Here is a 128,288-nt window from a genome sequence, read left to right on the forward strand (position 1 = left end):
TTTGTTTAGTTGGTCAGGACGTGAGCTGGGTGGGTGTAGTCTATGTTTTGTGTTTCTATGTTGGGTTTGTTGTTTGGCCTAATATGGTTCTCAATCAGAGGCAGGTGTTTTGCATTGTCTCTGATTGGGAACCATATTAAGGTAGCCTGTTTGCACTGTTGGTTTGTGGGTGATTGTTTCCTGTCTTTGTGTTCTGCACCAGATAGGACTGTTTTCGGTTTTCACATTTATTGTTTTGTTGCTTGTAGTGTTCACGTTATATTCTTTATTAAATCATGTTGAACACTAGCCGCGCTGCGTTTTGGTCCTCTCCTTCATCCCAGGAAGAAAGCCGTTACAGTAGTTGCCTGTTTAGCACTGCATTGTCATCACGGTTCGTTTGTTCTTTATTTTGTTTTTGTATTTGCTTAAGTTTCACTTTCATTAAGATTATGTGGAACTCAACGTAAGCTGCGCCTTGGTCCGATCATTACTATGAACATCGTGAAAGAGCTCATATGTGCTTTTGAGAAATTTAGACAATTTAAGTGATAATGATTCCCCTATGTGAGTCCAAACCAAATGGGTTTAAAGGGTATTATTGAAGAATATGACGATTAATATGGCTACAGAAAGCTATTCGACCATACCATCATACCCATTTATAAATCAGTAATGCGTAAAACATAATACACGGAAGATGATAGCTATTTACGATCATAGATGACTGACCTAATTTATGGTATGGTAATAAATGATCCGCTTGTTGATACTTATTGAGATTTGTGTAAGTTGAAGTTTACAATTATGACATTTTCACAAATGTCCTCTTTTTTTAGGCACACCGTTATTTTCTTTCGCCAGTGGTTTGCATGATGACTTGCATGTTTTCTTTGATTTTGCACTTGCAAAGACCTTCTAGCCTGGTCTCAGATCTGGTTGTGCTCTTTGCTCACTCAATTGCTCATTGACAAACCAAACATGCCCAGGACAAGGAGTTGGCATGATAGCACAAACAGACTGGCACTCAGGCTAAAGACTTTCTCCAATACAAAAGCAAATATCTGTTCTTTACAGATATTGCATAATAACTCAGTTATTACCTGGTCTTAGCATATTGTGAAGGACAGATTGACAATTTATGCACTTATATTTTTTTTTATATATATATATATATTGGGCTATAGAAGGTGTTTGAAATATTTGTGCTGACGCATTGAGGTGTAATTCATATCTGTGAATGTAGTCATACACTGTACAACTGTAATATGTGTTTTACGCCTTTTATTATTTAGCTGTATTCTTATTTATAATTCACCATCATAACAATATGGAAATTGATTTATAAAAATTGGTTTTGAAATTGGGTTATAAAAAATGTCAAAGTGTATATTTTTGCAGTAGTTTCATGGAAAGTTGACATACAACACCTGATATGTCATATCTAATATTTGGAGAAAAGTTACTAAAAGAAATGTCATGTTGGATACTTTCTACATTGTGTATATTGTACAAACTGTAACAACTGCTATAAATATAAATGAAATAAATGTTTGACCAAAACAAAATGTGAATATTTTCTTTGAAATTGTCTGCAGAGCTCACCTGTTATGAGATTTATTTAACTATTTGAATCAACTAGACTTCTTTAACAAATACTGCATCAAAAGAAACACAACAAATGATCTACATGAGGACAGGCCAGGTCCTTGTAGACTTGTTCTTATTTAGTAATTGTACCTTAAAAAGTATTGGCCATTCAGAATTAATACATAGATTAAAAGTTCTGATTAAAATATTTAAATTATGACAAAACATTATGTATTCCGTGCCTCTATGCACCATGCATTATAATTTGATTACCATGGAGATGGCTGTTTAAACCACGTATAAATAAATAAATAAAAATTGTAGCTGTGGCTAATACCATAGATATAGAACACTAATGGTATATTGTCTATGGTTATAGCAATATTGTTGAAATATCATTACAATTGTAAAGTTTGCATCATCTTACCAGCATCAATGATGTCATGATGATGTCAATGATGTCATAATCAAACATTATCACCAAAATAAACAATTTAACACAATGAATTCAGAACAGACATCTTGCTCATGCAGTTGTGTGACTATGGATGCAAATGATCACCCATCCTTTTCAACACCAGCCTTGCATCCCAATAGAACCCCTGGAGATCTTGTTAATAAGTTCATAGATGACTCCATTCCCTCCAACCCTGGTGTTGATGAGGATGACAATGATGTGATCCATTCAACCAACTTTGTGAACCACTTCTCGGGTAAGAGCTAATAAAAATCTAAGAAACTAAACAAATAACTCTACCATAGATAGAGATCTTTGCTAATCTGTTAATATTGGTAAATTATTTTTTCCAGTAGGTTCCTCCATTTTATTTTGATTCATGACATTATGATTGTTTATGAAATGACATTTTACAGGTCAATCATCCTTTTAATTTGTAGGCTTAAGTCATCAGAGTACCCCTGAAGATTTGGTTCAGTTTGTTGCATAATCAATTGTTGATGAGGATGTCAATTATGTCGTCATCTGCTTGGGAGAGTTATGGGCCAACCTCCTTCCTGGACATGTCTCAGGACAGCTTATCCAATAGAGACCAGTCCTCTCAGTCAGAAGACCTTGACTACCTAACAGGTGTCTAGTATGGTAGTTGATCTAATTTGCTGAATTTGGCATTGAATTGCTTTGTTTCGGTGTGTTGTTCCACTCTCTTTACCATTTTACACTTTGTCCCTGTTGATCCACAGACCCACCCTGCTTCTGGAGACCCAGGGGGGGCCAAAGGAGCTCCAAAGTAGCTCAAACCAGCTCTCGGGTAAGATCTTACTCTACCATGCTGCTTAATCTGCTAAACTTTGATTATTGGTCAATTCATTTTTCTGGTAAGTTACCCGATCCACTCTTTACGAGCAACATTTTTTTCCTCTTGATCTACAGATTGGGGCTTGCCTCATTCGAATGCCTGGAGCCAATCGTTTTAGTCTGATTATGATTACTATGACAAGCCTGGCTACCTGTCAGTTACGAGTTCTACCTCTGTCTCGTGTGCTAGTTTGCCTAATTTGTCTAATTTGCTTGATTTTGCATTGGATTGTTTTGTTTGAGTATTGTTCAACTCTCTTTACCATCTGCCACATTGTCTGTGTTGATCCACAAAGCCACCCTGTGTCTGGACTCCTGACTCCAGCGGAGCAAGGAACCCTGAAGCAGCCGAACAGCCCCTGGGAGTCTCTTATCGCTTAACCAGAGGGTTTGGACTCCCCAGACAGTCTTTTATACTCCTGAGGATGATGTGGTGTACATGTGAACAATCACCAGGTTCTTTTCGAAGTCCCGGGACATTCCCTGCCGCTCTGCAACTCATGTTGACGATGAAGAGGTTATGTACATTACAACAACCACCAGATCCGTCCTAGACGCCCAGGATATTTCCCCATACTCTAGCTCCACCCACAGTAAGCACTCTGAGAAAGCCACCTCAAATGCATGCTCTACTATTACTAAGGAGGAACTATGGAGTATGTGGATCTCAGATACACACACGTAAGGGGTCTTAGGGTGTAGTGTAGAATGATTTAGTTTATTATTATAGTGTCTTGCATCTTCAGGATGCCCAGCCCACATATGCTTATAAGACTCTGCAGTAGAAAATAATATCATATATGCACACAATAGGCCACATGCTGTCCATTCACATATAGTACTTTGTTTACAGATCATTACATTTGTATACTGCTTCGTTTTCTTTGTTTTCATCATCTATCACTTTGTCCCTCTTGATCCTCAGCCCAGGACTTCAGACGGGCTTTGCCTCTCCAGTTGAGATCTCTGCATTCTTACAAGAGACCTCTGAGGGTTGAGTCTCAGTCCAACAATAGGAAGAGGTGCCACTGCCTGGGGTGTGACGCAGAGGACTGCCCTGTCAGCAAGAGAGCCAGGAATTAATCTCCAATTGGCTCTCATGGGGCCATGAGGCACATTAATAGAACACAAAATAGGCACCAGAATAGAGCTGTGCCACAGTACAACACGACATTCATAATAAGATATTGTGACATTTTGTTCCTTAGATTTCTTCCTGAGAAATGCCATCCAATACAATAACTACAACACTTCAATCCAATGCAGTATTATCTTAATAAAAAGGTCCAGGGCCTATGTTTTTTCCTATTAAACTACAAAAATGATTGATGGCTAGACATGGCTACACAATACTGTCCAAATAATATAATAATGTAACTTTCTTTTGCCTGATGAATAAGGGTTTGATATGTGTGTGTATCAGGATTGGGGAGTAACTCATTTCATGTAATCCAGTTACATTTAATCTGATGACATTTTATTTATTTTTTTACCTGTAATCAATTACGTTATCAGCAAATAATATTGTAATCATATTAGAGACACTTTTGAAAAACTAGATGATTAGTACTTTTAAATTCAGAAAGGATGTTTGCGAAACAAATACATTATAACACCTTTATGTTTTCTCAATGACATTCAATTTAGGCTTGAAGAAAGGCGCAAGTTTGAGTTTGTTCCACCTTAGCCAATCTGACATCAAGTCAGAGACCACTACTACGATGACACAGCAAATGCGTTCGATCATCCTTCTTGTCTTCTTCCAATGCCTCTGAAATGAAAGTAATCCAACAGCAACTGAAAGTAATGACATGACATTAGTGAATTTGGGTAATCCAAAAATGACATTACTAATTGCAATTTTGGACAGGTAACTAGTAGGTCATTTAACAGAACATGTAGAAAGTAACATATCCAATCCTGGTGTGTATGAAGTAGATAGCACATCTACAATTTAATATGACACCTGCATCTGTCCGATTTAACAGTATTTATTCATGCTGCAATAGTTTATGTGTTGGGGGCTAGGGTCAGTCTGTTATATTTGGAGTATTTCTCCTGTATTATCCGGTGTCCTGTGTGAATTTAAGTATGCTCCCTCTAATTCTCTCTCTCTCTCCCTCTCCTCCCGGAGGACCTGAGCCCTGGGACCAGGCCTCAGGACTTTTTCTCTCTACCGCACCTGAAGTCTCTAACTCTGAATGCTCAGCTATGAAAAGCCAATTGACATTTACTCCTGAGGTGCTGACCTGTTGCACCCTCTACAACCACTGTGATTATTATTATTTGACCCTGCTGGTCATCTATGAAAGTTTGAACATCTTGGCCATGTCCTGCTATAATCTCCACCGGCAAAGCCAGAAGAGGACTGGCCAATCCCCAGAGCCTGGTTCCTCTCTAGTTTTCTTCCTAGATTCCTGCCTTTCTAGGGAGTTTTTCCTAGCCATCGTGCTTCTACATCTGTATTGCTTGCTGTTTGGGGTTTTAGGCTGGGTTTCTGTATAGCACTTTGTGACATCGGCTGATGTACAAAAGGCTTTATAAATATATTTGATTGATTGAAACAGTGAGTAATCCGATTAATATTTCCTCGAACGACAGCCAAAACATGACGTCACTCTTATTCGCTGAAATCTCTGCGTGGCAGGTCCACAAGTATCTAAGGGAAAGGGAATAAGGACATCTAGAAGAATACGGAATCATGTCGGGAACAGTGGAATACAGTTTTACGCACTGTGAAAGCAAAAATGTAGTCGGTTTTGTTGTTTTGTGTTCTCGATAAGTAGGTGGTCTAGCCCAACTTCGTAAGAGAGAAACGATTGGCCTGTGTCTATTCTCGCTTCAATCTGTATTTTGAGAGCGTGAGAGAGTTCGCACGAAAGTAACGGTTTTAAGTAATGGATCAATCCTTCGTAATTCAAGAGATTTTGGCAGAAGACGAACATTGCGTCATAGTATCCTTTATAGCATGTACTAAATGTTTTTTGTATCACTCGGATGTTACGAGTGCGTTATCTAAAGGCTGATGTTTGTCTTCCTTTGGAAGAAGAACACAATGTTTCATTCCGGCGTAGCCTACGGGCAGTTCACCAAAGGCGAGGCCGTGGAGTTTGTTTGTCAAGGCCTAATAGGCTATACGTGTGTGTACCTGAATGTAGTGATATTTTATATATATTTCATTCAATAGTACAATTATTAGGATTTAATAGGCTTTGAGTGTGAAGAAGCAGAATGCAAATTGCTCAATGAGGACATTGGTGCTGCGTTTCCACCGTAACACCAGTGTTACACTAGTATACGCCCTTATGTTATACTATGGACATTGTGTTTAAATAGCTAGGGCTAACAGTGAAGATGTGTGAAGAGCAGAATCAACAACCTCTGCATAAGTAGATGGAAACAGAAAAGTTTGAGCCTTTTGGGTGAAGCACTGGTGTAAATCCTGTATGGATATAGGTGTGACATGTAGAGGCTACTGTCCAATTTTTGCAATATGATAGGTCCTCCACTGGGTGGCAATCTTATACAAGCTACTCAAATCAAATTGTATTTGTCACATGCGCCTTATACAACAGGTGTAGATAGACCTTACCGTGAATACAAGCCCCTAACTGTAGGCTACTGTAGGTCTACATATTTCCCAGACATTTGATTTTTTTTATAGCAATGACTAGGCCTCTGCTCTTTGAGGATACTTGATGCATAATGTTTTTCCCAATATATAAAAAAAAGCATTTCATTTTTATATCAACAATTGTGTAGACCTTTTTTCAAATGTAACATTGTGCAAAAATCTTTGCAATTCCCTTAACTAGATTGTTGTAAACATGCTGTTCAATGTCTTGTCTTGGTGGACAATGTCACTGAAAGCAGACTATTGGGTTTGGTGGAGCGCACCAAGGAACATGCGTGAGTTGAAATTGGTGCTATTCCACCAGACTTATGAAATATAAATGCTCTGAAAAAATGCGTTACACCTGCCCATAGTAATGTCCTACCTTTGTTTCCTATAGGCTGTTTGTTTTTACCCATAGAAGAATGGCGATAACTGGTGAAGATGTCACATTGGATGACATTTTTCCCATCTCTAATGACTTTGCAGTTGTGGAAGGTATGCAATAGTTAATGGATTGGTTTTAACTTGCTTATTATAATATGCACAATGGAGGTGGAGGCTTATAATGCATTGTAATAACATGTTATTCTTTCCTCAGTGTCCTCGGCAGATGAACTTTCTTTTGTGGGTGAGTTTTCTTTTTTCCCTGGGTCGATTTCCCCCTGGTATGTTCATACGGCCAAGTTATTAAATGTCTATTACATGATATTTCTATAGGTGCAGACACTAGAGTGAGGCTGAACTTCCAGGATGGGGATCTGGAGGTGAGGCTCCCCTTTGGCTCGCACTCTCGCCTTTTCCTCAGTGAGGTCAACAAAGCCTGGAGCGGTAAGACATGGCCTACTTTTCCTTCAAATTATCACAAGTGTTGCATCCAAATTATTTCTCCTGAAGTGTACACCTGGTCGCTACTTACCACAAATCTATAAGCATTGGATCGGTGGAGGCATGGGCAAGAGGAGGTGTCCACCATATTTCTTAAACCAGTCATTTCCTTTCATTGACATTCAAACCAGCATTGACAAGAAAAGTTTGTTCCACCAGAGCAAGTCTGACCACAAGTCAGAGACCACTATGATGACACACCAAATGTGTTTGATGGAGTGCGGGAAAAGAGCAGGAATAGGCTTTTATAGGCTACAGACTTAAAGGGGCAATCTGTAGTTGCTACATCCATTCTTGGATTTATAAATGATATATATACATGTATATTCATTGATTCTTGAAGAATATAACTTATAAATGCCTCAAGAGCTTAGTTCAACTATCATACTCTTTGAGAACCCAAAATATATGTATGCCTGTTATTCTCAAATGTTTGTAAACATCGCAAATGTTAACAAACACTGTATACCCTCATAACATGGTTAAAACAATCATTTGGATTTCATGATTGGTCAGTCCTTGCATCCTTAGCACTGTCTATTAATCTGAGAGTGGTTACATATCTCCAGGCCCAACCCTCAGCTTTTTTACCAAAAGATCTGTGGATTTGCCCTTAAACAGCTACATATTATCAAGATATCAAAGTGTCACCAACAAAAAGGTAAACAATAGGCCTATAGCAAATGCAGCATATGGCATTCATTTTTCACATGTACTGTAAATAGCACTTTTCAGTAGTGCTCAAAGCATGCCATTCCATGAGTGTAGCATTTATTTTTCAACTCGAATCAATGAGCCCAATCAGTCCTCCATGACAACAAAATCATAAACAACAGAGTAGGGCTGGCTAATAAGTCCTTAGTTTTGGGGTTATGCTCAGGTAAAATAATTTGACTAATCTATACTTTCATATTTCCAAGTCCTATTCTTGAAGATCGAGGGGTATAACATTTATTGGAATGACTGATATTCTGATTGTCAGGTTTTGGCCAAGACTGTTCGGGTTTTGGTCACTAGATGTCCCCATTGCACCTTTTTTGTACCTTTTGTTTTTCTTGCTCTAATTATTGTTTGCACCTGTAGGTCATTCCCTTGTTAGTATTTAAACCCTGTGTGTTCCTCAGTTCCTTGCTCAGTGTTTGTAAGTTAGCACCCAGCCCCAGCCCAAGCCTTGTTTTATACAGATATTTCTCTTGTTGGATTTTCCAGAGGTTCTCTGGTTTAGTTCTTGTGTATTATTTGAGTAGTCTTTTGAGGTTTGTTTTTCCCTGCTGTTTTTTACCACTTTGTGGAGTTTCTTTTCTATTTTGGAGGATTTCCATTTTGTGCCTCTTGGCTTTATTTTTGGACATTGTGGATTTAGTTTCTTTGCCTGAAGATTTTGTTCTTTAATTAAACCACCATCTCTAGTACTGCTGTGTCTGCCTCATCTTCTGGGTTCTGACGATTATTAGTGACTGTTTCTCGCACCGGGTCCTGACACTGATAGACTTTGGTTTTTAATGTAAATATATAATTTAATCGTATTATATGTAGTAGAAAGTGATGGATTAGAAGAAGCCTACATAACCAACCCATAGAGTAAAATTTAACATCCATATATTTTTTATTTTTTTATTTCACCTTTATTTAACCAGGTCGGCCTGTTGAGAACAAGTTCTCATTTACAACTGCGACCTGGCCATGATAAAGCTAAGCAGTGCGACACAAACAACAACACAGGGTTACAGATGGAATAAACAAACATACAGTCAATAACATATGGCCAGCAATGTAAACTTTAACATTGATCTATCCTGCAATAGATGTCGTTCAATTGGTAACATACATTTTTGTCTTCTTCTAATGCCTCTTAAGGAGAAACTAATCTAAAAGTAACGGAATGTAATCAGATTACATAACTGAGTTTGGGTAATCCAAAAGTTACATTACTGATTACAATTTTGGACAGGTAACTAGTAACTGCAACGGATTAAATTTAGAAAGTAACCTACCCAACCCTGACAATCACATATTTTTGAACCATAAGTCTATTGTGTTCTGTATGTACTTGTTGCTACTCAGAAAAATGGCAGATGGTTCAGAAAATGTTCAGTTGACAACAATAGGATTAATTCAAGTTGGTAAAAGTACAAATGATGTAATAGATGAGCAAAGAAACAGTAGCTACTCACCACAAGTTACACAAAACTCTAAAAAGAGGGGAACCAGTTGTCACTTATAAGACAACAGCCAAATATGATGCATACTTGATAGAGAGAGAGAGAGAGAAATGGCATCAGAGAAAGAGAGAGAGTGAAAGAAGGAAAAGAGACTGGGGAGGCGCATAGTTTTAGTGCTGTGTGCTCATCCTGAGTAGTTTATGTCTGTTGCTTAACTAAGCATTTGTAACTATGTAAGTGTAGGATAAATATAATATTTCCTTCCATCTGAATTATATATTTGAATTCGACTTTTACGTGTTTTTTTCCTGTTTATCTCAATCGGATGAGCCACTGGATTCGTTGAGACACAGAGTCTACTTTGCTATGTATGTGTCATTTTTGGCATTAGCTCACTACTTTACACAATGGAGCTCTTAAATTTAAGATGGATGACTAAAGTTCTTTTTTAAAAAGGTCCACACTCACTTTTACTCTGTGAGAGGAAACAGTGTGTGTTTGTGTGTGTGTGTGAACCATGTGAAAGAGGGAACATTACATTTACATTTAAGTCATTTAGCAGGGAACATGACTGAATACCCTTTTCAGCCACACAGTAACAAAAGATTTTGATTCAACATACGAGGCAACTAGCTTGTGAGAATGTGAAGTAACCTGCCTCTGAATCACTTTCTACTTTGAGTACCTATTTGAATGAAGCAAATGCTGTGTCATTTTCAGTTCACTGTATTACTGATGATTATCCTCATTGTGTGTTCTGTGAATCACTGCTGAGGATCTCTTGGAATTGTTTCCTTGTCATTGATGCTCCTCAAGCTTTTCCACTTCCGTGGGATATTGGAGCAACAAATATAAACTATTTGAATAACAAATAGGCTACAATTGTGTTTATAGCCTACAATTGTGTGTTTATAGCCTACAATTGAAATGGCATGTTTTGGGATTTGTGTAAGTGCCTTTTTCATGTTTTCCTTTTTCCTCCTTCAGATGTTTGCAAGTCTCCCAAGGAAGCACCGAAGTTTGAGTGGCTCCACAAGTACCGCAAAGCCTCCAAAGGCCAAGGTGGCGTTAAACAGACCCTTGCACCTTTGGGAACGACACACACCAAGATCAGCCAGCATAAGAAAACAGGTAAGCCAACAGCCCTCTTCGTGTCCCTCTCAGTCAGTACCCTTCCTGAACTTCTACCCTTATCACACAGAGCCCATTGTGTGGTAATATCTAGCAAGTATGTGTAGCTGAATTAAATTACAGGTCTACACTAAGAAAGCACATGATTGATAATTAACCATGATTCTTAGATCATGATAACTGTATCTGATCCAAAGCCTAGGAGGTGCCCTCCAAAGTGACGTCACAAAGCAATGTCATTCCTTATGGTTTTGTGACATGTCTCTTGTTGATGTTAGTTGGTCTTGTTAAACTTTGGGGAGATTGACAACATTATCTTCCATATTGGCTTTAACTCTAGAAAAACTGTTTCACAATGGATCTATCTTCACACTGTGAGCAAACTATCGCACATGTGTGCCTGTCATTGTCAGCCACTGTCAAAGGAAGCTATTTGCTCTGGCACTCCGATTGATAAGCAAAGTGCCCAAACCTGTACATCTAGATGCTATTTGCAATGTTGATTTGTTGTTGTTGTTGTTGTATCTTCTCAAATTTTCTCCTGCCACTGAAATATACTTTTCATTATTTCAAGCAATTTCTTTATGCATGTACAATGCATATCAATTCACATTAGTTAAAAAATTGGTTGACATGGAAATAATTGTAAGAATGCAATTATAATTGTAAAACGCTTCATAGTTGTGTAAACATTTGTACTGAAGCTTTTTTTTTTATTTGCCACCTGCCAGAGACCGCCCAGTGTTTTCTTTTCTTTACATTTTTTAAAATATATATATATTTTTTGTTACCCCCTTTTTCTCCCCAATTTCGTGGTATCCAATTGTTAGTAGTTACTATCTTGTCTCGTCGCTACAACTCCGGTACGGGCTCGGGAGAGACGAAGTGTTTTCTTGGTTGATTGGTTTGGTTTGTGACACCGCGGTCGTCACTTGCGCAAGTGCGGGTGAAAAAAAATGTATCAACATTCCTTGCACGAACAGGTCCTTGGACATTGCACTGCACATCATGCGTGGAAGCACTGCTTGGATATGTCTAGAATGAATAAAGACACTGGTAGGGGGAAATGTTTATGATTTTCTGTTGTATTTAGATTGTCTATTTGCTAGCGCAGTCTGAAACGTAAGTAACTTTTTTTTCTGTGCATTAGTGCTTGTTCAAATTAGCTAGGTTTGCTAAGAATATAACTTCTAGCTAGCTAAGTGGCTTTCTTTATTGGATGTTTTGAGCAGAGTTATGGTTTGGAACGAGCGCGCTAGTTAGGTAATTAGCTAACTATCCATATACAGCATGTCAATATTATGGTTTGTTAAGGTTCGCCATCTATATTTCTAAGATAGACCATATTCTGTAGGTTTGCGACATTTCATCAGTCATTGTGTCCTGATTTGGGTTTGGTAATGCACCATGCATACCTGACGTTCAGCAGCTTTGGGATTTTCACTGTTTTAGTTATCTCAGTATCTGTCAACTGAAGGTGTAAAGCTAGACAGGCAATTAGTAGCCACTCATTTCAATTGAAAATGGATGGACGCTGTAGTTTGATTGTCTTGGGTTCTCTTTATTTTTGTATCTTGGAAAATGTCCATATTAGTAGATTGCAGATAAGAACATATGTCTCTGCCCATTTTATTACTCCTAGATACAAATGGTTATTTTATGCAATGATGAACTTTGTGATGAGCACGGACTTTTGTGCACCCACACTGTAGTATGCTACAGCTAAGTGGTTGACTCACACTTTTCTTTATTGAACCAAGACAGGGCAGCCTTTCATGTTTCTATTTTTAGACTAATTAGTGATGATCGCAATACTAACTTTGCCTTTACAGTGGACTGTTTGTTGGTGTAGCGTTTAACAGGTTTAACGAGCCTTACCATGACCACAGATTAATGTAAAACATGTAAAAGTCCTGCTAACAAGACACTTTATAGGCTAGCTCATCTTCTGTTCTCTGTGGACAGAAGGAGGGTAAAATGCAGTAGATCATTCTTCTGAAGTAGGCCTACTGAAAGCCAATGTAGGCCTAGATGTTTACTTTCAATATTAGGTTAGGTCAGGGACTGGGAAGCTCCGTTGGGGTCTTGTGGTGTATTATTTAGGACTTAGGTGAAATGCAGTAAGTCATCCTTCGAAAATAGCTGAGATCCAATGTAGTCCAAGGTCTAGATGTTGACTTTCAACATGAGCCTGGCTTGGGGACTGGGAAGCTCTCTAGGGAGTTGGGAACAAGGGATCTTGTGTGTTGGAGCTTACTCCTCCCCCATATTCGCCTCTCACAGCTCTCTGGGAGTTTCCATCTGATCTCACAGGGCGCAGTTTGTTTCCATTTCCTGTGTTCCAATAGCACGTGCGCACATATACACACAGTAAAAATGGACATTAGCGCTACAGCCCCACTACACTGTAATTGATACTGTAATTTTGTTTACTCAAAATAGCACTCTGGTTCTCCAATGCCCCTGTTTTGTACACCAGTATGCCTAAAGACAGCATTCAATAGCCTAGACTTCACCCTCTCCCTCTTGGTTAGCCTTTGAAACAATATATTCCATTCTTAATGCAGTCTTTATCAGGAATTGTATCTGTGGTGAACTATTAGACTTTTTCTTTTGGGTAGCTGTAGCCTCTGATTATAAGAGATTCCATTGCACTACAGAAATTTGAGTTCTTCCTCTGTTATTGTTTTGCAATCGCTTTCCATAAACAATAGATGAAGCTAACATTTACCTTGACTGTCTTGTGAGAGTGTATAGTATGCAAGGAATATCCCCCGAGATGGTAAGAACTTGTGTGTGATGTGATTAGAAGTACATGCTGACCCGACCGGACAGATTGCGTGCGTGAGCGTTGCAAAATAAATGTAGAAATCCATGTTATTCAATTATTGCACACCAACGAGTGTCTGCGTTGCCAAGGGCTAAAACAGAAGTCATTCCTATTTCTGACGCATATCGCGCTGAAAGTCCTGCCTCTCCCATCTCCTCATTAGTTTATAGAAGCAGGTACCCACGTGCCATCTCCTCATTGGTTATACCCACGTGGGTGATTGAAAGACGAACTGTTTTGCCGTTCGTCGTGGTAATACTATGACAGTTTAGATGCCAATCACCATATAAGTTCAAAGATGAAAAAGCCTGGAAGGAGGAGAGATGACTAGAAACGATTCAGTTGACCGTTTTGTGTGTGGAATAATTGTCGGAGTAGAGGACCTTGTGTATTTCAGGTAAAATAACAACTCAATGTTTATATCCCAGGACAAATTAGCTAGCAACAGCAAGCTAGCTAAATAGGACAAATTAGCTAGCATGTGCAAGCTAACTAGCTAAATTGCATAAATGTTTAATGCTTTTTGACCTGTCCCCAAATTAATGTAATTGGTTCAGAGTTTGTTTTGATATTTTAACCTGCGTGTCGTGATCGCGTTTCGTGTGGGGGGACAAAATACATTTATGCATGATGGCGCACGATGGCACACGCGCGCAGCCGGTTTGGGTTCCGTGGTAGGCTTTGCTAAAGGATGAGCCTATGTTTACGTTGTATTAGCCTATGTTAACTTCTAACTGTTTTTCTCCCAAGTCCTGTCCAATTGCAGTAAGCTATTGGTTCCTGAAGTTATCCCTGCCTAGTTCACGAAGCAACTCAATACATCTTGTGCTTAGCCTGGGGTGTAATCATTAGTCCAAACAGTTGCAAATGGAAAACATTTATCAACAAACAAGAGTTTCTATTGGATAAATGCAGGTATGTCTCCCCGTTTTCATTCCGTTTGCTTCAGTTTCGTTCCTAGTGAATACACCCCTGGTCCCAGATTGGTTTTTGCTATCTTGTCCTCATACTGGACAACAAATCTCAAAAGCTTGTAGGCCTAGGCCTATTGCATGAAAACCTGTTGGCTAATTTCTTGCACAGCTGCTTGTATTGAGTTGATTCTCTAAAACAGAATGCAATAAACGATGAACTCGCAATCAGATACTGCTACAGTATATGCTGGTTAAACAACAACAAAAACGATGCACCCTCAAAAGCAATTTCCTCTATTACACTTGCCATGTTCGTAGAGTTTGTTCTGCCAAGCAGTAGGAGACAGTGGCCATATTGTCTTAGACTCAGGCTTTGACTCTTCCATTGATTTGAACACCTTAAAATGCAATGTATTGTCTCGGGTATCTTGCAATAGAGAGTTGATGTCAATGAGATTAACCTGGATAAATAAAGGTTATGCCTGAACAACAATATACATGCAACAATTTCAAAGATTTTACTGAGTTACAGTTCATATAAGGAAATCAGTCAATTGAAATAAATTCATTAGGCCCTAATCTATGGATTTCACATGACTAGTAATACAGATATGCATCTGTTAGACACATACCTAAAAAAAAATAAAAACAGTCAGTATCTGGTGTGACAACCATTTGCCTCATGCAGTGCTACATCTCCTTCGCATAGAGTTGATCAGGCTGTTGATTGTGGCCTGTGGAATGTTGTCCCACTCCTCTTGATTGGCTGTGCAAAGTTGGTGGATATCGGCGGGAACTGGAACAAACTGTCGTACAGCGTGTTCCACATGCTCAATAGGTGACATGTCTGAGTATGCCGGCCATGGAAGAACTGGGACATTTTCAGCTTCCAGGAATTGTGTACAGATCCTTGCGACATGGGGCCAAGCATTATCATGCTGAAACATGAGGTGATGGCGGCGGATGAATGGCTCGACAATGGGCCTCAGAGCCTCGTCGTGGTAGCTCTGTGCATTTAAATTGCCATTGACAAAATGCAGTTGTGTTTGTTTTCCGTAGCTTATGCCTGCCCATACCATAACCCCACCCCCACCATGGGGTACTCTGTTCACAACGTTGACATCAGCAAACCGCTCGCCCACACAACACCATACACGCTGTCTGCCAAACCGCCATTTATCTGTAAAGCGCGCACTTCTCCAGTGTACCAGTGGCCATCAAAGGTGAGCATTCGCCCGCTGAAGGCGGTTACTACCCCGAACTGCAGTCCGGTCAAGACCCTGGTGAGGATGACAAGCACGGAGATGAGCTTCCCTGAGACGGTTTCTGACAGTTTGTGCAGAAATTATTTGATTGTGCAAACCTGCTGTTTCATCATCTGTCCGGGTGGCTAGTCTCAGAAGATCCCGCAGGTGAAGAAGCCAGATGTGGAGGTCCTGGGCTGGCGTGGTTACACGTGGTCTGCGGTTGTAAGGCCGGTTGGACGTACTGCCAAATTCTCTAAAACAATGTTTGGAGGTGGCTTATGGTAGAGAAATGAACATTCAATGCTCTGGTGGACATTCCTGCAGTCAGCATGTCATTTGCGCGTTCCCTCAACTTGAGACATCTGTGGCATGGTGTTGTGACACCTGCACATTTTAGTGGCCTTATATTGTCCCCAGCATGAGGTGCACCTGTGTAATGATCATGCTGTTTAATCAGCTTCTTGATGTGTCAAACTTTCAAGGGGTTGGATTATCCTGGCAAAGAAGAAGCCCTCACTAACAGGAATGTAAACAAGTTTGTACACATTTGTGAGAAAATAAGCTTTTTGTGTGTTTGGAACATTTCAGGGATCTTTTATTTCAGCTCATGAAACATGGGAGAAACACTTTACATGTTGTGTTTTCCTTTTGTTCACTATAGAATATAATAAAATGCTATATCTAATGCAATGCTTTTGAAAACAGCCTCAGTCCATTTTCCGTACTTCCGAGTAAGCAAGGACCAAATCGACTTCACTATTGACTAGTGTGGTCTATTTCAGGCATGAGCTGATTTGATTCTTCACAGGTGAAGCATTTGCATTGCTAGCTCCAGGGGCCTTATAGGATTAGTGTTGGCACATGGCAATGTATTTACCTGATTAACTTGGTTTACAACTCCTTTTGGCTCGCTCTTTCTCGCACTCTCTTTTGTTGTCTTTCTCTCTTTCAACTCCCTCCTGCTCTCTCATTCTTGCTTTGTCACTCACTCACTCACTCACTCAACAGGGAACTCATTGAACGCAGCAAGCAGATCCCCAGTAGAAGGGAACAAGAGGGGGAACAGTGGAGTGGAGCACCCCAGAGTGGAGTCCAGCCCAGAGAGGTAAGTACTGAACACCACTCTCCTCTCTCTGACAGTGGTATGCAAATGGCTTGGTGCTTGAAGAAGGATAAAAAGACCAGTGTGCCATATTGGATTTCTCATCTCGCCCTCTAACCCCTGTCCTGTATTGATGACGACATTGAAATGTTTGTGTTGTGGGTATATTAGGCCCTTGACCCTATTACAGAATCACTATATAATGTCTCTCACGACATTAGCTTCCAGCCAGGCTAATGAACATCATGACTTAAGAAAAAAAACACCCACAACACACATCATCCTGGACATTAAATAATGATAGCCTAACTGTAGCTCTGCATAAGAAAGAACTTGGTGCCAAGTGCAAACACACTCTTGTGATACCTTTAGTTGGTTTAGTCTGAAACGAGATATGTAGTGGGAGATGTTATACAGTAGTAAAGGGGTGTAACTACATTTCTGACACTCCTGTGCCCCCACCCCGACCATCTTATATACACACATTTGGTCCTTTAGAAGATGTTCTTATCTAGAGCAACCTACCGTCAGTGCATTCAACCAAGGTAGCTGAAACCTCCACATAGCACAATCATTGCAACTAAAAACTTGGATCTTGTGGGCCCTGCAGCCAAGGGAAAGTGAAGCGTGAGGGCTGGGATGAGCTGAAGCGCGAGGGCAGGCATGACCTGGTACGCCAGTCCAGCCACACAGCGTCCAACAAAGCCACAATGCTAGCCATGCCGCAGTTTGGCCTGCGCGACAACCTCATCCGCTGTGAGCTGCTCAAGAACGAGGACATCTACACCTACCTGGAGAATTTCAGGTAACCCCCCTGCCTCTGTCCCTATCAACATCACTGAACATGTATTCTTATATCCTTTTTATGTTGCTGAGCTATACTGTGCTGGGCTGGTTAGGCATCCACCATTGCTGGACCAGTGACTAGCCCGCTACTATATTGCTTGATTCATAAGCCAAGCCGACTTGTACTGCGCTGTTCTGTTTATACATCTGGAAAGGACCATGTTAAAATAATTATCCCAGCTACCACAATTTGCTCTGGGTTGGCACAATAGTGTGAAAAGGGTATATTTCAGCAATAAGGCCAGAGGGGGTGTGGTATATGTCCAATATACCACGGCTAATGGCTGTTCTTAGGCACTACGCAACGCTGTGGTATATTGGCCATATATCACAAACCCCTGAGATGCCTTATTGCTATTAAAAACTGATTACCAATGTAATTAGAGCAGTAATTTCTTTTTTAATTGTCGTACCTGTGGTATACGGTCTGATATCAAGACTGTTAGCCAATCAGCTTTCAGGGCTCGAACCACCCAGTTTTTGTATTTGTAGCTATCCAACTTGTACTATGCAAACTAACATCGATGACTCATCACAAATATCAAGAACAACAGTCAGTACCGCAAGCTACAGGGTTGACACATTTTGCATTAAACAGGATGTCAGTGTTGAGTTGTGAAAAAGCAAGTCATAGCTATAACTGACGAATTGTCCATTTCCATGTAATATTGAAGGAAATTGTTGCTTTTGAATTACTACTATCCAACCTCATAGTAATTCATTTCTAATGCAGTTTTTAAGCAAAAGGGTTTTACAAATGTCTTGGTGATAACAAGCTTTGGTTCTGTCCCAATCTCTCCACCCACTTGTACAATTCCCTTCACGAACATGAAAGTAAATGATTGGTATATGGTAGTGAAAAAGTACACATTTCAGGAGGAAGAAAATATGATTAGGACGCAGAAGGTTTGTACAGAACATGGACAGTGTCATGGCGACAAGTGATTTATACTACAATGCCCTCTGGTGGTGGACACACACACAGCTCTGTGAAGTGTTTAGGTTCTTGTTGCCCATTGCACCATATGAAGGGGCTTGCTAAGGTCATGTCTGCAATACACCCGCACAGTTCACCAGTTACGCCTATATTAGGCAGTGTTAGGCTTTGCTCCCACTCTCTGACTTTGTACTTACCACTCCCCCCTCTCACTCTCTACCCCCCCATCTCTCAGTTTCTTCATAGGCACATACAATGTGAACGGCCAAACCCCCAAAGAAAGCCTCCGTCCCTGGCTGGGCTCCACATCCACTCCCCCTGACATGTACTGCGTGGGGTAAGTCCCATCCACCCAGGCATTACAAATCATTTCCCCTCTAAATCCATAGCCCACATAGACGGTACAGTCAGTGTCTGAGACCCCACAACAAGAGGATGAATTAAGTCATAGATTGTGTTGAGTGGGAAGACTGTCGTAGTTGCTACAGCAGCAACTGAGCCAATTCAGCCAAACCTCTATGAATCGCGTCTCCTTTCCAGTGTGCACGACTAGTCTTGTGGTGTTTCAGATGAAATAACATTTATCTAATCTGCGAATTAGGATCTTTAACACAAGGTTTTCAATTGTAGAAGAGTGCATTTGAATTTAAAATATTGATGGGAGACTGTTACAGAGGAGTGTAAATGTTTTTTTTTAGGCTGGATTATGTTGTTGTATTGTTGTATGTTTTAATTCTGTAATGTATTGATTGTTGCTGCTGCCTTGGCCAGGTCTCCCTTGAAAAAGAGACTCTGGGTCTCAATGGGCTTTTCCTGGTTAAATAAATAAAGAGTCAGTTGAGAAGAGAGGACTTATGCTCTCCTTGATCGTGTTAATCAGGGTACACTGTCGCAAAACGTTTACCAACAGAAAACCAAAATGATTATCAATTGGTTACCTTCGGATAGTACCTCCCCGTTTTCTTCCGTTCCGTGCCTACTGAACATAACCCTGTGTTGCAGGTTCCAGGAGCTGGACCTGAGCAAGGAGGCCTTCTTCTTCAACGACACGCCCAAGGAGACCGAGTGGATGAGGGCTGTGTCTGAGGGGCTGCATCCAGACGCCAAGTACGCCTTAGTAAGAACCTCCCTCTCCTTCAGTTAACCACTGGCCACTTGTCATGCCCAGTCTTGCTACTGCCACAAGGTTGTGTGTCCTAATACTAATGTAAAAAACGTCTTGCTGTAGATGCCCTCATCTGATAGTGGCTTAATGCTGACTCTACTTTAGTCTGACCCACTACAGGCGATCCAGCAAGAACCAGGCAGATGTGGCCATATTCAGAGTTGTATTCTTTAGTTCACTACCACACACAAATGATCTTGTGGTTCTATGAAAGAAAGGAAATTAACAACGGGTAATATTGTCAGGTCTGTACATAGCGTAGCATTACACACACATTAGGCATGCTAACACAGTAGGCCTACTACAGGATACATATCAGAGAGGAGCTAATCACTGATGAGGCTAGCTGACAGTCAGGATTTATGGCCATGTCTCTCCAACCAGATAGAGATCTTCTCTGATTTTAAGGGGCCCTTTGCTTAATTACTAGGCCACGGCTGTAAATCAAGTGAACATGCTTGGGTGCACCAGGCTTTCTAGACTCTTCCACAACTTTAGTTTGAATATAACATACTCTCTCACAGTAGTTGAAACATGCACGTAATACTTAATAGCCTCAAACATGCAATAGTTACAGTGGCTGGCAGTTCTGTAATTAGACAACATGCAGGAGGTAATGCTGCCAGCTGGCGACAGAACAAATGGACATATATAACAAGATAACCAACACTAGCAAGGTTTCAGTAACATGCATTAAACATCGGCAAAAATATAAGGCCCCAACTTTCATTGTTGATGCATGCACAAACACTTCTAGAAAACACACTGTAAACTTGTTCCCCAGCCAAACTTGGCGTCCTCTTCGGCTGAAGATGATAACCACTCTGAGCTAGAGTGGGAGGGGCCAGAGTCCAAATGTCAAATCAAATTTGAATAGTCACATGCGCCGAATACAACAGGTGTAGACCTGCTTACTTACGAGCCCCTAACCAACAATGCCGTTTTACAAAATACGGATAAGAATAAGAAATAAAAGTAATTAAAGAGCAGCAGTAAAATAACAATAGCGAGACTATATACAGGGGGGTACCGGTATAGAGTCAATGTGTGGGGGAACCGGTTAGTTGAGGTAATATGAACATATAGGTAGAGTAATTAAAGTGACTATGCATAGATGATAAGAGGGTAGCAGCGGTGTAAAGGGGTGGGCAATGCAAATAGTCTGGGGAGCCATTTGATTAGGTGTTCAGGAGTCTTATGGCTTGGGGGTAGAAGCTGTTTAGAAGCCTCTTGGACCTAGACTCGGTGCTCCGGTACCGCTTGCCGTGCGGTAGCAGAGAGAACAGTTTATGACTAGGGTGGCTGGAGTCTGACAATTTTTTGGGCCTTCCTCTGACACCGCCTGGTATAGAGATCCTGGATGGCAGGAAGCTTGGCCCCAGTGATGTACTGGGCCGTTCGCAATACCCTCTGTAGTGCCTTGCGGTCGGAGGCCGAGCAGTTGCCTTACCAAGCAGTGATGCAACCAATCAGGATGCTCTCGATGGTGCAGCTGTTGAACCTTTTTTGAGGATCTAAGGACCCATGCCAGATCTTTTCAGTCTCCTGAGGGGGAATAGGTTTTGACGTGCCCTCTGCACGACTGTCTTGCTGTGCTTGGACCATGTTAGTGTGTTGGTGATGTGGACAACAAGGAACTTGAAGCTCTCAACCTGCTCCACTACTGCCCTGTCGATGAGAATGGGGGCGTGCTCGGGCCCTCTTTTTCCTGTCGTCCACAATCTTCTCCTTTGTCTTGATCACGTTGAGAGAGAGGTTGTTGTCCTGGCACCACACGGCCAGGTCTCTGACCTCCTCCCTATAGGCTGTCTCGTCGTTGTTGGTGAACAGGCCTACCACTGTTGTGTCATTGGTGAACTTAATGATGGTGTTTGGAGTCGTGCCTGGCTGTGCAGTCATCAGTGAACAGGGAGTACAGGAGGGGACTGACCACGCACCCATGAGGGGCCCCTGTGTTGAGGATCAGCGTGGCGGATGTGTTGTTACCTACCTTTACCACCTGGGGGCGGCCCGTCAGGACATCCAGGATCCAGAGGGAGGTGTTTAGTCCCAGGGTCCTTAGCTTATTGATGAGCTTTGAGGGCACTATGGTGTTGAACGCTGAGCTGTAATCAATGAATATCATTCTCACATCGGTGTTCCTTTTGTCCAGGTGAGAAAGGGCAGTGTGGAGTGCAATAGAGATTGCGGATGTGGATCTGTAGGGGCGGTATGCATATTGGAGTGGGTCTAGGGTTTCTGGTATAATGGTGTTGATGTGATCCATAACCAGCCTTTCGAAGCACTTCATGGCTACAGATGTGAGTGGGTTGTCATTTAGGCAGGTTTCCATAGTGTTCTTGGGCACAGGCACTATGGTGGTCTGCTTAAAAAATGTTGGTATTATGGACTTGGACAGGGAGAGTTGGTCTGCGCATGCTCGCATTACACATCCTGGTAATCCGTCTGGCTCTGCGGCCTTGTGAATGTTGACCTGTTTAAAGGTCTTACTCACATCGGCTGCGGAGAGCGTGATCACACAGTCTTCCAGAACAGCTGGTGCTCTCATGCATGTTTCAGTGTTATTTTCCTCGAAGCGAGCATAGAAGTAGTTAAGCTCGTCTGGTAGGCTTGTGTCACTGGGAAGCTCTCGGCTGTGCTTCCCTTTTACATTTACATTTTTACATTTAAGTCATTTAGCAGACGCTCTTCTCCAGAGCGACTTACAAGTTGGTGCATTCACCTTATGATATCCAGTGGAACAACCACTTTACAATAGTGCATCTAACTCTTTTAAGGGGCGGGGGGGGGGGGGGGTTAGAAGGATTACTTTATCCTATCCTAGGTATTCCTTAAAGAGGTGGTGTTTCAGGTGTTTCCGGAAGGTGGTGATTGACTCCGCTGACCTGGCGTCGTGGGGGAGTTTGTTCCACCATTGGGGTGCCAGAGCAGCGAACAGTTTTGACTGGGCTGAGCGGGAGCTGTACTTCCTCAGAGGTAGGGAGGCGAGCAGGCCAGAGGTGGATGAACGCAGTGCCCTTGTTTGGGTGTAGGGCCTGATCAGAGCCTGAAGGTACGGAGGTGCCGTTCCCCTCACAGCTCCGTAGGCAAGCACCATGGTCTTGTAGCGGATGCGAGCTTCAACTGGAAGCCAGTGGAGAGAGCGGAGGAGCGGGGTGACGTGAGAGAACTTGGGAAGGTTGAACACCAGACGGGCTGCGGCGTTCTGGATGAGTTGTAGGGGTTTAATGGCACAGGCAGGGAGCCCAGCCAACAGCGAGTTGCAGTAGTCCAGACGGGAGATGACAAGTGCCTGGATTAGGACCTGCGCCGCTTCCTGTGTGAGGCAGGGTCGTACTCTGCGAATGTTGTAGAGCATGAACCTACAGGAACGGGTCATCGCCTTGATGTTAGTTGAGAACGACAGCGTGTTGTCCAGGATCACGCCAAGGTTCTTAGCACTCTGGGAGGAGGACACAATGGAGTTGTCAAGCGTGATGGCAAGATCATGGAACGGGCAGTCCTTCCCCGGGAGGAAGAGCAGCTCCGTCTTGCCGAGGTTCAGCTTGAGGTGGTGATCCGTCATCCACACTGATATGTCTGCCAGACATGCAGAGATGCGATTCGCCACCTGGTTATCAGAAGGGGGAAAGGAGAAGATTAATTGTGTGTCGTCTGCATAGCAATGATAGGAGAGACCATGTGAGGATATGACAGAGCCAAGTGACTTGGTGTATAGCGAGAATAGGAGAGGGCCTAGAACAGAGCCCTGGGGGACACCAGTGGTGAGAGCACGTGGTGCGGAGACAGATTCTCGCCACGCCACCTGGTAGGAGCGACCTGTCAGGTAGGACGCAATCCAAGCGTGGGCCGCGCCGGAGATGCCCAACTCGGAGAGGGTGGAGAGGAGGATCTGATGGTTCACTGTGTCAAAGGCAGCCGATAGGTCTAGAAGGATGAGAGCAGAGGAGAGAGAGTTAGCTTTAGCAGTGCGGAGCGCCTCCGTGACACAGAGAAGAGCAGTCTCAGTTGAATGACTAGTCTTGAAACCTGACTGATTTGGATCAAGAAGGTCATTCTGAGAGAGATAGCAGGAGAGCTGGCCAAGGACGGCACGTTCAAGAGTTTGAGAGAAAAGAAAGAAGGGATACTGGTCTGTAGTTGTTGACATCGGAGGGATCGAGTGTAGGTTTTTTCAGCAGGGGTGCAACTCTCGCTCTCTTGAAGGCGGAAGGGACGTAGCCAGCGGTCAAGGATGAGTTGATGAGCGAGGTGAGGTAAGGGAGAAGGTCTCCGGAAATGGCCTGGAGAAGAGAGGAGGGGATAGGGTCAAGCGGGCAGGTTGTTGGGCGGCCGGCCGGCCGTCACAAGACGCGAGATTTCATCTGGAGAGAGAGGGGAGAAAGAGGTCAAAGCACAGGGTAGGGCAGTGTGAGCAGAACCAGCGGTGTCGTTTGACTTAGCAAACGAGGATCGGATGTCGTCGACCTTCTTTTCAAAATGGTTGACGAAGTCATCCGCAGAGAGGGAGGAGGAGGGGGGAGGGGGAGGAGGATTCAGGAGGGAGGAGAAGGTGGCAAAGAGCTTCCTAGTGTTAGAGGCAGATGCTTGGAATTTAGAGTGGTAGAAATTGGCTTTAGCAGCAGAGACAGAAGAGGAGAATGTAGAGAGGAGGGAGTGAAAGGATGCCAGGTCCGCAGGGAGGCGAGTTTTCCTCCATTTCCGCTCGGCTGCCCGGAGCCCTGTTCTGTGAGCTCGCAATGAGTCGTCGAGCCACGGAGCAGGAGGGGAGGACCGAGCCGGCCTGGAGGATAGGGGACATAGAGAGTTAAAGGATGCAGAAAGGGAGGAGAGGAGGGTTGAGGAGGCAGAATCAGGAGATAGGTTGGAGAAGGTTTGAGCAGAGGGAAGAGATGATAGGATGGAAGAGGAGAGAGTAGCGGGGGAGAGAGAGCGAAGGTTGGGACGGCGCGATACCATCCGAGTAGGGGCAGTGTGGGAAGTGTTGGATGAGAGCGAGAGGGAAAAGGATACAAGGTAGTGGTCGGAGACTTGGAGGGGAGTTGCAATGAGATTAGTGGAAGAACAGCATCTAGTAAAGATGAGGTCAAGCGTATTGCCTGCCTTGTGAGTAGGGGGGGAAGGTGAGAGGGTGAGGTCAGGAGAGGAGTGGAAAGAAGGAGGCAGAGAGGAATGAGTCAAAGGTAGACGTGGGGAGGTTCAAGTCACCCAGAACTGTGAGAGGTGAGCCATCCTCAGGAAAGGAACTTATCAAGGCGTCAAGCTCATTGATGAACTCTCCAAGTGAACCTGGGGGGCGATAAATGATAAGGATGTTAAGCTTGAAAGGGCTGGTAACTGTGACAGCATGGAATTCAAAGGAGGCGATAGACAGATGGGTCAGGGGAGAGAGAGAGAATGTCCACTTGGGAGAGATGAGGATCCCAGTGCCACCACCCCGCTGACCAGAAGCTCTCGGGGTGTGCGAGAACACGTGGGCAGACGAGGAGAGAGCAGTAGGAGTAGCAGTGTTATCTGTGGTAATCCATGTTTCCGTCAGTGCCAAGAAGTCGAGGGACTGGAGGGAAGCATAGGCTGAGATGAACTCTGCCTTGTTGGCCGCAGATCGGCCGTTCCAGAGGCTGCCGGAGACCTGGAACTCCACGTGGGTCGTGCGCGCTGGGACCACCAGGTTAGAGTGGCGGCGGCCACGCGGTGTGAAGCGTTTGTATGGTCTGTGCAGAGAGGAGAGAAGAGGGATAGACAGACACATAGTTGACAGGCTACAGAAGAGGCTACGCTAATGCAAAGGAGATTGGAATGACAAGTGGACTACACGTCTCGAATGTTCAGAAAGTTAAGCTTACGTTGCAAAAAATCTTATTGACTAAAATGATACAGTGCTGCTGGCTGGTGGAGTAGGCTAGCTAGCAGTGGCTGCGTTGTTGACTTAGTTTGAAAGTGTAGCTGGCTAGGTAGCCTCGGTAACTGGCTAGGTAATCTTGACAATTACTCTAAACTACACAATTATCTTGGATACAAAGACAGCAAAGACAACTATGTAGCTAGCTAACACTACACTAATCAAGTCGTTCCGTTGTAATGTAGAAACTAATGTAATAGTTTCTACAGTGCTGCTATTCGGTAGACGGTAGACGTTGGCTAGCTGCTAGCTGCTGGCTAGCTAGCAGTGTTGACTAGGACGAAAATAGCTGACTAGCTAACCTCGGTAATTACGATAATTACTCTAAACTACACAATTTTGTAGTCTGTAATGGTTTGCAAGCCCTGCCACATCCGACGAACGTCGGAGCCTGTGTAGTACGATTCGATCTTAGTCCTGTATTGACACTTTGCCTGTTTGATGGCTCGTCGGAGGCCGTAGTGCGATTTCTTATCAGCATCCGGGTTAGAGTCCCGCTCCTTGAAAGCGGCAGCTCTACCCTTTAGCTCAGTGCGGATGTTGCCTGTAATCCATGGCTTCTGGTTGGGGTATGTACGTATGGTCACTGTGGGGACGACGTCATCAATGCACTTATTGATGAAGCCAATGACTGATGTGGTGTACTCCTCAATGCCATCGGAGGAATCCCGGAAGATATTCCAGTCTGTGCTAGCAAAACAGTCCTGTAGCTTAGCATCTGACTCATCTGACCACTTTTTTTTATTGATCTATTCACTGGTGATTCCTGCTTTAATTTGAGCTTGTAAGCAGGAATCAGGAGGATAGAATTATGGTCAGACTTGCCAAATGAGGGCAGGGGCGAGGTCGACCGATTAATCGGCATGGCCGATTTCGAGTTTTCATAACAATCGGTAATCGGCCTTTTTGGATGCCGATTATGGCCGATTACAATCCAATCCACGAGGAAACTGCGTGGCAGGCTGACCACCTGTTATGCGAGTGCAGCGTCATAAGGACCATGTGGCTGCTAGGAGCCACGGTAAGTTGCTAGCTAGCGTTAAACTTTGTTTTTTTATAAGATATCTTCACGTAATCACTAGTTAACCTAGTAATATCATCAGCCATGTGTAGTTAAGTAGTTTGTCCTGTGTTGCATATAATCAATGTTAATGTTAATGCCTGTTAATTTATCATCGATTCACAGCCTACTTCAACTTCGCCAAACGGGTGATGATTTCACAAAAGCACAATCATTTCACAAATGTACCTAACCATAAACATCAATGCCTTTCTTAAAATCAATACAGAGAAGTATATTTTTTTAAACCTGCATATTTAGTTAAAAGAAATTCATGTTAGCAGGCAATATTAACTAGGGAAATTGTGTCACTTCTCTTGCGTTCAGTTTGGGCCACCTGGCTCGTTGCGAACTGTTAACTAATTTGCCAGAATTTTACATAATTATGACATAACATTAAATATTGCTGTTACATTGCACAACCTTCAGACTTAGGGTTGCCACCCGTTCGATAAAATACAGAACAGTTCCGTATTTCACTGAAAGAATAAACGTTTTGTTTTCAAAATGATAGTTTCCGGATTTGACCATATTAATTACCAAAGGCTCGTATTTCTGTTTATTATAATTAAGTCTATGATTTTATAGAGCAGTCTGACTGAGCGGTGGTAGGCAGCAGCAGCCTCGTAAGCATTCATTCAAACAGCGCTTTACTGCGTATGCCATCAGCTCTTAGCAATGGTTGAGGCACAGCGCTGTTTATGACTTCAAGCCTATCAACTCCCGAGATTAGGCTGGCAATCCTAAAGTGCCTATAAGAACATCCAATAGTCAAAGGTATATGAAATACAAATGGTATAGAGAGAAGTAGTCGGCGCATCATAATTCCTATATTAACTACAACCTGAAACTTATTAACTGGGAATATTGAACCACCAGCTTTCATATGTTCTCATGTTCTGAGCAAGGAACTTAAACGTTAGCTTTTTTACATGGCACATATTGCACTTTTACTTTCTTCTCCAACACTGTGTTTTTGCATTATTTAAACCAAATTGAACATGTTTCATTATTTATTTGAGACTAAATAGATTTTATTTATGTATTATATTAAGTTAAAATACAAGTTTTCATTCAGTATTGTTGTAATTGTCATTATTACAAATGTATATAAATAAATAAATCGTCCGATTTAATCGGTATTGGCTTTTTTTGGTACACCAATAATCGGTATCGGCTTTGAAAAATCGGTTGACCTCTACTTTGTATGCGTCTCTGTGTGGAGTAAAGATAGTCCAGATTTTTTTTTTTTTTTTTCTGGTTGCACAAATAACATGCTGGTAGAAATTTGGTAAAACAGATTTAAGTTTCCCTGCATTAAAGTCCCCGGCACTAGGAGCGCCACTTCTGGGTGAGCGTTTTCTTGCTTATGGCGGAATACAGCTTATTCAATGCTGTCTTAGTGCCAGCCTCTGACTGTGGTGGTATGTAAACAGCTACGAAAAATACAGATGAAAACACTCTAGGTAGGTAGTGTGGTCTACAGTTTATCATGAGATACTCTACCTCAGGCGAGACAATAGCTTGAGACTTAGATATCGTGCACCAGCTGTTATTTACAAAAATACATAGTCCACCGCCCCTTGTCTTACCAGACGCCGCTGTTCTATCCTGCTGGTGCAGCGTATAACCAGCCAGCTGTATGTTGATGGTGTCGTCGTTCAGCCACTTCTCCGTGAAGCATAAGATATTACAGTTTTGAATAAGTCATTACAACATCATACCACTTTGCTTTGTCCATTCGGGCACACTGATTGGCTGAAACCCAGGAGGCTGTGATAGACAGCAGAGAAAGGGAGAAATCACCCTAAAGTGACTGTGGGGAAGGTTACATGCATGTTTCTTTTTTATAACTAAGGCCATGTTTGAATACGCCAAAAACGCATCCTTCCTTCCTTAAAATAGAATAATCACCGATATGGGAGGGTTGGATTGGTAAAAGAAGTGGGGTGCTAATATTCCTTTCGCTTATCCGAGCACATGCATGTCAGTGATTACCTCAAGTCAGTGAGGAAGGAAGGATGCATGTAGTCACAGTTGGTACAATTGAGTGTCGCTGTACTACAGATGTTTCCAAAGCAAAGTGGTACAATGTTGTAATGACTTATTTGCTTCCCTTTATACTGTAAAGTGTGGATTTGTTAACCTGGTGAAAGCTTGTACATGAGCTTCTCTTTTTCAATCTTCTTTTTATCTAGACCTATTTCCCCTTTTTATAAATTGCAGACTCAAGCTAAACTGCTTCTTCCTCTTTTAAAAGGCTTGTAAAGATTTTCTCCCTCAACCACCCAGTATGATGGCGTGTCATTTGTCAGTCCTCTGTCACTGGTGTGAATTTAGCTCACTTGGTTGCTTCGTAATTGACATGGCATAGGGAATCTGTGAAATGGCTGGTTTCACATTAATATTAATATGGTAATGTTGGGTTATATCCTACTTCGGTTTATATCCTTGACAGGATTGAATGTGGAACAATCTGACTGTTAGCAATTTAGCATTTTTGCTCCTGCAGTATTGGCATGAACAATATTGCATTGTCCTGTATGCCACTTCACTGCGGTCCTCCTGACCAGATCTCTATTGTTTACCCCTTCCGCTAACACTACCTGAACAACCTTAGGTGTTTCGTAAACAGCACAAACACATCCAGGATCAGGCTAATAGCAAATGCTTGACCAGTGTATTGTTCTGTCTGTGACCTATGACCCCTGTGTATCCCTTCAGGTGAAACTGGTTCGTCTGGTGGGCATCATGCTGCTGTTTTATGTGAGGAATGAGCACGCCAAGCACATCTCTGAGATGGAGGCAGAGACCGTGGGCACCGGCATCATGGGTAGAATGGTAGGTGGTGTGTGTGTGTGTCCAGTGAGGGTATAGTAGGAGTACATATCCTTGGCCGCTAAGCGGTCTGTAATCAATTGCTTAGCAGTCTTGGCAGTTTAGAGCAGGAGGTTGGCTGGCGTCCACTAGTTTCATTTAGCTTCCATTTTACAGTTGGATAAGGAGTTATATTGCACCGTTCTACCTCCAAACTCGGCTTTAACCAGAGTTTAGAAAACCAGTGTTTCTCACATTTGTAGCCTCAAATACACCAGACTTGGAACCCAGGTATGTTTGGAAAACACATTGGAATTCCTATTGTTCATAGAGCTATTTTTTGTATACAAACAGATGTCAAGTTCGGGTGATGCGAGCGCATCCCGGTACCTACAAGCTCTGTAGCAGGATAGCTAACGCTAAAGTCGGACCTTGACAAACTTAACAGTGAGTGAGTGATGACCGTGAAAACACACAAGACTGATGGCTATAGCTATGTTCAACAAGTTGATTATTCTTCTATCTTTATCTAGCTCCGTTTGTGATATTTTACCTTGCCTCACAGGCTTGCTAGCTAACCAATCATCTGACATCTGTAATGTTGTTGACAATAACCATCTGATTCCGTGTTTGTTAATAACTTGCACTAGTTGTATTTGAAGTTGCATGTGATCGTATCCACTGCTAGATAACAAAGCTTGTTCTGAAACCGTACTGCTTGTACTACTTTTCATGACGCAGCAGGGAAATGGTTTGTTCTGTAAGGGCACATAATATAAAATGTTTTACAAACCTCTCTCCTCAGGGAAACAAAGGTGCTGTGGCTATCCGCTTCCGCTTCCACAACTCTGACATCTGTGTGGTCAACTCCCACCTGGCCGCCCACATCGAGGAGTACGAAAGGCGCAACCAGGACTACAAGGACATCTGCAGTAGGCTGCTTTTCCGCCAGCAGGACCCCGCGCTGGCCCCACTCACCATCATGAAGCACAAGTATGAACAAGTCTTTAGTACAAAGCAGTATTTCCACTTTTCAGGGTTGTGTTCATTAAGGCCAAAACATTTAAATGAGCGTTTCTTATTGGATATGTTTTGGGTCGTATTCATTAGGGCACACATTGATAATATTTTGCAAAGGAAAACAAAAATGAGGTTCTTATTGGACGAGTCCAGATAATCCCTGCCTTTTCAGTCTGTTGTTTTTGTTTGTTATTTTGTGCCTAATGAACAGGACCCTGGATTTGGTAGTTGTGGTGGTACACCATGCTTTGTATTTATTCCGGCATGGTGACATTTTCTCAAGGGAACAAAATAGCGAATGTATTATGTAAACCTTTGATCACAAGACCAGTGCACCTTGCCAATTTCACATAACTTTATAATGGCTTAGGTGAACATTTGAAATGAATGCAGTGTTTTGATGCAGTTGTAGAGTGGGATGAGTTCTAGAACCACATGCAAAGCCACCGTTTTCCGTATTGAAATATAATTATAGAAGAGTAGTTATATTTCTATGATTTTCCATATTCTCAATGCATCATCTTTTCCTTGCTTACAGTGTGGTCCTATGGCTGGGAGATCTCAACTACAGGCTAAGTGACCTTGACATCGACAATGTGAAGGACTTAATCGCCAAGAAGGATTTTGAAACGCTGCACAGTTATGACCAGGTAGGTAATCTCAAGCCGCTTAACTTCAAGCCATTTAAATGTCTACTTCTAGGGTGCGTTCAGTAGGCAAATGTTGTAGAACATTGCAGATAGAAATGTCATGAATATAGCTGACATGATTCCTTACTCTACTTGTCAGACAGGCAGGTTTGTTCTTTGTAATATCTGAATGTTCCACAACATTGTTCCCATGGTCTTATTTATTAGGCTCCTAACTGAAGACAACTGATCTGAAACAGGGAGGTACTACCTGAAATTGTCCAATCAGAAACACAAATTTTCCGTTGCAAAACGTTTTGCTACAATATGCCCTAATGAATAAGACTGCTAATCTCTGTGTTCAGTGCCAGTCACATTACAACATGATGAGTGTGGTAATTGTCATGATGTCTTGTGGTGGCTCTGTGGTCCTCAGCTGAAGAGGCAGATCGATGAGAAGGCTGTTTTCGTGGGCTTTGTGGAGGGAGAAATCGGCTTCCTGCCCACTTACAAATACGACACTGGCTCTGACCAATGGGACACAAGGTAACTTCTCCTCTCTAAATGTCTAGTATTATCTATAAAGGCAATGGAGAAAACAATAACACTTTACTAAAAGCCTGCAGACATATTGCATTATAATGCCATTTATAATGCATCGTAAGAACATGTATGAACCCCTTATAATGGTGGTCTTATGGTTGTCGCATAATGAGCCTAAGACGTTTTGAGTTGGAATATTGATAGATAGGGAGACAGAATATATTATAAGCCTGATTATAATGCATTACAAAGGCTCATACATTCTTATAATATGTTTTAAAGCGTTATAGCTGTAGAATAAAGTGTTACAAAACTCTTAAATATCTTATTGCGTGGAATCTGTCTCCGAAATGTCTTAAAGTTTCATGTTTCACGGCCCTCAGTGAAAAGTGTCGCGTGCCGGCGTGGTGCGATCGGATCCTGTGGCGAGGCAAGAATGTGCGGCAGCTGCACTACCAGAGTCACATGGACCTTAAGACCAGCGACCACAAGCCAGTCAGCTCCCTGCTGGTGATGGGGGTGAGAATTAGTTTCCACCATCTGTCCTTTGACCTCTTAGAGACCATGCGGTTTTGGTTGGTTTAGCCTGGTGGTCATAACCAAAGATTCTTATAGATAACCCAAGATTGTAAAAGGCCCATCTGAACAATCTTAGTCACACTATGGGGCAGAGCAAGCAAGGTGATGGGAAGAGTTTCATCTTGACCAAATATGGGAATTCCCTTGTGGAAGTGTTTTTTTATTTAATTTTTAAAAATGTATCCTTGTGACCAGTCTGAGTTTCCCCCAGAGCCATATAATTAGAGTTCAGACAACTTTTAGAATTGTGCTTTTGAGCATTTAATTTATCCATTCATGACAAGTATTTGGATTCTAATTCTAGATGTTCTGTTGCATGGCATTTTTTAAAATGTTTAACTAATGATATGCATCTAGTTTCCCCTATTCATCTGTGTTTTAACCTCCCTTCTCTGCTGTTTCTTCAGATCAAGCTGGTGAACGAAGAGTCTTACAAAAAGACATTTGAGGAAATTGTGCGCTCGCTGGACAAGATGGAGAACGAGTGCATTCCGTCCGTAACGCTGTCCAGGCGAGAGGTGAGTGGTCAAGAGTTAAGTGATTCTACTGTGAATTGTTATTGATGAAGAATATGTTAACATTTCTCTGGTCTTTCACAATGCACAATACAACATTATCAGTGAACATTGACAGTAGCAGAACCTTGTGAACAACGCTTATCATATGAGCTCTGCTCTTTACGAACAGGAGTAAAATTTAGGGAAAACGTCTGTGCTACATGTACAAATTTACATTTTTTCCCTTAACATTTAAACTTCAAATGACGTGATTTCACAATTCAGATGTGGTTCTGTGTATAACCGCTAGGGGTCAATGCAGTTCAATCTACTGCAGGCCTGCAATTCCTACATACTGGTCGTCACTAGTTACCACAGCCACAAAGTAATAAAGCCAGCCTATTTCTACAATTGATCTTCTTAAAATGTGATTTTAAACCTAACCCTAACCACATTGCTAACCTTAGTCTAATCCTAACCTTACGTTAGGTTTTCATGAATTTTTACGCTATAGCCAATTTTGACTGTGTTAACTAGAGGAAACCCTACCAGACGGTGATGTATGACAGCGTGTTCATACATGTCCAACAATCTGTTGTTAATGCCACGTATGGTGTTTGAGAGCATGCGCTTTGTACTTGCACTTGCAGAGCAATTATTGTGCAATTTCTCCATCAGGGCCGTCACGGTTTTTCGACATGACATCTTGTAGTCTGATTCTAGATATGCCATTTAGGATATTGAAGCCGACATCCCCTACCATTGACAATGGCTGGATATCAACTGTAATCATTTCTGTAATCAACGCTGTGATTTTCACACCCCTACTCCCTACCTGTGAAACCTAATCCAAATCACTCTCCCTCCCCAGTTTCACTTCAAAGATGTGAAGTTCATGCAGCACCAGGCAGAGACTCTGACCCTCCACAACGACGGGCAGGTCCCGTGCCAGTTTGAGTTCATCCAGAAGCTGGATGAGCCCACCTACTGCAAGCCCTGGCTCACCGCCAACCCGGCCAAGGGCTTCATCGCCCAGGGTGAGTATAGCAGGACTTATGGCCCTATTCTTTCTTCCGCGTTTTCTTGAGGTCAGCACTTGTTTAAGGTGTGTATCAAATATGTCAGAGTAGAAGTGCTCATCTAGGATCCGGTACCCCCCCTGTCCTTGTAATCCAATTTATTGTGATCTCAAATGTAAAACTGATCCTACATTATCACTCCTACTCTAAAACATCTGATACATACAGCCCCAGATCTAGAGTTTGGCTGGGTGAAAGCAAGGTTGCCACCCCATTACGTTCTTCAACCTAACTAATTCAGATCAGTGAGTACTTCAAGGAAGGTCGGAAGGCATTTCTGAAGTATTGGAACAGGGCCTAAGACTTATATTTCAGGAATGGATATTAATTTATATAAACACCTGGCCTCCCCGCTATGTTAGACATAATGTCATGAGCTCTATGACATATGAAGCGAGAGATCATAGCTCTGTTCTGAGTGAATGATAGATTTGAGTTTTCCCTGTGACTGCAATTGATAGAGGCATTTTCTCAACTCAGTGTTTGATGGAAGGGAAGCTATTTCAGATCTGTCTAGCACGAGAGACTTGTAAATAATGGCGATATCTCAAGGCTTAGGATGGAAGGAGTGGTGGATGTGCCTCAGTGCTCTTTGCCTCTCTGGGTCTTGCTGATAGTTTGTTTTTTACCGTTTGTCTCATTTAGTTCTGAAATTGTCAATGTAGTGATGCAGCTATAAATGAATAGGGTTCCCTTCACACATTCATGTGCAGTTAGTAATGCTTAGTGTACAGTACATCCTTTGCTTGTGGTTCGTCAACAAGTTTCCAACACAGCACATTTACATAGAGCATGATCATGTTCATTAGGTCACGCAACAGAAAACATTTTCAAACTGAATAATTTGTGTTTCTTATTGGACATGTCCAAGTAGTCCCTCCTTCAGTTTGTCAGTGGAGTTTTCTTTCATTTGATCCCAAATGAACACAACCCTGTTCTTCTGTGTCTCAGGGAATTGATAATCAGGAATTGGTGCTTTTCTGAAATGTTCCTCCATTGATAAATCATTGAATTATACCTGATCCCGTCCATGTACTGTTCACCAAGGCGGCAACGTGGACATCGACCTGGAGGTGTTTGTGAACCGCTCCACCGCCACGGAGCTCAACGCAGGCCGCCAGCAAATCGAGGACATCCTGGTGCTCCACCTGGAGCGGGGAAAGGACTACTTTCTCTCTGTGTCGGGCAACTACCTGCCCAGCTGCTTCGGCTCGTCCATCCAGACCCTGTGCCAACTGAGGGACCCCATCCAGGAAATGCCCCTGGAGACCATCCGGGAGCTGGTGAGTTCAGTATAGCCAGCAAGGAGTGTGTTCATTATTGTATATATATTTTGCACTGGAAAATAAAAATGTGCGTTTCTTATTGAACAAATTCATGGTCTGAGTGAATACGATCCAGGTGCAGTCTGACTCTGAAGGCTGCTTTCCCATTCTTCACACTTCTCCAAAAGTGTGCAGTGGTCTGGTACATTCTCCATCGTGGATTTAAAAGTATTATATTGGTGTAACCTAAGCATTGGCTGAAGGGAGTTTCCACCATTGTGAAATATGGAGTATGCAAGTGCACACGTTGGGAGAAGGGTGAAGAATCAGCTGACCGTGGCCTGGAAATGTCCCCCTCTTCAAGGCTGTTTCATATGAAAAGCCTTGCCCAGAATAAAAATAATTAAAAGTGAAAGTGCTCTGGGGGGATTCTGTCCTGCTCATAATTTTTGTATGATTTTGTTTTCAGTTATCTAAAAATGACCAGGAAGTGCAAATCTTGAACTAGCTGCAGTCAAAATTCCCCCAATTCATTGAGACAAGAGACTAGACACATTTGCACTAAACATAGAAGCTAAAGTGAAATTCTGTTCGTAAACATTTCTCTATAGCCCCCACCATTTCCTTTTTGTCTTACGAAGCCTACATCTTTTGTAAAAACAGAAACTGTTTTTTGCGCTGTGTGAACCAAATAGGAGATTTTGTGTCTGAAGTGGGTTTCCAAACAGGGAATCAAATCACCCATTGGCCCAGAACACACTGTTGCCAGGGGGGAATATCCACTGGGTCATTAGTGTTGCAAAACAGCATGCTGTTGTGTACGCTAGAGCAACCCTCTCCAGAAACCTCTGCTTTTTTGTTTGATCTTCAATCAGTGTTATTCTAAAATTGACCAGATGAAAAGATGAATGATTCTGAGAATAAAGAAGACCAAAGATGTCTCACCCTTTTTTTAAATATTTGTATTTTTTAAATCTATGGCTCGCTAGTTATTAATACAGGCAGCATAAATAGCTACAACACATTGTTCTCTAATGACATGTTGTTCAAGAAAGGTTAGGTCCAGGATTTAAACCCATTTCACTAAAATGTCTTTTTTTGTTTTTGTCTTCTTTCTAAAGATGTCGTCAGGTGATGAGACCAGAACCTTAATCATCGATAAGCCCCTGGATATCCCTAAAGAGATATGGCAGATGGTGGACCACCTATATCGTAATGCTCCTAAACAGGTCAGGACTCACCGAAATCTTTTACCATTTTCGCACTACTGAGCCAAACCTAGAACCGCTAGGTGCGTCATTGGATGCTTTTTTTGCCCCTCACTTTATACACAGATCTCCGCTACACATTGAATCAAGCTGTTTATCTGTCTCTCTGTGACCGCCGATAATTTCAGAACGAAGTTGACTACAAATACAAAGTTGCCAATGTCTTTACAATTGAACAAGAAAAAGATAAAAAGATGCATCAAATGAAAACTGAGATGATTGCATTAAATAATAAATAGGCCTACAGTAGACCTATAGGCTATATAGCCCTTAATATTTCAAACATATTGAAATCAATTGAATGTTCAGTCAATTGAGTTCTATTGATAGACTGCACTGCCTCAATATATTTCATGATTTGTAACGTGCGCAATGATGTGCCAAATGAATCTGTGATTATAGGGTAAGGATTAGAATATGCTGCCTCAATATTTGCAGCCATAAGGTGATATCTCTCTAGGAGCTGGTCTGTTGTCAGTATTGTGGAATAATTCTAATGTTAAGGTAAGATTGAAGATTTACATGTAGGCCGTCATTGTAAATAAGAATTTGTTCTTAACTGACTTGCATAGTTAAATAAATAAATATATAATATTGGGAAAATGGGCCCTGAGCTGTACTGGCCCTGAGCTGTACTATGCCTCCACAATAGTTGTTGCTGCCTGGGAGGGAGAATGTGAGAAGAAAAAAATCTGAACCAGTACAGCTCGGGTCGGAATCAGGGATTAGTTTCTTGACAATACACTAGTTTTCAAGGATGTTGGCTAGTACCTTTTGTCTACTTACCTCCCCTTTCGCAGTTAGTTGCACAGCCTCAAAGAATTCAAAGTGAGTTGGGCAGCTTTTGGCATCCTCCCAGCTGTGTGCAGACATATGTCTCTTTCACCACAGCAACCCAGCGGATTGAAAATAGGAACGTTTGGAAACATTCTATTTGTCTCTAGCAACCACCAACAGGCTGGAATGACTCAACAGAACGGTTTTGTCTTTGATGCCCGGTTCACTTTTTTGTAAAACCTGGCTCTGTCTGAATGTTAAGGGCCAAATAAATATATGTATTAGTTGATTAATTAAAAAAGTGAAATGCATAATACTCTACAATATTGACATGAATACAGTTCTACCAATCCCTGATCAGTTGAAATGCTGCTCCTTTTGCCAGCTACCTTTCTGTGTGCTTAGAAGTTGTGTTTACAGTACAACTCTATAACCTTTTGCCTCTATTTCTAGGGGGAACTATTTCAACAACCTGGGCTCCACAGTGAATTTGTGGCGATAAGGGATTGTCTTGACACTGGCATGCCAGACTTGCTCCGTATCCTTAACAACTGATATACACCTGGATTGTGTTCATTAGGCATTAAACGGAAGAAAAATTGCTTGAAACAGGGAAGGACTACCTGGACATGTCCAACAAGAAACGCTTATTTCATTTTCTTTTGTAAAAGTTTTCCATTTTGAGCCTTAATGGACACAACCCTGGATAAATTGAGACTTAGTGTCTACTCTGTATTTTTTTTAATGGTTGATGCCCCTTGACCCATGTTGACCCCTAGCTGGCAGTAACCACTCTGTGGCAGAAGCACTGCTCCTCTTCCTCGATGCCCTCCCTGAGCCTGTGGTCCCCTTCTCCCTGTACCAGCAGTGCCTGGAGTGCTGCTCCAACACCAGTCAGTGTAAAAAGGTCAGTACCAATTCAACTCACTCTTTAAAGTAGACATTACTTTTCTCAGTGCCCTATAGTAGGATATTCTGTATGTAATGATTGTCTACTGTACTAGGTCTTGTTCATTAGGCTTCAAATGTTCTGAAATAGGGAGGGACTAACAATTTTACTTAAAATAAAAATAATAAAAAACATTTTTTCTGTTGTGTGCTGTAATGAACCCAACCCAGTTGTGGGAAATTGGCTGTGACTTTCTATCATGTTGGGGTGTTTTAACTTGTCTATGGTATTGAGTGATGTTTTTCTTCATCCTCAGGTTGTATCCTTGTTACCTCAGTGCCATAAAAACGTGTTTAACTATATAGCGGCTTTTCTCCGCGAGTTGTTGAAGCATTCTACACACAATAGCCTGGATGTCAATATTTTAGGTAAGGTGAAATGGAAAAATGTGTAACACATTTTGCATTCTTATCAAACACACAAACAATTGACTGAATGTGTTTTGAAAGGGTTAAAATTAAACGTCATGGTCTTCTTGACCAGTACCCAAGAGGTTCAATGTTTGCAAAGTCGAGCAGTGCAAGTTTAAGATCAGAAGCCGTAACAAGCTTTCCTATTTGGTGGTTTCCATATGTGTCACAATATGCAATGAAGCAATAAAACAATAGGACCAGGGATTGTTGCGATAAAATGCCTGAAATAAAATGCCTATTCCAAAGGCCATAATAGTCTTTCTGTGCTGTGATACTGTGCATATGTATTTTTTTTACTTTTTCACCTTAGGGCAATCAGTTATCATTTATTTACTTAGTTGAAAATATAGCCTAGTAATACAATACTAGCTATAGCTACGATATTGGCTGTAATAATGCTGGGTCAGATTCTGGATTTGGTTCCTTTTTCAGTGTTCTATTTTTTTATAAAAAATGTATGATGCATAATAAAAAAGCAAACCTATTTAATCTTACATCAAGTGCCAGTTAGTAATTATTATGTTATTGACATTGTGCCCTGTGTCATCCCTCACAGCCACCATTTTTGCTGCCTTGCTACTGAGGTCACCCACGAAGCAGGACCTTGCAGAGAAGAGGAAGACCCAAGAGTTCTTTCAGCATTTCCTAGTCCAGGACCTCTCCTGAATAGAAGAGGGTGCTCCTGCTGTGTCATTTAGACACTATTTTAGTTTAATGTACAGCTCAGTATTTGTAAACAGTTCCTATTCATATAGATGGCTCTTTGTATATATCCAGTCAGTCAAATTGTTTAGGCCTACTCTCCTTTGATTTGAAATCAACTATGTTTTGACAAGCAATGTTTAACCTGTAAGCTGTTGATGCACAGCTAATATTCTGTCAGTAGCTGTAGTAAACTGACCATTTTTAATGTATGTATATTTACCAGTTTATTTAAAGAAAAGAAAATTGTGCTGTTTTGTGAAGGCAAAACCGTGGATCATTTTATATATGAAAGTATCTCAAACAGTTGTGGTTTGGCGATTTCATGTTTCTTTCCCATTTAGCAAGCAAATGGAAAAAGTTTGTTTGGAATTTAATTACAAATCAAATGATTGCTTTTGTAGCTTTACATTATTCTAAATTGTATATTTAATTCAGTAGTTTCGATTTCATTATAGGGGTACTAGTGTACCTGGGAGGGGTATATTTCCCAGAATACAACACGAGGGGGAGGCTGAAATATGACGTTTCTATTTAATCATGGTATCACTAGGGAGGGGATGGGAAGAAAGTGCTAAGCTACCCGAAACATAAACCAAGTCGGCATTTGCGCTGCACGGGTAAATGTTTTCTGTCTTGTATATATGTTTCTAGTGGAGCCCTGTAACTTTTATTTCGTCAATTTATCTGTTTCGACGGGAGATTTATCGACAGACAGCCAGTCAAGCTAACGTTAGCTGGCTAGCTAGCACTACGTTAGTTCACAGATTTGTAGCTAGCGTTAACTACTAACGTTGCCTAACTAGTTAGCTAGTAACGTTAGATATCTAAGCATAAAATACCCTGCTTGTTTTACGCTGCATGCTTGGTAGCTGCTTATCATGGACGTGTTCATTAGTATTATAGCTAACGTTAGTCTGAAACGTTGATTAACGTTAGTTAGCTTGACATTTTCAACCCACACATTATCGTTAAAGCTAACGTTTGCGAAATACCGTTGCATTGTCAAAAAAAACTAGCTGTCATGTTTTCCTTTTAGTTAACATGCTATGTAAAAGTGTTCAACTAGCGAGACATTTACGTTTGCATATTAACGTTAGCTAACTAGCTAGTTAATTGAACTGTCATGTCGCTCGAAGTTAACGTTAACTATTGACAGCTGGCTGTTTTTTATTTAACTAACGTTACCTAGTTATTACGTTATCAGGATGGAACTTGGTTGTCCTTGCAACTCTAAAGTTAGCTGCCCACCCAACGTTGGCTACCTAGCCAAATAATTACAACTATTCACAAATGCACGAGCTAGCTATTAGTTATGTGGTCGCGCTGTATGGAGCCTTTAGTCAAAAGGCGAAATCACAGATGAGTGTGACATTACATCTTTAACTTGTCTCCTGAAAGTGTTTGTAAATAGCTTTGGGGTAATCCTAGCTAAGGTTAAAGAAATATGTATTTAACCAGGAAGGGCTCATTTAGATTTGGAATCTATTTTTCAAGAGCGTCCTGGCCAAGATGGGCAGCACCAAGTCATTACACAATTACAGACAGAGAAAATGAAAACGACAGGTAATCTTGTAAAAAATAAAAACATAGAATTCATAAAACAGCACATTTTAAAACATTGACAGGTCAGGGAATCAGCCTCAAAATACTTCAATGATTTAAAAACACCAATCAGGACAAGTTCTACCAGTTAAAGTATTTTGTACTGCGTTCCAAGCAGATGGCACAGAGTTCATAAAAGCCATTTTTACCAAATTCAGTTCGGACATTTGGAACAGTTAAGTCCTGCGAATAAAATGGTAGTAAACCCAAAATGGCTTTGTAAATAAAAGTATACAAGTGACTGAGCCTACGATTGACTAGAGAAGGCCAGCCAACCCTGGTATATAAAAGTGCAGTGGTGCGTTTTGCAGTTTAAAATAAATCTCAATGCTTCATGGTAAAGGGTGTCAATTGATCTCAAACGTGCTTATTTTCCACGATAAATCACTGTGCTGTCAAACGAAATCAGAAAGTTCTGGAACTCCATGGGTGTCAAGATGGTTAGTGCCTAGGAACACAGACCATTCTACACCATTCAAATGAAACCAAATCAAATGTTATTTGTCACATGCTTCGTAAACAACAGGTAGACTAATGGTAAAATGCTTACTTACGAACCTTCCCAACAATGCAGAGCAGAAATAATAACACAAGGAATAAATAAACAATAAGTAACGATAACTTGGCTATATACACAGGGTACCAGTCCCAAGTCCATGTGTGAGGTAATAGAAGGTAGATATGTACAAATAGGTAGGGATAAAGTGACTAAGCAACAGGATAGATCATAAACTGTATCAGCAGCGTATGTGATGCGTCTAGAAAGTTAGTGCAAAAAGGGTCAATGCAGATACTCTTGGTAGCTATTTGGTTAACTATTTAACTAACTACAGTATTTAGCTGTCTTATGGATTGGGAGTAGAAGCTGTTCAGGATCTTGTTGCTTACATATGTTGTGCATCGGTCCAGCTTCTCATGCGGTAGCAGAGAGAACAGTCTGACTTGGGTGTCTGGAGTCTGACAATTTTTAGTGCCTTCCTTACACTGCCTGGTATTGAGTTCCTGGTATAGAGGTCCATTCGGGTGTTATTGGATTTATTTGCTATTTGTTAGCCACTCTGACACATTTTTCTCAATAAAATGGGAGTAGCCTTTGCAGTTGAGCTGGCCGCTTAAAGGAAAGGACTCAAATCTTCCCATGTAACTGTCATACTCATGGAATTTGTTGCATGAATTAGCCTAAATCCATTTATAGCTACATCTAGACCTTACTCCAATGCATCGTAGAGAATAGATGAGTTTTATAATTTCACTCCAGCGTTAGGGAATAGGTATAATGGTTATGGTGCTATGCATGGCATGTTTGAAGATGACGAGTAGCCTACACTACCACTTTTGTAACCAAACTTTAGGCTATAGATTTGGTGGCTTTTAACTGGCACTGCCAGAAAACTGTTCAGTTATCTTCTCTAGTTGCATTCTCAATATAGCCAGGTGTTGTCTTCAATAGCAAGTGTTCCACGCTTGTCTTTGGATTAAAAATAACTGCTCTGCATTGTCCCACTTACCTACCTTTGCAATACTCCACCAAATATATTTCCAAGTATTTGTATTCTGCTCTTGGAAGGTGGAAATATTAGCCTCAAGTGTCAAAGCATTTTTGTTTTTCCCTTAAATCTTCTGTTTACAGTATTTGCTTGGGAGTCACGTAGGCCTTCCCCATTTAGCCAAATAGCTACAGGGTTAGCCCAGGTCACTGACTGAAAGTAGGCTCTAGGTACTTTAATTGCAAGGAATCATAATTTGTTATATTCTTTACTTCAATGGGTCAAGATGTAGCAAGCAGAGAGATTGTTTCTGTAAACAGAATTGTTTTGAAATTCAGAGAAGGGTAGGTCAGCGCTCACTTCCCTGCATTTAAAATGAACACATTGACTTTGAAGTGGCACAGCACGACTCATCAAAGCCACCACCCTCACACTTTCCTGTCTATCCTCCTCTGTGCAGGAACAAGTGAGCACGCCGTCCTCTGCGCACACTCACCCACCAGAGGCGGCCAGCCCAGCCGGGACCATGAGCGAGCGTGGCCCTCGCACGGAGGCCTCCATGTTTTTGGAGGTGGACCGCCTCGAGCGCGATGACAACGATGAAGACAAGATGGCGCACTACGACGACAAAGACGATGCCGACCTAATGTCGGCACCCTCGGGCTCCCGCGTCTACGACCGCACTACGGTGCTCATCGAGCAGGACCCCATCCGGCTGGACGAGGAGGGAGAGGAGGACCATGGACACTGCGTGGGGGACGACGACGGGGGCACTTTCCTAGTCGACGGGGACCTGGACGAGGAGGACGAGGAGGAGGGCTCTATGACCTTCATGGGCGACCAGGACGGCATGTCGCAGGGATACGTGCATCACACCATCTCGCCCGACCAGATCCAGTTCATCATCAACCCGGGGTCCATGGCCATGCCGCGCAACATCGAGGGGGCCACCCTCACTCTGCACTCCGAGTGTCCAGAAACCAAGCAAAGGGAGGTATGTTGGCTTACCACCACTGAAATGCATTATGTGACGCTGTGTGGAGGTCATACAGCATATTTGAGGGGATCAGTTTGGGCAAGGCGCAGAATCACTAATTTTGATCACATAATGAGTAGTCATTTGGAATGCAAGGTGGTTTGTAGATCAGGGATTTTGCGCTCCCTGATTTTAAATGTACTTGATCTCAACCCACAATTATCCTAGTGTGTTGTGTTAAGTAAAAATAATAGAGACCCCAGGTTGAAAGGGAGCAACGTGAGGCATGAGCAGGGAGAGTAAATTCACTGGATGAATGAAATGCTTTGATTTGCCTAGCGAGCTAGGTTCTCCTCAAGACCTTTCTGCTTCCACATGGTTTCAGAGTTGTAAAGTCCTTAAGTAAAAATACTTCAAAGTACTATTTAAGTAGTATTCGGGGGGGTATCTGTACATTACTTTACTATTTATATTTTTGAACAATTTTACTTTTACATCATTACATTTCTGAAGAAAATAATGTAATTTTTATTCTATACAATTTCCTTGACACCCAAAAGTACAAAGTTACATTTTGAATCCTTAGCAGGACAGGAAAACGGTCTAATTCACGCACTTAAAGAGAACATCCCTGGTCATCCCTATTGCATCTGATCTGGTGGACTCACTAAACACAAATGCTTTGTTTGTAAATTATATCTGAGTGTTGGAGTGTGCCTCTGGCTATCCATAAAAATAAAAAATAAATTAAATCATGCCATCTGTTTTGCTTAATATAAGGAATGTGATTTATTTTAAGAAAAAATTAATAAAATGATACTTAATTAAGTAAATATAGCAATTACATTTACTTTTGATACTGAAGTATATTTAAAACCAAACACTTTTTTACTGTTTTACTGGGTGACTTACTTGAGTATGACAATTGGTACTTTTTCCACCACTGCATTGTTTTATATGATAAATGTTTAACCCCTCCTCCCCTGTGTACAGAACAGCACACATAGTAAATGACTCATCTGAAGTTTGTGCAGTGTCATAATTTGTGTTGTACTTTATGATGCCAGGTCTAGTGGCTGCAGACTTTACGTCTAGCTCTTAATCATTGTGTAAGGCACGCTGGTCTGCAAAAGAGCACTGTACAATGGAGCTTGTTGGAGGGTTGCACCTCCAGGTTATTTCTTCCTAGAATGCAAAGCAGCACCGTAACAACAGGCTACCTCAGGGTCACACCAGTGGTCAGTTCAACACTACTCCTGACCAATCATGATGAGTCCCGGCCAAATATTGCACCCTCAATGCAACAAGTTCCTGTTTGTTACCAGGGTCTCCCTCTGTCACCGTGTTGGCGACTTGGCCAGTGCCACTAGGGTACTTGTGCTGTCTTTGTGTTGAAGTGCTCTGCTGGAGCCCATCCAGTCCACTCTGCCCCCTCCTAGCCTAGCTACTTGCATGATGTCATTGAGGGAGAGAAAATGCATTTTGCTTACTTACAATTGGATTTATGAAATCTCATCTACAGACTCTGAGCCAAAGATGCAATCACCCCAAATGACTGTTCCTCTCAATTCATTTGGCATCTGTTCATGTTGCTTCTCCTTATTTCCTTTTGACGTTTTGTCATAATTGCACATGTGGATTCCTAACATTGCATATGTTAATTTCAATGTTTCTCTAGCCTAGGTGTTCTAAATGTGTCAATGCAACACAAAGCAGTCCTTAGCATAGCAGTTCAGTAGGATTTGCAGCATTATTGCATACCTTTTCAGTAGGCCTTACAGCATTCTTACATACCTTTTCAGTAGGCCTTGCAGCATTCTTACATACCTTTTCAGTAGGCTTTGCAGCATTCTTACATTTTCAGTAGGCCTTGCAGCATTCTTACATACATTTTCAGTACACTTAGCAGCATCTAGTTGCATTAGACACTCTCTGTGTAGCCTACTACTGGAGTGCTCTTTCCCCACTGTGCATGTGGGAGGCGATGGCATGCCAATCTAGTGAACCTGTTTGATTTGAAGTGATGCTGCAGAAGTGGGAGAGTCAGTCGTGAAGTTGTGGGGGTTGAATAACAATACAGTACAGCTGATACGCTGTAGCAGCACCGCAGCCAGGCTCCTCACTGTGTGGGGTTCATACTTCTTACTTCCCTTCCTCCTCTCTTGTGTTAGAAATGATTTGTATTTTTTGCACTGTCTTTATGCACATTCACAGAACCCTACTCACGCACACTGACACTCCAACACACCCCTCTTACTCACTTCATTTGCTCACACACACATAACATGCACACACATTTATACTGACTCTACACGCACGCACACATTCATCATATATGCTGCTACCACTTTGTTTGTCGTATGTCCTGATGCCTAGTCACCTTACCCCTATACATATCTACCTCTATCACTTCAGTACACTCCCTGCACATTGTAAATATGGTATTGGACTGATCCTGTTTATAGCTTCTTACATTCTCATGTTCTTATTTTTATTTCTTGTGTTTTTGCTCTACATTTTGTTATTTTTACTACATTGATATTGATTACTGCATTGTTGGGTTTAGAGCTTGCAAGAAAGGCATGTCACGGTACTTGTGCAGATGACATTGAAACTTGAATGAATAGCACAACCAGTCAGTCATTAGGCCTAGTATCACCAAGGGACGGGTTATGCTGGGTCGTATTCATTAGTGCACAATTTAGCAAAATGTTTTGTAACAGACAAGTTCAGGTAGTCCCTCTGTATTTCGGTCAGTTTTCTTCCGTTTGGTCCCTGATGAATAAGATCTCCGGGGGGGGTTTCTCCTATCTCCTCCTTTAACATAGGCCAACAGTTGTCTAAGCCATCTCCCGCTGCGTCTCTGTTAGGTTCCAGTAATTTGTAGTGTCATGCGGAGACTGCTAGTGGACCAGTTGTCATGGCTGGAATCCATGCTTTTGGAGAAATAATAAAGGACCGCTAGCTCTATTAATTTTTTTTTTTTTGATTGGACAGGCTGCCTCACTATTGTGTCTAGTAGAGCCTCTCTGTGTGAAATGTGGCTATCCAGGAGTTACATAAGGGGATGTGAGCTGTTGTTCACTATTTATTAAGGGACAAAGTGTCATTTTAACGCGTTCAGGGCTGGCTGACTTTCTCTTGAAATTTGTCTAACAAAGCGTTAATTTCCCCCCCCCCAGTCTACAAGAGGATCAAGGCATTAAGTTATGGGGTATAACGCAAGCTCTGTAAATAGGGGGGTGGGAGATAAAGCTTGGATGGGAAGGCTTTGTGTTATGACAATGTAGGCTAGTGTGTTCTATGGGAATACAGAGGGGAAAAGAGCCGGCTTTATTCTCTCCCCGGGGCCTTTTGTGTGAGAACAGAACAGTGCCATAAGAGTGACTGACTGCTACGGCCGCTGAATGCGGAGACTGCTGAGTTGAAACACGGTGCACAGCAGAATCAGTCAGATGGAAATGGATGGGGGGGGTCGAGTCACTGATGTCATGTGCACTTACACGCTCATGCGCCGTGTCATTGTTACCTGTGCAAACATACCAAAAAAAATTTCACTCTGGCTCTCATCCTATCGCCTTGCCTCCTTCTCAACCACATTGTAGAAGGTCCAAGGTCCCTCCCCTCTGACCTTATTATCCAAAGTCTTTCGATAGGCGAGGAGAGATGTCGCAAAGAATTAAGAAAAAGTAATTATCTTCTTGTCTGTCACTCAGGTGAAGAGGTACCAGTGCATGTTTGAGGGCTGCACACGGACCTACAGCACGGCGGGCAACCTGCGCACACACCAGAAGACCCACCGGGGCGAGTACACGTTTGTGTGCAACCAGTTGGGCTGCGGCAAGGCCTTCCTCACCTCCTACAGCCTGAAGATCCACGTGCGCGTTCACACCAAGGAGAAGCCCTTTGAGTGCGACGTGCAGGGCTGCGAGAAGGCCTTCAACACCCTGTACAGGTGAGGCTCGACTAGCACAAAACTTACTAGCTGCATGTCGAAATATTCCCAGACATGCTGACTAATCAGATGACTGTATATCTACAGGTAACTGCCAAAATAAAGTGAACACCAAACATAAATTGTCTTAATAGGGTGTTGGGCCATCACGAGCCAGAACAGCTTCAATGTACCTTGGCATAGTTTCTACAAGTGTTTGGAACTCTATTGGAGGGATGCAACACCATTCTTCCACAAGAAATTCCACCATGTGGTGTTTTGTTGACGGTGGTGGAAAACGCTGACTTAGGCTCCGCTCCAGAATCTCCCATAAGTGTGACTGAGACAGACACACACACACACACACACACTCTTTAAGCTCTTTTGAGACCCCTCTTTCAAAGTTACTGAGATCTCTTATTGTAGTCATGATAGCCAAAATAATGGGCAACTGGGCATTTTCATGCATGATGGGGATGTTAATTGCTTAATTAACTCAGGAACCACACCTGTGTGGAAGCACTTGCTTTCAATATACATTGTATCCCTCATTTACTCAAGTGTTCCCTTTTATTTTGGCAGTTATCTGTATATGTAGGCCTATACTGAAGATGGATCGATAATAGATGAAAGATGACAGGTAATAAATTACATATAAAATAGATACAATATAAAAAATGTCAAGTGACATCTAGCCTTCACGTAGGGCCTAAAATGTACTTTTTGGTCCACCATCCACAGCCACTCAGATTTTACCATAAGAAGAAAAGAAAAACACAAAACAGCAGATGACCATGCTTGTTTCTTAAACAAGAAATGTATTAGAAGTAATGTGGTATATTGCTCAATTTCATTCCTTTATCCAAAATATCAGAGACAAAATGTTCAGCTGCCCTTTTAAGGCCGGGAGGTTACCGTGGTAATGGGGCTACTTGAGTAGTGTCAAGTGTGTCTGTGATTTGGGATCAGTATCAGTTGAGGCAGCAGACTCAACTAACGTTGAAAAACAACCGAGCTTGTGAACAAAACAAAACAATGTAAATAGCCAATAAACACGAGGACAAAGTCTCACTTTGTAGACTTTAGACTAAATTAGACACATTTTTACCCTCCAGTCCCAGTAAGCAAAATGACGTATTTTCCAGACGTTGAAGTTACGTTCAAATTAGGTTCTGAATGAAATTTGAAAAGGTATTTTCCGTATGTTGAAAATACATATTTTAGATGTTGAAAATGTATTTCCCGGATGTTGAAGTCAGGCAAATTTTTGGTTCTGATTGAAAGTTGAAAATAAGTAATTTCTCGACGTCTGTTTGGGCCAAATCAAGGCTGGTCTAGACCGTACAAAATCTGAACCAAACATAGACGGCGCTTATTTTTTGGGGCGCTCTGCCTCCAAAAAGTGGGCAGTGCTTATCAAAGGGCGGCATCAGCGCTCACCTAAAAAGCCAATATGCCACTGTTTGAGAGAAATTGTCATTCTTTTTGGGCAGAATTAAGTTAGGTTTTATGTGTTGTTGTTGGAGGTGCATCTTGGCTAGTTTGGCTCAGAAAATGCCGCCCTCGTCAATCTGCCGTCATAAGCGGACGCCTAATCCTGCCTAATGAGCGGGCTGGCCATGTGTGCGCAGCGCTTCCAAAAATGAATCTATCAGCACTTCACTCAGTGCACACAGCTCCCCTGCCAGGCAGTGTTGCTATGCGAGGTGGGATATAGGATTTGTAATTCTTTGTGCGATTAGTAGTTATGAAACAAAACGGCACAAATAATTTGAAAACGCTACTGCAGCATCTTTCTAACCAGCACGTGCCCTACACCAAACGCGATCACGACACGCAGGTTAAAATATCAAAACAAACTCTGAACCAATGACATTAATTTGGAGACAGTTCGAAAAGCATTAAATATGTATGGCAATTTAGCTAGTTAGCTTGCACTAGCTATCTAATTTGTCCTCTTTAGCTAGCTTGCTGTTGCTAGCTAATTTGTCCAGGGATATAAACATTGAGTTGTTATTTTACCTGAAATGCACAAGGTCCACTACTCCGACAATTTATCCACACATAAAACGACCAACCGAATCGTTTCTAGTCATCTCTCCTCCTTCCAGGTTTTTTCATCTTTGAACTGATATGGTGATTGGCATCTAAACTTTCATAGTATTACTACACCGACCGGCAACACAGTTCGTCTTTCAATCACCCACGTGGGTACCTGCTTCTATAAACCAATGAGGAGATGGGAGAGGCAGGACTTGCAGCGCGATCTGCGTCAGAAATTGAAAGGACTTAGCCCGTGGCAACGCAGACGCTCGTGAGCAGTGTGGGTGCAATAATTGAATAACATAGATTCCTACATTTATTTTGCAACGCTACGCGAGCGGTGTGGTCAGCCTGTTATTGGTCAGCTAATTTATTGAGGTCACGTTTATAACAGTTCTAAAAGCAAAACTTTGTCCATCTGCAGTCAGCTGTTCGTTCCACAAACCCCCCCAGATATGAGTTAATTTATTTTTGACTGTCTTCATCCATTACCGTCAGTTATGCAGTTATATGGTAATTGTGCCAGCCCTAGGCCTAGTTTTTTTCATTCAGTCTGACATTGCATAAAAAAAGGATGTATCAAAAAAGAGGATGTGCTTGCTTTTCTTATCTACAGCACAGTCTGTCTGTAGGTCCAATCGTTTTGTCAGTTCATTGTGATCTAATATTGTTAGTATTTAGTTGTTTTTTCTCCCAAGTACTGAACAGTGCGTTTATGCATCGTTGGGTGTTCTAGCCTAATTGGTAAGGACTTTGTTTTATCTCCCAATGTTAGTTTTCTAATTTGTTTTCTAATTTGTTCTTGGTTTTATAGTATCTGCTGCATTTAGCTTCTTTGGTTTAGCACTCAATGAAGGCATTATGAAAGGAGACCCTCAGCCAGGCCAGTAGTAAGCTAGTCAGCCAGTGGCTCCAGTGTTGTGACATTGAACCGAAGACTACAGAGACAGGCGGTGGTGGAAGCGTGCCACCATCGACTCCCCTGTCAAGGTCCATTTATCACCACGGCCAAGCCAATGTGTTGTTTCCCCCTAATCACATTACTTTGCTCTCAGAACCATGCTGCCCTGTCCCCTCCTATAAGGGAAACGGTGGCACTATGTCTACTAGGCCAAGGGTCCTGTTCATTAGGCACCAAACAGAAGAAAACAGACAAACAGGGAAGGATTATCTAGACTTGTCCAATAAGAATAGCGAGAGTTGGTTTTCCATTGCTTGCCCTAATCAACATGACCCTGGATTGTGTCCTTAAAGTTTAAAGCAAGATTAGGTTATTTCCCAATTTGGTGTCTTTCTCTTGGAGTGCCACCACATCTTCTAGGCCCAAGTGTTTGCACATTAACAGTCTGCTGTGTTCTAATGTGTACTCATGTTTATTTAATTCAAGATGGTGAGAACATTTTCAGACGCTAAATATTTTTGCTCTTGTTAAAAGAGCTACATTTCCACTTGGAATTAGGCCTACCATTTAAATGTCAATGATGTATTTATATATATTTGTAGTAAAGGAATAAAATTCCCCGAAAGGAGTGCATCATTTTTCAAACACTGCTTAACCCTTCAAATCAAAAACTTATACTGTAACTATCCACTCTGGCCCACTGCTTCCTACTACACGACTGGCTCTCGTTTGCTGAGTTTGAAAACAAAAGATAGTACACAACTTCACACCCATACAACTTTTGGGGGGATTATGACATGGTTAGAAAGGAGTAATACGCTATCTCTAAGCCATATTCTTCAAAAACAAGGATTTAATTTATCCCCCAAACGTTACACATAGCTCCTTTAAATCTTCCCCGTGGTTGATTACTTGTAATTATCTCCTCTCGGCAGACTGAAAGCACACCAGAGACTGCACACGGGGAAGACGTTCAACTGTGAATCAGAGGGATGCACAAAGTACTTTACCACACTCAGTGACCTGAGGAAGCACATTCGCACTCATACTGGGGAGAAACCATTCCGGTGAGTTCTCCGACTCCACGCACCACTATGGTTTATGTTTCACAAGGGGAGGAAGACCGCTGCCTTGGATATAGGACATTATCTGCTAATGTTTGGATGCCCTTTTCCTGGTTTGAGATTTTCCATGCATGTAAACAAATGTAGCCTAAAGGAGTGGGAAAAATGCACATTGAGGGGATTATATCTTTCATCTGTACTGATTAGTTAGATATATGGTTTTGTATTGGAAGAACAGTAAGGGGCATGACACTGCTTTGTGGTGCACAAATTTTTCCTAATTTCTATGCACCAGTTTTTCTAATCTTCATTTTTTAAATGTATTCTTCATCAGCTTAATCTCCACATGTTTTTCTCTATTGCTGTTTGGCTTACATTGACAGATCATTTGTGTGATCTTCCCTCTAGGTGTGACCATGATGGTTGTGGCAAGGCGTTTGCTGCCAGCCATCACCTAAAGACGCATGTACGGACACACACAGGTACGCTTTACTTAGGCTACTTCTGTTTGGAAAATAAGTTCTCAGTCAAATTTCAGAATGACAGTCAACCAATCATTCATCCATATTCCACACCTCAGAGACACCGAGTAGCGCTTAATATCTCAATTTTATTGTTATAATGGTGCCACAGAGAGGGTTGCCTCGCTTCTGTGTCATGGTCTACAGACAATCACGGACTACAAACGGAAAACTAGCCACGTCGTGGACACCGATGTCTTGCTTCCGGACAAGCTAAATGTCTTCTTCGCCCGCTTTGAGGATGACACAGTGCCACCGCCGTGGCCCGCTACCAAGGACTGTGGGCTTTCTTTCTCCGTGGCTGACGTAAGACATTTAAGCGTGTTAACCCTCGCAAGGCTGCCGGCCCAGACGGCATCCCTAGCCGCGTCCTCAGAGCATGCGCAGACCAGCTGGCTGGTGTGTGTACGGACATATTCAATCTCTCCCTGTCTGCTGTCCCCACATGCTTCAAGATGGCCACCAATGTTCCTGTACCCAAGAAAGCAAAAGGTAACTGAACTAAATGACTATCGCCCCGTAGCACTCACTTCTGTCAACATGAAGTACTTTGAGAGACTAGTCAAGGATCATATCACCTCTACCTTACCTGTCACCCTAGAGACCCACTTCAATTTACTTATCACCCCAATAGATCCACAGACGATGCAATCGCCATCACACTGCCCTATCCCATCTGGAGAAGAGGAATACCTATGTAAGAATGCTGTTCATTGACTATAGCTCAGCATTCAACACCATAGTACCCTCCAAGCTCATCATTAAGCTCGAAGCGCTGGGTCTGAGCCCTGCCCTGTGCAACTGCGTCCTGGACTTCCTGATGGGCCGCCCCCAGGTGGTGAAGGTAGGAAACAACACCTCCACTTTGCTGACCCTCAACACTGGGGCCCCACAAGGGTGTGTGCTCAGCCCGCTCCTGTACTCCCTGTTCAACCATGACTGTGTGGCCAAGTACGCCTCCAATTCAATCATCAAGTTTGCAGACGACACAACAGTAGTAGGCTTGATTACCAACAATGACGAGACAGCCTACATGGAGGAGGTGGGCTCTGAGAGTGTGGTGCCAGGAAAATAACCTCTCACTCAACGTCAACAAAACAAAGGAGATGATCGTGGGCTTCAGGAAACAGCAGAGGGAGCACCCCCCCTATCCACATTGATGGGACCGCTGTGGAAAGCTTCAAGTTCCTCAGCGTACACATCACTGACAAACTGAAATGGTCCACCCACACAGACAGTGTGGTGAAGAAGGCGCAACAGCGCCTCTTCAACCTCAGGAGGCTGAAGAAATTTGGCTTGGCACCTAAAACCCTCACAAACTTTTACAGATGTGCAATTGAGAGCATCCTGTCAGGCTGTATCAGGGCTCTCCAGAGGGTGGTGCGGTCTGTAAATACCACGACTGTATATACTGTATTATATTCTACTGTATCTTAGTCTATGCCACTCTGACATTGCTTGTCCATATATTTATATATTCTTACTTTCTTTACTTAGATTTGTGTATATTGGGTATATGTTGTGAAATTGTTAGATATTACTGCACTGTCGGAACTAGAAACACAAGCATTTCACTACACCCGCAATAACATCTGATAAACACGTGTATGTGACCAATACAATTTTATTTGAACTTTTTCCGATATTTTATATTAAGAAATGATCGTGTTTGATTTGACACAACTTTTCAATTGGAAAATGTTTGTCATGCAGACCAAATAGTAATTTCCCTTGGCATACAGTGAAGGTGACCCTCTCCCTTCCTCCCATTCTCCCTTGTCTCGCCCCCCCTTCCCCCTCCATCCATCCTTCCCTCAGGGGAGAAGCCTTTCAACTGTCCCAGTGACGGCTGTGAGAAAGCATTCAGCAGCCAGTACAGTTTGAAGAGTCACGTGAGGGGCCATGGGGCTAAGGGCCAGCCCTTCAGTGTCACCCTCACCCACCCCTTGTCCGAGGTGAGCCATACATAAATCAAAGTAACTATTACGCTAAGAGCGTTGCGCTAGCAACGCCATAGCCGTAGGTTCGATTCCCTTGTGACCACCAATTTTTAAAAAGTATGCACTCACTGTTGAATAAAAGTTGCTGAATAGAGTATTGTTAATATTATATTATTAACATGGAAGTCATTTTAAGGGTAAACTCATTTATTTGTACCTACAACATTGTGCCTGCTATCAGTATAGTCTGTTTTGATTGTTTTTATGATCTAACGTATTACATTCTATCCTTATGCATCTTTATGACTTCAGATGGCTTTTGCTCTAGAAAGGAAGGCTTCTTGGCTTCTCCCATGTCTTGTTCTGTTAATGTTCCTAGGCAGTGGAAAATGTAATTTGGGACTATGCATCTCTAATTACAGGATGCAAATCATTCACTGTGCCTCAGTGACTTGAGCCTCATCTCGACTGACTCGGAGCTCAGAGAAAACATCCACAATGTGAGTGTGTGCGTTTTATTTCATCAGCCCTTATTTGACTATATAGGTCCATTCTGCTTTTGTCCATGTATGAACAATTTATTTTGTGGTGGGTTACTATGACAGCAAAAACAACCATATTTATTTTGTTTCTGTATAAGGGATCAATAAAGAATCAAGATGTATTGTAAGACAGACATGTACTATCGTGTTAATGCTTGGTTACATCTGTGTTAGTCTCAGAACTTGGACTTGAGCAGTGTTACCCCCGTGAGGATCTTCGAGCTCATGTTCCAGAGTCCGGAGAACAGTGTTAGTCAAGACGATGCACATCCTCACGGCAAGTACCCATCACATTCTATAAACTGTAACTTGGGTTGAATTCAGTGCATTTTCATACTAACTTTTGCTCTTTGTATATATATTTTTTCATATTTTTCAGAGCGCCTTGTTGAAGCCTTTGGCCAGGAGACTGGCCAGTCCACCATGGGCGATGGATCCACCCCCATCTCCTTCTCGTTCTCCCTCGTTCCTTCCTCCTCATCCTCCTGTTCCCACTCCCACCCTCACCCTCACTCCCACACCACCACCACCACTGTCCTTGAGGCTTCCTCCCAGATCCCTCTAAGCCAAACCCCCTCTTCCCAGACTCCAGCACCTCCTGCCCCCATTAGTAATATTACCACAGTCAGCTCTACCCAGCACCCTGCCACCTTCGTACCCTTACCCACTGCCCTGCAGACGCCAGATGTGCCTGCCCCCTACGTGGCACTGCCCGCCCAGACTGCTCCAATAGTGCCCTCTACTGTGCCAGTAGTGGTGCCAGGCCCAGCCCTGGCCAACGCGGCTCTGGGCGCTGTAGTCGCCACCACAGAGACTGTGCCGCTGCCGGCCGTGGCTCACACTCACACCGTGCCTTTGGCCAGCAACACCAACCCTGCCCTGGTGCCCCCAGCCTCTGCCCCCACTTTCACCCCAAGCCACAGCCACACCCAGAGCCTGCTGCAGCCCAGCATCATCATGTCCGACCAGAACCTGCAGTGGATCCTTAACACCGCAGCCAACAACCAGCAGAACCCAGAGCAAGCGGTAAAAGTGCCGGTTTGACATTGAATTAATAGTTTGGTTGAGTGGTGATGAATTTGTGTGGACATCAATGCTGTCAATGTTGTTTGTTTCCAGGCACACGGAGGTCCAAAAGTAGAGAAGGTCTTCTTTACCACAGCCATACCAGTGGGAGGAAATTCAGGTGAGATTTGTCCCCTACTTTTACCAGTGTGATTATTAACAGCAATAATGCTGCACTGACCCACATGAAAAAATAATATAGTATACTGAAGCAATAAGCCCCAAGGGGTTGTGGTATATGGCCAATATACCACGGCTAAGGGCTGTTCTTAAGCAGGACGCAACGCTTAGTCGTGGTATATTGGCCATATATCAGAACCCCACGAGGTGCCTTATTGCTATTATAAACTGGTTACCAACATAATTAGAGCAGTAAAAATAAATGTTGTGTCATACCCATGGTATACGGTCTGATATACCACGGCTTTCAGACAATCAGCATTCAGGGCTCTAACCACCCAGTTTATAATATGGTATACATACTATAGTATTTACTGTAATGTTTTGCTGAATTTATTGTAGTATTCACTGTAGTGTGTTTTTTTTTTTTTTTTTGGACTTGTATATTGTAGTATTTACATAAAGTGAGAGCTTTCTCCTTGAGGAAACCTACTGAACAAATACTAAAACAGCACATTTTCCATAACCTGTAGGTAGGTAGGACTGGGGTCTGAACAGATAGTTCAGAGCTTCTGCTCTTTTCTAAAATCTGAAGGAAACACAATATTTGTAGGTCTCATGGGTGGCACAAATTTGGATATGGGGAAGGGGAACGGACAGAGTATATGGAAATTAAATACAGTAGTATTGCTATAGTTAAAGACGTGTTTTTGCAAACTGTAGTGTTTTTGCGGACATTACTTAAGTGTTTACTATAGTGTTTTATCATATACTACAAAATGATATAGTAAGTACTGTACATGATCAAGGGATACTACAGTGTGTAGTATATTATTCTACATTATAAACTGGGTGGTCCGAGCTGAATTCTGATTGGCTGATGGGTATGACAAAACATGTATTTTTATTGCTCTAATTAAGTTGGTTACTAGTTTATAATAGCAATAAGGCACCTCGGCGGTTTGTGGTATATGGCCAATATACCACGACTAAGGGCTGTGTCCAGGCACTCTGTGTTGCAGAGTGTGTAGGATATTATTCTACTGTATACTACAGCATTCTATAGTAAGTACTGTAGTATTCTATAGTAAACTGTAGTATTTTTTCATGTGGGGTAGCCTACCAATGTTGAAATTAATCAGGATATTTAAAAAGCACAAACTCAAGTCAGTAACGTAGAAAACTCATCCATGTTGAATGTATTTACTTGGCACAAATTAATTTGATGTTCCCTAGTAGCATTTGAATGGAATTTGAGTTACAAAAGATCGGATGTAATTTTTGGACAGCTGGCTTGGTCTGTAGTCATGCTGTAGCTCCGGTTTGTCTTCATTAGGGTACATTGTGTTTCAAAGTGTTGTGCAAAAGAGAGTTCGCTCTGTTTTGGATTTTCTTCCCTTTCGTGCCTAATGAAATACAACCCTTGTTTTGGAATGTGTTACAGGCAACTCTGTCCAGCAGATCGGCCTCAGCCTTCCCGTCATCATCATCAAACAGGAGGAGTCATGCCAGTGTCAGTGTGCCTGCAGGGACTCTGCTAAAGACAAGACCTCCAACAAGAGCAGCAACGCCTCGGCAGCACCACAACAACAGCCCGCAGTGCCCCCCACTCCTCCACCTCCCCCCGCTCCCGTGGCACTGCCCTTTCCCCCCGTACTCCCCCCGGCGCCCTCTTTCCCCTTGTGCTGCCTCCCACCGCTCACCTCAGAAGTGAACGAGTCCCTGCCTCTTCCCCAAACAGGTGCAGTACTAGGACCGGGTAGCCCCTCAACCTCTGTACATACGTTCTCCACAGGGGTGGCCACGGCGACCACCAACCCCCCTCCTATCACGGATGGTTTGGCCACCATGGACGTGTCGGACTTCCTGTCCCTGCAGAGCCCCGAGAGCACGGCCAACATCGAGGCTCTGCTACTGGTGACCAGCAGTGACGACTTCACTATGGCTGGCGCTAGCACCACCATCAACCCCTAGTGGACACTAAGGCTTTGTCCCTATTCTCCACCCTTCTCTTGCATACTCCCAGTCATGGATTTAAAAGCATTGAGTTGGTGTAAGCGTTGGACAGAGGGAGTTTCTACCATTGTTAAATTAAAGGGAGTGTGCAAATGCACACTTTAGGAGAAGGATGTAGAATCAGGACGCAGCCGCTCTTTCCGATTTACCCACTACACGTCCGCTTTTCAAGTATTGTAAGTGAAACTTAATGAGTGGGCTTGTTTTGGAAAAGCAGCAAAATGCATGCCAGTCTAGAAAAGTGTTCTTAATTGGCTGGCTCTCCATCAAACAAGACACTGTCTTGAAAGGCCCTAAGAACTATTGTCGGCTTCTAATTTGGCGTGAAGCTGATTCCTGAGAGAAGCAAAACAAAACATTGTTGTCTATATCCATGTACTGTACATTAGTTCCTAACTGTAACTAATACGATTAGTTGGTAAGTGATTGACCAGAATGCACTGCATGTGAAGTGAATTGGAATTTCATCAACTATATTTCCTACAAGGAATTTGTGGCAGTTTTGCCATTCCCTTAAAAGCAATGTATTGCTAATGCCATAATGTGAAGAGTAATTTCCAGTGTTTTATATAAATTAGCTAGTGTAGTCCAGATTTTTGTTTTGTCTTTCGTCTCGCTTTGTTAGTTTTTGTCTTTCTTTACAGGTATATTTACCCATTGAAAAAGAAATTGCCTGTGACACAATTTGCTTGACTTTTAAATATAATTTAGAAGTCAATACATTAGTAATAATACTTTTTTTAATTATTGGAGAGAAAAAATCCAAATCTCTGACCTTAGACTGTCATCAAGTCTCAGCTTATTGATCATCATTGTTAATTTATTCCACTTTTCGCCTAAGGTTTCTTTTTTAGTCCCCCTTCTGTTGTTACTGATTTTTGTTTTATGGAGCCCCGCTCAATCTAAGTTTTCAGAAAGCCGTTTTAACACTGCACCTTATTGCAATTAATTGTACATCGAGGTTGTCAAAAAAAGGTCCTCGATGGTATTTTTGGTCTGCAAAACCTCTTCACAATGAAATCATGGATCAAGGATGAAAAAAATTGCTCTCAACCGTGTTTCTCTATGAATTACAACCCACTCAGGGATGCATCATGGCATATCTAATTTATACAACTTGAGATTTTCCTTTATTTAATAAGAGATTGTCCATTTAGACATTTTAGCAGTCAACTGCCCGGATGCCCATCGATTGTAGTAGCCCCCTTTTTCGGCTGCACTCTCCCCTCTTTGTGCACTGTCTAATATGACCAGTTATCTGCGTTATTACTATGACACTATTTGAATACCACTGCGGTCAGATGTGGTTTGTTTCTGAAGGGTGTTGATGGTGTAAATACGGTACATTTAAATATGAACACTTATTCCTTTAGATTGTTTTAGAATGTATTTGTTTTGTATATCATTTTGAATATGTAGACTTGAACCTTGGAGACTAAAGACGATACCCCATGCGCTGCCCTTTGTCTTTGCATTCTGCGCCCATGCAGATGCTCACACATCTTATGCAGAAGAGTTTAAAATGAGCCTTATAATGGTTAGTTTTAGGGCCATTGGCTTCTGTGCAGTCAACATAGTATTTATTTTCAAATGCAAGCATAAGTAACTTTCTTGGAATATATGACGATATTGTTTCACATGGGACATAATGCAATGATTACAAAATTGGAGAGAAGGCATTATGCCCTAATATGTGTAGAGCAACCTAGCCTTACTACAGGATATCTCACTTGCTGTGGCTTACTGAGCTGGCTCCTTGCCTTGTCAATCTTTGCCAATGGCTTGATTTGGACACGCTGCCTGACTACTTCCTCTTGTTAATCTAGTCTTGTTCAATGCCTTTTTAGCAGCTGTCTACAAGTGGACAACAGTACATTAAAAAGAAATACGTAATTTTTTGTTTGAAGATTTAACAGATATTGTGCCAACAAATCAAATGATCCCCCGATTATTATTTTTCTATTGTAATTTTTTATGTGAAGATGTTACTGCAGAAATGTACTGTAGACGGAAATTGTTTCTCTTGATTTTTTTTTGTTTTTGTAGTACTGTATTGTAGACTTAATACTTTATTTTACAGATCACTACATCAATGTTGTAGTCGGAAATTGTAATTACATCAACAGTTTGAATTGGTACTTCACAGGCATTGATTGACAGCAGCTATCATGTTCTATTATTTAGCATGGAAAGAGGGACTGAGATCCAACCTAAGTGTCGTCACCTAAGTCGGATAACAGAGTATGCAGGAAATCTTTGTCTGGCAGACCTGAATAGGGGAAATGTTTAAACTAACATGGGCTTTGCCCTTTTCCTGTTTTGAGATGTAACCAATACCAAAACCTGGTGATATCCTGCAATATTAGTTAATGTAGTTGGCACTTAAAATGTAATATAAAATGTGAATTAATTTTTTATTATTGCTATTTATACTAAAGAAAAATATTAGTGACAATTTGAAAGATTTTACTGAGTTACAGTTCAGAAAAGGAAATCAGAAAGGCCCTAATCTATGGATTTCACATGACTGGACAGCGGTACAGCCATGGGTGTGCCTGGGAGGGCATAGGCCCATCCACTGGGGAGCCAGGCTCGGACAATCAGAATTCGTTTTTCCCCCAACAAAAGGGCTTTATTACAGACAGAAATAATCATCAGTTTCATCAGCTGTCTGGGTGGCTGGTCTCCGACAATCCCGCAGGTGAAGAAGTTGGATGTGGAGGTCCTGGGCTGGCGTGGTAACACGTGGTTTGGACGTACTGCCAAATTCTCTAAAACGACATTGATGTACACCATAACAACAGCTCTGGTGGACATTTCTGCAGTCAGCATGCCAATGGCACGCTCCCTCAACTTGACATCATGTGCCCAGCATAAGGTGCACCTGTGTAATGCTGTTTAGTCAACTTTTTGATATGCCACACCTGTCCAGTGTATGGATTATATTGGCAAAGGAGAAATGCTCACTAACAAGGATGTTAACAAATTTGAGAGAAGCATTTTGTACGTATAGAACATTTCTAGGATCTTTTTTATTTATTTTCATGAAACATGGGAACAACACTTTATGTTGCATTCATATTTTTGTTCAGTATAGGTATTCCCCCTCACAATGCTGGTCAATAACTTGATGTATTACAAATATGAACCCTGACCACCCTCAACATGTTCACCTCCCAATTCGATGCATACTTTTTAAGAAAATATCTATGCAATGATTTGAGTGCAGTATTCCGTAAAGTACAAAATGCAAAAAAAAATCATGACCAACCTTTTACATCAATGTCTTGGTCCAAGTAATTCAGTTAAATCAATATTCAGGTTTGGTAATGTCAACTTTGAAGGCTCAACTTTCTCATTTGCGGAACTCCATATACGTAACCATTTTTGCTCAAAATTCTTTCAGTATTCAACAGTATAACCAACTTGACATCCTATTTTGATCACCATAATCATCCATTTTATGTGAAGGTTCATGTTATTACGTGTGATGTATCATGTTTGAGGTGGGGCTGTAAGCCTGGGCATTGAAATGTTTGTCTTTTTTCCCATTGCTTTCCAGTGAATATTGAATCATTAGTTTTTTACATTTACCTATTTAAAAGCTAACTGGATTTGCTTGGGGGGGAAAATTACGATATGATTCTGTTGTAAGAATTATTTGGGTCAAATGTTGTATGCTGCATCTTTTAAGTTTTGGGTGAATAACAATCATCGTGTTCTCATACTGTATGTGCTATTTTTACTCAAGTCATCTCAATTAACTTTACGTTAATCTGTAAGGGTGATACAAGTCGGGTCCAAATTTGTTAGACCAATTGTTAGAATTGAAAGTGCTGGTTCTAACTTTGCTAGAAGATACTGACCCTACTGTTATGCTTGTTTACACTGAGCTCAAAACGCCTTCATGGTTACATTAAGGCACTAGAGCCGGCGCGAGATATGGGTGGGAAAAGTTACCTCAATGCAGGGACGGGATATGCCACTGTACTCCAAAAAACTGCCTTTCTGTCCTCATGTTAGCTAGCAGTAGCCACAGCAGCCATTATGGAATGGCACAGTTATCCACTAGTTACCACAACCACAAAGTCAAAATTGGCAATATTGTAAAATGTCATGAAACAAGCTTTCTTAATTTAAGGGTTAGGCATAAGATTAGCAGTGCTGTTAAGGCTAGGTTTAAAATCACATTTGGAGAGAAATGAATTCATGAAAACAAAAATGAGCTTTTCTAAATTTAAGGTAGGCAGTGTGATTAGGTTTAAAATCACATTTTGAGAAGAGAAATGGCAGGGTCTATCTGTGGCAGCTAGTGATCAAGGGCACGTCACAAAGAAGCTGATTGGCTGACACTCAAATGGCTGCGGTGAATACGGCTAGCTAGCAGGAGCACAAAAATGACAGTTTTCAGGGATGGATGTGTTAAGGTAAAATATAGTACAGTAGAATAGCCCAGAGGTACGTTTTCTGACCCATATCTCACGCCGGCTCCACGGTGTCCAGGGCAGCAGGTAGCCTAGTGGTTAATGGTGTTGGGCCAGTAACCGAAAGGTCGCTGAATCGAATCCCCATGCCTGCCAGGTGAAAAATCTGTCTGTGCCCTTGAGCAAGGCATAATTGCTATTGTAAGTCGCTCTGGATATGAGCGTCTGCTAAATGACACCATGGTTCTGACCCCAGTAGATCTGTGAACAAGGGTTGAGTCTTCTGGCAAGTTCAGCCTTTATTATATACACTTAACCGCTTACCTTTAGGTTAAATTGTCAGTCGAATAACGGCTCAAATGGGGATTTTTGTCCTTTTTTATAGCCAATGGTCAGATGCTTGGAATGGTGAGTGCATAGGTGCAAAACACTGGCGGCAGTTGAGGTTTTGAAAAAGTGCCACTTTGAAGAAAGCAGTTAGGATTTTGGAATTCTGTTCATTTGAACACTCAATGGGTAAAACGAGGGGGAAACGTAATGCTTCCAAAGGAATGTCTTCAACACCCAAAGAATGAAGTTGTAAAAGAATTCTATTTTTAAAAGAATGTATCATGTGAAATTGGTTTGCTTATGCTTGTTTTGTATAAAGTAGTATTGCATAATAAAGTAATTATTTTGAATTGAGAGCAATATAATACTAATGAAACCTTATGACAGGTCTCCCATTTTTGCCTAAGCGAAGAAGTTACGTGATTCATGATAGTTTATTTATTGACATACAAAATTATTCACATTTCCACCATGAGTAAAATCAGTCACTTCGGCGCAGGGAATGATCCATCGCTAAGGTTCTTCTCCTGTGGAGTTCAGAGAAGATACTTCAGTTTGGTGGTTGACACATTTTTCAGAGCTTGAAGCATGGAGAAACATACCCTTAAAATACCCCGCAGGTCCACCAAGTCCTTCAGAACAGTGTTGCATAGATCCATCTGTTCCTTCAGGGAGACCAACTGGTCTTGGAGGTCTTCAAGTAGCTGTGCTGACCAAAACAAGGATGAGTTGACTTTTTGGTAAAAGTTAAGTCACCCTACTAACCAGAGACCGATAGAAGTTAAAACCTCTTAATTCAGTAAAGCACATGACCATAAATAAGGTTAACTACATTTGTCTGGATACCTTCATTTTACTACCTCTAATTATAAGTACTTTTTGAAGATTAAAGTCCCATTGCTGACCTGTGTGTTTGAAGAGTCTGTCCCATCATTTTGGGTAGCTGGAGCCTTCATATCTACAATAAAAACACATTTTATTTGTCACATGTGCCGAATACAACAGGTGTAGACCTTACAGTGAAATGCTTACTTAAAAGGCCCTTAACCTACAATGCAGTTAAGAAAATACCTAAAACAATAAAATAATGAAAGAGCAGCAGTAAAATAATAGCGAGGCTATATACAGGGGGTACCGGTGTCGAGGGAATATGTACACGTAGGTAGAGTTATTAAAAAGTGACTATGCATAGATGAGTAGCAGCAGTGTAAAAGAGGGGGGGGGGGGTGCAAATAGTCTAGGCAGCCATTTGATTAGGTGTTCAGGAGTCTTATGGCTTGGGGGTAGAAGCTGTTTAGAAGCCTCTTGGACCTATACTTGGCACTCCGGTACTGCTTGCCGTGCAGTAGCAGAGAGAACAGTCTATGACTAGGGTGACTGGAGTCTGACAATTTTTAGGGCCTTCCTCTGACACCACCTGATATAGAGGTCCTGGATGGCAGGAAGCTTGGCCCCAGTGATGTACTGGGTCATACACACTACCCTCTGTAGTGCCTTGTGGTTCGAGGCCGAGTAGTTGCCATACCAGGCAGTGATGCAACCAGTCAGGATGCTCTCGATGGTGTAGCTGTAGAACCTTTTGAGGATCTGAGGACCCATGCCAAATCTTTTCAGTCTCCTGAGGGGGAATAGGTTTTGTCATACCCTTTTCACGACTGTCTTGGTGTGCTTGGACCATGTTAGTTTGTTGGTGATGTGGACACCAAGGAACTTGAAGCTCTCAACCTGCTCCACTACAGCCCTGTCGATGAAAATGGGGGCGTGCTCGGTCCTCCTTTTCCTGTAGTCCACAATCATCTCCTTTGTCTTGGTCACATTGAGGGAGAGGTTGTTGTCCTTGCGCCACACAGTCAGATCTCGGACCTCCTCCCTATAAGCGGTCTCATCGTTGTCGTGATCAGGCCTACCGCTGTTGTGTCATCGACAAACTTGGTGTTGGAGTCCTGCCTGGCCATGCAGTCATGAGTGAACAGGGAGAACAGGGGGGACTGAGTGCGCACCCCTGAGGGGCCCCAGTGTTGAGGATCAGCGTGGCGGATGGGTTGTTACCTACCCTTACCAGCTGGGTGTAGCCCGTCAGGAAGTCCAGGATCCAGTTGCAGAGGGAGGTGTTTATTTCCAGTGTCCTTAGCTTAGGGATGAGCTTTGAGGGCACTATGGTGTTGAACGCTGAGCTGTAGTCAATGAATAGCATTCTCACATAGGTGTTCCTTTTGTCCAGGTGTGAAAGGACATTGTTGAGTGCAATAGAGATTGCATCATCTGTGGATCTGTTGTAGCGGTACGCAAATTGGAGTGGGTCTAGGGTTTCTGGGATAATGGTGATGATGTGAGCCATGACCAGCCTTTCAAAGCACGTCATGGCTACAGACGTGAGTGCTGCGGGTCAGTAGTCATTTAGGCAGGTTACCTTAGTCCCTGTGCCCAAAAACACTATGGTGGTCTGCTTGAAATATGTTGGTATTACATACTCAGACAGGGAGAGATTGAAAAATGTCAGTAAAGACACTTGCCAGTTGGTCAGCGCATCCTCGGAGTACATGTCCTGGTAAATGTTGACCTGTTTAAAGGTCTTACTCACGTCACCTGCAGAGAGCGTGATCCCACAGTCGTCCGGAAACAGCTGATGTGCTCATGCATGTTTGTGTTACTTGCCTCGAAGCGAGCATAGAAGTTATTTAGCTTGTCTGGTAGGCTCGTGTCACTGGGCAGCTCTCGGCTGTGCTTCCTTTTGTAGTCTGTAATAGTTAGCAAGCCTTGCCACATCCAACGAATGTCGGAGCCGGTGTAGTACGATTCGATCTTAGTCCTGTATTGACGCTTTGCCTGTTTGATGGTTCGGAGGGCATAGCGGGATTTCTTATAAGCTTCCGTGTTAGAGTCCCGCTCCTTGAAAGCGGCAGCTCTACCCTTTAGCTCAGTGCGGATGTTGCCTGTAATCCATGGCTTCTGGTTGGTGTATGCACGTACAGTCACTGTGGGGACGACGTCGTCGATGCACTTATTGTTGAAGCCAGGGACTGATGTGGTGTACTCCTCAATGCCATCGGAAGAACCCCAGAACATATTCAAGTCTGTGCTAGTAAAACAGTCCTGTAGTTTAGCATCTGCTTCATCTGATCACTGGTGCTTCCTGCTTTAATTTTAGCTTGTAAGCAGGAATCAGGAGGATAGAATTATGGTCAGATTTCCAAATGGAGGGCGAGAGAGAGCTTTGTACACGTCTCTGTGTGTGGAGTAAAGGTGGTCTAGAGATTTTTCCCTCTGGTTGCACATTTAACATGCTGATAGAAATTAGGTAAAACTGATTTAAGTTTCCCTACATTAAAGTCCCCGGCCAATAGGAACACCGCCTCTGGATGAGCATTTTTCTGTTTTCTTATGGCGGTATACAGCTCATTGAGTGTGGTCTTAGTGCCAGCGTCAGTCTGTGATGGTATGTAGACAGCTATGAAAAATACAGATGAAAACTCTAGGTAGATCGAGTATGTCATGATAAGCTGTAGACCACACAATCTCAGGTGAGCAAAACCTTGAGACTTCCCTAGATATCGTGCACAATAGAAATGGCATTACAATTAAACAACCACTAATGAACAGATATATAGGCATTTGTGTAGTATGTTACCTGGAACCGACGCCATTTTTGTTTCCCTAGAAAATCACCTGCTCTGTACTCTTGTGGGTTACACATGTGATATAGTTTTACTAATTGGTAATTGATTGAAGGCATGGTACAAGTTGAATAACTGAAGGTATCCTTGTTCATTTGATGTAATGGGCATGTACTATTTTGTTATTAGTTTGGATCAATATCACTTGTTATGCAAATTACAAAGCACATTTTGACCTTGTTTATACTAATTTAACTGGAATTTTATAAACGTTTTGCGAAGCTGTGTGCTTTCACTTTAAGGAAATGTGTGTCATTGTTTTGAGGGCGTTACCCGGGAAGACAGTCAATGTTATTTCATCAGCCGACACAGCATGTAGCACCAACACTTTCTATGAATACCCTTTTAAAGTTTATTTCTTACTTCATGATATTAAGACGCGTTTATAAATCTAGCGACCCGAGACCGAAGAACTAGGTGCAAAGAACTGAAGACAAAAATGATGCGCTTGTCACCGCAGTCTGTCATAAATGGACCATCTGCCCGGTGTGATGCAAGACTGCAAGGTAGGTCCATGATGTCACCATTCAAACTCAAACGGCAAGGTTCTACAATTAAAATAAATTCTAAGTTGAATAGAGGTCCTGATTGTCCATATGAGAAGCTAATAGTTGTTAGCTAGATATATAATTCTCATGGTTTCAAGTGCACGTGTTAGGGCTCCCGAGAGGCGCAGCAGTCTAAGGCACTACATATCAGTGCAAGAGGCGTCACTACAGTCCCTGGTTCGAATCCAGCCTGAATCACACCCGGCCGTGATTGGGAGTCCCATAGGGCGGCGCACAATTGGACCAGCGTCGTCCGGGTTTGGCCGAGGTAGGCAGTCATTAAAAATAAGAATTTGTTCTTAACTTACTTGTCTAGTTAAATAAAGGTTACATATTTAAAAAAAATGTATTCTGCAATAACATGTCTCAAACTAAATAAATCTTAGGCTTTTTGTCAAATGCTTTGCATTAGTCACGTTCTGTTGTGGGGGAGATTGTTGAATGTCTACTCGTGATGACATGCGATCATACATCAATCAATGTAAGCTGTTTGCATAAGACCATTCATTGCTAATGGTTTGCTTTTGAAGTGTAGATGGTGCAGAAGTCCTGAATTCAACAGTGAATGCTCTAAAGGATGGGCAAGTTGTGGCTGTGCCAACGGACACAATATATGGGCTGGCTTGCTTGGCTCAAAATTCCAATGCCATCAAAAAGGTGTATGACATCAAAGGACGTAATGGTCAGAAACCGCTGGCTATTTGTGTTGGAGAAATCAAAGACATTTACAAGTAAGCGTGCATTGATGGTGTTCGTATCATTGTTCTTGTGGCTCAATGTCTTGCAACATGCCTAACTCACACTATAGGGCTGAGCTGGACTGCCTGGCCTTGTTACGCATCTAACGTAGTTGCAAAAATCTACCTTGCTGGAAAGGACAAAATGAAAATATCGGTGCCAGCACAGTACGGTTTGCATCAGCCCTATAATGTGAATCAGGCAATATTGAAGCCTAGCCTCAATGTTGTTTTTTACCCTTGTGGTGGCAGGTACTGTAAGGTGTCAGTCAAGAAAGAGCTGATAGGGGACCTGTTGCCTGGCCCTGTCACTCTGGTTCTGGAACGAGCTGAAGTACTCAACACTGACCTCAATCCCTTCACTCCGGTTAGACTTCCATAGACACGGACCATTACACAGACACGGACCATTCACTGCCCCTAAAAGATGACAAATTATACTATAATTCATAAACCACTCAATTTGAAAATGTGTGTTGCTTTTCTGCATGCTAGATTTTGGACTGGGATTTAGTAAGTTATTTATTACATGTATTGGGCTGTTGGTGATGATGTGTTTACCTTTTACTTCCAGTTAGTAGGAGTGCGCATCCCGGACCAGGCCTTCATGAGACGCCTCTGCCAGATGTGTCGGGAACCTCTTGCCCTCACCAGTGCCAACATCAGCTCACACTCCAGCACTGTGGCTGTACATGTATGTTGAGACAACCCACCATGTGTGAGAACTGTTTTTATTCCATGAACTGGAGTGGAGGTGGGACTACATCATCTACAACTAACCAAGGTTTATCAGTGCATAATTTTTCACTGATACTTAAAAGGACTTTGGCAAAATAGTACTTATACAGGGATTTTCTCTACAGGAGTTCCAGGATCTGTGGCCTCAGCTAGCAGCAGTTGTGGTGGATTGCAGGCCAATAGAAGACAAGAGTCGGTTGGGGTCAACAGTGGTCGACCTGTCGGTGTTCGGCAAATACCGCATCATCAGACCTGGCTGGTGAGTATTGATACTGGCCTGCTCAGCAGATTACAGGCCACCGACTGTAATACATTTCAATCAAGCTAGTTATGTTCAGGTAATTCCATTTAGTTAATTTATCCAAGTTAAAAGTACATGAGCACATTTTGTGAGTAGTAGTTTAAACATACAGTATAGTGAAAATGACCTGTGGAAGTGATAACCCCCCCTGCTCTTTTCTGTTCTTTCAGTGCCTTCTCTTCCACCGTTCATGTGCTAGAGCACAAATATGGACTGTCAGAAGACACGGGATGAGTGAGGTTTGCCCCCTTCAAATTCATACCACATGCTGAAATGTACAACCAGCAAGAACCTGTACTTACCGTGGCCCAAATACAACTCTGAATGATGGCAATGCCTGCAACGCTGAGGCGAGTGATGATATCAAAATCACTCATCTTTCTAAAGGAAGGACTGTCCTTTTGCACATTGCATGCTATTGTGGAACGCTCTGGGTTTCCTGTGAAACTTAAGGGATTTGTTTTTGTCTTTCTGGGTTATTAGCTGTCCAAGCGTTGTTGTTTCTATGGGAAAACCCTGGGCACTTAACTCAGTCTTTGCTTTACAAATGTACTTTATTGTGTGGTAACTAGGTTGTTTTACTTAAGCATGCTTACACCCAACAGAAGACCCCACTCTTGCCTCCTTTCTAGTGGGTCAAAATGGCAGACTTGGCACAGAGTAACGGCTGGCGTTCTACCCTGTTACTGTCATTTATTTTAGTTATGACTAGGTTAAGCAAAGATACTATTTAATTGTAATAACTCGTGTCCATTTCATGCATTTCAAAATCAAGTCCTGTGGTTTTTATGAACTGATCTTTGGGTTTCAGGGATGTGAACATTGTGTAAATGCATTTTATTTTCATGGAGAATTTATTTAACCAATTTCAGACTGTAAAGCTGCATTTACACAGGCACCCCAATTCTGATATTTTTTTCACTAATTGGTCTTTTGACCAATCAGATCAGCTCTGAAAAATATCTGATGAGAAAAGATCTGATGTGATTGGTCAGACCAATTGGTGGGGGGGGGAAATATCAGGATTGGGCTGCGTGTGTAAACGCAGCCTATGAGCTGTGATCTAGTGTATTATTGCTCAACGGTTGTGAGTACCTGATTACTGGTTTGTATAATAGACCAATGAGCGTATGTTGTTGACAATAAATGGCATGCATTATGCAGATCATGATGGCTGTGTTGGTTTTCTCTCCTCGCCTGTAGTACTGGGTGAATATCAGTGTGGTGGATGAACTACTGCAGAAGCTCCTGTCCACAGAACACTCTCAATGACTTTTTTATGGTAAGTGTCTTCTCACATGTTGGGAATGTAGATGGTCAGTATTCAGCAATGCATATACATTAAGGAGTTAGCCTAGCGGTTAAGAGCGTTGGGTCAGTAACCTGCCCTTGAGCAAGGCAGTTAACCCCCAAATAAACTGCCCCCCCCGGGCGCCAAGGACGTGGATGTCGATTAAGGCAGCCCCCCGGTACACCTCTAATTCAGAGGGGTTGGATTAAATGTGGAAGATGCAATTTGGTTGAATGCTTTTAGTTGTGCAACTGAGTTGGTATTCCCTTCACTAATAGTTTCTGCTAGTTTGTTAGAGAATGACTAACAGTGACTGAGTGGACTGCCAAGCTGGATCAGGTGACTCAGTTAACACGCAATGGCTCACACAACATTGCAGCTCTAAGTATTTTTTTTTCTTCTCACAGAATGGATAGTCTTTGTTTTAAAGATAAGTCAGAGGGCTTTTTATTCCTAAAATATCTCTTTCATTTTTAGTAATGGACAGCAAGATTTTAGTAAGGTACAAATAGGTCATACACACTGCATTTATCGTTCATATTCCAGTACCCAGCCTGACCTGACTATACATTTACATTGCCTGCACACGAGAGTGACTGTTTATTTCTATAAAAAGTTATTATTAGAATTATTTTAACGGACAATGTCCCAACTGTAATGTTGAATGAATCTGAAAAACTTGTTTTCAACAGATTGCATTTATTAAAACTGGTAGTTGTGCTCGACTTGGTTGTTTTCTGTCTTTAGATAAAAGGAAACTGCTGTGGACATGGCATTTCCCCTTGGCTGAATTGGTCTGGCTGCAATCACATGCTCCGATACCCCCAACATCTCTGTGGAGCCCTCAGACTCTCCCTGGTGCACTGACATTAAACCATTTGGTCAACCATGCCGTTTTCCCTTACACATTGGTTTGACTCCGGGCTGAAGTTTCCCTAGGTACCGATCTAGGATCAGCTCCCCCACATCTTAACCATTAGTGGGGGAAATGTAAAACTGACCCTCGATCAGTGCCTAGGGGCAACTTCACCCTACATCTTTGAGCTCCACATCCTTGTTAAGCCACACAGGAAATACCCCTTTACTTGGCAATGACCACACTTGCTTTGAGTGAAGAGAAAAGGCTAGACTTAATGAAGAGAAAATATAATCGTACAGTTCCACTAGCCCTCTCTCTCTCTCTCCTGTCCTTTATTCTCTCATACTTTCGAAGAAAGAGATGGCTTGTGGATGAAAGTCAAATCCTAGATATGTCACCTGGTCTATTTTATTGGTATTATCATTTTCAAACTTAAAAGGATTGTGCAGAAAGAAAAGTCATGCCAGGGTGCATTGTATCAAACAGATGGTTACATTGGGCAGTGGTTTGTCAAAGTAGGACAGAGTGTACTGTGTACAGTATATTAGACTATTGATGTGTCCATCCATGCTTGTAGCGAGGATGGGGGTTGTCTGGAGGTTATCAGGAGGCAAGATCCAGGGCAGAGATATGGCAAGCAGGACGGGGAGCTTTCTGTTGCACATAAGAGTCAACTGTAGAATATACCACATAATGAAATTTTGCCCCCCAAAAAAGTTAAAACAAGGATTTCTCTGTTCTCCTTTTTTTTCTCCAGTCCAATTCCCACGCACTTGTCTCACACATTCATAAACCTCTACAGTCACTCATGCTTTTTCTCTCTCTTTCACACACACAGTGCCAGTTCACATGAGCCATGTCTCTTTCTCCTTGTTGAACTGCTCTGCCCACCTCCTGGTGAGCTCCAGGTAGTGCTCAGGTTGGTGTGGCTGGTAATCCAAATACAGCCTGGTCACCGTCTTTTTTGGCACAGCCATCTCAATCTGCGTGCCCTCGTGCCACTCGTTGAACGACGTTATCGTGACGATCTCGGGCCGCACGTTCAGCGCCGCCTGCAAGGCCGTCTCGTAGTAGCGGCCGTTGACGCGGTTGCGCGTGTTGTGGTTGTTCCACGGTCTGACCGCGGTGTCGATGTAGCCCGGCCCGGCGCTAGGTATAAATAACAGGTTGTTACCGTCACAGAACGCCTTGACCGCCTTCCAGTTCTGGTGGGATGAACCAAAAGAGAACCCGTTGGAGGCGAAGTACGTGTACATGCCATCGAAACCACCGGCAAGAATGTCATGCTTGTGGCGCTCCTCCACGATGAGGGCGATGAAGACACTGTCATACGGCGTGCCGCGCAGGCTGTGGGAGCCCGTGGGGTGGAGCAGGTCGGACCAGTTCTCGGGCGGCGTCAGATACGAGTCATAAATGTAGAACAGAGGCAGGATATTCCCCATGCTAGAGGTGAACTTGTAGAAGGCTCCGTGGTCCCCGTACCTTCAAACACAAATAAATGTACAAGATATTATTGATACAGATTTTGATATTTGCATGGAAGGAGAAATAACTTAGAAGTATCCTAATAAGATATGAAGCACATTGTAGAGTTCTTTACATGTAATCTAGCATTCAGGAGACAGCAGAGGGAGCACGGCCCCAGCCAAATCAACGGGGCCACAGTGGAGAAGGTTAAAAGCTTCAAGTTCCTCGGCATACACATCACTGTGTGGTGAAGAAGGTGCAACAGTGTCTCTTTTAAACCTCAGGAGGCTGAATAAATTCGACTTCGTCCCTAAGACCCTCACAAACTTTTACAGATGGACCATTGAGAGCATCCTGTCAGGCTGTATCACCGCCTGGTACGACAACTGCACCATCCGCAACCGCAGGACTCTCCAGAGGGTGGTGCGGTCAGCCCAACGCATCACCGTAGCCACACTGCCTGCCCTTCAGGACATCTACAGCACCCGATGTCACAGGAAGACCAAGAAGATCAAAGCTGGGACCGAGAGACTGCAACTGTTGGACTAATGATTACACCCTATATCAGCTAGATGCAGGCAAGGTGGTCACTTTGATTACAAATGTGTGTCTCGACCTGTGTGCACCTACGTTGTAAACTTTTATTCATAGGCTAGGTTGTAGCAACCTCATGATGCGTTTAGGGAAAATTTGAGTATCATGTAGTAGCTAAACCTGTCGCTGTTACATTGAACTGGGTGAATGGAATATGAATGACAGTCATCCAATATGCTGTAATAGAAATAAGGCCATGCTCTTTAAAAAATTTGATGTATAGACGCCACTGGTCTGTACATCCCATCGTGTGTGTGTGTGTATACACACACATACACAGTGCCTTCGGAAAGTATTCAGACACCTTTTTTTCACATTTTGTTAGGTTACAACCTTATTCTAAAATTGATTAAATTGTTTTTTCCCCATCAATCTACACACAATACCCCATAATCAGAAAGTAAAAACTGTTTTTTAAACATTTTTGCAAATTCATTAAGCATGAAACTATCACATTTACATAAGTATTCAGCCCCTTACCTCAGTACTTTGTTAAAGCACCTTTGGCAGCGTTCGAGTCTTCTTGGGTTTGACGCTACAAGCTTGGCACACCTGTATTTGGGTAGTTTCTCCCATTCTTCTCTGCAGATCCTCTCGAGCTCTGTCAGGTTGGATGGGGAGTGTTGCTGCACAGCTATTTTCAGGTCTCTCCAGAGAAGTTTGATCGGGTTCATGGCTGGGCCACTCAAGGATATACACTTGTCCCGAAGCCACTCCTGCGTTGTCCAGATGGAAGGTGAACCTTTGCCCCAGTCTGAGATCCTGAACTCTCTGGAGCAGGTTTTCATCAAGGATCTCTCTGTATTTTGCTCTGTTCGTCTTTCCCTCGATTCTGACTAGTCTCCCAGTCCCTGCCGCTGAAAAACATCCCCACAGCATGATGCTGCCACCACCATGCTTCACCGTAGGGATGGTGCCAGGTTTCCTCGGGACGTGACGCTTGGCATTCAGGCCAAAGAGTTCAATCTTGGTTTCATCAGACCACAGAATCTTGTTCTCCTGGTCTGAGAGTCTTTAGGTGGCTTTTGGCAAATTACAAGCGGTCTGTCATGTGCCTTTTACTGAGGAGTGGCTTCCGTCTGGCCACTCTACCATAAAGGTCTGATTGGTGGAGTGCTGCAGAGATGGTTGTCCTTCTGTAAGGTTCTCCCATCTCCACAGAGGAACTCTAGAGCTCTGTCAGAGTGACCATTGGGTTCTTGGTCACCTCCCTGACCAAGGCCCTTCTCACCCGATTGCTCAGTTTGGCTGGGATGGCCAGCTCTAGGAAGAGTCTTAGTGGTTACAAACTTCTTCCATTTAAGAATGATGGAGGCCACTGTGTTTTAGGGGACATTCAATGCTGCAGAAATGTTTTGGTACCCTTCCCCAGATCTGTGCCTCGACACAATCCTGTCTCGGAGCTCTACGGACAGTTCCTTTGACCTCATGGCTTGTTTTTTGCTCTGACATGCACTGTCAACTGTGGGACCTTTTATATAGAAGGATGTGTGCCTTTCCAAATCATATCCAATCTATTGAATTTACCACAGGTGGACTCCTTTTAAGTTGTACAAACATCTCAAGGATGATCAATGGAAAAAGGATGCACCTGACCTCAATTTCTTTTATCATAACAAAGGGTCTGAATACTTATGTAAATAAGGTATTTCTGTTTTTAATATTTAATACATTTGCAAAAATGTCAACCTGTTTTCGCTTTGTCATTATGGGGTATTGTGTTGAGATTGCTGAGGATTTGTTTGAAATTTCATCCATTTTAGAATAAGTCTAATGTAACAGTGGAAAAAGTCAAGGAGTGTGAATACTTTCCTAAGGCACTGGTGTGTGTGTGTGTGTGTGTGTGTGTGTGTGTGTGTGTGTGTGTGTGTGTGTGTGTGTGTGTGTGTGTGTGTGTGTGTGTGTGTGTGTGTGTGTGTGTGTGTGTGTGTGTGTGTGTGTGTGTGTGTGTGTGTGTGTGTGTGTGTGTACAGTTGATGTCGGAAGTTTACATACACTTAGGTTGTCATTACACTCGTTTTTCAACCACTCCACATATTTCTTGTTAACAAACTATAGTTTTGGCAAGTTGGTTAGGACATCTACTTTGTGCATGACATGAGTAATTTTTTCAACAATTGTTTACAGACAGATTATTTCACTTATAATTTGCTGTATCACAATTCTAGTGGGTCAGAAGTTTACATACACTAAGTTGACTGTGCCTTTAAACAGCTTGGAAAATTGCAGAAAATGATTTCATGGCTTTAGAAGCTTCTGATAGGCTAATTGACATCAATCGAGTCAATTGGAGGTGTATCTGTGGATGTATTTCAAGGCCTACCTTCGAACTCAGTACTTGACATCATGGGAAAATCTAAAGAAATCAGCCAAGACATCAGAAAAAAAGTTGTAGACCTCCACAAGTCTGGTTCATCCTTTGGAGCAATTTCCAAACGCCTGAAGGTACCACGTTCATCTGTACAAACAATAGTACGCAAGTATAAACACCATGGGACCACGCAGCCGTCTTACCGCTCAGGAAGGAGACGCGTTCTGTTTCCTAAAGATGAACTTTGGTGTGAAAAGTGCAAATCAATCCCAGAACAGCAGCAAAGGACCTTGTGAAGATGCTGGAGGAAACAGGTACAAAAGTATCTATATCCACAGTAAAACTAGTCCTATATCAACAAAACCTGAAAGTTTGCTCAGCAAGGAAGAAGCCACTGCTCCAAAACCACCATAAAAAAGCAAAGAATACGGTTTGCAACTGCACATGGGGACAAAGATGGGACTTTTTGGAGAAATGTCCTCTGGTCTGATGAAACAAAAATAGATCTGTTTGGCCATAATGACCATCGTTATGTTTAGAGGAAAAAGGGGGAGGCTTGCAAGCCGAAGAACATCATCCCAACCGTGAAGCACTTCACAACAATCATGTTGTGTGGGTGCTTTGCTGCAGGATGGACTGGTGCACTTCACAAAATAGAAGGCATCATGAGGGAGGAAAATTGTGGATATATTGAAGCAACGACTGACACCTGCCTCTGATTGGGAACCATACTAGGCCAAACACATAGAAATATAACCATAGAACAAAACATAGAAAAACATAGAATGCCCACCCCAACTCACGCTCTGACCAAACTAAAATAAAGACATAAAAAAGGAACTAAGGTCCGAACGTGACAGTAAACCCCCCCCCCCCCCCCCAAAGGAAAGGTGCGGACTCCGGCCGGAAAACCTGAACCTATAGGGGAGGGTCTGGGTAGGCATTTACCGCGGTGGTGGCTCTGGAGCGGGACGAGGACCCCACTCCACCATAGTCTCGGCCCCCTTCTGTGATACCTTAGGAGCGGAGACCCTCGTCACCGACCCTGGATTCGAGACCCTAGTAAAGGGCACCACTGGACATTTACATTTACATTTAAGTCATTTAGCAGACGCTCTTATCCAGAGCGACTTACAAATTGGTGCATTCACCTTATGATATCCAGTGGAACAACCACTTTACAATAGTGCATCTAACTCTTTTAAGGGGGGGGGGGGGGGTTAGAAGGATTACTTTATCCTATCCTAGGTATTCCTTAAAGAGGTGGGGTTTCAGGTGTCTCCGGAAGGTGGTGATTGACTCCGCTGACCTGGCGTCGTGAGGGAGTTTGTTCCACCATTGGGGTGCCAGAGCAGCGAACAGTTTTGACTGGGCTGAGCGGGAACTGTACTTCCTCAGAGGTAGGGAGGCGAGCAGGCCAGAGGTGGATGAACGCAGTGCCCTTGTTTGGGTGTAGGGCCTGATCAGAGCCTGAAGGTACGGAGGTGCCGTTCCCCTCACAGCTCCGTAGGCAAGCACCATGGTCTTGTAACGGATGCGAGCTTCAACTGGAAGCCAGTGGAGAGAGCGGAGGAGCGGGGTGACGTGAGAGAACTTGGGAAAGTTGAACACCAGACGGGCTGCGGCGTTCTGGATGAGTTGTAGGGGTTTAATGGCACAGGCAGGGAGCCCAGCCAACAGCGAGTTGCAGTAATCCAGACGGGAGATGACAAGTGCCTGGATTAGGACCTGCGCCGCTTCCTGCGTGAGGCAGGGTCGTACTCTACGAATGTTGTAGAGCATGAACCTACAGGAACGGGTCACCGCCTTGATGTTAGTTGAGAACGACAGGGTGTTGTCCAGGATCACGCCAAGGTTCTTAGCACTCTGGGAGGAGGACACAATGGAGTTGTCAACCGTGATGGCGAGATCATGGAACGGGCAGTCCTTCCCCGGGAGGAAGAGCAGCTCCGTCTTGCCGAGGTTCAGCTTGAGGTGGTGATCCGTCATCCACACTGATATGTCTGCCAGACATGCAGAGATGCGATTCACCACCTGGTTATCAGAGGGGGGAAAGGAGAAGATTAATTGTGTGTCGTCTGCATAGCAATGATAGGAGAGACCATGTGAGGATATGACAGAGCCAAGTGACTTGGTGTATAGCGAGAATAGGAGAGGGCCTAGAACAGAGCCCTGGGGGACACCAGTGGTGAGAGCACGTGGTGCGGAGACAGATTCTCGCCACGCCACCTGGTAGGAGCGACCTGTCAGGTAGGACGCAATCCAAGCGTGGGCCGCGCCGGAGATGCCCAGCTCGGAGAGGGTGGAGAGGAGGATCTGATGGTTCACAGTATCAAAGGCAGCCGATAGGTCTAGAAGGATGAGAGCAGAGGAGAGAGAGTTAGCTTTAGCAGTGCGGAGCGCCTCCGTGACACAGAGAAGAGCAGTCTCAGTTGAATGACTAGTCTTGAAACCTGACTGATTTGGATCAAGAAGGTCATTCTGAGAGAGATAGCAGGAGAGCTGGCCAAGGACGGCACGTTCAAGAGTTTTGGAGAGAAAAGAAAGAAGGGATACTGGTCTGTAGTTGTTGACATCGGAGGGATCGAGTGTAGGTTTTTTCAGAAGGGGTGCAACTCTCGCTCTCTTGAAGACGGAAGGGACGTAGCCAGCGGTCAAGGATGAGTTGATGAGCGAGGTGAGGTAAGGGAGAAGGTCTCCGGAAATGGTCTGGAGAAGAGAGGAGGGGATAGGGTCAAGCGGGCAGGTTGTTGGGTGGCCGGCCGTCACAAGACGCAAGATTTCATCTGGAGAGAGAGGGGAGAAAGAGGTCAAAGCACAGGGTAGGGCAGTGTGAGCAGAACCAGCGGTGTCGTTTGACTTAGCAAACGAGGATCGGATGTCGTCGACCTTCTTTTCAAAATGGTTGACGAAGTCATCAGCAGAGAGGGAGGAGGGGGGAGGAGGGGGAGGAGGATTCAGGAGGGAGGAGAAGGTGGCAAAGAGCTTCCTAGGGTTAGAGGCAGATGCTTGGAATTTAGAGTGGTAGAAATTGGCTTTAGCAGCAGAGACAGAAGAGGAGAATGTAGAGAGGAGGGAGTGAAAGGATGCCAGGTCCGCAGGGAGGCGAGTTTTCCTCCATTTCCGCTCGGCTGCCCGGAGCCCTGTTCTGTGAGCTCGCAATGAGTCGTCGAGCCACGGAGCAGGAGGGGAGGACCGAGCCGGCCTGGAGGATAGGGGACATAGAGAGTCAAAGGATGCAGAAAGGGAGGAGAGGAGGGTTGAGGAGGCAGAATCAGGAGATAGGTTGGAGAAGGTTTGAGCAGAGGGAAGAGATGATAGGATGGAAGAGGAGAGAGTAGCGGGGGAGAGAGAGCGAAGGTTGGGACGGCGCGATACCATCCGAGTAGGGGCAGTGTGGGAAGTGTTGGATGAGAGCGAGAGGGAAAAGGATACAAGGTAGTGGTCGGAGACTTGGAGGGGAGTTGCAATGAGATTAGTGGAAGAACAGCATCTAGTAAAGATGAGGTCAAGCGTATTGCCTGCCTTGTGAGTAGGGGGGGAAGGTGAGAGGGTGAGGTCAAAAGAGGAGAGGAGTGGAAAGAAGGAGGCAGAGAGGAATGAGTCAAAGGTAGACGTGGGGAGGTTAAAGTCACCCAGAACTGTGAGAGGTGAGCCATCCTCAGGAAAGGAACTTATCAGGGCGTCAAGCTCATTGATGAACTCTCCAAGGGAACCTGGAGGGCGATAAATGATAAGGATGTTAAGCTTGAAAGGGCTGGTAACTGTGACAGCATGGAATTCAAAGGAGGCGATAGACAGATGGGTCAGGGGAGAAAGAGAGAATGTCCACTTGGGAGAGATGAGGATCCCAGTGCCACCACCCCGCTGACCAGAAGCTCTCGGGGTGTGCGAGAACACGTGGGCAGACGAGGAGAGAGCAGTAGGAGTAGCAGTGTTATCAGTGGTAATCCATGTTTCCGTCAGTGCCAAGAAGTCGAGGGACTGGAGGGACGCATAGGCTGAGATGAACTCTGCCTTGTTGGCCGCAGATCGGCAGTTCCAGAGGCTGCCTGAAACCTGGAACTCCACGTGGGTCGTGCGCGCTGGGACCACCAGGTTAGAGTAGCGACTGAGGGGAGACTCTGGCAGATCCGGACCGGAGGGAGACTCAGGACAGACGGGCGGCTCAGGACAGACGGGCGGCTCTGGAGGATCCGGACTGGAGGGAGGAACACACAGGAGACTTGGTTCTTAGAACAGGAACAGTACTCACCAGGCCGGAGAGATTTACTGGAGGCCTGGTCCTTGGAGGAGGCACAGGATAGACCGGTCCGTGGAGGCGCACTGGAGGTCATCTAACTAAGGGCCTGAACAACCCGTCCTGGCTGGATGTTGATTTTAGCCCGGCACTTGCGGGGCACAGGACGCACTGGGCTGTGCAGACCCACGGGAGACACCGTGCGTAGGGCTGGTGCCATATAACACGGACAGAGGAGACGCACTGGAGACCAGATGCGCTGAGTAGGCTTCATCGCACCTGGCTCGATGCCCACTCTAGCCCGGCCGATACAAGGAGCGGCAATGTAGCGCACCGGGCTATGCGTGCGCACTGGGGACATCGTGCGCTTCTCCGCATAACACGGTGCCTGCCCGGACCAACTCTCTCCACGGTAAGCACGGGAAGTTGGCTCAGGTCTCCTACCTGACTTAGCCACACTCCCCGTGTGTACCCCCCAATACATTTTTGGGACTGCCTCTCGGGCTTCCAGCCGCGCTGCCGTGCTTCCTCCTCATACCACCGCCTCTCGGCTTTGGCTGCCTCCAGCTCTTCCCGGGGGCGGCGATATTCCCCAGCCTGTGTCCAGGGTCCTCCTCCATCTAGAATCTCCTCCCATGTCCATGAGTCCGGAGATCGCTGCTGCCCGATACCGCGCTGCTTGGTCCTTGGTTGGTGGGTGATTCTGTAACGCTTGTCGTTGGAATGAGGTGAGGACCAAAGCGCAGTGTGGTAAGTGTCCATATTCAATTTAATAACTGAACACTAAGAATACAAAAATAACAACGTGAATGATAGAAAACGAAACAGTCCCGTATGGTGAAAACACAGACACAGGAAACACCACCCACAAAACACAAAGGAAAACAGGCTACCTAAAGACCGTCATCTTGAACTTCTTCCATTTTCTAATAATTGCGCCAACAGTTGTTGCCTTCTCACCAAGCTGCTTGCCTATTGTCCTGTAGCCCATCCCAGCCTTGTGCAGGTCTACAATTTTATCCCTGATGTCCTTACACAGCTCTCTGGTCTTGGCCATTGTGGAGAGGTTGGAGTCTGTTTGATTGAGTGTGTGGACAGGTGTCTTTTATACAGGTAACGAGTTCAAACAGGTGCAGTTAATACAGGTAATGAGTGGAGAACAGGAGGGCGTCTTAAAGAAAAACTAACAGGTCTGTGAGAGCCGGAATTCTTACTGGTTGGTAGGTGATCAAATACTTATGTCATGCAATAAAATGCAAATGAATTACTTAAAAATTATGCAATTAGATTTTCTGGATTTTTGTATCAGATTCTGTCTCACAGTTGAAGTGAACCTATGATAAAAATTACAGACCTCTACATGCTTTGTAAGTAGGAAAACCTGCAAAATCGGCAGTGTATCAAATACTTCTTCTCCCCACTGTATATATATACACACACACACACACTCCGGACTCCGACATTGCTCGTCTTAATATTTCTATATTTTTTAAGTCCATTCTTTTACTTTTAGATTTGTGTGTATTGTTAGATATTACTGCACTGTTGGAGCTAGGAACACAAGCATTTCGCTACACCCGCAATAACATCTGCTAAACATGTGTAAACGACCAATAGAATTTGATTTGAAGTGAACTGTGTCTCAGTCCTTAAAAAGGGTCTATGTTGACTGAAAACTGTTTCAACAGGAAAGTTCAACAATGTTTTACTTTGTGTCCACTTCAATTTGAAGTTATTCTAAACAAAGACAACACCTACCTGTCGATGATATACTTGATGTTGTCATGGACACTGTGGTCGCTCCGCCCTCTGTAAGGCTGGAGGTGAAATGCAACCTGGGAAGAAAATAAAAAACATCTTAGTCCACGGCTTTCCATTCATTGCATTGTTGTCACATATTTGTAAGTGCGTCTATGCAGCCAACCCAACCATCTAAGGTGATGAGTTAGTATTGACTCAAACTCTAGAGAATATTCACATTTGGAAAGGTGACAGGAGCTGGGCTGTGTTCAGCTGCCCCTTGGGTCTAATTGAGAGCTATTCAAAGCCTAAGGACGGAGCAGGCGCAATACATCCATTATTATGCAGCCATTATAATAAGCAGTTGTTACAACAACGACAAAATGGCTTCAAGTGTTGTGTCCAAATACTGGTGGAGTCAACTCATAAAATAATCTGACCAGAGAGGTCCAGGACCTGAAGAACAGTTTGCAGTTCTCCCAGGGTCTGCTCGATGAGTTTAATCGGGAAACGGCGAGATGACGACAATCTGTAAGCCTTTGAGAGAGGACATTAGTTCTGTATGTGAATCCATGACAGAGAAATCGGATTATCTCGAAGGACAGTCAAGGCGGAACAACATTGTTGTAGACGGAATTGCAGAATCTCCACATGACCTGGATGGAGTCTGAGGACAAAGTGAGTGAAATGATCTCGGAGAAACTGAAGTTGGAACCACAGGAAGATTGCGTTGGAGCACGCCAACGGGACATGAAAACCCACCTCCAGCCCAGGCCGATAGTCGTCAAGTTCCTGAGGTTCAAGGACAAGGTAACGGTTCTGGAAAGATTCATGAACTTGAGAGGAACGTACATCTTCCGTAACGAAGACTATCCTGAAGCTGTGCGCCAGAAGAGAAAATAACTTATCCCGGGCCATGAAAGCTGCCAGAGTGCGTGGGGACATTGCTTACATCCAATATGACAGGCACATTGTCCAGCCTCCCTCCCAAAAGCCTGGAAAGGATGAGAGAGCCAAGCCTATGGATTCGTAGCTTCTGGATTCGTAGCTTTTTCTCTTGCTTTGTTTGTTCTGTTGTAGCCTTAGAAATATGGTTCATGAAATCAGTAACTTGCTAACATCAGATAACGTCCATATATTAGTCAATTCTGAGACTCACTTAGATAATTCCTTTGATGATACAGCAGTAGCAGCAATACAAGGATATAACATCTATAGAAAAGACAGGAATGCTTATGGAGGAGGTGTTGCTATATACAGTACCAGTCAAAAGTTTGGACACACTTACTCAATCAAGGGTTTTTCTTTATTTTTACTGATCTCTATATTGTAGAATAATAGTGAAGACATCAAAACTATGAAATAACACATGGTATCATGTAGTAACCAAAAAAGTGTCAAATATATTTGAGATTTGAGATTCTTCAAAGTAGCCACCCTTTGCCTTGATGACAGCTTTGCATACTTTTGGCATTCTCACAACCAGCTCTTTTTCCCTCATCCTTCACTGTAGAAGCATCAAACAACGTTCTAAAGACTGTTGACATCTAGTGGAAGCCTTTGGGGTTATATTGCACTTCCTTAGACACTGTATATTGGATAGGCAAACCTACAAACCTCAGATTTCCCACTTCCTGGTTGGATTTTTCTCAGGTTTTCGCTGCCATATGAGTTCTGTTATACTCACAGACATCATTCAAACAGTTTTAGAAACTTCAGAGTGTTTTCTATCCAAATCTACTAATAATATGCATATATTAGCTTCTGGGCCTGAGTAGCAGGAAGTTTGCTCTGGGCACGCTTTTCATCCGAATGTGAAAATACTGCCCCCTATCTCAAACAGGCTTTAGGATCACCACTTTATTTTAAGAATGTGAAATGTCAGAATAATAGCAGAGAGAATGATTTATTTCAGCTTTTATTTCTTTCATCACATTCCCAGTGGGTCAGAAGTTTGCATACACTCAATTAGTATTTCGTAGCATTGCCTTTAAATTGGGTCAAACGTTTTGGGAAGCCTTCCACAAGCTTCCCACCATAAGTTGGGTGAATTTTGGCCCATTCCTCCTGACAGAGCTGGTGTAACTGAGTCAGGTTTGTAGGCCTTGCTCGCACACGCTTTTTCAATTCTTCCTACAAATTATTTATGGGATTGAGGTCAGGGCTTTGTGATGGCCACTCCAATACCTTGACTTTGTTGTCCTTAAGCCTTTTCCACAACTTTGGAAGTATGCTTGGGGTCATTATCCATTTGGAAGACCCATTTGCGACCAAGCTTGAACTTCCTGACTGATGTCTTGAGATGTTGCTTCAATATATCCACATAATTTTCTTCCCTCATGATGCCATCTATTTTGTGAAGTACACCAGTCCCTCCTGCAGCAAAGCACCCCCACAACATGATGCTGCTACCCCCATGCTTCACAGTTTGGATGGTGTTCTTCGGCTTGCAAGCCTCCCCCTTTTTCCTCCAAACATAACAATGGTCATTATGGCCAAACAGTTCTATTTTTGTTTCATCAGACCAGAGGACATTTCTCCAAAAAGTACGATCTTTGTCCCCATGTGCAGTTGCAAACCGTAGTCTGGCTTTTTTAATGCCGGTTTTGGAGCAGTGGATTCTTCCTTGCTGAGCGGCCTTTCAGGTTATGTTGATATAGGACTCGTTTTACTGTGGATATAGATAAGTTTGTACCTGTTTTCTCCAGCATCTTCACAAGGTCCTTTGCTGTTGTTCTGGGATTGATTAGCACTTTTCACACCAAAGTACGTTCATCTCTAGGAGACAGAACGCGTCTCCTTCCTGAGTGGTATGACGGCTGCGTGGGTCCATGGTGTTTATACTTGCGTACTATTGTTTGTACAGATGAACTATTCAGGCGTTTGAAAATTGCTCCCAAGGATAAACCAGACTTGTGGAGTTCTACAATTTTTTTTCTGAGGTCTTGGCTGATTTCTTTTGATTTCCCCATAATGTCAAGCAAAGAGGCACTGAGTTTGAAGGTAGGCCTTGAAATACATCCACAGGTACACCTCCAACTGACTCAAATGATGTTAATTAGCCTATCAGAAGCTTCTAAAGCCATGACATCCTTTTCGGGAATTTTCCAAGCTGTTTAAAGGCACAATCAACTTAGTGTATGTAAACTTCTGACCCACTGGACTTGTGATACAGTGAATTATAAGTGAACTAATCTGTCTGTAAACAATTGTTAGAAAAATTACTTGTGTCATGCACAAAGTAGATGTCCTAACCAACTTGCCAAAACTATAGTTTGTGAACAAGAAATTTGTGGAGTGGTTGAAAAACGAGTTTTTATTACTCCAACCTAAGTGTATGTAAACTTCCGACTTCGACTCTACATGTCAACATCCACAGCTAATGAGGTCACTGAAACCCTTAACAAGGAGTTGCAGTCAGTTTTGGAATGGGTGGCCAGTAATAAACTGGTCCTGAACATCTCTAAAACTCAGAGCATTGTATTTGGTACAAATCATTCCCTAAGCTCTAGACCTCAGCTAAATCTGGTAATGAATGCTGTGGCTGTTGGACAAGTTGAGGATACTAAATTACTTGGTGTTACCTAAGATTACAAACTGTCATGGTCAAAACATATAGGTTCAATGGTTGTAAAGATGGGGAGAGGTCTGTCTGTGATAAAGAGATGTTCAGATTTTTTGACACCACACTCCACAAAGCAAGTCCTACAGGCTCTAGTTTTGTCTTATCTTGATTATTGTCCAGTCATGTGGTCAAGTGCTGCTAAGAATTACCTAGTTAAGCTGCAGCTGGTCCAGAACAGAGCGGCACATCTTGCTCTTCATTGTAATCAGAGGGCAAATATAAATACTATGCATGCCAGTCTCTCTTGGCTAAGAGTTGAGGAGAGACTGACTGCATCACTTCTTGTTTTTATAAGAAACATTAATGTGTTAAATTCCAAATTGTTTGCATAGTCAACTCACGCACAGCTCTGACACACATACACTTACCCCACCAGACATGCCACCAGGGGTCTTTTCACAGTCCCCAAATCCAGAACAAACTCAAGAAAGTGTACAGTATTATATAGATCCATTATTTCATGGCACTCCCTTCATCTCATATTGCTCAAATGAACAGCAAACCTTATTTCAAAAAACAGATAAAGCAACACCTCCCGGCACAACGCCTCTCCCCTATTGGACCGAGATATTTTGTGTGTCTGTATTGATACCCTATGTAGGCTATGTGCCATTTTTAAATGTAGGTAGTTCTATCCTTGAACTGTTCTTGTCTATTCATGTTCTGTATTATGCCATGTTTCATGTTCTGTGTTGACCCCAGAAAGAGTAGCTGCGGATCCTAATAAAATACCCCCCCCGACCCCCAAAATACAGTCACAGCTAATTACATCTAAATGAAAGTAACACTACCCCTTCTCCCCCGCTCTACTTATCATCGAAAGTTGAACCACAAATTGTGGCTGATATTTGAACCCCAGCTCTCAAGCATGTATAACTGCAACAGTCATATTTCTCGGCCAACAGAAGTGGACGATGTGGGTGCCCAGAAATGTCCTCATACGATATTAACACTCATAAGTGTTAATACGTTGATCAATCTTTACAGACTGTGTTATAGGATTGTCTCAGACGATGACTGTTTCAGCACTGGTGTTATGCCATGACAAATAACCTGACACATCTATCCCAAGGTCATTCGTCATCCACTAAAGCCCAGTGAATCATAGTTCTATTCCAGCTGACTATTCCTCAATGAGGAGCAGAGTGGCTGAGCACACGATGGATCAGCTATGAAACAAATTGAATTATATATGATCAAAGTGGACCACTTTTCTTCTCTCGCAACGGGTTCCGCAGGGGCCCAGCATGAAAGAAGCTGGATGGATAGAGCCATACGCAGAATGGAAGCAGCAACACCTCGCCAGTTTGCTAACATAAGTCTGCTGCTTTTGATGTAGATCCATCATTCTCACCTGACGCTTGATTCAATTCCTGTCTGAGCTCCGCCTCGCCACTCCCTGGTTCTGCTAGTATACCATTCACTATGGAGAATAAAGTTCTAAACATTTTCCACGTTGTTAGGCTATGCATGTTTTGTATTTTTCATGAGTGGGAATAGTCTTTGTCTTATTATGGCGAGGAACTGTAGCCAAGTATAGTGCATTCGATTAAGATAGGTTGGAGTAGGGGGTATGGCAGGATTGAAATTAAAGTGAGTGGCTACTCGGCCTTCCTAACCAGTTGCCATGGTAATTTAACTCTTGGTGACACCAAGTGCTCAAAGTGTCACCATGACATTGGGACAGAAGTGCGCTAATGGATTGGAGTGATGCAGGCTAGGGATGGGAGGCAAGGCGGTTTTAAACTGTTGTCCTGTATAGTTAAATGTAGACATGGGGAGAAAATCGTTGTTGTCGGTAATGGTGGCAGCTAAGTGCTTCAGTGTCAGATGAAAATATATTTGAATTTGGAGCCCTCGTGGCAGGGTAGCTCACTATGGCTGTGTAGGCCACTCGTCTGAAATCAGTGTCGAAGGCGAGGAACAACTCTCCGTAATCTGATTGACGTCTCGAGGCAAGGTATCATTAGAGGGAAAGTTACAACTATTTCTGTGCTAATAACTTCGATTAAAAGCTGAGTGACTCGGCTGAAAAAAAACATCATTCGAGTTTTTAAAGCCTGCCGTTTCACTGACTGTCAAATTATTTCTCCCTAAGCGAAAGAGCTGTCACCATCTCAACTCCCGCTCGCCGCAGATGACTGCCACCGTTGGAATAGCCCGCTCATGTTCCACCCGAGACACATCAGGCCATTACACAGCAGCAATTTAGACTTACATGAGAGACCCAAGCAAACCAAGAGCTTTTCTCACAGACTGACCCAGCCCTATCACCATCACCAGAGCAAAGAATTGTCTGAATCGAGTAGAATACAACCTAATGCACTGTAACAGGCCCTTAGGAGGGCATTTCAACCATCCGTTAAACTACCCAGACAGCATTTTAAAACAGTCAACACCATACAGTATTGAACGTATCATGAGATGTTGCCGCTTCGTACTTCCAATAATGTTTAGGTTATATTAGTTCAATTCAGTAGGGTTCCACACGCTAAGTTGTCAACTTCTCATTAACATGCAGGCACACCAACTATGCACCCCAAATGGCACCCTAGTCCCTATGTAGTGCACTACTTTTGACCAGGGCCCGCAATTAGTGCACTATGAATGGAATAGGGTGCCATTTGGGACGCAACCAAGTCTTGTGAGATGGAAGATGGTAGCTGCATGCTGTGCTGGGCATCTGGAGATGGGGAAGTGTGCCTGACAGCATGGCCTGCCCACACATGGGCCTCTCTGCACTGCTGCTGCTGTGCAACATGCCCTACTTTCCTGCCCCTTGGGGCCCGGATTGTTCAGGGAGGAAAACTGAGTCATGGGACCGTCACCCCCGCCTATCTCGAGCCCACACACAGCCCCTCAAGGGCCAAAGGGGAGTTTCAGCCTGAGCTACTCTCCAAGCAAGCAGAGTGTGACCACGATTGTTCAACTCAGTGGAGCTCTAGAGCCTTCAACCGCAAGAGGATCTGCTCTTAAACTCCAACCGTACATACATAATACAAAAGCTGTGTGGGTGCCCATACTTGATTTAGGGGCTTTTTCCAATGCTATTCTTATATAAACAAAACAGTCTGTTTTCTGCAGTGTCATCTAGTGTAAGGTCCTAGATTTGGGAGTCTAAGTCAGTGCCATAGTAGTATTGCCTGGCTACCCAGACTCCTCGCTCCGACCAAACGCTACGCCACACCCACCATAGAGGTTACTTTATTTTCCGTAATGAGTCTGGATCTGAGTACCTCCTCAATCCTTCACCGAATGTGAACACTCGGGCCGTCTGATTGGTCCAGAAACTGATGGGTTGGGCCAGAGCCAGAACACATGTGGGTTTGATACTCTGATTGGTTTGAGACGATCCAATCGCTGATGACTTTGTTTTGTACAACACCCCTCGTGCCCTCCGTCACCACAAACGACCCCAACCCTGGTAGACTAGTCTAGACCTGTTCTGGCCTGTGTTTCTAAGGCTTTTTCAGACTGTGAAGATTCAGCATGTCTGTCTCGGGACTGTCTGCTGTTATTCCGATCACATCACACACAGAGCTCCCTTAGATTGCTCTGTTAAGTGGCAAGTTATAAAGGCTCTGTTGCCTCCACTCATTGTGATCACCTCAGCTCAGACTGTAAAGAGAAGTTCCGTCACGACAGATCTGACAGGAGAGGGATGACAAGACTGATAAACAGAGAGATGGACTGACTGAGCATGTACCATGTAAGACGTTCACCTGCAACAGTGACAAACACTTCATGCTGGTGCCCCCTAAAGACTTTCTCTTCTAGTCTCTTTCTTTGACAACATTGTTTGTGTCCATGAAAAATAACATAATTTATCTTTCATGTACTGCATTCACATTTCCTTTGAAGAGGCTACACACATTGGGACCTCAAATAAATGATTGCTCACTTTTGCTCCTAAGGATCCCTCAGAAGGAGTACAATAGAATGTACTGTACATGCAAGTCAAAGAGCCCTATGATGAAGTGAAATGCTGGGATGGTGGGATGCTGCCACTGAGAATAAAGGTCCGAATCCTACCTTGAAATCCATATGCTTAACATGTTTTTGCATAAGTCATGCATTGATAACAATGGGTCAAGTTATGCCCATGGATCTTATGTTAGGACTCAACCAAGAACGATTAATCATTCTACTGCTTATCCCCCATCTTACATATTGGTGTGAAAGAGGAGGCACAATTATAAATTTTAATTTGCCTTCTCTTTGCAGAAAATTCCAGGAAGATTGTAATGCAAGAGGGCCTCTTTTGCATTAGAAAAATAAATGTTTGCGTCGCAGCTCAAAATTATGAGAGACCCAAGACATTTTTCTACGGTCAGCAGTTTGTGAAGATTTTTCACTAAAGGCACTCCAACAACAGATGTCCTTATGTGCAGTGGTGGAGGGAGAATGTGGTCAGGAGCAAGTGGGCACCTGAACAGGATACTGATGCAGAGTACCACTCTAAATATTCTATAACAAGGTTATTAAAGGGTCAATCTGGGATTGGTACATCCATTTTTGGACTTTTAAAATAATGATACACTACATGACCAAAGGTATGTGGACACCTGCTCTTCGAACATCTCATTCCAAAATCATGGGCATTAATATGCAGTTGGTCCCCCTTTTGCTGCTATAACAGCCTCCAATCTTCTGGGAAGGCTTTCAACCAAATGTTGGAACATTTCTGCTGGGACTTGCTTCCATTCAGCCACAAGAGCATTAGTGAGGTCGGCACTGATGTTGGGCGATTAGGCCTGGCTTGCAGTCGGTGTTCCAATTCATCCCAAAGGTGTTCGTTGGGGTTGAGGTCAGGGCTCTGTGCAGACCAGTCAAGTTCTTCCTCACCGATCTTGACAAACCATTTCTGTATGGACCTCGCTTTGTGCACAGGGGCATTGTCATGCTGAAACAGGAAAGGGCCTTCCCAAAACTTTTGCCACGAAGTTGGAAGCACGGAATCATCTAGAATGTCATTGTATGCTGTAGCGTTAAGATTTCCCTTCACTGGAACTAAGGGGCCTAGCCCGAACCATGAAAAACAGCCCCAGATCATTATTCCTCCTCTACCAAACTTTACAGTTGGCACTATGCATTTGGGAAGGTAGCATTCTCCTGGCATCCATTACATGAAGCTGCAGACAAACAGTTCTTGTGCTGATGTTGCTTCCTGAGGCAGTTTGGAACTCGGTAGTGAGTGTTGCAACGGAGGACAGATGATTTTTACACGCTACGTGTTTCAGTACTCGGTGGTCCCATTCTGTGAGCTTGTGTGGCCTACCACTTCACGGCTGAGCCGTTGTTTCTCCTAGACGTTTCCACTTCACAATAACAGCACTTACAGTTGACTGGGGCAGCTCTAGGAGGGCAGACATTTGACGAACTGACTTATTGGAAAGGTGGCATCCTATGATGGTGCCACATTGAAAGTCACTGAGCTCTTCAGTACGGGCCATTCTACTGCCAATGTTTGTCTATGGAGATTGCATGGCTGTGTGTTCGATGTTATCCACCTGTCAGCCAAGGGTGTGGCTGAAATCGTCAAATCCACTAATTTGAAGGGGTGTCCACATACAGTGTTTATAGTGTATATAGGCCCCATCCCTTAGATGTTTACAAAAAAGTGGCAACAACTTGGTTGTTGTTTGTTAAAGTTATCTTTCCCTACTTTGGCTTTATTTTTCTTTACTGCTCTCTCTTATCAGTAAAACTGCACTTTTTGGGTGGAAAAAATATAGGCAATTCTGAATCCTCCAGAATTAACTAGAACCTCTGTACTGTAACGTCCCGCTTTTTGTTAGATTACTTATTCTTACAAGGACTTAAGTTTGATATAGTTTAGTTTAACTTTACTTAGAGTACGCCGGCATTACAGGGTTATTCACAAGGCTTCCTTGCACATCAATCGGTCCCGTGTAAAACATGGAACTGGACTATTTCTGTACAAATACACAGACTGGATTACGGAATAACGTTCACAACATTACATGTACAACAGACATTTATTTTCTGTACTTGTGCTCTTATAAATATTAATTTTGAATATCGGCCTGCATTATTTGCATGATTTTCTATGTAGCAGAGATTCTCATGCAATCACAAAAACGAATCCGCTCTCAATTGTCTTTAAATGCGACCGTGTGTTGAGCAAACACAGCGTGTGTATTATTGATGCAACACAGCTGGAGAAAGGGGCTCTAGCTTAAGCCTGTCTCTCTTGTCACACTGCACTTGGTCCGCATTCATTCACACAGGCACGAGGCTCTCAATGCCCCTAAGCAGTCTTTAAAGGCCCAGTGCAGTCAAAAACGTGATTTGCTGTGTTTTATATATATTTCTATACTTTATGGTTGGAATAAAATTGTGAAATTGTGAAAATCATAATAATGCCATTTTAGTGTAAGACCTGTTTTGAAAAGACTGCCTGAAATGTCAGCCTGTTGCGGCAGGATGGAGTTTTAGCCTGCCTGGTGACATCACCAGGCTCCCGAGTGGCGCAGCGGTCTAAGGCACTGCATCTCAGTGCTAGAAGCGTGTATCACTGCAGACCCTGGTTCGATTCCAAGCTGTATCACAACCAGCCGTGATTGGGAGTCCCATAGGGCGGTGCACAATTGGCCCAGCATCGTCCGGGTTAGGGTTTGGCCGGGGTAGGCTGTCATTGGAAATAAGAATTTGTTCTTAACTGGCTTGCCTAGTTTAATAAAGGTTACATTTAAAAAAATTAAAACATCACCAGTCGGTAAATTTGTTAGTAGACCAATAGGAAAAAGTTCCAAACCTCTGCCAATAACAGGTAGTTTATGGTTTTCCAACTCCCTACTCAGACCACTCCTAGACAGTCCAAGCAAAATTCTTACTTGAGAAATTGCTCTTTGCTAAGAAACTATTTTAGTTTCTTTTTGACCATTTTAATTGAAAACAATCACAGTAATGTGATTTTAAATTAGATAAAAACGGCTCCATTGGACCTTTAAAACAAACACACACACAAATGCAAGTCATCCTGCCGCACAGCTGTCTACTGACACACAGATACACACCCAGAGGTGTCCTGCCCATACGGGCCACAAGGGCACATGCCCCCTCAGATTTGTCCTGTTTTTTTATTTTTCAGATGTTAAATGAATTACTCAACTTCATTTTTAAGCCCACGCTTGATCATAACTATTTATAAAATGATCTGTCAGCGGTATTTTGCAGAGGGGCACACACATAAAGAGGTATGCTTAGATAACGCATGCAGAAAAATAGACATTGTTTTTACATAGAATTAGGCATAATGATTATTGCTCTAGATTGCTGGAAAATGCTGTTTCAGGTGTTTGAAAAATTCACCCCTGGATATACCACCCAAAGTGCTATATACCGAAATGCAGCATGCGTAACGTACACCACTTAAACTGCCTTAAAGGGTCTTAGACACATTCTCACAGACTTCCAACCGCTCAGGGTGAATGGATACACACCACTCAAAGGGCTGTGTGGCTGTTTTTATATATCGGTTATGTCATCAAAGATTCTGCCGGATCAAGCCAGTACAGCTCACTTGGAGTATCTTTTTTCCTTTCAGCATCTTGAACAGCTACTACGTCTCTGCTGCATCTGATGTGCGTCTACCATCTGATGTTACACGTATCGAATTACGAAGAAGGGGGCCCTCTAAAAGTTTCATGAGCTTCAATGCAGTCCGTGACAGCAGGCAGAGGGGACTCGACGAGTCGACGTTGATGCAGTCGTTATCTCTGGGATGGCATTTTTCGACCTAATTGGCAATAGGTCATGTAGTTCCCTGATGTGTTTCCCTGCTCATCCAGTCCCATAAACAACAGTTCCCGCCAGCAGCTTTATTATGTCCCCTCTGCTCTTAGTTAGAGATGTCCTCATCGTCCCTCCCCGCTGCCTACTCAAAGTCATGTCACACTTGGCTATCAACTTTTTTGAAGTAATGGTATACTATTGTGTATTACAATAGTATTGTACCGTATTAAGATCAGTTTACCATTTGTTGTGTAAATTTGTTCTTTGGAAGATTCCTTACCAAAGCACACATTCTTATCTAGAACTCATGAATCCCAAACACTGATTCCAAAGCAAAGTGTCTGTTTGTCTCTCTGTCTGTCTGTTCCTTACCTTGAGGTTGTGTCTGTGAGCAGCGTCTAGGACGGCCGGCACCAGGTCCTCTGTGGGCTCCCCATTGTCATCGGCCAGGCCTGGAGGATACCAGGACAGCACCAGCACCCCTAGACCACACAGGACAAGTCTCTCTCAGTCTCCACACAGGACATTTCAGGTTGGCTATACCCCACACAGAAATATAATTACTAGAATGGGGAAATAAAATGACTAGAAAGGGAAAAGCCCCTCATAGCATGGCAATTTTACAATACACTCAATATGGCTGCTGGTCCACCTATCACAGAACATTGACTTCAATGTCCATTCTAGTCATTCTATTTCAATGACCACACATCTCTGATACCCAATCCTGAACCTCATGATGTCCCTGTTACACCATTTTAAGCCGTATTGGTCAGTGTGATGTTGACATTGATATATATGATCGTTACCTACATCTCCTAAGGCAGGGGTGTCAAAGTCAAATGGACGGAGGGCCAAATAAAAAATTTAGCTACAAGCCGAGGGCCGGACTGTTCGAATGTTCATTGAAAAAATTTTAAATGACGCATATACAGTGGGGAGAACAAGTATTTGATACACTGCCGATTTTGCAGGTTTTCCTACTTACAAAGCATGTAGAGGTCTGTAATTTTTATCATAGGTACACTTCAACTGTGAGAGACGGAATCTAAAACAAAAATCCAGAAAATCACATTGTATGATTTTTAAGTAATTAATTTGCATTTTATTGCATGACATAAGTATTTGATACATCAGAAAAGCAGAACTTAATATTTGGTACAGAAACCTTTGTTTGCAATTACAGAGATCATACGTTTCCTGTAGTTCTTGACCAGGTTTGCACACACTGCAGCAGGGATTTTGGCCCACTCCTCCATACAGACCTTCTCCAGATCCTTCAGGTTTCGGGGCTGTCGCTGGGCAATACGGAATTCTTACTGGTTGGTAGGTGATCAAATACTTATGTCATGCAATAAAATGCAAATTAATTATTTAAAAATCATACAATGTGATTTTCTGGATTTTTGTTTTAGATTCCGTCTCTCACAGTTGAAGTGTACCTATGATAAAAATTACAGACCTCTACATGCTTTGTAAGTAGGAAAACCTGCAAAATCGGCAGTGTATCAAATACTTGTTCTCCCCACTGTAGTCTAGTGAACCTAATTGAACCTACTGAAAACCTAACAAATATATTCCAATATGATCAGATAAATAAAGCAATATTTTCTTATGGCTCTGTCAGTAATCTTTAATTTTCAACAGACACAAAAGACAAATTTCCTTTATATAAAAATCCCCATAACATGAACATTAAATGAAAGAAACCGGTATTCAAGGCACCATCAGTAGCCTATATTTTCTATTTTAGCAAAAGTGGGCTAAATTTACTTCAAAGAAAAAAACAATAATAGCAATTTTCTATCATCCACTCAACTGAAATATTTTTAAAATATAATTGGATTGAAATACAATAAAATAAAGTGCAAAAATCTATTAATCAAAAACAACACTTTGTTTAAGGAGAAGTAACATGCAGTGAAAACAAATATTAAACTTTAACTTTTAAACTTGAACTGAGTAAAAACTCTAAATATGTGATTGCACAGTAATGTTCACTTGTTTGAGGTTGAGGGTGATACTTGGTGGTGTCCCATCTTTTCCACAAGTTCATCAATGTTCGGGGTAAGGCTCTGAGCTGAGGAAATCCTCAGAATTGAGTGGAGGTGTTCAGCAGTAAGTCGACTTCTGTGTGATGTTTTGTTCAGGTTCATCAAAGAAAACAGTTGTTCACACAGGTATGTGCTGCCAAACATAGACAACGTTTGAGCAGCCTGGATGCGCAGCTGGGGCATTGTGTCGGGGAGGAAACGGGCGAACTCCGCAGCACCCACTGCCGCATATTTTGCCCTCAGTGCATCATTGCATTGGAGGTCAATCAACTCCATTTGGAGGTTTGGTGGTGAGCTTTCCACGTCAACAGCAAATGGGTTACCGAGCAGTTCCAACCTGCTTTTTTGTGCTTCAAAGTCAGCAAATCGGCGTCGAAAGTCAGCGGCAAGCATACCTATTTTATCAGCCAACTGTGCGCTCGGGAACGCACTGGTAGAGAGCTTCTCTTTCATGGTCTGGCAGCTGGGAAAGTGGCTCAAATTTTCTTTCCGCATCTGCGTCTCCCACAGAGTCAGTTTGGTTTTAAATGCCTTCACTGTACTGTACATATCAGAGATGACATGATCCCGACCCTGCAGCTGCAAGTTCATTGCATTCAGATGACTCGTAATGTCACACAGAAAAGCCATTTCACACAGAAACATTTCGTCTCGGAGTTGTGTTGTGTCTTTCCCTTTGCTGTCCAAGAACAGACAAATCTCCTCACGAAGCTCGAAACATCTTTGAAGCACCTTTCCCTGGCTTAGCCATCGCACCTCTGTGTGATAAGGCAAATCACCATGCTCCGTTTCTAACTCCGTCAGAAATGCCTTGAACTGGCGGTGATTCAAACCTTTGGCTCTGATAAAGTTAACTGTGCGCGTGATGATGCTCATTACATGCTCCATTTTCAAGGCTTTACCGCACAACGCTTCCTGGTGTATGATACAATGATAAGCTGTCAGCTCACCTGTCGCGTTTTCCTCTTGCATCTTTTCCCGTATCTTCGCCACCAGTCCGCTCCTGTGTCCACACATCGCAGGTGCTCCGTCGGTTGTCAAACCCACGAGTTTTTCCCAAGGCAGCTCCATCTCATTTACACAGCAGCCTACTGCTCGGTGCGTCACCGTTGCATTGTGGGAAATGTAGTATTGGTGCGTGTAAAAGATCTGCGGGCTGCCGGCTTGCTGCGGTCTGCGGGCCGGTTCTAATAATAAATCAAGATCATCCCAGGGGCCGTAAAAAACCTTCTCGCGGGCCGGATGTGGCCCGCGGGCCTTGACTCTGACATATATGTCCTAAGGGTTCCGGATTGGCTTGAAGGACTTATTGATGTGATTGCTGCCGTATGCATGCAGCTAATTGATCAAGTCATGTCCATTTTGGTCACTAGCTGTTTGGAATATTTGATTACAATATCTAAAAAGTCCTGGCCGCATGTATTAAAAAGTTATGTCCGCACTATTTAATTTTATTATGGGCTCCTCGCGTAGTGGTATCAGTCACCACTGCCAGCAGGATGCTATTTGGAATTTTTGATGGGTCTTTGTGCCAGTGGCTTTAATTAAATGGACTCTTTTTAACTAAGCAAATTGAGTTGCCCTTTCTGTGTTCCATCTGTCACAGTGTTCGGTTTAGGGGGAAGGGAGGGGAAAGAAAGATCATTTCCCGGATGGTGTACAATAACCAGTTCAGCCGAAGGCAGACAACATTAGCATGGCTCGATTGGCTGTCCCATCAGTCGTTTTTGAAAACTTGTTTTCACACCCAACTCCAAGGCATCATCACTCCCATTTTGGTCAATAAAAGTAGCTTACATTTTTTCATTTAAAACATAGGCTACTTATTTCAGACAATGTGCATGCCACTTCCGATTATGGTTTTCAGTGCTGACCTTTGCAGTGGACAGTCATGGCCACTTACTGATAAGACTTAAGGGCTCCTTCTACTGACCAAGGATTTTCAATAACTTTTTTAGAGTTAAAAGGGGACATCCTACTTCTGACTTTCAACTGTTTGTATGTTCGATATCAGTGAAATACAGAAAAGCAACAAACACATATTATTCAATTGTTCAATTGTTCACGTTCAAGGTTGCTTGGAAGTGGACGTCAAGATAACCACAGTTCTAAAACGACTGTGAGAAAAGGCTGCTGGTGGACTGAGGTGACCGTGCGGAGCTGTCCACTACATGAGTGCTGAAATAAACTGGCAAAGCGCAGGATAAGTGAAAAAAATGAATAGTGCGGCCATAACTTTTTAATACACGCGACCATGGCTTTTTAGATATTGTAATCAAATATTCCACACAGCTTGTGGACATGGCTTGATCAATTACCTGCATGCATACTGTGTGTGCCAGTGGCCTGCTGTGCTGGCTGCTTGACAGAACAGTTTTTGATATTCCCCTCTATCAGGGTGTGGGCAAGAATTTATCTGGCTGCAACATAGACATTTATGAGCTGTCACTTCACGTGTGTGCTGAAGGATACTCACTATTACGATTAAAACAGAGTGTCTAAAGTGTCACTGCATGTAGGAAGGCAAATTTCATCACTCAGATATGAGGCATCACTTATGCTGTCTAAAGATACAGTAGAATGGTTGTCTGTTGGAATAAGGAAGACAGACAGCACGAGCAATGTGCAACGCAAGCAATGTATTCCAAATGAACCATAACAGTATACATCTGGCAGAAAATATAGACTATATGCGTCAAAGTGAGTCATTCAAGTCAGTGGAACTCTTGAGTGATGTTGGCACATATACAGTTTAAGTCAAGAAGTTTACATCCACTTAGGTTGGAGTCATTAAAACTCGTTTTTCAACCATTCCACAGATTTCTTGTAAACAAGCTATAGTCTTGGCAAGTCGGTTAGGACATCTACTTTATGCATGACACAAGTCATTTTTCCAACAATTGTTTACAGACAGATTATGTCACTTATAATTCACTGTATCACAATTCCAGTGGGTCAGAAGTTTACATACACTAAGTTGACTGTGCCTTTAAACAGCTTGGAACATTCTAGAAAATATTGTCATGGCTTTAGAAGATTCTGATAGACTAATTGACATCATTTGAGTCAATTGGAGGTGTACCTGTGGATGTATTTCAAGGCCTACCTTCAAACTCAGTGCCTCTTTGCTTGACATCATGGGGAAATCAAAAGAAATCAGCCAAGACCTCAGAAAATAAATTGTAGACCTCCACAAGTCTGGTTTATCCTTGGGAGCAATTTCCAAATGCCTGAAGGTACCACGTTCATCTGTACAAACAATAGTACGCAAGTATAAACACCATGGGACCACGCAGCCATCATTCCGCTCAAGAAGGAGACGCGTTCTGTCTCCTAGAGATGAACGTACTTTGGTGCAAAAAGGGCAAATCAATCCCTGAACAACAGCAAAGTACCTTGTGAAGATGCTGGAGGAAACAGGTACAAAAGTATCTATATCCACAGCAAAACGAGTACTATATCGACATAACCTGAAAGGCCGCTCAGCAAGGAAGAAGCCACTGCTCCAAAACCGGCATTAAAAAAGTCAGACTACGGTTTGTAACTGCACATGGGTACAAAGATCGGACTTTTTGGAGAAATGTCCTCTGGTCTGATGAAACAAAAATAGAACTGTTTGGCCATAATGACCATCATTATGTTTGGAGGAAAAAGGGGGAGGCTTGCAAGCCGTAGAACCTCATCCCAACCGTGAAGCACGGGTGTCACGGCTCTCATCGTAATGAGGATCGGACAAAAGCGCAGCGTGGTAAGTGTTCATGATTTTTTATTAACCAAAACACTTGAACAAAATAACGACGTGAAGAAACCGAAACAGTTCTGTAAGGTGCATAAACTATACAGAAAACAACTACCCACAAAACACAGGTGGGAAAAAGGCTGCCTAAGTATGATTCCCAATCAGAGACAACGATAGACAGCTGCCTCTGATTGGGAACCACACTCGGCCAAAAACAAAGACATAGAAAACATAGAAATAAAGAAACTAGAATGCCCACCCTAGTCACACCCTGGCCTAACCAAAATAGAGAATAAAAGCCTCTCTATGGCCAGGGCGTGACAACGGGGGTGGCAGCATCATGTTGTGGGGGTGCTTTGCTGCAGGAGGGACTGGTGCACTTCACAAAATAGATGGCATCATGAGGCAGGAGAATTATGTGGATACATTGAAGCAACATCTCAAGACATCAGTCAGCTATATAGCAAATGGATCTTCCAAATGAACAATGACCCCAAGCATACTTCCAAAATTGTGACAAAATGGCTTAAGGACAACAAAGTCAAGGTATTGGAGTGGCCATCACAAAGCCCTGACCTCAATCCCATAGAAAATCTGTGGGCAGAACTGAAAAAGCGTGTGCGAGCAACAAGGCCTACAAACCTGACTCAGTTACAACAGCTCTGTTAGGAGGAATGGGAAAATTCACCCAACTCACTGTGGGAAGCTTGTGGAAGGCTACCCGAAACGTTTGACCCAAGTTAAACAATTTAAAGTCAAAGCTACCAAATACTAATTTAGTGTATGTAAACTTCTGACCCCACTGAGAATGTGATTAAATAAATAAACGCTGAAATAAATCATTCTCTCTACTATTATTCTGACATTTCACATTCTTAAAAGTGGTGATCCTAACTGACCTAAGACAGGGAATTTTTTACTAGGATTTAATGTCAGGAATTGTGAAAAACTGAGTTTAAATGTATTTGGGTAAGGTGTCTGTAAACTTCCGACTTCAACTGTAGATCCTATTGTAGCTGTGCTCAAAGTAGAACAAATTGTTAAAACTTTAAAGTTAACTGGACAGGCACTGCAGCAGCAAAACTAATGCGAATGTTAAAACTTGTTTGTATGTTTCAGTATAGAATAACCACTGCACCTTTGCACTCTACCTGCAGCAGCTGCTCCAATCTGCTCCATGTGTGACTCCAATACATCCGGATCTCTCGAGCTGTACGGACCGAGCTCAGGGTAGAAACTGGAGCCGATGTCCTCCGGCGGCATATGCCTCCCTTTAGGGTAACTGGCGGCGATTTTGGGGTCCCAATGTGGCACGAGGACATGGTCCCAGTGCATGTATTTCCCATCCATCGACGGGTTCCCGTACCACACGCTGTAAAATATGTGGACGTCGTAAAATATGGTTCCTTCAGGTCCAGAGTTTGATAAAACTACTTTGGCGCGCACCTGCCCCGGGGAGGAGACGGCGTCTTGGGACACCGAGCGCCGGTCCATCCTTCCTCCAATCATCGGCAGGAGGCCCAACCCCGGGGACAGGTCCGAGAACCCGTCGCTGGGCTTCAGAGTTCTCAAACCCATCATGGTTCCGAAAACGAACAGTGTAAATAAGAACAGGGCTATGCACGTTTTCTTCCGCAGCCGGGCCATTGTGGATAGATTGTCTCGTAGAGGCGATTCCTGCTGGAGTGAACCGGGGTTCCTGGTCGGCTGAAGTCAGCGGTGTGAATAACACTTGCTTTTCTCCAAACGTCGTATATCCTATAGGCAGTATACTATAACAGTTAGCCTATCTTACAAGTTCACCTACTACACTCTAGGAAAGTATACAATGCAGGCCTTCATATAGAGTATTCATAAATGCAGTCGCTGTCGGGAAACGCAGAAAATGTAAAACTTTATGATTAATAGCCGAACTATTAGCCTACATGATTGCGGATGAAGCCTAATGGTCGCGTTGCATGACGCAGTTGAATCTGTCATTGCATTTAGATCTCAGTGATTTGAAATGATTTGTCCCTTTATCAGGTTCTCATGCGGAGTTAACTTGCTCAATTCAACCAGTTAACAGAATATCGATGTCTTAAGGAGCCCACTTTACCTTGTTGTAATGGAGAATGTGAAATAAGGATGCATGACACATTTTGATTAGTGTTCCCCAATTGCAATGATGAAGGCTATACCACCATCTGATTATATGAGCTCTTGGAGAAAATGTGCACATTTCGAGTTAAGAATAGCCTCCATGTCAAGTGATCAAATCTCTCTGATATCTTTCTATCGTCTATAGGCTACAGTCAGATGTTGGCTCCTGATGGCTGAATTGCCGTCACCCTGTTACACTATTTCGCTTTTCGCTGCTACGCTATTTCGCTTTTCGCTGCTGACTCGATATATCTCCTACACAATGCTTTACATTAGGCTCGCAAGTAAACCCACGTAGCGACAGCAACGAAAACGTTCTAAATTCAATGCAACAAGATCCTGGACGTGCACGCTTCGTGGTCGCTGTCCATGGTATTCGCCATAAGCGATGGCTGCTTTTTACCGTCCATGTTTTGCTACATGGAGGCGGAGCTTTTGCCGGCCGGGTGTTATACTGAGATTTGTTTGGCGCAAGGGGACTGATGGATGGCAACTATAGGCTATGCATGTACCTATACAAAGTAGGATATTGGAGCCTTATTGATGATGATAATAGACCGTAAGTTACATACACAATAAAGCCAGGGTTGCAAAGTTGCAGTGTAGCCTACAGGATGAAAATGCTGTCAAATGAACAATGAAGCCATATAGACTCCATCCAGTCTTTAACTCATAACTTGAGGTGGTCATCTGTGAAAGTGGTATTGCCTTAACCCATAACAGTCTAAACCAGGGGTGTCAAACATACGGCCCGCGGGCCGGAACCGGCCCCCAAGGAGGTTCGATCAGGCCCGCAGGATAATTTGAAAGTGGAAAAAATGCATAAAAGACATGGAATTAATATTTTTAATTCGCTGCAATTCATGGATTATCCGCTAAGGGGCGCACTCTTTCCATCAGAGTAGAAGACAAGCCGCATCACTGAGACAGACTGAAAACAGCAGACGGTATCAATGCGCCATCTGCTGCTTGTTACGACGTTGTTAATACCTTGGTCTCTACCTCTCCGCTACACCCTCATTAGCCAAAATGTCGTTATCCAAACGGAGAAAAGTAGATAAGGAGTGTAGAATTTTCAAAGAAAAATGGACCACGTCCTATTTATTTACAGAGATGCACGGAAAACCTTCGTGCTTGGTGTGTTTGCAACAAGTTTCGGTATTGAAGGAATATAATATTCGACGCCACTACGAGACTCATCACAGCGAAAAATATGACGGCTTGCAATTAAAGTTTTGTGCCTTTGTACAATCAGTGGGATCAGTTGCAATGCATATTTGTGAATGATAAAGGTAAATTGCACATTTGTCTAAGGAAATATGAGGTGTTTCATGAAATGTTTTGTAAAAGGATAGTTCATTAAATTTCAATATTTTCCTAATGTTCTTGTGCTTCTTTACACCAAAACAAAGGAAAGACATGATATTTTGGTTATTTATAGCAGAGTATGGTATAATTTTAATGGTCCGGCCCACTTGACATCTCCCTAGGCCGTATGTGGCCCACGATGCGAAATGAGTTTGACACCCCTGGTCTAAGCCCTGTCTAAGCCAGGGGGTCTACTAAGCTATATGGAATTGTTTTAAGAAGGTAATTTAAGAAGGTCCTTTAAGAAGGTCATACCAAGGACAATTTAACTATTTGATTTTGAATGTTAAGACCCCTTGAAGTATAACAAAAATATATTTAAAAAATATTTGATGCAAAATTATTTTTAGCCTAACTTCTATTAGACCATATAAACGCATTGACTAACAGATTCACTACACGGGACAACAGATAGTCACCAAAAAATCATCTAAAATAAGTTTGTTCTGAAGTGGTTGTACTATATCTGAAAAAGATATAAGAAAGATCAGGAAACATATATATATACACTACGGTCAAAAGTTTTAGAACACCTACTCATTCAAGGGTTTTTCTTTATTTTTACTATTTTCTATATTTTGGAATAATAGTGAAGACATCAAAACTATGAAATAACACATATGGAATCATGTAGTAACCAAAAATGTTTTTTAAAAATCCAAATATATTTCATATTTGAGATTCTTCCAATAGCCACCCTTTGCCTTGATGACAGCTTTGCACAGTCTTGGCATTCTCTCAACCAGCTTCACCTGGAATGCTTTTCTAACAGTCTTGAAGGAGTTCCCACATATTCTGAGCACTTGTTGGCTGCTTTTCCTTCCCTCTGCAGTCCGACTCATCCCAAAACATCTCAATTTGGTTGAGGTCGGGGGATTGTGGAGGCCAGGTCATCTGATGCAGTACTCCATCACTCTCCTTCTTGGGTGCCTATTTGAAGAATCTCAAATCTCAAATATATTTAGATGTTGTTTTTTTTAAATGGTTACAACATGATTCCATATGTGTCATTTCATAGTTTTGATGTCTTCACTATTATTCTACAATGTAGAAAATAGTCGAAATAAAGAAAAACCCTTGAATGAGTAGGTGTTCTAAAACTTTTGACCGGTAGTGTATATTTTTACATGTATTTAACCCTTTATTTTTTTGCCACTAAACAGACTCCATATATACTTCCATACATTTTTTCAACTGGTACCGGGAACCTTCTGATTAGTTTTGTGATGCCTTTGGGCATAGTTTGTAGGCCAAACTGTTTGGACTGTACAGGTGATTTTGGGGGGTGTCTCATGATCTGACAAACATAGCACTATCTCTGTCACCTTTCACCACAGATGCAGAAGTGCGACATCGGCGGATGTGGTGGATTGAGAAGCATCCAATGCAAAAAAGATATCTCCATCTTAAAATGACAGATTTTTATAGGGATTTTTTTATTATGCTAATTAGATTTCCGCAGCGGCGTGGACATCGACTCTAGGGTTTTAATAAGCTCTCACACACACACACACACACACACACTCTCACACACACACACACACAGTATGAACTCATTAGTTCATTGGCATATTTCTAACCTTCGTGAAAGGGAAAAAGCTCCAGGGTGTCCGTCACATCGTTTCAACATCCTCATCAGCGGCCGTATGTCTACCTGCAACGGATGAACCGCAGCGCAGAGGTCAGCATCAGTACGCCAGGTGTCAAATGAAGGCACATGAGAGAAGGCATAGGAAGCAAGGGCTGTGGATAACTCATAAGGACTGATTCTTGTTTGTTTGCTTTGGTTCGTTGGTTTGCAAAACTTCAAAAGCATCATCACAACTTGACTTTCCTGAACTATTTGTGTATGGACATTGTAAAAAAGCAGAGCTAGGACTACTGTATTCTATTGCGTAAAGCCAAGTGTAGAACATTTTTACAAGACTGATGTGTTTATTAAATAAGCTGCACTCTTAGGTGGGGGGTTTCAAAAAGGGTTCTTTGGCTCTGCCCCCCCCCCCTTTAAAGAACCCTTTTTGAAACCCCCCTTTTAGGTTTTATATAACACCTTTTTCTCTTAGAGTGTAATCTCTCGTGGGAGAATTTTACTTCTGGGTAACTGAGATTAGAACACAAGCATTTCGCTACACGCGCAATAACATCTGCTAAATATGTGTATTTTATTTGGTTTTGAGATTACTGAGTGTAATACAAACTGCATGACATTATTTCAGTCTTCGGGTTTTGATCATCCCCAAATGAATCTCATCAAGCATCATAGTAGGGTATTCCTTCCCAGTGCATCTGATCATTTTGGAAAGTCAAACCTACACACTGTTTTCGTTTTAACGGTAGGGGGCGGCCTACTGTATTACCAACATGTATTGTGTTGTCATTAGCATATTATTTCAACAATTCCACATGGCAAACCTTATCTGTATTGTAGCAGAACTACAGTGGCCTCTACTGGTAGATTATATTTGTCTCACTGTGCGTGAACATCCAGCCTAGTATGCTCAACTCTAAAAACTCTAAACCAACTCAAGGATGAAATCTTCACTCTCCTTTATACTGGGGCATACTATGCCTTGGTAGGCCTGTGTATGTGTACGTTTGGCTTTGTCAGTAGCCTACACCAGGTTTCCCCAAACTCGGTCCTGATGGTTCTGCATATCGTTGTAGCCTATTTGTTTGGATATGATCATCAATCTATGTGAATGTGCTAAAAACGTGCATATGTGTATTTGGTGGGAAGTGCATGGTTGAGACCCAAATCAGAATAGTACCTTTTCAACTTCAGTTGATATATAAAATACACAATAATGCAACTATGTCTTCATACTCTTTATGTAGATATAGGCATAATGCCTTTGTGTCCTATTTATATATACACTACATGTATATTTATACTGTATATACACTACATGGCCAAAAGTATGTGGAGACCCCTTTCAATAAGTGGATTCTGTTATTTCAGCCACACCCGTTGTTGACAGGTGTATAAAATCGAGCACACAGCCATGCAATCTCCATAGACAAACATTGCCCGTAGAATGAAGAGCTGAAGAGCTCAGTGACTTTCAACATGGCACCATCATGGGATGCCACCTTTCCAACAAGTCAGTTCATCAAATGTCTGTCCTGTTAGAGCTGCCCAGCTGTAAGTGCTGTTATTGTGAGGTTCAGCCGCGAAGTGGTAGGCCACACAAGCTCACAGAACGGACCCCTGAATGCATAGCGCGTAAGAACTGTCTGTCCTCGGTTGCAACACTCACTACCGAGTTCCAAACTGCCTCTGTAAGTAACATCGGCACAATAACTGTTCGTCAGGAGCTTAATGAAATGGTTTTCCATGGCAGAGCAGCCACACACAAGCCTATGATCACCATGCGCAATGCCAAGCGTCGGCTGGAGTGGTGTAAAGTTTGCCGTCATTGGACTCTGGAGAAGTGGAAAAGTGTTCTCTGGAGTGATGAATCACACTTCACCATCTGGCAATCCAATTGACGAATCTGTGTTTGGCAGATGCCAGGAGAACACTACCTGCCCCAATGCATTGTGCCAACTGTAAAGTTTGGTGGAGGGGAAATAATGGTCTGGGGCTGTTTTTCATGGTTCGGGCTAGGCCCCTTAGTTCTAGAGAAAGGAAATCTTAACGCTACAGCATACAATGACATTCTAGACGATTCTGTGCTTTCAACTTGTGGCAACAGTTTGGGGAAGGCCCTTTCCTGTTTCAGCATGACAATGCCCCTGTGCACAAAGTGAGGTCCATACAGAAATGGTTTGTCAAGATCGGTGTGGAAGAACTTGACTGGTCTGCACAGAGCCCTGACCTCAACCCCATCGAACACCTTTGGGATGAACGCAGACTGCGAGCCAGGCCTAATCGCCCAACATCAGTGCCCAACCTCACTAATACTCTTGTTGCTGAATCGAAGACAGTCCCCGCAGAAATGTTCCAACATCTAGTGGAAAGCCTTCCCAGAAGATTGGAGGCTGTTATAGCAGCAAAGGGGGGACCAACTCCATATTAATGCTCATGATTTTGAAATGAGATGTTCGATGAGCTGGTGTCCACATACCTTTGGCCATGTGTATTTTTTTTATATCCATAAGGGATCAATAACAGATAACAAAAGCATTTGATGAAACACTGTCTTATATGCCTATGAATGATGGTCATTCCTTTTTTGGGGGCAGGGCATATTATTTTTGACCATATTGGCAAATGACAGCATGTCTTATCCATGGTTTGAAATAATAAATCATTATTTTTGATGTGTTACACAGGCAGCACAATTCTGACCTTTAGTATTTTGACCAATCAGATCAAATTTTTTGCGAATAGTTAGGCAAAGGATTAGAATTGGTCTGCCTGTTTAACCGCAGCTTTAGTTGAGCAACAGGTTGTGAACCAGTTCAATGTGTGGAGCTTATGTGCAACTGTGCTAATTATGAACTCTCACTGATGTGTGGAGCCTTATACAGCCGTTTGTTTACAGTAAAGATTTAACATACGCACTTTGTAGCCTATAGCTTAAAATAAAAAAAAATGTGTTTTGTTTTTAGAATTAAAACTTTGCAGAAATTACGGTGTCCCCTTAATCCCACTGGAAGCAATTGCCATCGTTCTCTTCAACTACATTTTATGAGTCAATTCGTAATTTTATGATGCAACCTAATCAAGCTATTCAATTATTTCGAACAAGAAACAGCACATTGTACAATAAACAAGACAATTAAGTTTATATGGATGACACAGGACCTACTGCCAACTAGAATTAAAGTTATAAACAGAACCATCCATACAAAAACCATTGGCCTACATAAGAAAACTATCTTAGGTCCAGTAATCAAGAATACATTAAAAAAGTGTATTGAATTCTGTGAACCTCAAGCTCTCCTTCGTTTAAACCACTTGTCTTGGCTTTCTTTTCAACCACGTTGTTTCAAATACCCACAAGGGGTCGTGGTGATAAGGATATCTAACACAACTTTGAATCTAAAAATGGTTTATCTCTTCCTGAAACGTTTCCCTGTCACTATTATGTTTTTAACACGATTGTAAAAAAGTTAGCAAATTAACACTGCAGGGCTTATCTTAACAGCATAACTTCATTATAATAAAGTATTATGTCATTTTCGTTAATATCATTTGTATATTAATTAAATAATGGGCAGATATATAATAAATACAATAATAATAATACAAATAATTATTGTTGTATTATTATATTTGTACTATATTTTAAGCATCATAATTAGTATTATTATATAACTACTAGGCCTATACCACCTCAGAGCGAGGTCAATGAGAGCGTTAAATAAGGGGAGTTATTTGGTTTATTGTTGCTTCATTAATCATTCTACAAGGAAAACAGTCAACAAGAACTTAACATTTGTGATCAATCATCATCGATCTGGGAATTCGTTTGACCAGATAGGCCTGTCTTTTCATGCCACAATTCCAGAAGAGGTGTAATGCTGAAGGCAATTGTTTCGTTTGCGTCGTTGCGGTTTTATTTCCTTAGGCTACTCTTCGAACTTCCTGCTGAAGATGTGGCTATGAATTGAGTCGAAATCCACTGGCTACATCAAAATGCAGTGATTTGATGATGACCGAGCCAAACATCTTCGTGGCCGTCCAGTCCCATCCCCCTCCCCCTACGATGCGTCACCTCAAATGAACCACAACTGATTTACTTACCTCTCCAAACCAACTTTTTGCATCCATCAGCAACATTGCGACAGCAGCAAAGTGACTGATTACTATGGAACACATTGACTATTCAATATTAACCCAATCACGTTACACTTCATTTCGTCACCCAATTTCGAAAGCGAAATAGGCCTAGTTATAACATTGAGTTGTTTCGAATAACCTATTATACCCTCTATTATTTAAGGGATATTTATTAAACATAAATTACGCACACATTTGATTTATACATTTTTAATTCAACATCTCCCATATATGGGCCATGTTCGGATGTAATGTTGTCTGGTGGTTTTGCAGTTGCCTCTGACCATTTGCGTTGTATTTTATTAGGCTGTGTGGGGTCGATAGCTGCTAAATTCGCACTCAGGACAGAGAGAGATGGTGGGGGCTAAGGGGCTAGCGCCGTGATAAGCAGTGATGCGGTGGTCTCTCTGCATAAGCAACTGTGCGGTGGTCTCTCTGAATTGTGATTGGTCACTCGACATATGTGGGGCCCTCCAACATCAGGAACGTGCAATTAATCATGTAGGCTAATTGGGAATCACGTGGACATGACCGAGAGGGTTGGTTGGTGGTAGGAAGAAGATGCTCCCTGGTCCTTTCTATATTGACCAAGTGTGAAAACTGACCAGGGGAGGAATAAAGACGTGATCCAACGCGGAGCAGGGCCCGAGACGTCCAGCCAAAAACACAGGGGGGAAAGGGACTGATATAGGCTAAAGACAAGCGGGACCGAACATGGCAGAAGGTAGGTCAATAATTTGGACTAAAACACTTTGATTGGTTATTTGGTTTGACGCTATAAAGACAAGGAGTCTCTCTGATGGCCTTAGATTAAGAGGTTTGGGGGGCTGGGTTACCTTGCATTGTCTTTTAGCTCTTGGGTAATTCTTCTACAAATTCTTCCCTGTGACCCCCACCCCTCATTGTTCGGGGCAATAAGTTGCCAGATCCTTTGGTTTATTTCGCCCTCCCACTTTCCCCCCGAAGTTGAGCTTTTGCTTTACAGCGCATTTGGCATGAATGTGGGAAACCGTGAGCATTACGCTGCTCGAAAGGGGAAAAGGATAGCCTTCATGGGGGGCTCAGGGCTAGCGCCGTGATAAGCAGTGGTGTGTGCGGTGGTCTCTCTGCATAAGCAACTGTGCGGTGGTCTCTCTGAATTGTGATTGGTCACTCAATATATGTGGGGCCCTCCAACATCAGGAACGTGCAATTAATCATGTAGGCTAATTGGGAATCACGTGGACATGACCGAGAGGGTTGGTTGGTGGTAGGAAGAAGATGCTCCCTGGTCCTTTCTATATTGACCAAGTGTGAAAACTGACCAGGGGAGGAATAAAGACGTGATCCAACGCGGAGCAGGGCCGGAGACGTCCAGCCAAAAACACAGGGGGGACAGGGACTGATATAGGCTAAAGACAAGCGGGACCGAACATGGCAGAAGGTAGGCCAATAATTTGGACTAAAACACTTTGATTGGTTATTTGCTTTGACGCTATGAAGCCAATGAGTCTCTCTGATGGCCATAGATGAATAGGTTTAGGGGGCTGGGTTACCTTGCATTGTCTTTTAGATCTTGGGTAATTCTTCTACAAATTCTTCCCTGTGACCCCCACCCATCATTGTTTGGGGCAATACGTTGCCAGACCCTTTTGTTTATTTCGCCCTCCCACTTTCCCCCCGAAGTTGAGCTTTTGCTTTTCAGCGCATTTGGCATGAAAGTGGGAACCCGTGGGCATTACGCTGCTCGGGAGGGGAAAAGGATATCCTACATTAACTTGGGTGCTTCCTTTGACTCAAGGCGTGAATTGGCAAGATGGGTTCTGTCTCTAACCAGGAATTCCCAGGTTGAGTAAAACTCTGACGATATATTGTGTTTAGTGTAGTCTCTGTCTCTAAAGAGATATAGAATGAATATCAGCGTACGAATGTACAATTGTGTAAAGTATGGAACTATTTTCCTTTTTAAATTGCCTAGTCAATACCAAAACATGCTTTATTTTGTTCGGAATGGACTAACCCGACTTAAGTTCTCGTGTTGTTGACAAAGTAGGCACTTGATAAATGTAAATGTTTATTTTTATTTTTGTAGACGAATTTACAAATGTAGTATTGTAAATTAAAATTAATTTGTTTTATTTTTACAAGTAACTTTTTTCTGTCGCACAAACGCAGCTAAAAGAGGTCCATAAAATTCAGTGCAACATAGACTAGCCATTTAAGTGATATATTCGGTTTCGTAATTCGTTTCGTGTTGGCCTGTGTTGTTTCTTCACATACGAGTACACTTAATATATACTCACTATGAGTGTGAAATATATAGATCCTAAGTGTGAAAGATTTAAATATAAGATGGGAGAATAACAAATCATTCTAGCCAGAGTTAGACCTATAAATAATTGTCATTATGGACCCATGCAATATTGTTGTTTATGTATTGAAATTATTTGTAGATAGGTCTATATTTAGGCCTATGGATATGATTGGTTACTGATCAAATTAAATCGTAACATATCGATCGGTTTTACAACGATTTCTCCCCGTTTTCTACCTAGGGGTTATGGATGCGCGAGGAAAAACAAGGAAAGAACGAAGCTGAATGGCAATTTTACGCGCACACTCCTTTCTTGTGTTCTGGTAAATAGTAAAACGAACATTGTTTAACATATTGTTCGAAATTACAGGAGTCTGCAAGACCGAAGAGGATGAAGGACCAAGCACGGAGGAGGACTCGGAATCTTTCCACGGTGTTGGCGTATGTAAATGGTTCAACGTGCGCATGGGCTTTGGGTTTTTGTCCATGACCAACAGAGAGGGGGTCCCGCTCGAGTCTCCGGTCGATGTGTTCGTCCATCAGGTAAGAGGGGCGCCTTGGTTTTCAAATGAACTGATTTACCGTCTACTTCTCACACCAAATATGTGGTGAATGGTGGTCCACTATACCTTGACACAGAATAACATCTTCAGGCACTTTTCCTTCTCAAACGAGCATGCGTTGCTGGCTTACCATGTGACCTCGTGGTCATGTACAGTGGGGTCCAAAATCATGGACACCCTTGATAAAGATGAGCAATAATGACTGTATAAAATAAATAATTCAAATACTGAGCTATATCGTATGCAAAAAAAAGAAAACGGAAAGTATGTTATTTTATTCTAATACAATTGCTCAGAGAAATATATATTATTTGTTATTGACCAAATTGGTTTGGGTGATAGCAGGTAGCACAGTGGTTAGCGCATTGGGCCAGTAACCAAAAGGTTGCTAGATTGAATCACCGAGCTGCCAAGAACTTGTTCTTAACTGACTTGCCTAATAAAATATCGATGGTTTTGCAACAATTTCTCCTGTTTTCTACCTAAGGGTTATTAATGTTTGAGGAAAAACAAGGAAAGGGCTAAGCTGAGTGGCACAGCAGTCTAAGGCACTGCATCTCATTGCTAGAGGTGTCACTACAGACACCCTGGTTCAAATCCAGGCTGTATTACAACTGGCTGTGATTGGGAGTCCATAGGCAGCACACAATTGGCCCAGCATCGTCTGGGTTTGGCAGGTTTAGACCGTCATTGTAAATAAGCACCTTGCCTAAAGGTAAAAATAAGTTTAGTTTAACAAGTCAAATTACTTGACACCCCTAAAGATTCTTATAAATAACGTAGTCAAAGGATTAGTATTTGGCCCCATATCCCTAGCACTCAATGACTACATCAGGCTTGTGACTCTACAAACTTGTTGGATGCATTTGCAGTTCATTTTGGTTGTGTTTCAAAGGGTCAAAGATCATACCCCCAAGACATTCTAACGTCCCCTGTTATTGGTAATAGTGAGAGGTTATCATGTCTTGGGGTTATGATCTTTGACCCTCTGTAACTTTCTCACTCATCATTATTCACAATTCATTCAAGAGTAATTTTTTGGCTTTCAGTTAGTTATTTTTTGCGACCAATCTCATGAGAGTGAATGTCATTCCAGTTCATCTGAATGTCATTCTAGTGCACTGCTTGCTATGAATTATATCTGATGGTGTTTGCATGTTTAGGTAAAAAGACAAATAATGTCCTTTTGGCACACTGCCAAGTAGAGATATTTGCTCGATCTGATTGGCTCCCCATTGGGTCGGCCTGGGCACACCTTTGCCTTACATGGCTGGGTTTAACGTTTAACTTGACCAAATTCACATAGAAATGTGAGATAAAGATCTGTCATTCTCATTAAAAGCAAGTCTAAGAAGCGGTAGATCAGTTCTATGTGCACTATTTCTAATCTTCCCATGTTTTTGCGTCATTTACTTTCAGTTTTGTACACAAGCTTCAAACAGCTGAAATACAATATTTTGGGTTATGGAAAAGATATTTCACAGTGGTTTAGATAGTACAATGATTTGCTACACTATATAGTGCATTCGGAAAGTATTCACACCCCTTGACTTTTCCCACATTTTGTTAGTTACAGCCTTATTCTAATATTGATTTAATAAACATTTTCCTCATCAATCTACACACAACACCCAATAATGACAAAGCAAAGACAGGTTTTTAGAAATGTTTGCTAATTTATAAAAAATATAATAAAAATTGCAAATGTATTAATGTTTTTAGAGTTTTTTGTGTGCAAATGTATTAAAAGATTTTTAAAAACAGAAATACTATATTTACATAAGTATTCAGACCCTTTGCTATGAGACTCGAAATTGAGCTCAGGTGCATCCTGTTTCCATTGATCATCCTTGAGATGTTTCTACAACTTGATTGGAGTCCACCTGTGGTAAATTCAAATGATTGGACATGATTTTAATAGGCACACACCTCTCTATATAAGGTCCCACAGTTGACAGTGCATGTTAGAGCAAAAACCCAGCCATGAGGTCAATGGAATTGCACGTAGAGCTCCGAGACAGGATTGTTTTGAGACACAGATCTGGGGAAGGGTAACAAAAAAATGTCTGCAGCATTGAAGGTTCCCATGAACACAGTGGCCTTCATCATTCTTAAATGGAAGAAGTTTGGAACCACCAAGACTCTTCCTAGAGCTGGCCGCCCGCCCAAACTGAGCAATCGGGGGAGAAGGGCCTTGGTCAGGGAGATGACCAAGAACCTGATGGTTACTCTGACAGAGCTCCAGAGTTCCTCTGTGGAGATGGGAGAACCTTCCAGAAGGACAACCATCTCTGCAGCATTCCACCAATCAGGCCTTTATGGTAGAGTGGTCAGACAGAAGCCACTCCTCAGTAAAAGGCACATGACAGCCCGCTTGGAATTTGCCAAAAGGCACCTAAAGACTCTCAGACCAGGAGAACATGATTCTGTGGTCTGATGAAACCAAGATTGAACTCTTTGGCCTGAATGCCAAGCGTCACGTCTAGAGGAAACCTGGCACCATCCCAAAAAGATGAAAACCTGCTCCTGAGCGCTCAGGACCTCAGGCTGGGGCGAAGGTTCACCTTCCAACAGGACAACGTCCCTAAGCACACAGCCAAGACAATGCAGGTGTGGCTTCGGGACAAGTTTCTGAATGTCCTTGATTGGCCCATCCAGAGCCCGGAATTGAACCTGATCAAAAATCTCTGGAGAAACCTGAAAATAGCTGTGCAGGGACACTCCCCATCCAACCTGACAGAGCTTGAGAGGATCTGCAGAGAATAATGGGAGAAACTCCCCAAATACAAGTGTGCCAAGCTTGTAGCGTCGTACCCAAGAAGACTTAAGGCTGTAATCACTGCCAAAGGTGCTTCGGCTGTAATCACTGCCAAAGGTGCTTCAACAAGGTAATGAGTAACATTTCCAAACATTTCTAAAAACCTGTTTTCACTTTGTCATTATGGGGTATTGTGTGTAGATTAATGAGAGAAAAAAAGTATTAAATCTGTTTTAGAATGTTGTAACGTAACAAATGTGGTAAAAGTCAAGGGTTCTGAATACTTTCTGAATCCACTGTATATACATTTGTGCGTACACACTTTTAGAAGGTGATGCAAACAGTTCTCCGCCAGTTCTGTTTGTTTAGACTGTCTAGAGCCCTTAAGGCTCGCACACATTGCGTCGAAAGTGGATCTAGCTTTTGTCTGCCGATAGCACGCAGTGTTTTAGGAACCACCAGCTGTAGACCTCTGACTGACAATGTTTTTCATCCGATTCTACATGTAAAATCAGTGCACACTCGCTTCACAAATTACGTTCAGAAGTGCTAAGTACTCTTGGCCAGCAAACACTATTGGTGTACCTGAGCCATTACATGTAATTCTAACTATTGCCTCCTTTTCAGAACCGCTGCTTTTTAGACCATTTATTTGAGCTTTTGATCTGTTGAAATGGCCAGGACTACAATCACACCCCAAATGAATGATTTCTTCCTGAAAACCTTTCTTTACTATTAATCTATTTCTCAATAAGTAATTTGTATGACTAAATACTTATTTAATTCTTCCCAGAATGCAGACATCCCTCTTCTAGTGCCGGCACTCTAGATTCCAAGCCTTTTAAAGCATATGTTTGAATAAGTGAACAATATCTGTTAACGATGTAACTGGGACAATGTCCTCCTGAACCCTGTCCTTTGACATCTTACATAGTGACTTCTCCACTGATTTCCTCCCCCAGCCATCAGGGTTCGGGTCAATCACATTTCATTTGAATTCAGGAAGCAAGCTGAAATTCCAATTCCAATTTTCCTCAATGCTTGAAAAATTTGTAATTAGAATTACAGTTTACTTTTTTTATTGAAATGGAAGTGACCCCAACCCTGCTAGCCATTGTTAGGAAGGCGAGATCATGTGTGTTCAATGTTCATCCATGATGGACGGATGGGCATTATGGCTACGGTGCATTGTGGCAATGGGGCTTTGGCCCCGAAATGAGTCGCTGCATGTCAGGGAGAGAACATGAAGTCCCGGGGCCTTCTGGCCATTGTGTGCAGGTGAACAATAGGACCACGTATCCCAATGAAGCATGCTCCTCTCGGCCGTGACCGAGCCCCTCAGCCCCACTTTGTCCTAGCAGCAATCCCTTCCCATTGTCCTCTTTCTCTCTCCTCGTATGTCTTCATTCATCTACCCCACTCTGTTTTCTTCAAGCTAGTATGGACATAGCCTACAGTAGAGCTTCATATCGCCCTCCAATGCACTTCACCAGGTTGGTAGGGTTAAAGGCCATACTAGGAGTCTCCTTTCTCTTTCCACATGGTATGTTCTCTGTGTTGGGGGTGGGTATGGATGGACCTGGAGCGGGGGAGGTCACACGTGTGAGGGGAAGTGAGTTAACGTTCACTGGGGCCAATGTTCAATGGAGCAGCTTTTCAACTCAGCACTTTTGTCACCCAAATGGAGTTATGGATGACCCATCGTGTGTCTCAGATCTGCTTGTAACTTCACAGCCGATGCTAATCAGTGACCATTAGAGTATTAAGGAACGGTCCACTTTAATATAATGCTAGATCCTATTGCATTGCTAGTTTTCATTACACAATAGATGCAGTTCTTTGTAGGCCATGTGGCTTGTATCTGAATTAGTGTCCTGATTAAAATACACTTGTATCTGAATTAGTGTCCTGGTTAAAATACAATCTATGGCACATACTTTTTTATGCTTTTCTTTTCAAACTAGCCTAATTGTAACTGTTTAAAACTTCCCATCAATGCAACTGCACAGCTACACACACAGTGTTGTTGATATTTGAAGCAATATGCAGAGAAGGCTGTCAAAGAAGGATAAATCAGATAGTGGCAGTTTCCCATTCACAGATGAATCCTAGTCCTGATTGAGCTTGCTTTTTAGTCCAGGACTAGGCTCAATCTGGGTCTGGGAATCCACCCCCTGGTCTTTAAATATATCCTTAAGATTTCCTCAAATAATATAAGATCGTCCCAGCCTGACAATGGCAGCCATTGACGTTTCTGAGAGGAAATCCTCTGTGGCGAGCATGGCTGATGTCTTTCCGCTTCTAAATTGGGTCCAGGAACCTAGACAAATGGCAATAGGAAGTAGCTAAATGAGGTGGCATAGCCATCAGTCTTGTCCTGACACTGACCTGAGCATGAGAGAAATAATTGGGTTTTTGGCTCTACAATTGTGGAATTCTGTTTGCAGCACAATATTGATCACCCTATAATGGTGAAATTCTCAAAAGTTAGTTGAAACTTCATTGCTAATCATATCAAAATCAACGATATCTGCAGCCTGGTTGCAGATATCCCATACCACCAATCCAAAAGCTATTTTGGAGGGTTCTTGTTTTACCCAGGCTGCCTCTGGCATGACCCCTTAATGCACAGCACATTCCCCTTTTTTTTTCATAGCCTCCCCTTTCCTCCCTCCATTTCTTCATCCCTTCCTCCCTCATTTTCCCCTTCTCCAAGGCTGTTTTTATCTCATGGCTGAACTTCTCTGCTGAACAGCGCTGCCTGGGTCAACTGAGGTGAAGGCAGCAGAATGGGATCTGAAAAAAGAGTCTGTAGCTAAAGTACTGGGTCGTATTAATTTGTCACCAATGAAACAGAATGGGACTATTTTAGTTTTCCACTTCATAACGTTTAAGACATTTTCTGTTGTGTGCACTTAGGAACACGAACCTGGTTTGATGTTAGCATAGTCTTTAGCGTTAATCGTAGGATTATGGTGCTGATTGTGTCCCTACTCTTGAGCTGTTGAATGCTTTCAGGCTTTTAGATTATATTGATTCCATTCTGAATGTATCACATTTTAGTAAAACCATCAATCAATTATTAAATCAAAGCATGCAGGTACCTATCATTTGGAGTGAGAATGTGTTAATTCTCAACTTATCTGCGTATCTCTGCCAAACAACCATCCAAGGAATGTCTCCCTGACTACCCCACCCTACCCCACCCCCAACCCTATCCCTCCCAGCAAGAATCCTGCAGTGGTGGTTAGTGTGTTAGTGGTCCTTTGTGATGTAGTTGGGAAGAGAGGTTGGGGGTAGGGGACGTAGATGTGCGGAATGCTGGTCCTTTGGCAGAGGGGGATGGGTGAAGGTTATCACATCAGGTTTACCACTCAAACACAGGAGACTCACAGGCCACTGTGGCCAGTGTTGGGCAACAGACCAATGCAGACTAGTGGGGGAGGACAAATAGTCTGTCTGACAATAAGAGGCTTTGTAGTTGTTGTTTATTTATGAGGTGAGACAGAATGATCAACAGTCGGGAGACTTAGGACAGATGCCAGATAGCTCCTATCTCTGTCAGAAAAGTTTGAAGATAGCATAGTGTTCACAGGGGTCACTGCTCAGCGTCTCCCTTGGCTGACTATTAGTTGATTTGTTAGCTGATGCTGTAAGGTTTTTGGGATTGCGTCATCATTGATTTGGAACATATCATGCACACAAGACTTCAGTTCTTAAGATCTGCTCGTAAGAATGTGTAACGACTAAACAATCCTCCAAGATATGTTTGAAATGCCCCTTGGAAAGTGTTCAAAATGTGATATTTGATATGACGTCTAAAAGGTTACAGGGCCATGTTCACAAGAGTCTCAAAGTAGGACTGCTAATAAAGGATCAGTTTTTCCTTTTAGATCATAATGAATAGAAATATATGGATAGGGGGAGCTGATCCTAGATCAGCACTCCTACTCTGAGATTCATTTGGAAAGGGGCACAGGAATGAAGGTGAAACTGCTAACACTATTCTGACGTTTCTTTCTCTCCCATCCAGAGTAAGCTGCACATGGAGGGCTTCCGCAGCTTGAAGGAGGGCGAGGCGGTCGAGTTCACTTTCAAGAAGTCAGCCAAAGGCCTGGAGTCCCAGAGAGTCACTGGGCCGGAGGGAACACACTGTGTGGGCAGCGAGAGGAGACCCAAAGGCAAGAGCGTCCAGAAACGCCGCTCCAAAGGAGATAGGTGAGTGCCTGCCTTGTATGCACACGCTGTCTGTACATCGAATGGGGACATGGTATACACTAAACTGTACACACTAAAACAGAACAATTTGATCAGATAAGCAACAATGTATATATTCATCTTACACACATACCACATCTATGTATACCATAGTAGGGGTCTAACATACTCAAAAGATGGTGGCCCAAAGTATTTTCTTTATTGTGGTTGGATCTCACATCTGCAATGGTCCATCCATTTTGGATATGATTCAAAATGGTGTTTCAGTTTTATCCTGTTCTGTCCCCTTCTTCTTTTCCTTGACCCCCACCCCTGGCCGTGGTTAGGGTCACACAGGCAAGCTTGACGTGTGACCTGGATCAATAGCTGTTTAATTCTGGACGTCCCTTGTGGAGTTACACCCAGTGGTTCTCTGTTGGAAAACCTTTTCCAAACCTCTTCCACAGAATGTGTTTTTGTGGTGGTAACCTGAACTGGTAACATGAATGTTTCTGAATCACTTTAGATGTGGATTATAATTATCCTGTCATTACAGTTTAGAACTAGTAAAATATGAAATATTTAATTCTAGGTGTTTTTATTGATAAAAAAAAAGCTTTATTTAAGTTGGCAAGTGTTTGATGTTGAAATATTACTAATGTTAGTTATAAGACCAATTTACAAAAATACGAGTTGTTTGGACTTGTCCCTGTAAAATAACCCTTAATGGTTCTAGGTAGAACCATTTTACCCATAAAGAACCTTACTTGAAGCCTTTTTTCCATTGAGAAGGTTCCGAAGAACCCTTTTGCATGAAAAAGGTTCCATACCCCACTACTTGCATAATGCATTCCATTTAAAATGCAGAAATCCCTTCACTTTTTCTCACCGTAAAGTAAAAGGGAGAGGCGGGCCAACATTGTGGGTCCTTTGTCCATTGTGGATATTGTGATGGGTTAGAGAGGGATATCAATGTGGCCTCCTGTCAGTTGTGATTAGGCCCAGAGTATAGTCAGGGTGAGAATGGAGATTGTTACGGCCTCAAAGAGTCCCGGGAGGCCTGTGGAGCATGATTCACTCTCCCAAGACTATGCTGGTTCTTATAAGAGGAATCATATGGGGCCAACTCCAACATTTTCAACGGAGAATAAGATAAACTGTTTTATGTCTTGAAGAGTAGTCAGTACATAGGTCTAAGATTCTAAAGGATTTTTGTTAATGACTTTTGTCAATGGCATATTTAACATTCTTTATTAGGTGGCGGTGTTTGCATGGGATTAGAACCATTCTCTGGCACTCGTTTCACCAGTGTTATCTGGACTCTCCATATTTCTTAAAATATGGCCAAAATCAGCCACAATTTATTTTCTGATTCCACCTTAAGGTTTCCGAGCCGAAACAGTTCGGAAGAGTTCGTGCATATATTATGACGACATTTTGTGACGTTTTTTGTTCATTTTGGACTTCGGTAAGGGTTTTTCCGGTTGTTCGGACATACGAAATGTTTTCTTGAGACAAGATGAAGTCAGTAGTCGAAGTCTACACCCCTTCATCGGTGATTGGTCAACAGTAAGGATTCATCAGTAAAGCCTTTGTTGTCATTCAACGAGAGACGACTCGTTTTCATGCACATTTTTTTGTTTGAGAAATACTGTACCGAACATCTTAGTTAGATGTAAAATTGCACGAATAAGATCTCCTCGGCAAAAAGGTCAAAATCAATGACAGATGTCTTGCATTATCTTTGATTAATTCTGACTATTTTGAGGAAGTGTACTGACTACGGTGACTCAAAATGGACAAACAGTACTATTGCCATTACATTTTTTTCAAGCGAAGGTATTTCAAGGTAGTATGCGAGCACACGTGTTCGGTTCGCCAAGCCGACTTCGGCCAGTTGCCAGCCGAACTGAAGCATGCTGACGCATTTAGTAGGTATATATGACGCAGGGAGGGGGGGGGAAACCCTGTCCATTTAATTGATAACAGATGTAGGAGCCCGGGAGGGGGTTAGAGGTCGAGGTAACCATGGCAACCGCATACGACTAAAATATAGGGGGTTGGGGTGCGGGGGTCAGAGTTGGGAGATCATTGCTGCGGCTTTTTAGACAAAGGACCACTTCCCTTTTCCTGCACGCGCTCCATAATCGATGTTGAGACAGTTGGGCCTTGACACCAACCCAACGGCCAGTGGTACAAAGAAGCAACTGACCTCCTTGAGCCTCCCCTGACCAAGCCTCATCTACATCATTGGAGGAAGGGGGTCCTTAATAGCTCCTCAGTGGCACAGCAGCGGTGACAGCCCCACTGCCCATCTGTCAGCCACCCCTGGACGCGTGGCTATTCTATAGGTCCTGTTTAAACCAAAGCTATCAAAGGAAGGTTACTCATAAGGCTACCATTGACCCTAACCCTTCTGCATGGACTGTGATACTCTGTGTATGTTCTATGGAGAAGGAATATAATTGATGTAGCTCATTGCAGCAAAGTACTGTGGACAAAGAATGAAAAGGGTGGTTCATTTGTAGATGAGAGGCCATTCAAAGTAACAAATAGCCCACTGAAACATACAGAGAGAACGTGCTTTTATAAATAGCGTACATCCTGTAGAAAAGAGTTGCATGCTGTTATGTTCAATTTGTATTTGCACATGGGGTAGAACAAAGGTCATTTGCACTTTTAAACCCACTTTTAACCCTGTTCACATGAAAAGGATGGTCATAGGCAGTGCTAGAGGCGTCACTACAGACCCTGGTTTGATTCCAGGCTGTATCATGATTGGGAGTCCCATAGAGCGGTGCACAATTGGCCCAGCGTCGTTAGGGTTTAGCCGGGGTAGGCTGTCGTTGTAAATAAGAATTTGTTCTTAACTGACTTGCGTAGTTAAATAAAGGTTCAATAAATACAATAAATAAATAGGCCACTGCATGGAACTGGCCAGTTCTTATTTGGCTGCTGCAGCACTAGCCTAACTGGCATATGCTCCCCTCTTGTGGATTGCAGGTGACAGCGCATCTCACTCAATACAAGATCAGGGGCCATATGTAGGGAAAGGCGGGATACCTAGTCAGGTACAACTGAATGCATTCAACTGAAATGTGTCTAACGCATTTAACTCAACCCCTCTGAATCAGAGAGGTGCAGGGGGGGGCTGCCTTAATCGATATCCACGTCATCGGTGCCCGGGGAGCAATTGTTGTTGGGGGTTAACTGCCATGCTCAGGGGCAGAACGACAGGTTTTTACCTTGATCCACTAACCCTTCGGTTACTGGCCCAACGCTCCTATCAAATGTAGGATCTTCATTTGAACCAGTGTGCTTAAGCAGGAAAATAATCCTGCAGCAAGGGCTCCCGAATGGCGCAGCGGTCTAATGCACTGCAACTCAGTACAAGAGGTGTTGCTACAGTCTCTGGTTCAAAGCCAGCCTGTATCACATCTGGACATGATTGGGAGTCCCAAAGGGTGGCGCACAATTGTCCCAGTGTTGTCTGGGGTAGGCAGTCATTGTAAATAAGAATTTGTTCTCAACTGATTTGCCTAGTTGATGTGCCATCCTGGATGAACTGCACTACCTGAGCCACTTGTGTGGGTTGTAGACTCCGTCTCATGCTACCACTAGAGTGAGAGCACCGCCAGCATTCAAAAGTGACCAAAACATCAGCCAGGAAGCATAGGAACTGAGAAGTTGTCTGTGGTCACCACCTGCAGAATCACTCCTTTTTTGGGGGTGTCTTGCTAATTGCCTATAATTTCCACCTTTTGTCTATTCCATTTGCACAACAGCATGTGAAATTTATTGTCAATCAGTGTTGCTTCCTAAGTGGACAGTTTGATTTCACAGAAGTGTGATTGACTTGGAGTTACATTGTGTTGTTTAAGTGTTCCCTTTATTTTTTTGAGCAGTGTATAAAAAAAGTTGTATTACAATTACTGGACATTTTTGTAGGTGTTGATATACATTTCTCTTAAGGAAAAATCAAAGTCTGAAATTTCAAACTGGAAATGACAAACTTCAGAAGCCTTTTTTAAACCTCAAATACACAATACAGTTTTTTACATTGCAGTAAAGTTCTCCTGTAACAGTGAGATCAAATGAAGATCCTACATCTGTAGGATCAGGTCCTCACTGTCCATACAATCCTATTCATTGTGATATAAATGCTAAGCTGATCCTAAATCAGCACCCCTACTCTGCAACGCTTGATACATATGGCCCAGTCCTTACATTTATCAGCTTGGTTGAAGGGATCAGTTTGAGCAAGGCGAGGTTCAGAATTGCTGACCTTCATCACATAATGAGTATTTATTTGAGATGCAAGGTGATTTGTAGATCAGTGATTCTGTGCAGTGTCTTCAATTTCAAACACGCCGTCTTGTTTTTTAGGTGCTACAACTGCGGAGGCCTGGACCACCATGCCAAGGAGTGCAAGTTGCCACCCCAGCCTAAGAAGTGCCATTTCTGCCAGAGCATTGCCCACATGGTCGCCAACTGCCCAATCAAAGCACAGCAGTCCTCGCTACGTTCTCAGGAAAAGCTCTCCTCCTTGAAAGGAGACGAGGAGGAACACGGCCACTCGCCCCCGTCCCCCGTGAGCTCCGATTGAACGAGGAGACGCCGGATGGAAGCTGGGTGAAGCACAGAAGCCAATCAAACTGCTTTACTGGAAAGATGGCCGCTAAGTTTCCTTTCAACTATATAAGATGCTTTTGGAACTACCTCAGGTTTTTGTAAACAAAACGATCATGAAGAAAGAATGTACTGAAGCTAATATTTTTTTGGTGTAACACTCACAAATACAGCTGTATTATTATAGCACTCAGGAAATATTTGTAAAAATGTATGGAACCGCTAATGAGGGGTTTAAACTTGTAATAAGTTATGGCACATCACATATTACTTTGATGTCTTTATAGAATAGAAAGTTGTTTATTTTTTACAGAGCAGATAATGAGAAACCATGCCACTCACACTGGCATGCTACTATACTAAACTCACCAGGAAGCTTAAAATCACAGTGTCAAGTAGATAGCTAAACACTTTTGCTGCCTTACAACTTCTTGACTTTCCTGATTGTTTACACCCCACTATATCCGACAAAGACAGAGTTGTGACACTACACCTCTGCAAATGAATGTTAGTCTCATGGGTGGTAATGGGTGGGTACATATGAATCAACAGGACGGGGTATTGGGTAATAGCTGGAGGCAATGTATTGGTGGCTGCCAATATTGTAAGTGACCATCCAGATGTCCTGGGGACAAATGAATGTCAAACCAAAAAGTATGGTTGTTGTTGTTGCGTAATTTCTTTATGTTGGGCAGGCACAATGCTGTCTCTTAGGTGCTCAGTCTCCCTCGTGGTACATGTCTGATCTGCTGCTGCTACATTACAACCAGACACTTGGACCCTGCAGATGTAGGATCTTAATTTGATCACTCTGTTGTTGCTGAGAATTTTCCAGCACAGCAGGAAATGCAACTTGTAGTGTATTCAAGGCTTCTAAAGTTTGTAATTTCCACTTGAAAATTTCAGACTTCATTTGCCCTAAAGAAAAATGTATCAACCCTTACAAAAAATTCCCATTAATTATAATCCACATAATAAATCACATTTCCTGTTGCTGCAGGATTATTTTCCTGCAGTAGAAAACTGCCTTAAATTAAGATCTTACATCTGTATAATCAACTTGATCATCCTCTGCTTAGACTACATACATCAGCATTTGGAATTGAGTCACTGACTCCAGTAATCACACCAATACCTATGAAATGTATCAAACATAAGTAATTTACCATGTAGAAATCAGATGCAAGATTTGAATGGATTCTTGAGGTTGATTCAGGAATCTACATAATCATACTTGTCTTGTTTATACTTGACAGTCATAGCAGCAGCAGCATCAGGCGTTGTCTGCTGTCTTAGAAAAAAAAGTTCTGCTTAGAACCATAAGGGTTCTTCGAGTGAAAAAGGCTTCATGTAGAACCCTATCCCACCACAAAGAACCCTTTTGAGAACCATTTTTTTTCAAGAGTTAAAGCGGGAGCAACACATTTTTTATTCAGTGTCGTTCAACTACTAGGTACTAGTAGTTATTCAACTACTAGGTACTTATTTAAGACATTGTCTCCAAGCAGCTTGTGGGGACTATACAGGAACACCACAGTTGTAGTCACAAGGCACCAAAACGGACTGAAACAGGGAGGGACTACCAGAATTTGTCCAATAAGAAACACTTGTTTTCGTTTGTTGCGAATCATTTCTGCTACCGTGTGCACTAATGAATATCGACCCAGCCCTGCATGGAGGTGCATTTAGAACTAGCTACGCCATTCAGCCTTACTCCCGTTTTACAGGAGAAGCTGAAAGACAGACCTCTAACATCCAATTAATATATATTTAGAATTATTATGAAGCCTTTTTAAAATAGTCCTTGTTATTTATTTGTTTCTAAATTGCGCCGCAGCTTCTCCTCATATTCAGGTTTAGGTCACTCTGTGATAGCCTGGTCCCAGCTCTGTTTGTGCTGTCTTGCCAACTCCTATTGTCATTGTTACGCCAAACAAATACAGATCTAGGACCAGGTTAACTGTGATGGGTTTTCCATTACATACCAGACATCAGATATCTTAGCCACTCATGTCTGCCTTTATCTTGTTCAATGCTGTTTGAGTTTAAAGGGACGTAAACACCCAAAATCTAAGTTTGTCAGATACCTCAAAGGGGTCTTCTGTTGAGATAAGTCCATGTCCCAGGCAAGTTTTGTATCCAGCTATGCCATAATCCAAAATGGAATTGCAGTGCTTATCTTTTCCATTAATTTGGGGTTGAGGCATATTAGCTGGATCTACACCACCAATGGCAAAGGATGTGCATTCATCTTGACATAAGACGATTTTTGTGGTCTAAAAATATCGGGACAAATTTTATGACCTTTTTAATAATTATTTTGTTCTCTTTACTTTGCCTTGTATGATTTACTGCTACGCACAATAAGCTTTCCAGCGAGATGTGTGCAGTGAAAGACAAGGGAGTGTTCTGGTGCCAAATCAAAGTGCATGACAATAAAATGATAGAGGGCCCCTGGGTCCAGTTTTGAATGTCTCGACATAACAGTAAAACTCTCTTTTCTCTAATCCGCACAAAATGCTTTAAAATGCCAGTTAATCATGAAGAATAAAACAAATTCTTAGAGTATCCTTAAAACTAGTCTTAAAATGTTTTGACATGTGAGACTATATGAGTTATTACACACAATATTATATACTCATACCATGTCAACATATCTAATACCACACCTGCTGATGTTCTCTATTATTTTGCCCTACATAATAATAATATGCCATGATAGGCCTGTAATATTCCTCTATTATTGTATTTTTCCCTCTATAATTGTTGTTGATGGGGAATTTAGGAGAATATTGTTACCATATTAAGGGATTGGGGCTAGTAGTATTATACACATTGGGGTTGTCTCGTCTCAATACGTGGCTAAAACATGGTATTTCAGACTATCAATGACTAATGTGACTATCCCAGATTGTTGTTATTGGGTGATGGGATATATTATTTTCCAAGTCACACTGTTTAAGTAAGTGATACATGTTTTAACTCAGGATTTTGTCACGTAAAGAAATGTGGTGAAAGCACATGGCCATTGATTCAGTCATGTGGGGCTATAGCGCACATAGAACGTCTGTGTAAAATAAGAGTCAAGTTTTTTAAATGAACATTTGTACTTGCCGGGTTTAGAAAATGTTGCAGTATGAATGTCAATGAATGCTGATTGCCACTGATGACCTACCTACATGTATACCCTTCCCATTAAAAAAGAGACACACACCCACGTGTATTTTGCTCATCTCTGGTTAGTAAGCCATCTGATGATTAAATTACATCAGAGTTGTTTCACAATGTATCACTCTCTACTATCTCTCAAATTCTCCACTGTGGACTGATGAAAAGTAATATTACTCATTTCTGCAGAGGTCATTGCTTAGATCATAACACTGTTTCACTGTTCTGGACTAGTAGAAATAAGCAATGCAAGTGCCAAACTGAATGAATATAATGTAAACAAAACTATGTTGTACCTCAATAACTACATCAGCTAAATTAGTATCTTGTATGGCACAGCTAAAGTTTTTTTTGAACCATGTGTGTTTGAGCAAAACTGTTTTACCTCAACCTATTTGGACTCCCCATTGATGTGTTGTTGTCACATTGTGATTTGATTGTTGGTTGTTAGATGGGTTAAATGTATCTTAAAAGGCAAAGTACTGAGTATATTATTATGTCCTCGGGGTTACATGGAAACAACAGAAAAACATATAGGCTACTGCATACACAAGTGACCTGTGTGTCATGTTTATGCTTTTTGTGCCATTACATCAGTTGTGATCATAGGCCATTTGATGCAGTGGTGTGGTATCTATGGGGGACGTTGCCTGTCATTTCCAAAGAATGTGCATTTATTATACTGAGGAATGTATCAATGTTTACTGCCATAAACCTTTGGCTCTTGGACCATATAATCTTATGCTCGGGTATTTCAAGCACCTCAGGGAACTGGGGTGATTGGTTGGATTTGTTATTCACTTCCTCAATTCGTGAAATGGTGTGAAGCATGCATTCCAAAAAAAACTGTGACTAACAGTTTACTGATTTGTGAAGATACGATTTCCTACTAGTTAATAATAAACATCTGCCACTATTCAATGTGTTTCCTGTTGTAGTTTTTTCTCCCAATGTATATGTTGTTTACACATTCTTTAGAATAAAAGTTTTGTCTAGCCTCTGATTATTTGCATTAAATGGTTGAAAATACCTAGGATAGGATAAAGTAATCCTTCTAACCCCCCCCCCCCCCCCCCTCTTAGAGTTAGATGCACTATTGTAAAGTGGTTGTTCCACTGGACATCATAAGGTGAATGCACCAACTTGTAAGTCGCTCTGGATAAGAGCGTCTGCTAAATGACTTAAATGTAAAATGTAAATGTAAAACTGTTCCGCATTCATCCGCTAGGGGCAGTCTACTCTTGTTTATACTCTGACCAGAGTATGTCAGCAGAGCGATAGAAAAAAGGTCAGCTCTGCTCTACTTTATGCAAGTTGTACGCAGCCACAGCCGCGGTTAACCAATTAGGTGAGGAGCAGGTGTTTGTTTGAAAATCTTACTTTCACGAAACATAGTTCAGCCTGTCATTAGTTCCGGGCAAACACAACCAAAAGAAGATGTCATCGCTGTGTCTGGTTTTCCAATTCTATATGATTTTGCTTTGCTAGAACACAGAGACAAAATCAGAAGGTCAATGGTATGGAGGAGGATTGCAGAGATTGTTGGTGTTGATGCTGGGTGAAGAGAGATTTGCACAACAATGTTTGCTTGTGCTGCTAGCTAGCTATGAACATCAAGCAACCTAAACCTCAAAACCGTGATCAAATCCACCATTTGTGAATGTGTTGAGTAAATTAAATTGTGAAATGTGCCCACCAAAGGATAGAAATCAGCAGTAACACGCATTATAACATTGTAAATGATACACTAAGCATTAATTTCCCATGTAATATGCTACTAATTGGATTATGGTATTTTAACATTATGATGCTCATATAAACTCAGCAAAAAAATGTCCCTTTGTCATGACCCTGTCTTTAAAAGATAATTCGTAAAAATCCAAATAACTTCAGATCTTCATTGTAAATGGTTTAAACACTGTTTCCCATGCTTGTTCAATTAACCATAAACAATTAATGAACATGCAACTGTGGAACGGTCCTTAAGACACTAACAGCTTACAGACGGTAGTTCAATTAAGGTCACAGTTATGAAAACTTAGGACACAAAAAAAGGCCTTTCTACTGACTCTGAAAAACACCAGAGGAAAGATGCCCAGGGTCCTTGCTCATCTGCGTGAATGTGCCTTAGGCATGCTGCAAGGAGGCATGAGGACTGCAGATGTGGCCCGGGCAATAAATTGCAATGTCCGTACTGTGAGACGCCTAAGACAGCGCTACAGGGAGACAGGACGGACAGCTGATCGTCCTCGCAGTGGAAGACCACGTGTAACAACACCTGCACAAGATCGGTACATCCGAACATCACACCTACGGGACAGGTACAGGATGGCAACAACAACTGCCCGAGTTACACCAGGAACGCACAATCCCTCCATCAGTGCTCAGACTGTCCGCAATAGGCTAAGAGAGGCTGGACTGAGGGCTTGTAGGCCTGTTGTAAGGCAGGTCCTCACCAGACATCACTAGCAACAACGTCGCCTATGGGCACAAACCCACCGTCGCTGGACCAGACAGGACTGGCAAAAAGTGCTCTTCACTGACGAGTCGCAGTTTTGTCTCACCAGGCGTGTTGGTCGGATTCGCGATTATCGTCGAAGGAATGAGCGTTACACTGAGGCCTGTACTCTGGAGCGGGATCGATTTGGAGGTGGAGGGTCCGTCATGGTCTGGGGCAGTGTGTCACAACATCATTATTGGACTGAGCTTGTTGTCATTGCAGGCAATCTCAATGCAGTGCGTTACAGGGAAGACATCCTCCTCCCTCATGTGGTACCCTTCCTGCAGGCTCATCCTGACATGACACTCCAGCATGACAATGCCACCAGCCATACTGCTCGTTCTGTGAGTGATTTCCTGCAAGACAGGAATGTCAGTGTTCTGCCATGGCCAGCGAAGAGCCCGGATCTCAATCCCATTGAGAGCATCTGGGACCTGTTGGATCGGAGGGTGAGGGCTAGGGCCATTCCCCCCAGAAATGTCCAGGATCTTGCAGGTGCCTTTGGTGGAAGAGTGGGGTAACATCTCACAGCAAGAACTGGCAAATCTGGGGCAGTCCATGAGGAGGAGATGCACTGCAGTACTTAATGCAGCTGCTGGCCACACCAGATACTGACTTACTTTTGATTTTGACCCCCCCCCCCCTCCCCCCTTTGTTCAGGGACACATTATTCCATTTCTGTTAGTCACATGTCTGTGGAACTTGTTCAGTTTATGTCTCAGTTGTTGAGTCTTGTTATGTTCATACAAATATTTACACATGTTAAGTTTGCTGAAAATAAACGCAGTTGACAGTGAGATGACATTTCTCTTTTTTTGCTGAGTTTATTATAGGTTATTGCTCTTTCATTATGCTTGTGTCATGACTTATGGTTATAGCTCACTTCCTGTAAAATACACAGGCCTACTTGCACACGAATGGGTACTTTGGGTAAAGGAAATTGAGGCTTTGCAAATATATTTTTACCCACCATCAAGATCTCTGCAATCCTCCTCCATGTCACTGAGCTGATGTTGTCTCTGTATTCTAAAATCCATAGATAGCAAGCCTCACCAGACAGCTTCAGTCCATATCGAATG

The 128,288-nt window shown here is 42.7% G+C and overlaps 5 protein-coding genes and 1 long non-coding RNA gene across 13 annotated transcripts; 4 read left to right on the forward strand and 2 right to left on the reverse strand.

Annotated features, from left to right (window-relative positions):
- The first annotated feature begins 5,501 nt into the window (after nt 1-5,501).
- On the forward strand, nt 5,502-39,613 carry LOC139573894 (type II inositol 1,4,5-trisphosphate 5-phosphatase-like). Of its 4 annotated transcripts, XM_071397855.1 has the most exons (23): nt 5,502-5,837; nt 6,713-6,793; nt 6,898-6,995; nt 7,099-7,128; nt 7,218-7,328; nt 10,535-10,678; nt 16,678-16,774; nt 17,382-17,576; nt 18,790-18,891; nt 19,557-19,671; nt 29,406-29,522; nt 30,304-30,491; nt 31,057-31,168; nt 31,584-31,693; nt 32,074-32,209; nt 32,677-32,787; nt 33,638-33,803; nt 34,893-35,128; nt 36,232-36,339; nt 37,609-37,693; nt 37,935-38,062; nt 38,361-38,472; nt 39,074-39,613. In XM_071397855.1, the coding sequence occupies exons 1-23, from the start codon at nt 5,782-5,784 to the stop codon at nt 39,181-39,183; spliced, it is 2,748 nt and encodes a 915-aa protein (XP_071253956.1). In that variant the 5' UTR covers nt 5,502-5,781; the 3' UTR covers nt 39,184-39,613. The 4 variants fall into 4 exon arrangements, 3 of the variants coding, with proteins under 3 accessions (XP_071253956.1, XP_071253953.1, XP_071253954.1); XM_071397852.1 differs by lacking the exon at nt 5,502-5,837 and having other exon boundaries at nt 5,957-6,793; XR_011674668.1 differs by lacking the exons at nt 5,502-5,837; nt 37,609-37,693 and having other exon boundaries at nt 5,949-6,793; nt 39,074-39,528.
- A 120-nt stretch (nt 39,614-39,733) lies between these two features.
- On the forward strand, nt 39,734-62,568 carry mtf1 (metal-regulatory transcription factor 1). The gene is made up of 11 exons (XM_071397856.1): nt 39,734-39,839; nt 42,772-43,305; nt 47,004-47,242; nt 51,101-51,232; nt 51,638-51,711; nt 53,569-53,705; nt 54,113-54,190; nt 54,407-54,509; nt 54,612-55,258; nt 55,352-55,418; nt 56,862-62,568. The coding sequence occupies exons 2-11, from the start codon at nt 42,838-42,840 to the stop codon at nt 57,389-57,391; spliced, it is 2,475 nt and encodes an 824-aa protein (XP_071253957.1). The 5' UTR covers nt 39,734-39,839; nt 42,772-42,837; the 3' UTR covers nt 57,392-62,568.
- Nucleotides 62,569-62,610: 42 nt separating this feature from the next.
- LOC139573898 (uncharacterized) lies at nt 62,611-65,892 on the reverse strand. Its single transcript, XR_011674671.1, has 4 exons — nt 65,816-65,892; nt 63,093-63,145; nt 62,790-62,891; nt 62,611-62,714 (listed from the first exon to the last, which is right to left on the reverse strand). It is a non-coding gene; the product is annotated as an uncharacterized lncRNA (long non-coding RNA).
- Nucleotides 65,893-66,134: 242 nt separating this feature from the next.
- LOC139573897 (threonylcarbamoyl-AMP synthase-like) lies at nt 66,135-69,356 on the forward strand. 4 transcript variants are annotated; one of them, XM_071397859.1, is made up of 6 exons: nt 66,135-66,367; nt 66,945-67,140; nt 67,399-67,513; nt 67,721-67,840; nt 68,010-68,143; nt 68,356-69,356. In XM_071397859.1, the coding sequence occupies exons 1-6, from the start codon at nt 66,301-66,303 to the stop codon at nt 68,417-68,419; spliced, it is 696 nt and encodes a 231-aa protein (XP_071253960.1). In that variant the 5' UTR covers nt 66,135-66,300; the 3' UTR covers nt 68,420-69,356. The 4 variants fall into 4 exon arrangements, 2 of the variants coding, with proteins under 2 accessions (XP_071253960.1, XP_071253959.1); XR_011674669.1 differs by lacking the exon at nt 66,135-66,367 and adding an exon at nt 66,376-66,677 and having other exon boundaries at nt 67,721-67,864; XM_071397858.1 differs by lacking the exon at nt 66,135-66,367 and adding an exon at nt 66,376-66,677.
- A 1,362-nt stretch (nt 69,357-70,718) lies between these two features.
- On the reverse strand, nt 70,719-100,478 carry LOC139573896 (glycoprotein endo-alpha-1,2-mannosidase-like protein). Its single transcript, XM_071397857.1, has 4 exons — nt 99,015-100,478; nt 92,443-92,552; nt 80,706-80,782; nt 70,719-71,817 (listed from the first exon to the last, which is right to left on the reverse strand). Exons 1-4 carry the CDS (start codon nt 99,508-99,510, stop codon nt 71,181-71,183), a joined length of 1,320 nt encoding a protein of 439 aa, XP_071253958.1. The 5' UTR covers nt 99,511-100,478; the 3' UTR covers nt 70,719-71,180.
- Nucleotides 100,479-108,188: 7,710 nt separating this feature from the next.
- Nucleotides 108,189-125,630, forward strand: LOC139573899 (protein lin-28 homolog A-like). Of its 2 annotated transcripts, none has more exons than XM_071397861.1 (4): nt 108,189-108,524; nt 109,765-109,937; nt 116,749-116,933; nt 121,299-125,630. In XM_071397861.1, exons 1-4 carry the CDS (start codon nt 108,515-108,517, stop codon nt 121,516-121,518), a joined length of 588 nt encoding a protein of 195 aa, XP_071253962.1. In that variant the 5' UTR covers nt 108,189-108,514; the 3' UTR covers nt 121,519-125,630. The 2 variants fall into 2 exon arrangements, with proteins under 2 accessions (XP_071253962.1, XP_071253961.1); XM_071397860.1 differs by lacking the exon at nt 108,189-108,524 and adding an exon at nt 108,745-108,927.
- The last annotated feature ends 2,658 nt before the right edge of the window (nt 125,631-128,288 follow it).

The sequence above is a fragment of the Salvelinus alpinus genome, chromosome 4 (assembly GCF_045679555.1).
Source record: "Salvelinus alpinus chromosome 4, SLU_Salpinus.1, whole genome shotgun sequence".
Taxonomy (NCBI): Eukaryota; Metazoa; Chordata; class Actinopteri; order Salmoniformes; family Salmonidae; genus Salvelinus; species Salvelinus alpinus.

What these genes read in the sequence shown, in the direction of transcription:
- LOC139573894 (XM_071397855.1), top strand. Translation starts at nt 5,782, where the DNA reads ATGGATCAATCCTTCGTAATTCAAGAGATTTTGGCAGAAGACGAACAT. An exon ending in ACCTACCTGGAGAATTTCAG is followed by an intron (nt 17,577 to 18,789) that starts GTAACCCCCCTG and finishes CCCATCTCTCAG; the next exon opens with TTTCTTCATAGGCACATACA. An exon ending in CGCTGCACAGTTATGACCAG is followed by an intron (nt 31,169 to 31,583) that starts GTAGGTAATCTC and finishes TGTGGTCCTCAG; the next exon opens with CTGAAGAGGCAGATCGATGA.
- mtf1 (XM_071397856.1), top strand. Translation starts at nt 42,838, where the DNA reads ATGAGCGAGCGTGGCCCTCGCACGGAGGCCTCCATGTTTTTGGAGGTG. An exon ending in AGACGATGCACATCCTCACG is followed by an intron (nt 54,510 to 54,611) that starts GCAAGTACCCAT and finishes CATATTTTTCAG; the next exon opens with AGCGCCTTGTTGAAGCCTTT. An exon ending in AGCAGAACCCAGAGCAAGCG is followed by an intron (nt 55,259 to 55,351) that starts GTAAAAGTGCCG and finishes GTTTGTTTCCAG; the next exon opens with GCACACGGAGGTCCAAAAGT.
- LOC139573897 (XM_071397858.1), top strand. Translation starts at nt 66,497, where the DNA reads ATGGTTTCAAGTGCACGTGTTAGGGCTCCCGAGAGGCGCAGCAGTCTA. An exon ending in ACCTCAATCCCTTCACTCCG is followed by an intron (nt 67,514 to 67,720) that starts GTTAGACTTCCA and finishes TTTTACTTCCAG; the next exon opens with TTAGTAGGAGTGCGCATCCC. An exon ending in CGCATCATCAGACCTGGCTG is followed by an intron (nt 68,144 to 68,355) that starts GTGAGTATTGAT and finishes CTGTTCTTTCAG; the next exon opens with TGCCTTCTCTTCCACCGTTC.
- LOC139573896 (XM_071397857.1), bottom strand. Translation starts at nt 99,510, where the DNA reads ATGGCCCGGCTGCGGAAGAAAACGTGCATAGCCCTGTTCTTATTTACA. An exon ending in GATTGGAGCAGCTGCTGCAG is followed by an intron (nt 92,553 to 99,014) that starts GTAGAGTGCAAA and finishes TGTGTGGTCTAG; the next exon opens with GGGTGCTGGTGCTGTCCTGG. An exon ending in ATCAAGTATATCATCGACAG is followed by an intron (nt 71,818 to 80,705) that starts GTAGGTGTTGTC and finishes TTGTGTTTGAAG; the next exon opens with GTACGGGGACCACGGAGCCT.
- LOC139573899 (XM_071397860.1), top strand. Translation starts at nt 108,897, where the DNA reads ATGGGTTCTGTCTCTAACCAGGAATTCCCAG. An exon ending in TCGATGTGTTCGTCCATCAG is followed by an intron (nt 109,938 to 116,748) that starts GTAAGAGGGGCG and finishes TCTCCCATCCAG; the next exon opens with AGTAAGCTGCACATGGAGGG. An exon ending in CGCCGCTCCAAAGGAGATAG is followed by an intron (nt 116,934 to 121,298) that starts GTGAGTGCCTGC and finishes CTTGTTTTTTAG; the next exon opens with GTGCTACAACTGCGGAGGCC.